Source organism: Xenopus laevis, chromosome 1S, assembly GCF_017654675.1.
Source record: "Xenopus laevis strain J_2021 chromosome 1S, Xenopus_laevis_v10.1, whole genome shotgun sequence".
Taxonomy (NCBI): domain Eukaryota; kingdom Metazoa; phylum Chordata; class Amphibia; order Anura; family Pipidae; genus Xenopus; species Xenopus laevis.
In genome coordinates, this window is record NC_054372.1 from 150,050,606 (window position 1) to 150,179,841 (window position 129,236).

The following is a 129,236-nucleotide window of genomic DNA, read 5'->3' on the forward strand; positions in this document are numbered from 1 at the left end:
CTGACCCAGTTCACTGTTATGAACAGAAAAGAGATATTTTAAGTAAACTAAAAAAAGGGTGTTATAAATGTGCAGGTTGCACCACTTGTAGATCTATGATGACCGGTGACACATTTAGACATCCTCATTCGGGCAGAATAATTAACATCAGACACCGAATAACTTGTACATCTACCCATGTAATTTATATTATAATATGCCAATGTGGTTTAACATACGTGGGTAAAACCCAAAACACACTACGCATAAGAATGGGAAATCATAGATCGTCCATTAAAAAAGCATTTGAAACAGGAGAAGCAGACCAGCCCCTTCCACAGCATTTTCTAAAAGAAGGACATAGACTCCCAACCCTAAAATTTATGGGCATAGATCTGGTCCCAGAGCCGAACAGAGGAGGTGACTGGGACCGTTTACTGTTACAGAAGGAGGTCTTTTGGATTAGAACACTTGACACCTTAGCTCCCCGCGGTCTTAATGAATACTGTTCCTTTTTCACTTTTTTTAGAAACATAAATTATTTAAGACCTTTGTTAGTACTGTAAAAGTCGATTATGCCGCTTTTTAGAAAATCCTCGACATTAACATTGTTTTTAATATTTATATATTTACATATTTACATATTTATATATTTATATATTCTTAAATTGGATTATTTATACACTATAAGTGTTGCATCAGGTTGACTACTATGTATCACTATATAAATTGTAATAACTTTTTGTCTACTATGTTGATCACTATGTATCACTACATAAATTGTATTTTTTTAAAACTATATATTTTAAAACTATATATTGAAACAATGTATGTTTAATTCACAGGTCACGCCCACAAAAGGAACATAACACGTTAATTGCATAACGAGGGTACACATGGGTTGATACATGTAATTGGAAAATGGGTGTGGTCTGGTGATGGGTCACAGATGGGTGAGTCTCTATATAACATGTTCACTTGTATTGAAATGTGTCTTGATAAAGGTCCCAGACGTGGACCGAAACGTCGATTAAATAAAGAAAGGAAATTTTGAAAGAAAAATCCTGGTGTGCATCAGCATTCTATTATTATATATATATATATATATATATATATATATATATATATATATATATATATATATATATATATATATTATATATATTGTATAAAGTTGTGTTTAGAATCAGCAGCATGCATGTCATGACTTTTGGGTCTGTTGGTTTTCTATACATATATATATATATATATTGTATAAAGTTGTGTTTAGAATCAGCAGCATGCATGTCATGACTTTTGGGTCTGTTGGTTTTCTATATATATATATATATATATATATATATATATATATATATATATATATATATATATATATATATATTATATATATTGTATAAAGTTGTGTTTAGAATCAGCAGCATGAATGTCATGACTTTTGGGTCTGTTGGTTTTCTATTACACCTAGTAAGTTATTTGCCATGTAGAAATATAATTTCTTCCAAAAACAGTGATTGATCAGGTTAGTGATGTCGGACTGCTATTATTTGGAACACAAATGTGTATATGTTTTTTCATGCTCAGCATGCATTTGTAAACGATTTATAAGTGCTCTGACTGAGCTGCATTTAGGAAACAGATTTTTTAAAGCTTGAAGAAAATTATACAAAATAGAAAATGAAAAAAAAATATAGGCTTGGTACAGTTTAACAGCCCTTTTAAGGGAAACAATCTTTAACTAGAAATGTCTAAAAAAAAAAAAAACTCTTCATTTGAAAGATGCTAGCAGTTATGTGGGGGAAGAGACCGGGGAAGTGGTTCGGAATAGTTAAGAGGCAGGAAATATCACTGAAATAAACTGTACCATTGACATTATTCTTGCTGTAATTTCCCCAAATAATTCTCCCCAGACTTTTCATTTATACTTAATTATTTACATGTATCTATCCACCCATCTCTTTATCCACCCATGTATTTTCACTTGTGTGTGTTTTATACATTTGATTTCATTCTGCTTAATGTATTTTACATGATTAACATCTTAAAGAGTCACGGTCTCTTTTTCTCACATATTATATTTTCTTTGGACTATTGATTTTTTTTTTTGTTTTTATAATGTCTTTATTTGCACCAATAAAGAAGAAAAGTATGCATACAGAATAGAATGAAGCATGCCAGTATTGTGATACTGATAATTGGAGTATACCTACACACAGAATAAGGAAAACTAGACTAACCTCATCCCAAAAATGTTTAAACAGAGGACAAGACCATAAAATTGTATATATTTGCTTTTGGGGCCTGCCATTTATACATGCATCCAAACCAGACCAACCTACTATTTTCTGTAACTCAAGAGCCGGCCCAGACACACTCCCTGTCACTGCTGCCCCGAAACGCCTCCTCCTGACCTTCTGGCTTAGTCAAACTTGGTTAAAGGTTACGTGGGTGGTTGGTTGGGTGGGGGGTGTACGTGCGCCCTGAGGCGGTTTTGCAGTATGAGCGGGTTCAAGGGGGGCCCCTGAGACAGAAGCCCCGGTGGGCCCTGGTCTCCCCAGTCCGACCCTGAGAAGCGTGATCCAATCATGACAGCCCTTTAGCCTCATTGCGCGTGTATTGACGATCGTACACTTTTCAGTGGGAGAAGGTCACTAGCTTTGTCGGACATAACTATCGTACGATTGCTGTCAGGGGCAGAACATTGGCTGATCTGTTCTTAACTACTTTATTTGATCTGAATGGTAAGACTTTAATCCGAATGGTTAGCGGCAGGTCGAGAGATGGGGAAGTCCAATCGCTCAAGGATTTGAACAATCTGAACTTTGCATCTATGGTTAGCTTTAGGCAGGAAGGACGAAACAGTGTTTTATCTTGTGAAAAGCCAGAAACAGGTGTTGGCAGGAAAGATCACTCAGCTTAGAAACCCGACGCTCTGAGGCAATAGCTAGGAGAACCACTGTTTTCCAGGTAAGCCATAGCAGTGGAAAGGTGGCCAGAGGTTCAAATCCTGACCAGGTTGAGGTCCTATGGGGGAATGGGTACTTTGTACAGAGGTGTGATGTGTGCCACTCCTTGGAAGAAGGTACGTATGTCTGGGACTGGGAGTTCCACTAACTTCCTCTGGAAGAGGACCGATAGCGCAGTTACTGTACCTGTGAGAAGCAAGGGACAGACTCTTACTAAGCCTGATTGAAGGAAATCTAGGATGGCTGTGAGAAATGATCCCAGGGGAGGTCCAGATGGACACACCAGTCCTTGTATTGCTTCCAGACTCTGCGGTACATGTGCGAAGAAAATGCTTCCGGGCTGCAAGCATGGTTTGTATCACCCAGGAGGAAAATCCCTTACGTTGGAGTACTAGGGCTTCAATAGCTATGCCGTCAAATGTAGTGCTGTTGGGTTGGAATGCTGAACAATACCTTGTGAGAGAATGTTCAGAGAGAGCAGTGAGTGCCAACATTCCATTCTGTTCATGCTGATTAGTTCCGAGAACCATCACCATCGCCATCAGAAGAAGGAGAAACAAGGACTGGAGGAGGAGCTGTAGGAAGCACCCATTCATGGCCCCATGCCTGACTTGGCATACTGGATCCTCTTTCCTGACGTCTCTCCCTTAATCTTCTGTCAATCTGGATGGCAAGAAGAATCAACTCTTCCAAAGAACCAGGAAGACCCACTCTAGCCAACTCATCCCTGAGTTGATCGGACAAACCCTTGCGAAACTGATGCCGGAGGGCCCTGTCATTCCACAAGGTGTCTGGTGCCCAACAACGAAAGTCCGTCACGTATTCTTCCACAGGTCTACGGAGTTGATGTAAATTACTGATAGCCGCTTCAGCAGTCTCTACTTTATGAGGATCCTCATAGATCTTGGATAACGCCTGGATAAAGGAATCAGTGGAGGCAAGAAGAGGGCTATTCTGTTCCAACAAACGATGGGCCCAGGCTTGTGGTTGTCCTTGCAAAAGGGAAATCATAACCCCCACTCGGATTTGATCTGTGGCATGAGAGTGGGGCTTGAGGGTAAAGAGGAGGCGACAACCATTAATAAAAGTTCTAAAAGTCTTAGGATCGCCAGAAAACTTGTCGGGTATCGCTACCTTGGGTTCCCCATGTGATGCACTAGCAGCTGCAGTTCCCGAATCCGACTGTCCTGAAGAGGAAGGAGGCGAGGCAGCAGTGGACATCCGAATGTCTTGAAGTTGTTCTTGGACATTCTGATAGTCTCCCCGAAGATCCCTCACAACGTGGGTCAGAGCAGCAATCTGTTGAGACAGATCGACTAGAGTTGGCAACTCTTCTGATGGCTCCATTCTGGCTTGGTGATTCTGTCAGGAGTGCCAGGAGGGTAGGAGCCACTGGAGAAGAGCTTAGCAGTTAAAACTGCTTTAGTGTACAGCAGGAGCTCACAGGTGGTGGTAGCAGGCCGTGTCAGAGTAGCGAAGAATCCGTAGACAGGCAGAGATCGAGGGGCAGGCGGAGTTCAAGCAAACCAGAAACAGGCCGAGGTCAGAAGGCAGGCGGAGTACAAGCGGTAGTCAAAACAAGCAGGGTCGATAGGCAGGCAGAAGTCAAGCGGTGGTCAGAAACGGGCCGAGGTCAAAATCCAGAAATCAAGTTCAAAGAGAGGTACAACAGCAAAGGTTCAGGAGCAAGGAAAATAATCACCAAGCGCTGTTTGCTTTTTTCGACAAGGATAAATAGGGACAGATTGGCGCCAAACGTAAGGACGCAGCGTCAGGACGCCGTGCGTCAACTTTAGCGCGCCCGAATGAACGGACGCGCGCCCGCGCAAAGACGCGGGCGCCGGAAACAGACGCCAAGGATGCGCAGAACCCTGCACACCCCTGCGCCTGCGCCCACGAGAAGACTGAGCTGCGACCAAAGGTACCTTACATTGCCCCCCCCTGAGGGGCGGCCTCAGGACGTCAAAAGCAGGCTTGTCAGGATATTTCCTATGAAAGGCTGTGGTTAACCTCGGAGCATGAACATTGTTCTTTGGTTCCCAGGAATTCTCTTCATTTGGAAAACCTTTCCACTTGACGAGGTACTGCAACCTTCTGCCACGAACTCTGGAGTCCAAGATCTTTTCCACTTCAAACTCAGCCTCGCCTTGACAAGAGATAACTGGAGGAGGTGGAGACACACGACCTGGAAAGATGTTAGGCACAAATTTTTTAAGCAGAGCAGCATGAAACACAGGATATACTTTAAGAGAGTCAGGAAGTTCTAATTCAAAGGACACAGGATTAATGACCCTCTTGATAACGAATGGACCCAGAAACTTTGGAGCCAACTTCTTGGAAGGAGTAGCGAGCCGAAGATTCAAAGAAGAGAGCCAAACCTTGTCACCACTCTTGAATTCAGGATCCTTCCCTCGTTTTCTGTCTGCGAAAGTTTTGAAATTTTGTTGAGCCTTACTTATCTGTTCCTTCAAAAAAGACGTATTTTGTTTAAGAAACTCCAAACGGTCTTGTAATGCAGGAAGGGTCACCTCAGAAAGGACATCTGGAAACATGATAGGATGAAAACCCAGATTAGAAAAGAAAGGAGTCTGGCCAGTAGAAGAGTGCATAGAATTATTATAACAGAACTCAGCACATGGAAGAAGTGACACCCAATTGTCCTGCAAATAGGAAGAAAAAGTACGAATGTATTGCTCCAGCGTCTGATTAGTCCTCTCGGTCTGCCCATTGGTCTGTGGGTGATAGGCTGAAGAACGAGACAAAGAGATACCAAGGGATTTACACAACACAGTCCAAAACCTTGATGTGAATTGGGTACCGCGATCAGAAATAATTTCTTTAGGAAGACCATGTAATTTAACTATCTCTTTAATGAACACATCCGCAGTCATGGCAGCAGAGGGGAGCCGGGGAAGAGGGATAAAATGTGCCATCTTGGTAAGGCGATCGACAACCACAAAAATAGTATTACACCCATTGGATGGAGGCAGTTCAACGATAAAATCCATGGAAATAGAACTCCAAGGTCTCTCAGGAAGGGGTAAGGGACGGAGAAGACCCACAGGTTTGTTGCAAGAAGACTTGGATCTAGCACAGGACTCACACGATCGCACATAAGCAGTGCATTCTTTTATTAACGAGGGCCACCAAAAGAGACGTCTGGCCAATTCTAAGGTCTTTCGAATACCAGTGTGCCCAGCTAAAGGATGATCGTGAACTATTCTCAAGGCCTCCACCCGAAGATTTGGTGGAACCACCAACTTATTGTTCCTCAAAAGTAAATCATCTTGAGCAAAAATATCTTCAACACCAGGATAATCTGTTGGAGCTTGAGGAACCTTCTTTAGACGATCAATAAAAGAAGACTGCAGAAGTAAAAAATGTCCAGACTGAAGAATTGTATCAGGAACCATGGACACCTTCTCCACCGGAAAAACTCTGGACAGGGCATCAGCCTTTGCATTTTTGGCCCCAGGTTTGTAAGTAATATGAAATTGGAAACGAGAGAAAAAGAGTGCCCATCTAGCTTGGCGAGGATTTAAACGCTTTGCAGATCTTAAGTATTCCAGATTCTTATGGTCAGTGAAAATGATAAAAGGATGGACAGCTCCTTCCAATAAATGACGCCACTCTACCAAAGCACCTTTAATCGCCAACAACTCACGATCTCCAACATCATAGTTCCTTTCAGTAGGAGTTAACTTCTTAGAGAAGAACGCTACCGGATGTAAGTTGTCTTTGGGGCCAGCTCGCTGTGAAAGAATTGCTCCAATAGCTACCTCAGAGGCGTCCACTTCAAGAACGAAAGGTTTGGAAACATCGGAATGGACTAAAATGGGAGCAGAAATAAAAAGTCTTTTAAGAAGTTCAAAGGCTTGTTGAGCAATTGGGGACCAGGAAAATTTAATTTTACAACTTGTAAGATCTGTGAGAGGTTTGATGATGGAAGAGAATTTATTGATAAACCTTCTATAAAAATTTGCGAATCCCACAAAACGTTGAACCCCTTTTCGGTCATTCGGGGGTGGCCAGTTAATAATCGCCTCAACTTTCTTAGTGTCCATCTTGAAACCTTGACTAGAAACTCGGAATCCTAGAAATTCAATGTGAGATCTCTCAAACTCACACTTAGAAGCTTTGGCGTAGAGAAGATGTTTCCTAAGACGAAGCAGAACCTCCCTCACATGAGAACGATGATCTTCTAAAGAATTGGAGAAAACAAGAATATCATCCAGGTATACGATGACAAATTGATCCAGTAAGTCATGAAAAATATCGTTGATAAAATATTGAAACGTGGCAGGAGCGTTACAAAGGCCAAAGGGCATGACGGTGTATTCAAAATGACCATATCGGGAACAAAAGGCAGTCTTCCATTCGTCCCCTTCACGTATTCGAATCAGATTGTAAGCACCTCTCAAGTCTAACTTAGAAAAAACTGTAGCACGACCAAGTCTTTGAAAAAGATCAGAAATAAGCGGCAACGGGTAACGATTCTTAATTGTCACCTTGTTGAGTTCACGAAAGTCAATGCAGGGTCTTAGGGAGTGGTCTTTTTTCTCGACAAAAAAAATACCTGCACCGGCAGGAGAGGAAGAATGACGTATGAAGCCTTTAGCCAGATTCTCATCAATATAGTCCTTCAAAGTAGCTAACTCAGGCTCAGATAAAGGATATATTCTTCCAAAAGGGATGGATGCGCCAGGGAGAAGATCGATCGGGCAATCATAACTCCTATGGGGAGGAAGTGAGTCAGCCGCTTTCTTGTTAAAGACATCAGCGAATTCATGGTAGACTTGTGGGACAAATTGGAGAAGTTCATCATCGGAAATGGTTGCACCCAGCATCTTTGGAGGAAAACAATTCAAACGACAGTAATCCGAGTTGAAGAAAACTGTTCCAGCCTGCCAGTCAATAGTTGGATTATGACCCCTCAACCAGGGAATGCCAAGAATTACGGGAAAAAGAAGGTTTTCCATCACATCAAACTTTATTAACTCAGAGTGACCTCTTAAAGAAGAAGCAAAAATATATGGGGTTTCTTGCGAAACAGAACCAGAAGAAACAAAATTACCATCAGCCATTTTAACAGGTATTGGCTGGGCCTTGGAAATAAAAGGAATCTTGTATTGACTCGCGAAGTCTTGGTTTATGAAGCACCCACAAGCTCCGGAGTCGATTACGGCATCCACCTAAATCTTTCTTTGGTTCCACTGCAAAGAGAGACGTAGAAGAACATAAGACTGGAGAGAGGGAACCAAGGGAGTATTAGAAGATTGCTGTGAGAGGAAATTACCATTGGGTCGAGTGGGGCAATTCCTTAACAAATGTCCAGAAAGACCGCAGTATAGACATAAATTCAGCCGTCTTCGTCGCAGTCTTTCCTCCGTGGACAGGGTCTTGCGTACCACCCCGATTTGCATGGGCTCGCCATCAGAAGAAGGAGAAACAAGGACTGGAGGAGGAGCTGTAGGAAGCACCCATTCATGGCCCCATGCCTGACTTGGCATACTGGATCCTCTTTCCTGACGTCTCTCCCTTAATCTTCTGTCAATCTGGATGGCAAGAAGAATCAACTCTTCCAAAGAACCAGGAAGACCCACTCTAGCCAACTCATCCCTGAGTTGATCGGACAAACCCTTGCGAAACTGATGCCGGAGGGCCCTGTCATTCCACAAGGTGTCTGGTGCCCAACAACGAAAGTCCGTCACGTATTCTTCCACAGGTCTACGGAGTTGACGTAAATTACTGATAGCCGCTTCAGCAGTCTCTACTTTATGAGGATCCTCATAGATCTTGGATAACGCCTGGATAAAGGAATCAGTGGAGGCAAGAAGAGGGCTATTCTGTTCCAACAAACGATGGGCCCAGGCTTGTGGTTGTCCTTGCAAAAGGGAAATCATAACCCCCACTCGGATTTGATCTGTGGCATGAGAGTGGGGCTTGAGGGTAAAGAGGAGGCGACAACCATTAATAAAAGTTCTAAAAGTCTTAGGATCGCCAGAAAACTTGTCGGGCATCGCTACCTTGGGTTCCCCATGTGATGCACTAGCAGCTGCAGTTCCCGAATCCGACTGTCCTGAAGAGGAAGGAGGCGAGGCAGCAGTGGACATCCGAATGTCTTGAAGTTGTTCTTGGACATTCTGATAGTCTCCCCGAAGATCCCTCACAACGTGGGTCAGAGCAGCAATCTGTTGAGACAGATCGACTAGAGTTGGCAACTCTTCTGATGGCTCCATTCTGGCTTGGTGATTCTGTCAGGAGTGCCAGGAGGGTAGGAGCCACTGGAGAAGAGCTTAGCAGTTAAAACTGCTTTAGTGTACAGCAGGAGCTCACAGGTGGTGGTAGCAGGCCGTGTCAGAGTAGCGAAGAATCCGTAGACAGGCAGAGATCGAGGGGCAGGCGGAGTTCAAGCAAACCAGAAACAGGCCGAGGTCAGAAGGCAGGCGGAGTACAAGCGGTAGTCAAAACAAGCAGGGTCGATAGGCAGGCAGAAGTCAAGCGGTGGTCAGAAACGGGCCGAGGTCAAAATCCAGAAATCAAGTTCAAAGAGAGGTACAACAGCAAAGGTTCAGGAGCAAGGAAAATAATCACCAAGCGCTGTTTGCTTTTTTCGACAAGGATAAATAGGGACAGATTGGCGCCAAACGTAAGGACGCAGCGTCAGGACGCCGTGCGTCAACTTTAGCGCGCCCGCGACCGTCGCGACGCGCGCGCGCCCGAATGAACGGACGCGCGCCCGCGCAAAGACGCGGGCGCCGGAAACAGATGCCAAGGATGCGCAGAACCCTGCACACCCCTGCGCCTGCGCCCACGAGAAGACTGAGCTGCGACCAAAGGTACCTTACAGGATAGGAATACGTGTTGGCTCTGGTGTCAATGGTCATGCCCAGGAAAGTAAGTCTTTGGCTGGGAATAAGGGCTGAGTGGAACGTTTTATGGTCCTTCCTAGTTCAAACAGAGTTTGTATCACCATGTCCAGACTGTATTTGACAAGGAGGTTGTTCAGGTAGGGCATGACTGAAATGCCCTGCGTCCAGAGCATGGCCTTGAGCACTGCCACCACCTATAAAGAGATTGGAGTAAAATCCCCAGAACCTTTCTCCTGGTGGAACTGGAGTGATAATGTGATCGTGGAGCATGTGTTGTACCAGGGAGACTAAAGTGTTTTGTTTTGATGGTTCACAAGGGATTTGAGACATGAAGAAGCGGGGAGGACAAAGGTTTTTGAACTTCAGATCGTAGCTGGAGGATTTCTAGTATCCAGGAGTCTGGTGTGAGCTGAAACCATGCCTCCCTGAAATGATGCAGCCAACCTCCTACTGGCCGTGGTGCATCTGCTGTTGTATAGTAACCATGCAGAAGGAGACTTGTCTGCCGACTTGGTTTAGGAACGTCTGTTTTACTAGTTTTGGAATCTATTTTTAGGGTGATCTCATTTGAATTGGATAATATCGTTCAATTGCTGATGGAAGGAGATAGCCAAAGACTTCTTTTGTCTCTTAAAGAGAGATTGTGAGGAATCAAATGATGATTCATGCTCCCTAAGATCCAGACAACAAGGAAGTTTAAGGCTGTTTAAGTCATCACCCCATTCTGCCTGGTCTGAAGTGATCTCCCCTTCACTAAGTGACTGGTCATCCCAGGTGTGGGAGGCAACAGTGGCATCCACTTCTCTTTCCTCCTCTGAAGGAGGGGGAGCTGATCTCTTAGTGGGTTTGGAACGAGAGTCCCCTGTACACTGGTCTAGTTTATCAAGTGGTCAGTCAAGGAATTCTGCCAATTTTGGGATGCCTGTGGACCGGTGGGTCTTGAGCGGATGCAGAAGGATGAGCAGGAGCTGAGGTGCTAGCCGCTGGAGATGGATCCCCAACTCTGCTTGTCTAAGAGCAGGGGAACAGAGAGTTCCTGGGCTTGGGAAGATGTCTCTGTTGATTGGCTGGTGCAAGAGAGACACAAGGGGTCCTTGCAGCCCGCTGACAGGTGTTTGAGGCATCAGGCACAAGCTAGAAATTTTACTTCAGTTTGGTGTTGTGTGGTCCAGGAAAATGGCACTTCAGGATTACCCTCTGCCATGTTAAGCACACTGAAGTGTTCCCAGTAACATACCCAGCAATGCTGCTCTTACCAGTTCCTGCCTCCCAGTAGTTGTTGCTGTGAGCAATGTACCCAATCTGTCAGGATGGAGAGTGGGTAGTGAAATGCTGCAGATTGTATCTGGATGGCACTGTTGTGTGCGTGTTGTTGGCGTCTCTGTTTGGATGGCAAGTGGAATGAAATACACAACGTCCGTGCTGGCTTCTATCTATATTCCTGGTGCGCAAGAGAGTGCATGTAGCTTTGGCGTGCTTCTGGAAGACACAGTTGGGCTCATTTATCAACTCTGGGCAAATTTGCCCATGGGCAGTTACCTATAGCAACCAATCAGTGATTAGCTTTTTAAAGCCAGCTGCAAGTAGAACAATGAATGCAGCAATTTGATTGCCATGGGTTACTGCCCATGGGCCCAGTTTTGATAAATGACCCCCAGTGATGCGTTCGAGTGGGAGATGTGACAAGGAACACGGTAGGCTGAAGTCCCGCCTCTTCATTGCATGCTGGTGATACACACCAGATAGGGACATTGATGGGTCCTTGCTGCAATGAAGTGAGGTGTGTGCATGTGCTGGACAGCCCCCTGGATCCTTGCAGTGGGACATGGTATGGCTGTGTGGCTTGCTGCAAGAGACTTACCGTATGTGCCCCAGTGCCGCAGATCACATGTAGGGGGGAAGCCACAAAAGAGGGAACTCCTTGAAGAGTGCTCTGGGTCAGCCCCTGGTGCCAGTGGAGCTGGCCGAATAAATTGTCAGACTACATGACAGGAGGTTCTGTCTTCTTGAGGACACTGAAAAAAACTTAGCCTCAGGCAGCTAGGCAGAGGGGTATAGCATCAGAGGGAGGAGTTCTTCTTGTCACAGTGTCCTGCCTCCTAGTGGTGGATGCTATATCCCATGGTCTCTTTATCCCACAGACATAGCAGAGTACAAATTCACCTGCCCGGTCTGCTCTGATGAGCGGTATACAAATGCGCCTAGAACAATTTCCAATGTTTCAAGAAATGACTTTCCTTTGAATCACTGAACTGATATTTAGTTGTATAATCAGTGTTTCTGAGAACTGCTGCACATCTGTGTTACATGGAGTCCACCAACTTCTGGCACCTGTTACATTCCACAATTCTTCTGCATTTCTTGGTTTTGCCTCAGAAACAGCATTTTTGATGTCACCCACAAGTTTTCTATTGGATTAAGGTCTGGGGATTGGGCTGGTCACTCCATAACATCAATCTTGTTGGTCTGGAACCAAGATGTTGACCGTTTACTGGTGTGTTTGGGGTCATTGTCTTGTTGAAACACTAATTTCAAGGACATTTTCTCTTCAGCATAAGGCAACATGACCTCTTCAAGTATTGTAATGTACTGAAAATGATCCATAATCTGTGGTCTGTGATAAATAGACCCAACACCATAGTATGAGAAACCATACTTCACTGTCTTTGCAGTGTACTGTGGCTTGAATTTAGTGTTTGGGGGTCATGTGACAAATGGTCTATGGCCCCTAGACCCCAAAAAAAAAATCTTTCTTTCATCATTCCACAAAATTTGGTGCCATTTCTCTTTAGGCCAGTCAATGGGGTATATTTATCAAAAAGTGAAGTTAGAGATTGCCACAGTCCTCTAGAGTGAAATTCCGCCACTCTCCATTAAAGAGTATTTATCAATGGATGAAGATACGCCTTTTGGCGATCACTAACTTCACTTTTTATATACCCCAAGTTGTTCTTTGGCTTCTTGTCGATAGCTTGACTTCACATAGGCGTCTTCTAATTGTAACAGTACTCACGGATAACTTTAGCCCTTCTTTGATCTTCCTAGAGCTGATCATTAGCTGAGTCTTCTATCCATCCGAATGGTAGTTTTCTTCCACATCTTTCAGGTTTTGGTTGCTATTTTTAAGCATATGAGATCATTTTAGCTGAGTAGCCTATCATTTTCTGTACTTCTTTATATGTTTTCTCTCTCCAATCAACGTTTTAATCAAAGTAAGCTATTCTTCTGAACAATGTTTGGAACGACCCATTTTACGCAGATTTTCAGAGAGAAATGCACTAAATGCACTTAAGTTCATTTCCCATCTAAATCTTAATAGAGCTATTCTGGCTTTACATTTTTACATTATCTTCCTGTCAGATAAACACATTTTAAAGTTGTTTTTTATCTTATTTCTGGGTCTTCTGTCACTTAAGACAGCAAGGGTCCATAGCATCATCCATACACTTGTTACTGTGGGTTTGTGTTTACCTGCTGGTACATGGCAAATCTTAGTATGGGTGTTGCACAAATGATACAACTTGGCTCAATACCAGGTGCTTAACTTAGGGTGTTCTTAAGTTAATTCAGTGTACACCTGTCATGCCACTGGCAAAAGTTGGAGCCTTTTTGCTTAATGAAAGGAAATATAATTCAAAGCAGCCTTACAATATACAAAAAAAATGTTCAGTAGTTTTAAAGTTATTTGCAAACTGCAATTAAAAGCTGTTTCTCTCTGTACTGTACCTTACTACACTGCAGGTTTTGTCTCTTAAAACAACCTTACCATAAGTCAGCATTGCACCTGTTCAGCCTGTGTCTGTTAATCAGCTGGCTTTTGCTATTTAGTTTCAAAATGAGACCATAAGGGTAGGACTACACGGACATTTTCGGCACAATCCAACGCGTCGGATCAATGCTGCAAATTCATCTGACATTTCTATCTCTTACCTTATTTCTGTCCCATGCGATTTGTCGCCGGCATTTTGTCACAGCGCGTCAAAACCTTAAGGGCTCTTACACATAAGCGTTTTTACCTGCGCTCCCCTGCGCTCCGTTTTTCGGCGTTCAGCCGCAGGGGAGCGCAGGAATAGACGCATTTAATTATTTCAAATGGGGCTGTACTCACACAGGTGCATGTAGGCGCCGAACGCAGGAAAAATGCAGCATGTTGCGTCTCAACCTGCGTTCGGCGCCTACATGCGCCTGTGTGAGTACAGCCCCATTTGAAATAATTAAATGCGTCTATTCCTGCGCTCCCCTGCGGCTGAACGCCAAAAAACGGAACGCAGGGGAGCGCAGGTAAAAACGCTCATGTGTAAGAGCCCTTAACCTATCAAATAATTGCAGTAACTGTGCATTGAAAACGGTGGGAGATCTAGCTCCCATCTGCTCCCCACGTAGACAGGCAGAATTGGGCCTAAGGGAACGGATTTGGAAAGGGAGGGGGATATGGCTATACACTTATTATATGCTACCCATTGATGGAGACTTTCTCCACTTGAAATAGCACTTACTTTTTTAGTGGCTATTTCCTATTTTCTATTCTCACCGTCCACTTTGCTATTGGTTTTTATCTCTAATTGTTTTTTAAGGCTAAAGTCTTGCACTGATCACACTTTGTGTGCTGCAGTGGGTCTGGTCTTGTGAGTGTATTGTTTGCAGTGTGAAATGGTTTGTAAGTGGGTTCTATTATAGGGGGAGGTGCCTTTGGACTAAAGTACCTGCCCTATATACCCCCCATTTTTTGTAGTTGCATTGAAAACTTCTCAAATTGCTTTTCTTTCATTAGACAAATGATTATTTTTGGTTTATTATTTATTAAAGACAAATGATTATTTTTGGTTTATTATTTATTAAAGGAGCCAGATTAATTCCATACTAAAGACAAAACTGCAAATAATCAGCGCACCCTGCATTAGTTTACATGTATTCTTCCCACAGGAGAGGTTGATTTGTGCTGGTAGCTGTAAGTGCAAGTTTCAGTATTAGTTTGTACATGATATGATCATACATTTAGGTCCATATATCACTTCATTTCAGGGGCTCAAAATTAATTGGACCAGGGGTTCAAAAGTAATTGGACAATTGACTCAAATGCTATTTCATGGGCAGGTGTGGGCAATTCCTTTGTTATGTCTATCAATGAAGTAGAAAAAAGCCCTGGATTTGATTTGAGGAGGGAAGATTTTGCTGTGAACAGACAACATGTGGTCAAAGGAACTCTCCATGCAGGTCAAACAAGCCATCCTTAAGCTGCAAAAACAGAAAAAAAACATCCGAGTAATTGCTACAATATTAGGAGTGACAACATCTACAGTTTGGTACATCCTGAGTGTTATATCTCAGTAATGCAGACAGGTTGTTACCAGTTCACCATCTTTATTTCACACACATACAGAGACTAGCCTCTCAGTCTCCTCCCACTATTCCCAAGGCTGCAACATTCTAACATCCTTCAAAGGTAATTAACGTTATAAAACATAACACAGCTTGTGCAAATATACAACACTGAGAAAGAAAGAAAGCACTGGTGAACTCAGCAACGCAAAAAGACCTGGATGTCCACGGAAGACAACAGTGGTGGATGATCGCAGAATCATTTCCATGGTGAAGAGGAAACCCCTTCACAACAGCCAAACAAGTGAACAACACTCTCCAGGTGTATCCATATGCAAATCTACCATAAAGAGAAGACTGCATGAAATACAGAGAGTGCACTGCAAGGTGCAAGCCACACATAAGCATCAAAAAATACAAAGGCTAGATTTAACTTTGCTAAAAAAAACATCTAAAAAAGCCAAGCACAGTTTTGGAAAAATATTCTTTGGGCAGATGAAACCAAGATCAACCTCTACCAGAATGATGGCAAGAAAAAAGTATGGAGAAGGAGTGGAACAGCTCATGATCCAAAGCATACCACATCATCTATAAAACATGGCGGAGGCAGTGTGATGGCTTGGGCATGCATGGCTGCCAGGCACTGGGACACTAGTGTTTATCCATGATGTGACACAGGACAGAAGCAGCCGAATGAATTCTGAGGTGTTCAGAGACATACTGTCTGCTCAAATCCAGCTAAATGCAGTCAAATTGATTGGGAGACGTTTCATAAAACAGATGGACAATGCAACCCAGGAGTGTATTAAAGCAAAGAAGTGGAATATTCTTGAATGGCCAAGTCAGTGACCTGATCAGAACCCAATTGAGCTGCATTTCACTTGTTGAAGACTAAACTTTGGACAGAAGGGCCCACAAACAAACAGCAACTGTTGCAGTAAAGGCCTGGCAGAGCATTAAAAGGGAGGAAACCCAGAATCTGGTGATGTCCATGAGTTCAAGACTTCAGGCTGTCATTGCCAGCAAAGGGTTTTCAACCAAGTATTAGAAATTAACATTTTATTTTCAGTTTCTTCATTTGTCCAATTACTTTTGAGACCATGAAATGAAGTGATTGTGCTAAAAAAAGGCTTTAGTCCTCACACTTTTAAGCAATATTTTTGTTCAACCCGCTGAATTAAAGCTATAACTCTGCAGTTCAACTGCATCTGAGTTGTTTCATTTAAAATTCATTGTGGTAATGTACAGAACCAAAATTTAAAAAAAAGTCCAAATTATTATGGACCTAAGTGTATTAGAAGAGAGCTGCAGAGTTCTAGCAGACAAAAGCTGAGGTTGTGATGATACTCCAAGACTAACTAAGAGGGATCAGCACCTGCTAAATTATATCCAGCAAGAAGAAAGAATACTGGCACTCAGGACTCCATGCAAGCAATAAATACACAGGGGTTGTCCCGCTCGCATGGAGTCCTGAGTATTTTTTCTTCTTGTTAGAATTAGTATTACCATGTAGTCATCTAAATGAGTATAAATACAACTTTACTATGTTTAAAATTATGCACATGGCTGAGTATAATGCTTTACCTCAGATAAATTACATACAATCTTCCATTTATTCTACCATAACCCTTGCACGACAACAGTTCCTCCTTTCTTGCATAGAATTTACTGCAAACACAAAGTTCCATTTGACAAGCCTATCTTTGTCCCAGTGTTTGCTTAAGCTGGCAGTTTTATTGTGCGGACTAATGAAAATGGAATAGTTTCCACTTTCTTTGCATGTGGATTTGAATAATTACATGGAAGCTTTTAGAGAGCAGTTTACAGATAATAAACAATGTTATTTGGGTCTGCACATTAAGGGGCAGATTTATCAAAGTGTGAATTTTATTACTCACCACGAAAAACTTGCTTTTTATTCATTCCTAGAGCTGGAAATCTAGCAATCATTCAGGGATCCAAAGAAAGAGGCAGATGCGGCGTGCAAAAAATATGCATGTAGCGAGAGCTAGCTAACAAACCTAAATTAATAAACACAATAAAGGCAGCAATACACAGACATAAGAACATCATTTGGAATACAAAAGAATAAATCAATACCGTGAAATACTATCAATTAGCAGGAGAGACATGCTGACAGACTGGCTATAAATATAAATATACAGTAAGGCCCATAAATCTTTGGACAGAGACAACTTTTTTCTAATTTTCTCAGAAGCAGCTGAATGAATTCTGAGGTGTTCAGAGACATACTGTCTGCTCAAATCCAGCTATTTGAGCCCTGAAATGAAGTTAAAAAAAGGCTTTAGTTCCTCACATTTTTATGCAATCTTTTTGTTCAACCCACTGAATTAAAGCTGAAAGTCTGCAGTTCAACTGCATCTGAGTTGTTTCATTTAAAATTCATTGTGGTAATGTAAAGAACCAAAATTAGAAAAAAGTTGTCTTTGTCCAAAGATTTATGGACCTAACTGTACTACTGTTCTGCTAAGGTAAAATGAATACAGAGATTCTAATAAATTAATGGCTCCAGTGGCAAAAGTAATGTGAAAACTGGTAAAACGGTTTCACGATTGTAACAATTATGTTTATTATTTTGTAGTATAATGTACAAGAATCCACCATAGATGAAAATTGTTTCATAATTAATATTTCTGAACCAAAGCTAGGAGCTTCCTAGTTTCCTATTAATACATAAGCAAAAGTGTTGACAGTTTTATTGCATTTATTCATATTGCCTTTAACGCTTTCACGGCCAATGAGACATAAACTTTTGCAATAACAGCTAACCATTTTTTTCGTTTTAGGGTATTTTCTGAATCGAAACTTTGCGTTTGGTAACTATACCTTATACAACAGTTTGCAGATTTTTTTTTGTTAAAGTGGACCTGTCACCCAGACACAAAAAGCTGTATGATAAAAGTCCTTTTCAAATTAAATATGAAATCCTTTTTCTATTTTTTATTAAACCATTCAGAGCTGTTGTAACCTCATTTAAAAATCTGAGCTGTCAATCAAATATTGTCTGCCCCTCCTTTATGACTTAAGGTCCCCATAGACGCAATGATTCTTCTTTGGTGAACAACCGATTTTAGTGCAGTCCGACCAATCCGTCAGATTATTGTGCGGTTAGTGAGATTCGATCGTACATCTTACGATTTATCTGCCAGGTTTAAAAATCTTTATCGGCCCCAGTGCAATCTATCTAGGCTCTAAGCTCACATTTTGATAAATCTGCTGAGGTATGTACAAGTTGGTTATGGCAATAAACTTAGTGATGTTATCTGTTTTACATAATGCTGGACAAGAAACATTGGTTAACAATACATTTTTGTTATTTTGCACTGTGCTTTCTATGAAAAACTCAAAATATAAAGTTTCCCTTTTTTACATTTTATACATTTTACCTATATGTTGGTTAAAGCTTAGGAGAACTTACAAATTAGGGTTTGCATAGTGAAGCCAAGCTTGATGTGTAAAAAACATATGAGAACAATATGTTTACAAGAGCGCTTTGCCGTTAATGTGAAAAGATGATCAAAAGCAGCTGGCAGTGAAAAGGTTAATGATTTTGCAATGCAAACCAAAGAGGTCAAGGTAGCATGAAGCTCTAAATAAGAGAACATTTGCAACAAAAGCATTTTGTGGGAACAGATGCACTAAATGATGTTAGTGATACTTGTACCTTACAGTATCAGCAGAAGTTGCATTCTTTTGGATAAGTTTTCCACAGCACTAAAAGTGGACCTGTCACCCAGACACAAGAATCTATATAATAGAAGTCCTTTTCAAATTAAACATTTTATTAAAGGGGTTGTACACCTTTGAGATAACTTCTAGTATGATGTAGACTAGAGAGTGATATTCTGAGACAATTTGCAAATTGTTTTCATTTTGTATTATTTGGGGTTTTTGATTTATTTAGCTTTTTATTCAGCAGCCCTTCAATTTGCATCTCAACTAATCTGGTAACTAGGGTCCAAATTAGCCTAGCAACCATTCATTGATTTGAATAAGAGGCTGTAATATGAATAGGAGAAGGCCTGAATAGAAGGATCAGTAATAAAAAGTAACAATAACAATACATTTGTAGCCTTACAGAGCATTTGTTTTTTAGATGGGGTCAGTGACGCCCATTTGAAAGCTGCAAAGAGTCAGAAGAAAAAGGCAAATAATGATAAAGCTATAAAAAAGAAATAATGAAAACCAATTGAAAAGTTGCCTAGAATTGGCCGTTCTGTAACATAATTCAAGTTACCTCTAAAGGTGGCCATAGATGCAAAGATCCGCTCGTTTGGCGACATTGCCAAACGAGTGGATCTTTCCCCGATATGCCATTAATGAGCATGGCTATATCAAGGGTAATCTGAACATTCCGCCGTATGGCTGAACGATCCGATTAAGATGCGCAATGGGTTTCGGTGGGATCAGTGGGGTCAAAATCAAATCTGTCCGATCGTAGCAAACGACCGATCTCCACCGGACGAAGGATGTCGGCACTCTCCACACGATCTGAAAATCGTACGAATCCTCCATTCGTACGATAGGATCTGTGCGTCTATGGCCAGCTTTACCCCTTTAAAGCATTCATAGTTGTAAAAAAAGGGGCAGACAATTACTTTCACTTTCCATTCAGCACGTACTAGATGTCACTGCTCTCCCCACATTCCCCTGTTCTGTTAAACATTTAATCGTGTAACCAGGGCAAGGGGATGGACATCAGGTCCCCCATTCTGGTGCACAAACAAGATTCTGAGATGATACAAGGCACAGTGTGCACAAAATGGCTGCTGCCTGCTTGATATAATTATGAATTCCCAGACTGAAGGAAACAAGATTCAAATAATTGATATAGTGTAATTGAAGTTCATTTTACTTGACTAATGTGATAAAATCAGATTATTAATAATATTTTGGGGTGACTGGTCCCCTTTAAGTTCCAGATATTCTTTCCCAAAGTCAGCAGCCTCATCCCAGCTTTAAAAAAAACAAACAATATTTATATTAACCCTTTAAGTGCCACAGAACGTAGAATCTACGTTCTGTGGAAAAGTAACTTGAAATGCCACAGAACGTAGATTCTACGTTCTGCAGCACTTCCGGGTTCTGGAGCGGAGGAGCGGCTGTTAGAGCCGCTCGCTCCGTTCCGCTTTGATCCCCTGCCCCTAGGCAACGAGCAGAGCAGGGGATCGAGTGGCCCCTGGGGCGCGATCGCCCAGGGGCCCAAAAACAGCAGCAGGCACGTGTTACTTACGTGTCCTGCTGCTGCAGCCTGCACCGGATCGTCGATCTCCGCCCCCACAGCACACAGACAGGAACCACGAGGCAGATGTCTTCCAGGGGCTCTTCCTGATCGCCTGCAACAGTCTCCAGCGATTTTTTCAGGTTAGTGCAACAATTACACACACAAACACACCAACACACACTTATTACAGTAATACACACTTAGATTCACACTTACACACACTTACACATACATTTTTGGGTATTGGGGGGGTCACTTACACTCACTGCACTTACACACACGTGCACACGCACACACGCGCACATAACATGTAATTTACCATTTGTACACACGCACACGCACATACATGGCATTGTGGCTTTTTTTTTTTTTTTCTTATCGCATCGTCTCTTTTTTTGGCTGAAAAAAATGTTTTATTGCCATTACGAATAGCGTATTCGCCAACCGTACTGTGCAATATCTTTTGTATGTTATTTCGGTGATTATATTGCAATTTTGGGTATTTTGGTGCATTTTTAGCCGTTTTATTGAATTTTTAGACATTTTATTGCATTTTCAGCTCTGCATATGTTGTGTTCACTTGTTTCTAGCCGTATAACCTGTTTGGCCCAGCTAAAATATTCAAACTGTGATTCTGACGGCCGATAACACTATTCTGGAAAAAAAACATTGATTTTTGTGGTTTTATTGGATTTTTTTTCATTTCACTCTTTACTGCCTTATTTTGTTTTGCCTTGTAAATTTTATCTACTATATATCCATTTGGGGGTCTCTGTGCGCCACATAGTTTGGTATATGTATGCATATTGGGCATCAAAGTGTTCAGTAGACCCCTGGCGTTCATATTTAGGATGTTTTATGCTGATACGTTACGAAATGTGGGGCATATAATGGGGTAAAATTCAAGCTTTGTGACGATTTTCAGAAATTTGATAAAAACCGTTATGTTCAGCATTGCTTTGCAGTTTGGCAGTTTGTAGTAGAAACACTTATTTACCCATATTGGATTCGTCAGAATGTGTACTTTCTGAAAATATATGGTTTTCTGGGGTCTCTGTACTGTTAGGGGTGTCTAATGTCGCATAATACACACACGAGGTGCTTATATTGCAGCAGCCAGCGCGTCAGCTGTGAAAATGTATATACACTATTGTCATTTGGTGGTCTCTGTGCGCCACATAGTTTGGTATATCTATGCATATTGAGCATCAAAGTGTTCAGTAGACCCCTGGCGTTCATATTTAGGATGTTTTATGCTGATACGTTACGAAATGTGGGGCATATAATGGGTTAAAATTCAAGCTTTCTGACGATTTTCAGAAATTTGATAAAAAACCGTTATGTTCAGCATTGCTTTGCAGTTTGGCAGTTTGTAGTAGAAACACTTATTTACCCATATTGGATTCGTCAGAATGTGTACTTTCTGAAAATATATGGTTTTCTGGGGTCTCTGTACTGTTAGGGGGGTCTAATGTCGCATAATACACACACCAGGCGCTTATATTGCAGCAGCCAGCGCGTCAGCTGTGAAAATGTATATACACTATTGTCATTTGGTGGTCTCTGTGCGCCACATAGTTTGGTATATCTATGCATATTGAGCATCAAAGTGTTCAGTAGACCTCTGGCGTTCATATTTAGGATGTTTTATGCTGATACGTTACGAAACGTGGAGCATATAATGGGGTAAAATTCAAGCTTTGTGACGATTTTCAGAAATTTGATAAAAACCGTTATGTTCAGCATTGCTTTGCAGTTTGGCAGTTTGTAGTAGAAACACTTATTTACCCATATTGGATTCGTCAGAATGTGTACTTTCTGAAAATATATGGTTTTCTGGGGTCTCTGTACTGTTAGGTGGTCTAATGTCGCATAATACACACACCGGGTGGTTATGTTGCAGCAGCCAGCGCAGCAGCCAGCGCGTCAGCCGTGAAAATGTCTATACATATTGTCATTTGGGGGTCTCTGTGCGCCACATAGTTTGGTATATCTATGCACATTGGGCATCAAACTATTTAGTAGACCCGTATGTTTATATTTAGGATGCTTTATGCTGGTAATGATACATGGACAATAGGATGCTGGAAAGTTGAAGCTTTGAGGCAATTTTCAGATATTTCACCAAAACCGCCAAATTTGGCAAAGCCTTGCGACTCAGTAGTTTGGAGCAGAAAGGCATGGGTACCCATTTTAGATTCTGTAGAATGTGTACTTTCCAAAAATGTATCGGTTTGGGGGGTAAACATATATTTCTGTGTTTTTACCCCACAAAAATGCAGACAATGTGCTGATTTTTCATTAGCTGAAGTTACCCACAGGACAATTTGTATGTGCTAACTTCATTTTGGGGCCTCTAAATGCCATATACTTTGGTAAACCTATGCACAGTGGGCACCAAACTGTTTGGAGGACCCCTGGCAATCACAATTTGGGTGCTTTTTTGTGATACGTAATGATACATGGGCGATATGATGCTGGAAAGTTGAAGCATTGAGGCAATTTTCAGATATTTCACCAAAACCGACAACTTTGGGAAAGCCTTGCGACTCAGTAGTTTGGAGCAATAAGGCATGGGTACCCATTTTAGATTCTGTAGAATGTGTACTTTCCAAAAATGTATGGGTTTGGGGGGTAAACATATATTTCTGTGTTTTTACCCCACAAAAATGCAGTCAATGTGTTGATTTCTCATTAGATGAAGTTACCTACAGGACTATTTGTCTGCGCTAACTTCATTTTAAGGCCTCTAAATGCCAGATACTTTGGTAAACCTATGAACAATGGCCACCAAACTGTTTGGAGGAACCCTGGCAATCATATTTAGGGTGCTTTTTCTTGGTGCGTAACGATACATGGGTGATATGGTGCTGAGAAGTTGAAGCTTTGAGGCAATTTTCAGATATTTCACCAAAACCGACAATTGTGGGAAAGCCTTGCGACTCAGTAGTTTGGAGCAGAAAGGCATGGGTACCCATTTTAGATTTGGTAGAATGTGTACTTTCCAAAAATATATGGGTTTGGGGGGTAAACATATATTTCTGTGTTTTTACCCCACAAAAATGCAGTCAATGTGTTGATTTTTCATTAGCTGAAGTTACCCACGGGACTGTTTGTATGCGCTAACTTCATTTTGGGGCCTCTAAATGCCAGATACTTTGGTAAACCTATGAACAATGGCCACCAAACTGTTTGGAGGAACCCTGGCAATCATATTTAGGGTGCTTTTTCTTGGTGCGTAACGATACATGGGTGATATGGTACTGAGAAGTTGAAGCTTTGAGGCAATTTTCAGATATTTCACCAAAACCGACAATTGTGGGAAAGCCTTGCGACTCATTAGTTTGGAGCAGAAAGGCATGGGTACCCATTTTAGATTCGGTAGAATGTGTACTTTCCAAAAATATATGGGTTTTGGGGGTAAACATATATTTCTGTGTTTTTATCCCACAAAAATGCAGTCAATGTGTTGATTTTTCATTAGCTGAAGTTACCCACGGGACTGTTTGTATGCGCTAACTTCATTTTGGGGCCTCTAAATGCCAGATACTTTGGTAAACCTAGGAACAATGGCCACCAAACTGTTTGGAGGAACCCTGGCAATCATATTTAGGGTGCTTTATCTTGGTGCGTAACGATACATGGGCGATATGGTTCTGAGAAGTTGAAGCTTTGAGGCAATTTTCAGATATTTCACCAAAACCGACAATTGTGGGAAAGCCTTGCGACTCAGTAGTTTGGAGCAGAAAGGCATGGGTACCCATTTTAGATTCGGTAGAATGTGTACTTTCCAAAAATATATGGGTTTTGGGGGTAAACATATATTTCTGTGTTTTTATCCCACAAAAATGCAGTCAATGTGTTGATTTTTCATTAGCTGAAGTTACCCACGGGACTGTTTGTATGCGCTAACTTCATTTTGGGGCCTCTAAATGCCAGATACTTTGGTAAACCTATGAACAATGGCCACCAAACTGTTTGGAGGAACCCTGGCAATCATATTTAGGGTGCTTTTTCTTGGTGCGTAACGATACATGGGTGATATGGTGCTGAGAAGTTGAAGGTTTGAGGCAATTTTCAGATATTTCACCAAAACCGACAATTGTGGGAAAGCCTTGCGACTCAGTAGTTTGGAGCAGAAAGGCATGGGTACCCATTTTAGATTCGGTAGAATGTGTACTTTCCAAAAATATATGGGTTTTGGGGGTAAACATATATTTTTGTGTTTTTACCCCCACAAAAATGCAGTCAATGTGTTGATTTTTCATTAGCTGAAGTTACCCACGGGACTGTTTGTATGCGCTAACTTCATTTTGGGGCCTCTAAATGCCAGATACTTTGGTAAACCTATGAACAATGGCCACCAAAATGTTCAGAGGAACCATGGCAATCATATTTAGGGTGCTTTTTCTTAGTGCATAATGATACATGGGTGATATGGTGCTGGGAAGTTGAAGGTTTGAGGCAATTTTCACATATTTCACCAAAACCGACAATTTTGGGAAAGCCTTGCGACTCAGTAGTTTGGAGCAGAAAGGCATGGGTACCCATTTTAGATTCGGTAGAATGTGTACTTTCCAAAAATATATGGGTTTGGGGGGTAAACATATATTTCTGTGTTTTTACCCCACAAAAAATGCAGTCAATGTGTTGATTTCTCAGTAGCTGAAGTAAAGTCCTGAACAATTTGGATGTGCTAATTTCATATTGGTGTCTCTAAATGCCAGATACTTTGGTAAACCTATGCATAATGGGTATCAAACTGTTCAGTGGACCCCTGGCAATCATATTTCAGGTGCTTTTTCTTGGTACCTAATATAGTTTGGGATATGCGGAGCAGCAAAATAAAACCTTTGAAATGATTTTTCAGAATTTTGAATTTTTTTTTGAAAAACCGCTATGTTCAGACAAGCTTTTATGTTTGGTAGTTGGGAGTAGAGAGACATAGTTACCCATTTTGTAATCGGCAGAATGTGTACTTTTCAAAAATGTATGGTTTTCTGGTGTAAACCTACGGTTTCAGGAGTTTTTGCCTTGGAATCTAAAGCATGCCGTTTTCTGCCTTAGTGCTTTCAAAATTCGGCAATATACTGCCGGGAGTTTTTGAGGTACAGAAGTCCTAAATCTCCCTAAAACTATACATATCTGGTATTGGCACGTTCGAGAGACATAAGGCTTTCCAAATCAGTTGGATTTTCATCCGTAAAATGAAATATTTTTCTGGTATAAATTGATATACGATGAAAAATGGTAATTTTTAATTTTTTTTTGGTATTTAGCACTATAAATTTTTTTGCACAGGTGGAAATACATGAAAACTCAGGCAGATTTAGAAAGCTCAGTTTCTACCGAAAAAAACAATGTATAGTTTTCCTAGGTAAACTATAGGTTTCCCCTCAGAAAATGCCCCTAAAGTGAGAGAGCACAAAATGTTTCAAAAACGGCTGGCATTTCACGTAACCAAAATGTGAAATTCTGCTGGCACTTAAAGGGTTAAAATTGTTTGGTGCTATACAAAATGTTGTTTCATGCAATTATTTATTGCGAATAAGCTTCTAATAAGCAAGTTCTGCCTTGCATTTGCTTTTCTGGAAACAGAATATAATATGCTAATAACATCACGACCTCCAAATATATTTTTTCTGCAGAAACAGGAACTTTTGTCAATAGAGCATGTTCTCTTTAATAGTTCAATAGAACCACGTGTTCATATGATATCCATGTCATTCCCACAACCGGCTTCTTTATCTTTTTTTTATCTATACAGACCCCTTCCGGCTTCAAACGAAACAAGTAACATTTAGCAGTCACCGGTGTTTGTTTCTGTGGAAGCTGGAGTTTTGCGGGTCAGCAGGCGTGACGTAAAGTACTGTGAAACGCATACGTCACACAGCTTCCCAGCATGCGTTGCGCGTCAGCTACGTTCTTTGTGTCGCCTTTCTGTGAGCCTCCCCGTTTCGTTTGGCATAATATTCTATCTGCTCTGGATGGACTTGTATCCCCCCGATTTAGACGGTGAATAGTCATCGCAGGAGCTGAGAACGTACCTTGCGACACATGGCGGTAGGTGCTGCGAAGGAAACGAGCGCAGATTTAGTTGTAGAAGATGGCGCCCGTGGTGTATTGGCCATCCGAACTTCAAGTCGTACTCTTTAACCGAACTTTATTTCTAATATTTACTGCCGCACTTGCAAGTAAATGATTGTGACGGGAACGAGTCTTTTGTGATCACTTTGTTGCCATTCACGTTCACTTTGCAAAACCAACATGGCGCGCGTCTCACGTTTCCATAGATCGCAAAAGAGAAGCCGCAGGACCCGGAAACGAATTCTCACTAGGGTTGATGACTGCAAAATGTTGCAGAGTTTAAGTGGCTAGGGATATGCATTAACATGATCAATCAGTATTATTAGTTCCATACCTCCCAACTGTCCCTTTTTCTGAGGGACAGTCCCTCTTTTGACAGCTCAACCCGCAGTCTCTCATTTGTACTGGAAAGTCCCTCTTTTCTCTGCACTGAACAGCCAGAAAAAGAAACAAAGTTTCTCACTTAATTGGCTTTTAGCAGAGAGCCCAGAACAGCTAACAGGTGCAAATAAGATACTTTGTAACAATTTTGAGACACAAAAACACAGTTTAGATAAGGAGAAATATTTTCAAACTTTCGTAACCTGCCCAATTTTGGAAAACAAACATGGTAATTAGGGGGTGTGGCCACAAAGGGGTGTGGTCAGAATTGCTGCGCTACATGTGGAAAAAATTTCTTTGTCCCTCTTTTTACTTCCAAAATGTTGGGAGGTATCTTAGTTCATAGGGAGCATTGCTAAATGTGCTTCTTACAGAAGAACATAGGGGGTAGTTCACCTTTAAAAGAATTGTTCAGTGTAAAAATAAAAACTGGGTAAATAGGCTGTGCAAAATAAAAAATGTTTCTAATATAGTTAGACAAAAATGCAATGTATAAAGGCTGGAGTGATTTGATGTATAACAAGTCAGTCAGAACACTACTTCCTGCTTTTCAGCTCTCTTGGTTTACACTGACTGGTTACCCTGGCTACCAGGCAGTAACCAATCAGAGACTTGAGGGGGGGCCCACATGGGTCATATCTGTTGCTTTTGAATCTGAGCTGAATGCTGAGGATCAATTACAAACTCACTGAACAGAAATGTACCATGTGGCTCCCCTTCAAGTTGCTGACTAACTCAGTTATAGAGCTGAAAAGCAGGAAGTTGGATTCTGGCTGTTTTATTAGACATCTGTTCACTCCAGCCTTTATATATTACATATTTGGCTAACTAACTATATTAGAAACATTTTTTATTTTGCACAGCCTATCTATTTACCCAGTTTTTATTTTCACACTGAACTATTCCTTTAAATTCACTGTTCGTGTGATGTATTTTTGCTGTTGGTTAAGTAGCTCTGTTTGGAATTTGAGCATCTTATCCAATACTTAGATTACAATGTATCCTTACATCTAGGCAGTAGCTTAAAGGGATGGTTCGCCTTTAAGTTAACTTTTAGTGTGTTCTAGAATGTCCATTACTAAGCAACTTTTCAGTTGGTCTATATTATTTATCTTTTATCGTCTTTTTAATAATTTCTCTTTCCAGTTTTCAAAAAGGGGCCACTGACCCCTTCTAAAAACAAATGCACTTATTGTTATGGCTACTTTTTATTACTCATCTTTCTATTTACACTCCATCCTATGCCTATTCCAATCTCTTATTTAAATCAATGCATGGTTGCTAGGGTAATTTGGACCCTGGCAATCAGTTTGCTGGAATTGCAAACTGGAGAAGCTGCTGAATAAAAAGCTAAATTACATAAAAACCATAAATAATAAAAATTAAATTAATTGCAAATTGTCTTAGAAAATCGCTCTCTATATCATACTAAAAGTGAACAACCCCTTTAAGGGCAGAAACACGCAAAGATTCAGGCGATTTAGTCACCTGGCTACAAATTGCCTCTTCTTAGGGTAAATAATCTCTCTGAACTGCCTTCCCACCGGCTAGAATCTGAATCCCCGGCGGGATGGCACTCGGGCCGCTTAATTTTCTGAAGTCGCCCGAAGTTTTCTAATGAGACGACTTTGGAAAATGAAGCTCTCCTGGTTTCAGAGCACTAGCCGTTTGGCGCTAGTGCTCCGGCAAAAAACTGCTTGTTAGGCTGGGCGGCATGCCGCCCCATAATTGATGCCGCCCTAGGCCCGGGTTTATGCATAATTGCCGCAAATCCGGGCCTGCCTGCCGGCGATTTAGATTTTAGCTGGTGTGAAGGTTTTTCGGGGAGATTAGTCTACCTAAGAAGAGGCGATTTGTCGCAGGGCAACTAAATCTCCCCGGATCTTTGAGTGTGGCTCTGCCCTAAAGGCAAGGTTTGGATACAAAAAAGAAATAAAACAATATAGTTGTCGCCCTCACAGAGAGGTAGTGTTTTTAGCTACTAGTGTCCATGACTTCAAAGTACAAACTACATGGAGGCAGAAGAAAGAGGCTGTTATCAAACACTGGAGAGTTCAGTTGTAGAGTTGCCACACAGGATATTTTATACTAAAAACTACCCCTAGAAAACTAGATTTTAACAATTTTTAAAGATTTTAACTTTGTGTGTTTAACAAGACCCAAAACACTGAGTTAAGATCTGCTTGAGCATTTTTAAATATTGACAACAATATGTTATGGATGAAAATAAATGTAGCCATAATTCATATCTGAGCCTCTAAAATTGTAAGAGGTAGAAAAATGTAGACTTCTGTGGAGTGAAAATAAGAAATCATTGCCACATTTGTCATATTAGACTTGGGTCTCTATCAGTTAACTAAAACCCTTCAAAACAAAATGTTTGTGATGACCAGTTCTGTGCTGGTTTTTAATGCCTTGTATGACAGATTAGTACAACATCTATATAGCCCTGATGGAGGCCCAAAAATCTTAACCATTGCTCTGTTATTCATTCCCAGCCTACCCAAGAACACAATAGACTTCTATGAAAGCCATTATGTTTTAATTGTTATAGTATCTCGCCTTCTAAGTGGTATATGTGATAATTGTATCATTAAATTGAAAGGAAAAGTTTCTCTGCTTTGCTACTCTCCAAGTCCTACCTACTCAGAAGCCTTGTTCTGATACCTTGAGCTGATGAGATCTAACAAGATTGAAACAGGCTGTCTGTAAGTTTGGATATATGGCTCTGAACTATAAGGCTATATCTGTGCTATAAAACCAGCCGTTCTGGATGCATATTTGGCCAAAGGAACACAAAGAGTGATTTGCATGTCTCTGCCCATAATGGTTTATGTGAAAGTTAACATTTAAATTTTGGTATGAAGACAGTGCTATGTGTGTAGCATGAGGCTTATAAATACCTTCTGTTTTCAGAAGGCTTTACACCGCATGTCTTGTATTGTGAAGGGCTTTTTTGACTCATGTCAGCCCTTCTCACCCTAACCAGGTTGGTTTCTAAACGATAGTCACTCTTTACTGCAAGTTGGAGTCCTATCACCTTGCCTCCCAGCAACCTATCAACAGAACAATTGGGCATTTAACCAGATAGCAGCTACCTCACACCTTTGCTGAAGGTTTTTCCCGCTTGGGTGCTATTTTCATGTTTACCATGTCTAGGTGGAGCTAGGGAGCATGACATGGGTCGTGGTAAATGCTATGGGAGGAGAGAAACAATAGATGTCTCAAACAGTTCCATCCTGGCTCAATATGCTGAGATGGCTGCCTCCACACCAATATTACAGCTAGAAAAATTAATTTGTTCAAGAATAAAATTTTAAAGGGTAAAGTGAATTATTTGCAATATAAACCTTGTACCGTAAATTAAAAATAAAACTTAAAGGAACAGTTCAGTGTAAAAAAAAAAAACTGGGTAAATAGGCTGTGCAAAATAAAGTTTCTAATATAGTTATTTAGCCAAAAATGTAATGTATAAAGGCTGGAGTGACTAGATGTCTTAATATAGTAGCCAGAACACTATTTCCTGCTTTTCAGCTCTCTAACTCTGAGTTAGTTAGCGACTTGAAGGTGGGTCACATGGGTCATACCTGTTCAGTGAGTTTGTAATTGATCCTCAGCTTTCAGCTCAGATTCAAAAGCAACAGGTATGAACCATGTGGACCCCCTCAGTCACTGTTCTGGCTATTATGTTACACATCCAGTCACTCCAGCCTTTATACATTACATTTTTGGCTAACTATATCAGAAACATTTTTTATTTTGCACAGCCTATTTACCCAGTTTTTATTTTTATACTGAAGAATTCCTTTAAACCATAAACATCATGACAGAATCCTTTGAGGTTCCTATTTACAGAACACTAAGCCTATAATGTATGCCACACTGAGTTACCTTAACAATTATCACTGAAATAGAGAAATTTGTATTTGTGTTCAAGAAAGGATAAACAACCATATACTTTCAGGTGTTTTTTTGCATTGCAGTGACAATGTGAAAATGTATTGGTTCTAGGGTTGCATTGAGGGGAAAGAGAAAAAAAATGTCACTTTCTTGTTTGTGTGACAAGAAGTCGCATAACTTTTTTTTGATTTGATTTGGCTGAATCTGAAAATGGCAGTATCTAGGCCAAATCCTGTATACCGAGCCTCCCTAATAGGTTCTGAGGAGTGCAAACAATGTCTTTATAATATTTTTTATTAATTGGGGGATTTTTTTTTTAAATCTGCTTTCTCTTTCCATGTTTAATACTGCCTTGTTTCTTGCATATAGTCAAGTGATACAGAGCAAGATGGTGGCTCACCAGAAAAGCGCTCACCAGTTATAGACAAGCACTCGGAACACAGCGATCTTTCAAAATCCCCTCGGGGCTTAAAACATTATTCAAGATCCCGCTCACGTTCAAGGGAACATAAACGAAAGATTGGTAGGTTGAAAAGTTCATTTATGTTTACTGTTGACTATGGTATGGTAATTGAAATACTTATGTGCCATTTCATTTATTCCCTTCTGTAGATGAGGGTAGAAAACACAGAAGTCGGAGCAGAAGCAAAGAGGTAATTAATACTACTTTGTAGTGTATGGTAACTTATGACCGTATACAGTGCTTGTACAAATGTCTTTTAACTAAATGGTAAGTACCTGTAACTGTAAAGCACATTGTGTTGCTGCCCTAAGGTGAAATATGCTCCTAGTTTTCATTCTATTAGTTTCATTTCCCACTGTTTATCAACAGTATGTTAAATCACTGACAGTATATTTATATTATATACCATACTTTTTCTTTTTTGGCAGTTTTTGATTTTGTATAATGTTGATCGGCATTAAATACAATTATTGTTATCCTTTTTTTACCTCTGTCTTATTTTTCTTTCCTCTTGTATACATATGGATTTTAAAATTATCGCCGTCCACCTCTGTTCGTTCTTGAGCAGGCAGGAAGTTGGGGGGGAGGAAGCATTCTGAAATATAAATGGTTCACATTTAGGGTGTATAAAAAGAATGCTTCTTTGCTTCTCATAAAAACGCTCAAGAAGGTAACATTTGTAATCTGAACTTTAAATACCAAACTCATAATTTAGATGTGGTGTTTTGGTTTTCAGTTACTATAGGAAGCTTTTATATTTAATGATTATTTTGCTTAGTCCACATGATAACATTTCTATAATAAATCACACTCAGCGTGCTAAAGCACGAAGAGACTGAACTGAAGACGCTGCAGACTCAGATAGCAAAATAATAAGTCTACTTCATGATAAGGTAACTATCAGTTATTGAACATAATATTTGCCTTATACGATATTTTAAGCCGACTGTTTAAGGGGTTTTGTTTTACTTTGCCTCGGAAATGTCCTTTCTTTGCTTTTTTGCATACTACAAACTTCAATCTGATTTCAGCTGTGCCAATCATAATGTAGATCATGCTATAATCTTAACCTTTGATCCTTGAAACCATAGGTTTCTGTTGAATTTTGATGATCATGCTCAGTGTGATGCAGTTTTTGTAATTGAAACTTTGACTGCCTTTGGAGGTTGCACTTCAGCAGAAGCCTATAAGTATGTTTGACTGTATGAAGGCCTGCAGTATTCTCTATTTTACATTATAGACAAATAGTCGCTATTGGACTAAAGACTGTAGTGTGCACAATGCGTAAAACCATGGCTTGGGTTGTTTTATATGTTTATAGTGGGCAATAGTTTTGTAGGCAGAAACATTCAAGGAAGTAAAAAATTGTAAACAATACACATTTATGGTACATTGTTGCAACAGTCCCTTCGATAGTTGCTAGACCAGTGTCTTATGTTGCTTGCTATCCTCTGATGCACTAGTTTGCTTCCAATAAGAGCTGCAAGGTGCAGTCCAGATAAGACTAAAAAAAAAAAAAGGAATCCATAGCCCCTATTTTTTTACCAAACCATAGAAACCTTTTTCAGGCATGTGTGGCTCCCCACAACTTTCTACATATAGTTATTGTTCACGGGTAAATAAGAGAACTTCTATGCAAGAGGGTCTCATGTCCCTTGTATGACATGACTGATATCCTAATAGTGGATTAGACTAAGGGCAGCCATACTCGTGCCAGTTTGGCATCTGACTATTTGCCATACAAGCCAAATGGTAATTTATTGTCTGACATCCGCACACTTGCAGAAATAAAGCAATCTAAAATAAAGCAGACACGCTTTCACCTTACCAGCTGTTACCAGTGCCCTATACACAAGGCATTGATATTTGACATTTTCTGTATTGACAGGTAGAGTTGGTTTCATTAGGATTTTTTAGGATGAACATCTTTTTGAAGGAGAACTAAAGTTTAAATTACTGGGGGTGCCAAAATGTTAGATACTCTCTGATTAAAATTGTTTACCTGATCCCCTGGGACGGTGCTCCTGTTGGCTAAAACTGCATTAGCCCAATATATTTCTGCAGAATATCCTTGTCACCATCTTCTTCGGATTCGTCCGGTTTCTATTTGTCATTTTGGCAGACGTATGCTCAGTAGAGCAAAAGCCAATTTGGAAATAAAAAGCCAGCTTTTTCACTCATACCTGGATAGAACAGGAAGAAATATTGAGTCAAATAACTTCTGCAGAAATCACCCAGGCCAGTGCAGTTTTCTGCTAATAGCAGCACCCGCCCATGGTATCTGCAATTACAACCGCTGGTGGGTGCCTAACATTTGGCACCCACAGTGATTTTGACTTTAATTGTCCATTCACTTGTAGTTGAACAGTAAGGCCAGAATGCCTAATTATTTTGTATGTACTGGAAGCCTGTCTTCATGGCGGAAGTCCACAAACTGCAGCTGAAGAATTGCATATCATTAATATTTAATATACATAGATATAATGTTCATTTACATGTTTAGTAAAGCATATTTGCACATTTTTATTTTGTACAGTGTCTTATATGTAACACTTATATTCTGCTATACAAGTGGAAGCAGCTGCCTTTGCTATGGTGGGTTTAACGTATCCAGCAAATAAGTGATGCTTAATTTTCAGTGCAATGCAATCATTTTTTATAACCACATTTCTGACTGTTGGACACACATTTTACTCAGCAAGAACAGTTAAAATTAAAAATATTTTTAAATCCAGTATTGGTGACTATAACCCTTTAAATTCATCTGTCTGTTTTTAGGGTCAAGGCTATAACCCAGTAATGTTTTAATAAGTTAATACTTGTGTTTACAACTACATTGTAATTAATTAGTATAATGTATAATTTTTTGTCAGTTAAAATGACAAATCTGACAACCTTTTTTCTCTCCTCTATAAAGGGTTTTATTATATCATTTTTTTTTTTTTTTTACTTTCAAAAATGACCAGTTGAAATACCAAAGCAGTCTCAACTAGAATTCCCTTTGTGGGTTTCTTGGAGTGTTTGTATTTATTTATTTTTTTAAGCCTTAATGACTTTTTTTTTTTTTTTTTTTTTTAAATAAAACAAAATGATAAACTGCCTTTGTGGATTTAATGGAATATTTTCTGTTGAAGGAATATTCATGTAATTTGTGTGACTGCCATACAATCAACGTATACTTGAGGCCAGCTAATATATACCCTCATAGATGGCAAATCAGTGTTAAGTGCAACATCAAGTAGTTCACTATTAAAGCGAATCAATTATTGCTTCACAACATATCATTTCTCTCCTTTGGCATTCATACTAACTCTCTTTGTTGCACTATTTTCCTGAAAGAACCAACTTCTTCTTAAAACAGGCAAGAAGACATGAGGTTAAAGAGAAGTCATCCAAAAAACATCGATCTGATGACAGCATTAACAGAGATCATTCCGACAAGACGAGAGAGAGACTAAATCCATCAGACAATGGAGACGAAAGACATCGACGTAAAGAAAAAAGATCATCTAGAGGCAAAAGTTATTCCAGGTCTCGTTCACGTGAGAGGTAGGATTTGCTTGTGACCTGGGGGTTTCTGGATATGCGGTCTTTCTGTAAAATGTAAGGCTATTAAAAACAATTAAAAAAAAAAAAAAAAAAAGGTGAAAGAAATTGTTTTGCCACCAACTGAATTTATCTTATCAACAAAAACAAGGTAATGTTTTATTATAGGCAAATATGAACTGCTTTAAATAGAACTATGGGAAATGGCATTTCTGGGCTTCCTGGATGTTGCTTTACAAATAATAGCTCCTATTCATGTACCTGCCATATTAATCAATTAAAATCAAACTCATTCCTTGACTAATGTCAAGAAGTGTCAACTGGAGACAGTTTTTAGTTCACACATGCATTTTTCTCATTAGAATTTGCAAAATGTCTTTTAGTTTAATAATCAACAAATCTTTTGTGGGGGTTATTATAGGCAAATATGAACTGCTTTAAATAGAACTATGGGAAATGGCATTTCTGGGCTTCCTGGATGTTGCTTTACAAATAATAGCTCCTATTCATGTACCTGCCATATTAATCAATTAAAATCAAACTCATTCCTTGACTAATGTCAAGAAGTGTCAACTGGAGACAGTTTTTAGTTCACACATGCATTTTTCTCATTAGAATTTGCAAAATGTGTTTTAGTTTAATAATCAACAAATCTTTTGTGGGGGTTCAGTATTCAGCTAAACCAAAAATCTACGGCTGAAGTGCATCACTGATTACCACAATAGATGTGATAAATGTGCTCTGTTTTACAGACGCCATCGTAGTAGAAGCAATGACAGAAAAAAATCTCGTTCAAGAAGTAGGGAGAGGAAAAGGCATCCCCGATCCCGCTCTCGGTCAAGATCTAAACATAGACATCGAAGCAAGAGTAGAAGCAAAAGTCGGTAAGTTTTACATTTGTTTTAGGAGATTAGTTTATATGTATAAACTATATAGATTTCAAACTTTTTCTGTTTTCTTGGCATTGATTGATGTTGATGGGTTTTAAAGGGAATTTTTTGAATGGTCTCTGATGTATGATCCAGGTGCAGATTCTGAACTGTTACAACTTGCTTCATGAATTGATAAATTGCTCCGCAGCACTTATGGAATTTTAGCAACTATTTTATAAATTATAACCGCTGCCTTTAATGAAACTTTGGAGTTCTGCTCAGCATGGGCTAAGATAAGACGTGTATCATAAGACGTGTATCAACTAACATGTCATTTTAAAAACTTTACAGAGTTAGTGACTCCCCCCCCCCGAGCTAATTTTGAAAGACATAAGAAGGTGAAAAACTGAAATAAAGGGTAAGGGCACATGGGCAGATTCGGGGAGATTAGTTGCAACAAATCTCCTCCTCTTCAGGGCGACAATCTCCCCGAACTGCCTTCCCCATCCTTCCCGCCGGCTATAATGAAAAATTGCCAGCGGGATGGCACTCGCGGCACTTCGTCTTCCGAAGTTGCCTCACGAGGAAACTTCAGGCAACTTTTGGAAAACAAAGCGCATCTAGTGCCATCCCACTGCCGATTCTTCATTATAGCTGGCGAGAAGGCAGTTCAGGGAGATTGTTGCCCCGAAGAAGAGGCGATTTGTCGTCAGGGTGACTTATCTCCTTGAATCTGCCCGTTTTTCCTTACCCTTAGACTTCAATATTGGAAGACAGTTACAAGTAGAAAATAGAAAGTAATTTAAAAGGTCTTTCTTTCTGGTGAACTATCTGAAAACAACTGAAATGAAAGATGTATGGGCAGGTAAACATTCCTTTAAAGTAAAGCAGATGGTTGCTTTGTGCACATGAGTGAGATTAGCCACCAACCTAAGGTGGATTTATTAGAAATACAGCCAAAAGCTTGTATGTTAACCATGTGTTCCAGTGGCCTACATGCTGTATAGAAATTCTTGCATCTTTACATGGTGAACTTTATCATATCTTTCTGTATAATAAGACACAAAAGCTCTTAACAAGCTTGTTACATTTGTGTCTGACTGACTGAAACTATATGTAAATTATGTTTGTAGAGAGAAGAAGAGGAGAATAGAGAAACCTCGAAGGCACAGCAGAAGTCGAAGCTGTACACCTCCAAGCCCTCCAGCTTTTCGAGGGAGAAATACAGCTATGGATGCACAAGAAGCCTTAGCTAGAAGGTACATATTACTTACCATTCCCAGTCAGTTGTTGGAATGATTTACTCCTTTTGCAAATGACATGCCATTCTGGTAGGTTCACAAAACAGTATATCCTAGCACACCTTTCTATTTTATTTTCATGCAACATTTTCTTTTCCTTGTTAGGTTGGAAAGGGCAAAGAAACTGCAAGAGCAACGTGAAAAGGAAACCTGTGAAAAACAAAAACAGCAAGAGATTGCGGCAGGTGATGGATGAATAGATTTTTTTCTCTATACTTGTATCATTTCTGTACAGTATAGTTGATTGCACTTATCTGTATGCATTTCACTCATGTACTTGTCAAAGGGCATGTTGTTAAAAGTGACTTGGAGATAAATTGGTTTATAAATGGTACACTTGATACCAGAGACTTCAGCCTAAACTGAGTGCTACAAGTCTATGCCACACTGTAATAATTAGTAAATACACAATTCTGAAGGAAAAGCATATATATATATATATATATATATATCTATATATATATATATATATATATATATATATATATATATATATATATATATATATATATATATATATATATATATATATATAAAATATATTTTTACAAATATAAATAACTTGTGCTATGAAATGTTGTACTTTTTCATATTTTAAATCTTACTATTATCAATTGTGCTGTTCTCAATAACAAAAGTTGTTTCTCTGGTTAGTGGCTGCAACAGGTGGAGGATCAGTTATCAATGTAGCAGCTCTGTTGGCCTCAGGGACTCAAGTAACTCCTCAAATTGCGATGGCAGCACAGATGGCTGCACTACAAGCTAAGGCATTGGCAGAGACTGGCATTTCTGTCCCCAGCTATTATAATCCAGCGGCTGTGAACCCAATGAAATTTGCAGAACAAGCGAAGAAACGTAAAAAGCTTTGGCAAGGCAAAAAGGAAGGGGTAAGGAAGTTTGAATTATAAAATTGATTTGTCCATAGGATTGAATCTGGACAAAGATGGGCATTCAACCACATAAAGCAAATGTAAACACTCAAAACAAATTTAGTGTTACATTGCTCAGAGCTCTTTTTTAAGGTTTACTTTTTAACTGGTAACATAATGAATGTCACATGGTGGTCATTTTAATGGTCAACAGTCAGGAAGAAAATTAAAGGGGTAGTTCACCTTTAAGTTAACTTTTAGTATGTTTTAGAATGTCCTATTTGTATCAACTTTCCATTGGTTTTTATTTTCTATCTTTTATGGTGGTCACATTATTTTGCCTTTGTTTTCTAATGCTTTCCAGCTATCAAATGGGGGTCACAGTCCCCTTCAGCCAAAAACCTATTGTTCTGTTTTTATTGCTTATCTTTTTTTATCCTTATGTTCTAGACCTCTCCTTTTGTTTCCCAGTCTCACATTCAATCCAGTGCCTGGTTGATAGGTTAAATTGATCCTTAGCAACCAGGTTATTGCTGATTATTCACTTCTGGTGCAGGTGGTATATTGTCCGCCACCTGCATTTATTTCAGAAAGTAGTATGGTTCCCCTGGCACTTTGACTTATTTCCCAACTTTGGACTGTTGACCAAAATGACCAGTAGGTGGTGCTGGTGAAAATACATTATAAACATTTTAAACCATCTAATACCTTGACCGATTAAGAATGGAAATCACAAGTTTGTGTTTGCTTAGACTTAAGTTGATGTAGTTTTTTTTTTTTTTTAATTGAATAATTATGGGTGGGTTTATTTGGGGTATGGCTAGATATATAGTCGAACTAAAAACAGAGTGAAGCAGTCCTTAATAACTTTACAATATTCAAGTAACTTGTAACACTGGATCTAAAAAAAAATATCTACACTTCCTAGAATAAGTTCTACTATATTTTGAATGATTTATCTACTATTAACTTACCTTAGGCTTATTTATAGTACTACAACTTTGGTACTACTGTTCAATTCATATTGTATATGATCTTAAGGTAATTTCCTAAATGCATATAACGACAGTCATGAAAGAAATTTTGTCTTCAACTGCATTTCTGCATTCCAATTGACGTTTTGACGAGTTACTCATTTTTTTTTCACTCTAGGATAAATCTCAGTCTGCGGAAATATGGGAAAAACTTAATTTTGGTAACAAGGACCAAAATGTGAAGTTTAGAAAGTTAATGGGAATAAAGGTATGTTTCTCTGTAAACTAAAATTGACTTTTTTTTTTTTTTTTTGATGGAAAGAATTGATTTTAATTAAAAAAAAATACATACAGTTTTATACATTGTGTTTTAATGACTAGAAGTCCATATTCTGATATTAATGCCTTGAGGGTTAGTTGCATGTTTTTGGTGGTGTAAGCATTGTTGCTATCAGAAACAGGTTCAATTATTCTCATTGTGGTTGTTCATAGTTGTGATTTTTTATTAAGTTACTACTGCAAAGTTGTGCAGTTTGTTTTTCTTTCTTCGTATAGGTATGGGATCAGTTATCTGGAAACCTGTTATCTAGAAAGCTCCAAATTATGGCAAGGCCGTATCCCATAGATCCATTATAATCAAATAATACGATTTTTTTAAAATGACTTCCTTATTCCCTGTAATAATTAAACAGTGCCTTGTACTTGATTCAAACTAATATATAGTTAATACTTATTGTAAGCAAAACCGGCCTATTGGGTTTATTTAATGTTTACATTATTTTCTAGTAGTCTTCAGGCACGAATTATGGAAAGCCCCACGTCCCAAGCATTCCGGATAACGGGTCCTATACCTGTAGTTGCCTGTACACTGCTGGGCCCATTTAGTTGCCATGCATCAAACATCAAAACTATAAATAAGCTGTTGTATATAAAGTGGGATCTGCGCTGTAGAGCTTACACCTTTAATAAAGATGCTTCATAGAAAATTGGGCAGGTCAGTGTAGCAGTTGGTATTGATAGAGAGAAAACTGTAAAAATACATCTATTATGAGTTCACCTACAAAAAGTATTCCTAGATTTATGCTGATATGACTTTTTCACTTCTCTGTGAATATTCCTTTATAATCTACAGTCATTTCCCTATGGGACCAGACTGTAAATTATATCCTTATAAACGGTGTGTTCTTTCGTCAGAACGTGCCGTTTATAAGCTTAACGAGACGGCACTCGCAGCTGCTGCCTTCTCCTCTACACTTGCTTCCCACCACTATAGCTTTCGGGCTCCACTTTTCATCACTTCCCACAAAATGATTTACCGGTTTTATGCGATGCAGGGCTTCTCTATCCTTCATCGCATGTCTCACTCCTGTCACAAGTCTCCTGCAGCTGCCTTCCTGGTGTCGCTTTCCTCACAAGATTCCTCTCCATTTTCGCTCCCCCTCCCGTCCAGTGTCTGAAGTCTCGCTCTGCCTCCCTTACATTACCAAAGTCTCGCTCTGCCTCCCTTACACTACCAAAGTCTCGCTCCGCCTCCCTTACACTACCAAAGTCTCGCTCCGCCTCCCTTACACTACCAAAGTCTCGCTCCGCCTCCCTTACACTACCAAAGTCTCGCTCCGCCTCCCTTACACTACCAAAGTCTCGCTCCGCCTCCCTTACACTACCAAAGTCTCGCTCCGCCTCCCTTACACTACCAAAGTCTCGCTCCGCCTCCCTTACACTACCAAAGTCTCGCTCCGCCTCCCTTACACTACCAAAGTCTCGCTCCGCCTCCCTTACACTACCAAAGTCTCGCTCTGCCTCCCTTACACTACCAAAGTCTCGCTCTGCCTCCCTTACACTACCAAAGTCTCGCTCTGCCTCCCTTACACTACCAAAGTCTCGCTCCCCCTCCTTCCCTGCATGACCCGTCTCTGATGTAGTAAAAGAAAATGATGTCACACAGAGGGGGGAGCGATACTTTAGATAGTGGACGGGAGGTGGAGTGAAAATGTAGAGGAATCCTGTGAGGAAAAGAGCGACACCAGGGAGGCAGCTGCAGGAGACGTGTGCCATTTAGAAAGCAAAAATTAAATACAGGTACCTAAAAGTGCTGCAGTTAAAGATAAAAATCAACTTGTAGAGACACTTCAAAAAAAGTAAAAGTAAAACTGAACCCAGAAACTGTAGATTATAATGGATAATGTACCCCCCACTTAAAATTTATAAAGATATTAATAGTCACCTCGGAGTTATGTGACCTGTATAAAAGCTTTTATATGGTCACATAACTCCGAGGTAACATAATATCTTTATAAATTACAGTAGGGGGTACATTATCCACTATATAATCTACAGTCTGGTCATTTCCCTATGGGACCAGACTGTAAATTATATCCTTATAAACGGCGCGTTCTGACGTCAGAACGCGCCATTTATAACCGGGGCCCCAGGCCCCCGAATTTGACGCAGCGCGTCGGAAACTTGACACCGCATGTCCGAAACGGACGCCTGTGAGCCCAGAATGGACGCCGGCGTGCCCAAAATTATAATATCTTTATAAATTACAGTAGGGGGTACATTATCCACTATATAATGAATGTTAATTATATATAAACCTCCACAATCGTTCCCAGTAAAAGAAAACTATTATTAAAGGGGTTTTCCACCTTTGAGTTAGCTTTAAGTATGGTGTAGTAAGTGATATTCTGAGACCATTACAATAGGTTTTTTTGTGGTTTTTAAGTGTTTTATTCAGCAGCTCTCCAGTTGTAATTTCAGCAGTCTGGTTGCTAGGGTCCAATTTACCCCAGCAATCGTGCATTGATATGAATGAGAGACTGGGATATGAATAGGAGAGGCCTGTTTAGTAATAAAAAGTAGCAATAGCATTATATGTGTAGCCTTACAGAGTCGGAAGAAAGCAACTAATTAAGTTCTAAAATAAATAAATAAACAGACTTGAGAAGTCACTTAGAACTGGCCATTATAAAACATACTAAAGGGTAACTTCAAGGCGAACCACCCCTTTTAAAGCTTCTTAGTAAATTATCCCTTTTTTTTTCTTTGCAAAATAACTGATAGTCATGAATATTAAACATAAACATAAAACCTGAACCCTTATTAGTGGATTATTTCCCCCAATGCTAAATCCTGTTACTAACTATAAAGTGAATGTAAACCCAAAAATAACACTTTGCTTAATAAAACAATATTTCAATCTAAAACCAGAATACATTCATGACACATTTTAAGCAACCGTAGTTTTTTTTTTTTTTGTTAAAGTATAAAAAGTGTTTCTCTTTATCTCTAGTCATGGCTCTACCCTCTTAAACAATATTGCAAAATTCCACTTTGCCACCAACGTCTGGTCTCTTTTTAATAGGCTAGCGTCTGCTTCATTGTTTTAAAAGTCAGGCTCTCTTTCATGAAAATGTGTATCTACCTTTCAGGCAATATTCTTAACGTAGATGACTAATAACCATTTATTTTTTGAGAAATGTATAATTACTTTATTGCTAATGTCATTTGTATTTATATTAGAAATTGATTCTAAATTTCCTTTTTTTTTTTTTTTTTTATATGTAACTGTATTCTAGAATGAGGAAGAAACTGCAACTAGTTCAGTTGATGCTGAAAGTTTTAAGACACTGATGCAACAAGAGGAGATGTTTCGAAATTTGGATGCGCAGTATGAAATGGCAAGATCACAAACTCATACTCAGAGAGGAATGGGCTTTGGTTTTACTTCATCAATGCGAGGAATGGATGCTGTGTGAAGAAAAAAAAAATTGGATTTTTAAGTCTTTGGACTTGTCAATAGTTCATGTTCTTGTAACCAAAAAGCTAGAGTTCTAGCTTGCATGGATATTGCATTGACTTTAACTTATTAAAAATGAATTATTATTTTTTTGTAAATAGATCTGTGATATGGCGTTAGTAATGTTTTTCGACTATTTTCATTAAAATGAGAATAGGAAGCTATTTTAGTTTCTACTTGGTAGACTTGTTTGACACATGCTGTTGATATGAAGACATTCATGTTGGTGTAATACCTAAATGGGTGCAATGTTTCTAAACATAATAATGTTATGAAATGTTCCATAAGATATTGCTCCAGATCAGGCTGAATGTTGTTAAAGTTGTTTATTCTTATCAGTGGGTTTTTAAATAAGACACTGAACCTTATTTAAATGTTCTTTTTGTACATCATGATTAAAAACCATACCCATAAAAAGTTTGTTTACACTAAACAAGTTTCAAAAGTTAATAGTAGCTTTTTTTTGTCTTCCACTACACTGATGCCAAGATGAGACCCTATATAATTTCAGAGTACGCTGATTTGTTTTCTTCAGTTTGAGCTTAACCTAAATTGGTTAGTAGTTTTTCATTATTGCTAATTGTGACTTGTTTTTGTCCATTCATTTTGTTGCTTAGAGTTAAGTCTTTTATGCAATGGACAGGTGGACAGAAAAATGTAGAATAAAAGTTGCATTAATGCTACATATGTGGTGCTGAATTTTGTGGTTATGTTCTAAAGCATAGATAATAACTGCCATCTTAAAAATTAGCTCCTTAGTGTAGGAAATGTTCAGGTTTTATTTTTACTATTGGTTTAAATGGTTGCTGCAAATGTAGTGGCTTCTGATTTAGTTGTCTGTTTGCGGTTTCATATTGGCAGTTATAAAGGAGGAGTTGTCTGTTTTTATAAAGACTCCTACAAAGTTGTAATTGTAGTTCTTTCAAAATATTGCTGGAATGAGTTAAAGGGGATATTAACCTTTTGCAAAGTCCTACCACTGTGCAAATGGAGAGAGGAATGGAGTTAGGGTGACTAGATTGGTGTTGACAATGCATGCAAAAGAATGAAAAACCAAGTATGTATTTAACCACAAACCTATGTTCATTCTAATTCCTAATGACTATGTACGCGGGAAAAAAAACTAATTGTGTGCACACTTTTAGACTTTTGTGCACATTTCTAAACCCTGTTCAGGTCAGAATAAAAAAAATTGCGTTTCCACACACAATTTGTTGTGTTCACTGGCCTCAAAATGTGCACAGCTTAAAGAAAACTGTCCTTGTTTCTTGCTGCCAATGTCGTGTGTGTGTGGTCCAGGCTCCAGATGGATAACCCCATCCTGCAGGATTGTGCCATAGATTAAAGGATTAGTTACACCAACAAATGAAAGTGTAATGAAAATATATTGTACAGTTGCCCTGTACTTGTAAAACAGATGTTTGCTTTACAAACACAACTATAGTTTATATAAACAAGTTGCTGTGTAGCCATGGGGGCAGCCATTTAAATCACAGGTTACATAGCAGATAATCTATGCACTCTATTGCAGTACCTTACAAGGCTTATCTGTTCTCTACTAAGTGACATGTGCCTTTTCTACTTTTCCAGCTTGAATGGCTGCCCCATGGCTGTACAGCAGTGTGTTTATACTAACAATAGTAGTCTTTACTAGTGCAGTGTATTTGAATTACTTTAACATGCGTTCATTTTTGCTGTTCCTGTTTCTTTAATGAATTATGTCATATAAAGTGGGCTTTGTTTTCATCTCTGCAAAATGTGAACGTCCCCTTTAACTTTGAAATATGTGAAGTGACACAAATATGTGAAGGGCTTATGCATTTTTATACTAGAAATGTCAAAAGCTAAATGTGGCTTTTAATACTAGGTATACTTGCAGATTTTGAGGTTTGGCACAGGCAGCATTTGGTGTTGCTACTTAAAGGGGTCGTACCTTTAGGGTCTGGCCACACGGGCAGATTCGGGGAGATTAGTCGCTAGGCGACAAATCTCCACTTCTTCGCGGCTACTAATCTCCCCGATCTGCCTTCCGCTGGCTAAATTGTAAATCGCCTGGGGGTAGGCACATGGAATGCTTAGTTTTCCGAAGTTTCCTTGTGAGGCAGTTACGGGCGACTTCGGGAAAACTAAGCGTTCCGTGTGCCTGCCCCCAGGCGATTTAAATTTTAGCCGGCGGAAGGCAGATAGGGGAGATTAGTCGCCGTGAAGAAGAGATTTGTCGCCTGGCAACTAATCTGCCCGTGTTGCCAGAGCCTTAAGGTAACTTTTAGTATGTTCTACAATGCCCAATTTTAACCAGCTTTTCAATCGGTTTTCATTCTTCTTTATAGTTATTTGCTTTTTTATTTGACTCTTTGCAGCTTTCAAATGGGCGTCACTGACTCCTTCTAAAAAACAAATGCTCTGTATTTGTTAGTGATACTTTACATTACTGATCTTTCTAGTCAAGTACTCTCCTTTTCATATTCCAGTCTCTTATGTAAATCAATGCATGGTTGCTAGGGTAATTTGGACCCTAGTTACCAGATTGCTGACTTTGCAAACTGGAGAGCTGCTGAATAAAAAGCTAAATAACTCAATAACCTCAAATAATAAAAAATGAAAACCAATTGCAAATTGTCAGAATATCACTCTCTACATCACGTTAAAGGTTCTCAAAGGTGATCAACCCCTTTAACAAAAAAAAAAGGCACTTGAATGATCTTATAATTCATAAATGTAAAACATATGTCTTGGCTGCTCGTGAATATCTAAAAGCTATGTTTTCTGTTGGTGTACTTTGTGTAATAGTCTAGTAGCAAGAAGCTAGCTGAAGACATATCCTGTCCAGCGAAAAGGTAGAAGGAGCAAATTCCCTATATTTTATCAAAGCTTGTATGGAGATAGGATAAATCTGTGCCAGTCAGGTCCGAACTGCCAGTATAGGTATAATAACCGTACAAATGGTTGGTAGTTATCATACATGAAACATTTATTTGGTGCTCAAAACAATCATAGATTCCCCCCCCAATAAAAATCAACCGTACCAAGAGGACAGGTACCCCAGTAGTACTTGATAAACGAGCTTCCCCCTTTCAACACATTTTGCATAAGTGGAAGCTTTTCTACTGACACCTTTATAACAAGTATGGATTTGTAGAAAAGAATTTGGGTTTCATGTTTAGTTTGAAAAGGACTTTTATAATACAGCTTTTATGATAGGTCCCCTTTAAAGGACATGTCAACCTTTTTTTCAGTATTGGCATGCCTGTATAGGTTACCTTAACCCCACCCGAACCGCATTACTTTCGCCTCGAAATTCCCCTCCTGCTCCCTGCACCACTGCGTTCTTTCTCGATCGATGCAAGCATTTACCCGGCGGCCATTTTTTCTGGGTCGCACGCTTCCTGGTTGTATTGTGCAATGCTGCACTTACATGGTTATCCTGGTTGTAAAAGGCAGTGAAATAGTTAAATTCTCTGCTCTCTCCCTCGCTGCAGTCAGCAGAAGAAATATTTGCTAGGAGCAGGGGGAGCAGAGAGTTCAAGCTTACAAGTCTGAAGTCGGTATAGCAACCACCAGTGCTATTTTTTTGATTGGTGGATAGAATTGATAGGCGTGTATCCAGGTCACTGATGACGCGGCTGAAAGTTTTAGCTGAAGCCGATTCCCCTCTATCGCGCATGTGCTAGATTGTTTGAGACAAAGTGCGCATATGCATATCGCCAAACAGCAGCGCTCATTCAGAAGGGAGGGGAGAGAGAGGCAGATCGTGGAGGAAAGAAGCAGGAAGCTTAAATCAACTAAGCTTCTTAGTGAATTGCTTTTGAAGGACTGGAATACTCGGTATGTGAAGAATGTAATTAGGCTTTTAACTGAATAAATTCTTGATGTGGGGGTTGACATGTCCTTTAACATGTAAAGTTTGTTCAGTTAATATGTCAAAGATCCGTATGAGTCAGAGCTAAAAGAAGCTCCGGGAATAAGAATATAGTATAGGAGACAATCTAAGTGAAGTGAGTTTTATGATTATTACAGTCCAACCATTGCCCACTATTACCATACGATGTTCGTTTTACTCTTTATGGTTCACCTTCGGTGTGTTTAAGTGTGGGGACTCACAAGCGTTTAGCTTATAAATATCATAAATAGTTTATCTGCAAGGTCAAGATGTGGTTTTCAGATGTTGTGTTGGATTATTGAGTCCCCTGCTGTCAGTGAGCTGAAGACTTCGGGAGGGAAGGTGGCCGCTACGGTTCCTGCATGTTCTTTCCACTACACTGCTTTCACACCGCCCAACAGTAGGGATGGGTGAATCTGACCCGTTTCGTTTTGCCAAAAATTTGCTGCCGGCGAAATGTCGCAGACGGCCATTAAAGTCTATGGGCATCAAAATTTTTTTGGCGCACAACGCCATACAAGTCTATGGGCGCCATTTCCACGGCGAAACAAGGTGAAAAAAATCACCCATCCCTACCCAACAGTCCCAATTTCCCTAACACTGTCCGCGGTCCTGGATCGCTACTTATGCCTCCAGCAAAACTGTTTATTGCAGGCCTCTATCCTCCTGTCTTACAGAAAACCCTGAAGTCACATCACGCGAGACTAGCGTCATGACCATGACTTTTATAATACAGCTTTTATGATAGGTCCCCTTTAACATGTAAACTTTATTCAGTTAACAGTTTGCAATATCACAACAGATCACAATATCACATTCAGATCACTGTCTCTCCATGGAACATAGCAGCTGTATACAGACGTCTGTGGCTAGGGTGGCAACTTTAAAGGGTTAGCCTTTAGAAAAAAACACTGCTTCCCCTGCCTTACTTAATAAACAAATGACACACAATGCAGGTAAAATAGTTTGCTGTGTATGATGATGCCAGACTTATCTCTATATGGGACTTTTACATAGTCAAGTTAGGTTGAAAAAAGACCAATGTCTATTTTAAAGTAACAGTTCAGTATAAAAACTAGGTAAATAGCTGTGCAAAAAAAATTGTTTCTAATATAGTTAGCCAAAAATGTAATGTATAAAGGCTGGAGTGACTGGATGTGTAACAACCAGAATCCAACTTCCTGCTTTTCAGCTCTCTAACTCTTGAGTTAGTCAGCTACTTGAAGGGGGGGGCACATGGGACAGTGAGTTTGTAGTTGATCCTCAGCATGCAACTCAGATTCAAAAGCAACAGTTATTACCCATGTGCTCCCCCCATCAAGTCTTTGATTGGTTACTGCCTGGTAGCCAATCAGTGGAGCCAAGAGAGCTGCAAAGCAGGAAGTAGTGTTCTGGCTATTATGTTAGACATTCAGTCACTCCAGCCTTTATACATTACATTTTTGGCTAAATAACTATATTAAAAACATTTTTAATTTCGCACAGCCTATCTATTTAAACATTTTTTAAAGTTTTTATTTTTGGTTTTTCAAGGGTAGGGGTAGGGGTAAGGGAGTACATACAACAACTTGGTTCACATGTAGTAATAACTGTAAACACTTGGTTTTTCCAATATACCATTGAATAAGAATTTACATAGTCATCAGAACATGGAATAACAAAGATCAATCCTACATAGCACCTTAAATGCAACCAATTCACTGTGTATTAACATATGGTTGGCTGGCATAGACCTTGGAGTTCTGGGAGCTCAAGTGGATTAATGTCTAGCCACGGGTCCCATATCTTTTCAAATTTATCATGGCAGCCTCTGGTCAAATAAGTTAGCTTGATAAATGTTTATACTCAAAAAATGGACTACAGAATCCGAATAAATAAGTAATATATTAGTAAGTGAAATGTACAGTATATAGTATACAGCATGATAGAGACCTCTAGTGACCAAACTGAGGTAACACAGCAAAAAAAGACTTTACTCTATATTCGTGCTGATAAAAAGTAATTTATTATATCATGTTAAAATACATAGCATTTCCCCTCATGGAGCCTAACGCGTTTCATGCTTACCCAGCACTTGGTCATGTGCAATCTTAAAGACCAAACACATGTAAAATCCAAATTCTTTTTTTTTTATTAAAGCATTTATAGCTGTTGTAAACTCATTTAAAAATCTCAGCTATCAATCAAATATTGTCTGCCCCTCCTGCATTAGGCATAGAGGCGGGGCAGACAATTACATTCACTTTCCATTCAGCACTTCCTAGATGTCACTGCTCTCACCACATTCCCTCATTTAACCATTTAATTGTGTAACCAGGGAATGGGGATGGACATCAGGTCCCCCTGGTGCACAACAGATTCTGAGATGATACAAGGCTTGCCTTAATAACAGTGTCCACAAAATGGCTCCTGCCTGCTTGTTATAATTATGAATTCCCAGACTGAAGGAAATAATATTCAGATAATTTATATAGTGTAACTTAAGTTCATTTTGCTTGACTAACATGATAAAATAGGATTTGAAATAATTTTTGTTGGGTGACGGGTCCCCTTTAAATATGAGAATAAATAAACATGAAAACAATTATGTATGTATTTTTGTGATCGTGTTGTTATGAATTCATAAATCTACCTCTAAGTGGACATGGGATATAAACATATTGTACATGACTAAAACAATGAATGTGGCCAATAGATCTAGATGCACTCTAGAGTGCAAAGGGTGGGGGGTGTTTATTTTGTAACTCACCTTTTGATTGTAATTTCTCATTGGTTTTCCTTGACATGTATGTAATGTGCCAAATTTAGTCGCAGCGGTTAAAGGGGACCCGTCACCCAAAAAAAACCATTCCAAATCCTATTTTATCACATTAGTCAAGCAAAATGAACTTTAATTACACTATATAAATTATTTGAATCTTGTTTCCTTCAGTCTGTGAATCATAATTATAACAAGTAGGCAGCAGCCATTTTGTGGACACTGTTATTAAGGCAAGTCTTGTATCATCTCAGAATCTTGTTTGTGCACCAGAATGGGGGACCTGATGTCCATCCCCATGCACTGGCTACACAATTAAACGCTAAAGAGAACGGGGGAATGTGGGGAGAGCAGTGACAGCTAGGAAGTGCTGAATGGAAGTAATTGTCTGCCCCGCCTCTATGCCACTGGCATAGAGGAAGGGCAGACAAGATTTGATTGACAGCTGAGATTTTTAAATGAGCTTACAACAGCTATGAATGCTTTAATAAAAATAGAAATTGGATTTCATGTTTAATTTGAAAAGGACTTTTATTATACAGATTTTTATGTCTGGGTGACAGGTCCACTTTAAGTGGAAATGAATCATGTCACTGGCAATGAATGCTGTACAGTGTTCCTTTCTAACTATAGAAGATGAGACTGGCAACATTATTAAGCAAGCAGTATGAGCGTCATAATGAAACTGCAGTCTAGCTTCTGCCGAGGGCTCCTATTTAGAGGCAAAGATCACAAGTATTTGATGGCCTACCTCGTAATGTGAATGCGTCTGAGAAACTTGTGTATTTGTTTAAATGAAGCAGGTAAGGTTGTGTGTCAGAGACACATTCCCAGACCTAATTGTTAATTATTAATTTGTGTAATGAGGAAACCAGTGTTTGCTTAATGTTAGTGGCTGCAGTTTAAAATTTAGAGCAAGTGAACTGTAAAACTGTTTTTATTAAAAGGCAATATGGGCAAATAGTGGCCTTCGGCTAAATGGTGTTGCCGAAAGCTGAAGTTCAACAACATCTTGAGAGCCATGGCCCACCAGTTGTCACATAATAGGTATTAAAGTATTTGATTCCAAATTATGTATATTGTGGAAAGAGAGGCTGTGGGCAACGTTTTAATTAACCGTTCTGCACCAGTAATGCTATAGTTGTACTGGGTTAGTGAGTAGCGTTGAGCATAGCAGTAGCTTGTGTACATTTCCATTGTTATGGTGACATCTTGAGATGCCTTTCTTGCATAGATGGGGCTTCCTAGGGGACAAATTGTAATTTCAGATGCTTCAGGTTTAAATGGTTTCTTTAATCTGAGACACCAATCTGTGTCAAGGCACACATACACTGTGCGTTGTTTTGTAAGCTACTATTTATAGTACCGGAAGAATTTCCTTTGCTACGCCGTTATACACTAGATTGAACCGTAAATATTCTCGGTTTTTACAAACTGTGAATTTTGCGAAATACTTTATCATTTGACTGCCCTTTTTATAACATCTGTAAGGGTCATGTGTGCCAAAGCATGCAGTTGTGTCCCATGGTGCTGTACTTCTGCAGCTTCTGTATGCATGTAATTTCACATACGTGTGTCCAACCATTGCCGGTTGTACTTTGCCTGTGTCTTGTTGATTCCGTTGTCAACACTGCAGAAACTGTGGCTGGGAACCTGCCTCATTTCAGTCCAACATGATCCTTATACATCCTCTGGAAATAGACTTTCATTACACTACATCCCCTGTGCTCCTCTGTTACTAAGTTTAAGGTATACAGGTATAGGATTCCTTTTCTGGAAACCCGATATCCAGAATGCTCCGAATTACGGAATGACTGTTTCCCATAGACTCCATTTTATCCAAATAATCAAAATTTTTAAAAATGATTTCCTTTTTCTCTGTAATAATAAAACAGTAGCTTGTACTTGATCCCAACTAATATATAATTAACCCTTATTGGAAAACCAGCCTATTGGGTTTATGTAATGTTAAAATGAATTTCTAGTAGACTTAAGGCATGAAGACCCAAATTACGGAAAGATCTGTTATCCGGAAAACCCCAGGTCCCGAGCATTCTGGATAACAAGTCCCATACCTGTACTACGGTATGTTAAAAGGGGCAGTCAAACTCTCTACTTTGGTTTCTGTTATGCATCTTAACCCATCCAGTTACTTATTTAAGCTATACAAATTGCCATATCTAAATTCTGGAGTTTAAGGGGCAAATTCACTATGCAGCGAAAATGCGCCAGCGACGCCTTTGCCGCACTTCGCCAGGCGAATTTTCGCCAGGGCGCTGCTAATTCACTAAAATCCGAAGTTGCGCTCAGGGAGGCGAACGGTAGCGAATTTGTGCAAGCGTTAATTCGTCAAGCAAAGCAAAGTTACGTTAGCGATGCCTAATTTACATACGGCGCCAAGTTAAAGTTGAATTGTTGTATATGTAGCAGCAAATACATTACACTACACAAGCCTGGGAAAGCTTCATTAAATAAAATAGAGTTGATATTTTGCCCTACATATGTGCCCACTGTATAGTTCAGGTGCCATATGTTAGGAAATGTAGGGGGGAAGGAGGGTACCCCCAAAAAAATGTACAATCTTTTTCAGCCTATCACCCTTAAAAAAGGAAAAAACGCCAGCGTTTTTTGGGACTTTTTGGGAAGCAATCCCTATCTACTCTATTGCACTTCGTCTGGTCTGAGGTGGCGAAGGCAAGTCTGGCGCAAGAGGTAACGTTCAGTAAAATGCGCAAGTTAGTGAATTAGCATAGTTACGTCCCATTCGCCATAGCGCAAGTTCACCTGGCATAAGGGTGCGAAGTAGCGCTAGAGTAGGTCTACTTCGCTAGCGAATTTACGCCAGCGCCCGTTAGTGAATTGGCGAAGTTACAAAATGACGTCACGCTGGCGAATTTGCGCCATCGTTAGTCACTTCGCCCTTTAGTGAATCTGCCCCCAGATCTTTGGAGGCTTATTTATTAAAGGTCAGATTTTAGTGATTTTTGAAAGTACATCTAAAACTCACTTTAATTTCTGGTGTCAATATCTCTTTAAAAGTTTTCGTAGTTTTTCACTTAATAAATCTCACATTTTTCAAGTTTTTTTTTAGAAATATAGAAAAAACACAATTTTTTCGTTATTAGTATTGTTTGATTATTAGTAAATGATGAAATGATAATGACTTGGCTTAACCTAAGGGTTGGTTCAGAACAATAAGCCTGTTGAAGGCTTATGGTATCATCAGTGATCTTGCAGTTGGAGAGAGCTTCGAGGCATGAGTAAATCCAGTGTCCAATTATTCAGTGTACTGGCACAATGAAGGCTGCCAACTTGGATTTGGGATGAGGCAGCTATGGACTTTGTCAGGCTGAGAGTAAGTTGACTGCCTCTTTTGCAAGGCTAAGACAGTTGATACAGTAAACTGATGTTCTCTTTTCCTTGTGAGACAGTAAATAACACTATTAAAAGAAGGTTAATGGGACAAAATTTACTTTTACTGAAAGCAAGAAAATGGTGTTGATATCTACAGTTAGGACAGCCATTAGGATGCACAATGGATACAACTCTAGGGTTGGCAGTTATTATTGCAGCTCGGAAGAGCTTTAGTGGTCACTGTGACATATGGCTTAACTACAGTATTTGGTTGCCACTGATTACTTACTAGTTTAGTGCAAAATTGCCCAGTGTTCATAACTAACAACTACTATGTGACGACTGTAAAATATTCTATATATTCTCTTCTTAATATTTTCTTGCTTTATTAAATACCAATAGTGGAATATCAAGTACATTGTAGGTATTGTTGTGCAAAGTGTCTTTATCACCTGAATAGCCTCAGTAGACCTTAAAAAAACCTTGTGCCATACTTCAAATTTAGACTCTTGTGCAGATTTCCTTCAATTCCAGTTTGCTTGTCAACCACAAGCCACATCTCTGAGATCTAGAAAATATCATAATCCAGAATCCATTAGACATACTGTGCTGGTGCATTATAGACTTTTAACTTTTAGAGAATTAGAACACGCCTACCCCTCATTTAAATTCAGGCCGCGACTGATGCAGATCTATAGGAAGCTCTAATAAAGCCCAAAGTAAAACCAGCATCACATATTATTCATTATTGCCTACAGTATTGGGGGGGGGGGGGCAGGCCCGGACTGGCAATCTGTGGGTTCTGGCAAATGCCAGTGGGGCTGCTATAAGGTGCCATAGAAAGTCAGTAGCCCTGACGAAGCCGCTCAAGGTGAAACGCGCGTTGGCCATGTGGAGGAGAGAAACGCCATCATTTGAGTACATTTAACAATCTGGAAATCAGATACGTGGAACGAGGAGTGACTGGGACCTTTGGCTCTTCAGATCGGCTCTGGAAGTGCAAGCTAGGACAGCTCTGCGAGCAACGTAACCGCCACAGAGACTACACCGATAAGGTGGTAATGTATACTTGGCGTGTAGCCGACTGACAGTCAACCCTATACTTACTACCTGAAATTTATGTGAGCCGGTCATACTACTTATCTATCTGGATTTTCAGCGCAGTATTTCAAAAGGCACAGCTCTTCGTATCTACGGCTGCAAGTGTTTTGAATATATTTCCACACTCTGCTACATTGTTTCTCATTATCAGCAACAAAGTGAATATGTCCTGCATACAATGTTTAAAACCTCTAACAAGTGCTTCATTGTGACTTTTACTTAAGCAGGTCAATACCATGGACATAAGTCAATTTGACAAACAAGGAATGCTGATCCAAATGATGCGTTTTTAAAACGTCTCCTCCAAGCCTCATTATCTGCATAATCTAAGATTAGCAGTTAAATTATTCTTTTAAAAATATGGTGCAAACCATATATGGTGCTATATATACATGAATTGTGGTATAATTAATTGTATTTATTAAATTGATATTTGTACAGCAATTTTCACTGTTTTTGTACTTGGAATTAAAAAACCTCAAAAAATCAAATCAACAATTTTTGGGTTCTCTGAGGATTTATTAATTTTGATTAATATATTACATGAAGCAATCTACAGTGTGTGAAAATAAGATCTTTAAAAACTTTTTGTTGTTGCAAGTCAGTATTTAGTGGGCTGGTGGGGTCTGTTTGGGCCTCTGTGTAGGCGGATTGGGCCTCTTTGTACCTGAAATGCCAGGGCCTATTTTGACTCTCAGTCGAGCCCTGGGGGGGGGGGGAGGGATGGGTCACCTATGGTATATGTCAACTTTAACAGGCAGGTATTTCACAATATAAAAAGAGGCAGGTGCACAAGCAGACTTGTTAAAATCAAAGTAGTTTATTATTATGGCTGAGGCATCAACTGCTTAACCATTTTGTACTGTAGGCACAGCCCTATGAGAAATAACAGGTACAGCAGTAGTTTTTAAATTTCCACCTGTGCTCACATACTCAATGCTGAAAATCCAGGTACAGGTATGGGACCTGTTATTCAGAATGCCCTGGACCTGGGGCTTTCCAGATAACGGATCTTTCCATAATTTGGATCTTCATACCTTAAAAATAATGTAAACATAGGCATAAACAATAGGCTGGTTCTACTTCCAATAAGGACTAATCATATCTTAGTTTGGATCAAGTACAATGTACTGTTTTATTATTACAGAGAAAAAGGAAATGATTTTTTAAAATTTGGATATAATGGAGTCTATGGGAGATGGCTTTTCCATAATTCTGAGCTTTCTGGATAATGGGTTTCTGAATAACAGATCACATACCTGTATTTGAAGTCTGAGGTACACCTAACAGGATCTAATGAACGAGGTCTGAAATGGAGATTGTTGCTATTGTATTCACAATGTTATAGCTGTGCATGCAAGGAACATAGCAGCAGCAACACTAGTCTGTCTATGAATAGCTAAACCTGTAGATTATTTCACAAGGAATGATCAGCTCCTGTGTATAACTTTCACTTGATACTGATTGTTTGAATGCAAACATCAGTTTTTAGAGCCCCACTGTGAACAGTTCCTGGCAAGAAACACTTCAGTTATGGAGTTTCACTGTATTTGTGCTCTCACCACCCATCCATGTATTTATAACCTGCTCACTGCATCAACCAAGATAACAACTTCAACTCATGGGCAGATCTGCATCTGTTTCTGTAGGTAACAAGTTATTAGAAGAACCCTTTATGACTGTAACGAAAAACAATAATTCCAGCAGCACTCCGATGTGTGAATCAAAGGTTATTTATTTATGCCATTAGCAGAGCGACGTTTCGGGCTATTCCAGCCCTTTATCAAGCTGGAATAGCCCGAAACGTCGCTCTGCTAATGGCATAAATAAATAACCTTTGATTCACACATCGGAGTGCTGCTGGAATTATTGTTTTTCGTTGGAATTTCTCCTCGGGCAGAGAGGAATACAGCTGTGCACCCGACGCTGCAAAAGGCGATCCTGTGTGAGTGTGGCACCTTACTGAATTGATTTGAATACCTTTATGACTGTAACTCACTTAGGGTTTTCTAGAATATCTTGTTTTTACAATTAACAAATTCTGTCCTGTATGTCATGTTTGGTGACATTTTATGAGTAAACAATTCTATACTTTAGAGCTTTCCTGTTTGTCACACCCAGCAATGGTGGCACTATAAATGTAAACTCATTTATAATCAGGAATTACAGAAAACAGATTCCTTAGCATGAACTACTTCTCCAGAAGATGGTAACAAGTAATTAATTGGGGAGTGTTACTGAGGAACCTGTGGCATTGCAGACTGAACTGTATTCTTTCTAATAGAGTTGCTAAATTAATGTATTCAGTTTAGTAGTTTACAAGTTTATAGGTTGTAAGCTCTTTGAACAGGAACCTCAATACAACTGAGCATAAAAACTTCTAGCACCTGTTTAATTGTTGTAACTGTACCACTTTTTGTGTTTATCCCCTGTAAAGCACTGCATTTGTTGTTCAGTATAAATGCAATACAATACTGAAACCAGACACGTGTTCTGCCTAAACATCTCTGCAGCAGCCAGTTTTTTAATTTTGAGCTCTTGCTAATATTATTAATATATAAGCCTAGAAGTGTTAGTAACACACTTGCCTAACATGTATACATGCCTGACATAAACACATACTTGACAGCTAGGCTTGTAAGAGTTAATTTTTTTGGGATTTACTTCAAGAATCTGAAATTTAAAAGAATTTGTACAAAATAATATTGAACTATATGAATTGCATTAAAATCTCAAACTTGTAACTGTTTTTAAATTAGAGTAGATGCATGGGGTACAGGGTAAAGCAGAAGTTACAGAGGATGGATCCTATTTGGGATAATACAGACTATTAAGGGTAGAAGACTGAACAGTTTTATCTCAATTAACCAGACTTTAGACAGTGTTGGAACTAGGTGTAGGCAGAAGAGGCACTTGCCTAGGGTGCAAAGCTGGGGCACGTTCCTGCCACCTACCCCTAGTCTGATCCCATGTCTCTGCTTTCCTAAGTCAGCCAGGCAGATCCCTTGTAGTGAGAGGGGCTTTGCGTATCTTTTCGCTCAACAGGGAGTGGGAGGTGCCTGGCCTGGCGCTGTAGCCAAACTGCAAGTGCAATTAAGGAGGTAATTAAGTATAGAACATTACAACCTATCCAGTGTTATTTGGATGTTGTTGTAATACAAATAATGTAAAACATATTTAAAGGGGTACTTCACATTGACGTTAACTTTTAGTATGTTATAGAATTTTCAGTTCCAAGCAACTTTTCAATTGGTATTTTTTTAAAAAGTAATTTTTAGAATTATTTCTCTTCTTCCTGAACGTTTGGATGCATGGCTCTAAACTATAAAGCTGTATCTGTGTTATTAGACCAGCAGTTCTAGTTGGCCACAGGGGCATTAAGTGATTTGTGGGTATCTACTTATAATTCCTTAAGTGATGTTTAGAGCCTCTCCGTTTTGGTTTTAGGTTTATATAGCATTTGGCACTTGAACACCTTTGGTTTTGAGAAGGCTCTTGGTGCAGGACAAGTCATCGTAACATATTGCCTTTGAGGGTAATTGCTCCCCAAAAATACTCTTCTAAAGGGCCAGATTTTGACTGTGGGCGCACATAGGCCACGTGGTCCTAGTGCCCACTGCCCCCCCCTCGCAAGTGCACCTGCTGGAGCACTGGGCTGCTGTGCGTCCCCAGTGCTCCTAAGCAAGTGGCTGGGCGGCATGCCACCTCTAATATTTTGCCAACCTAGGCCCAGGCCTTTGTGGTTTCGCCACAAATACAGGCCTGCTCTTCTATTAAAACATGCTATTGGGCGCTTGAAACTTAAAACATATCAGGAGGGAGTGGCAGATGTGGTATGCTGACAGAGGGAGGACACTCCCTTGTGATATATTTTAATATAATTTTATTCAATGTCTGTAATGTTGTTTGCTATGATTATTCTGCACTAATAAACACTTGAAGTGAGCTACCTTGCATATGATTTATTTTTTGTACTGAAAGTAAATTATAAAGATCATGGTTACCCATAGATTACTATCATCTGTACTGATCATGGCAAGTGCATACTGACACCGTAATACCCCAGTGTAAAATTTGATCTTCAGTGCCCCATGTACCACCATTTACACTTCTTCATATCTGGGTCTCCTTGCAGCAATGGTTTCTGGGACTTTCTAGAGATTCTTATACCAGTAACTGACCCATACCCACTACCAGTAGCCTGCAACCCAGACCCGCAACCCTCGATTTCCCCCACATATCTGCTACTTGAACTGACCCGCAATAGGTCAAATAACCTTCCGACCTGAGGAAACACGAAACCGGAAGTGACTTCACTTTGGACAAGACGTGATGTCACTCTGGTGCCGAATCTGCACAAAAATAGAAAAAAAAACTACCAGAACCACAGGGGAGGGGTCAAGCCTGCACCTTTGTTGGCTACCCAGCTTGGTTACCCGTGGACTGCCTGCACACCCAGGGAATCGGGGAATTTTAGCCAGAAGCCTGTATATTTTGCAGGTATTCCACAGGTGCCCGACTTGGTGCAGACTCACCACTATGGAAAGCAGTGGGTCTTCAAGTCCCATAATCCATCACTTCACAATAAAACAAAGTGAGGATGAAGGTTTATGCTGCCCCCAACTGAATGAGCCTATTATTATATAGACATATTTATAAAGCACTGTACAATAAATAGGAACCTACAGATTACATACAATAATATAACTCATACAAGAGGTATGTCCCTGTCCCCCTCATAAAAAAGCTTACAATGTAAATGTAGTCAAAGAGGGGTTATACCTTCCCTGGTAGTGCCAGGTTCAAGATGGCTGAAAATGGACAGTTTAGACTTGACTATTCCAAGACCATACAAAGTACATTGCTGATTGGTTGCTCTGGGCAACTGCACTGGTGCAATGTAGCAGCACCTATGTTCCTAAATCTGGAGAAGATATAAAATGACCTTATTACTACTAAGATAAATGTGGTATATACAGATGTGTGTTAAACATCATTGCTCCCTACTACATTTAATTCCTGCAGGGAAAAAATCGCTACTCCAGAGCCACGTATGTTGTGTGAAGTCCATGGCGGAATAAGGAAAGCCCAATGTCCCCAGCCTGAAAGTGTCACGTGACTATGTGCCTCCTACAGTGACGTTACTTGGCAAGAAGGGATCAGAAGACCTCATTGGATTCCTCAATAAACATTAGCGTTTGCCAGCCACACTGCTACCTCCGCATTCCTTCTCTTTCCTGTCTTGCTTTAGCGTCACGCGTCCCGCCCCCTCTCCTGCCCTGGGAAGCTCATGCGCTGTAGCGCGCGCCCGGCTGAGCTGGTGTTGCTGAGAGCGCGCAGTGTGCCAGGTGACCGGTCGGTAGAGCGCGGGGAAGTGCGTGAGTGGCTGCTGCTGCTGTTGTTGCTGCGAGAGCAAAGAGGGGAAGGTGAGTCAGAGCTGCGCGAAGCGATCCAGTCCGCTGGCTGTGGGGAAGATTAGCGTGGGCTTCTGTCATACAAGAGCTACAGTGACAGGTCGGCAGGTAGTAGTAGCAGCAGCAACAGCAGAAGGCCGGCACATGTACAGGCGCTGCTTCCCTGATGGTTGGGGGAGAGGCCTACACACAGGGGCACATTAATGCAGGATTCGGACGATTTCGGCTCCTGGATCATAGTCACGTGACAGCAAATCACTAAAAGCTCCGGATATAAGAACAGTCCATTGGCCCTTCCGCTTGGAAATACACAGTAAAAAGCTTCCTGCGCTCACAAGTAGCAGCTCTATGTGTATAGCAATGTGTATATACGGTACATACCGTAACGCGCCAAGGACCATACGTGCCTTGTTGTTTGTCCACCTGCGTGTCCGGCCAAGCTTTCAGTAGCTGAGGAGTCGCACAGAGCAGCCGAGTGTGTCTGTAACCTGCCTGTGAGTGGCATTGCTAGACCACCAGTGCAAGTCTTTTCCTTCATGTTTACTGTGTGAAATGGGACTGGTGCCTCAACATACTTACATACTCCTTTCCATTTGCTCATGTCCCATACACATACTTATATTTTATATAAAAAGCCAACTAGTCTCTAAGGTTGACACCTGTTCAGTCACACTGATACAATATATAATAGAGAACATGGCAATAGGAAGGCTGACACTTTTACATGACAAGGTAACTACTTTACTGGTTTGACATACATGCCTTCCATTTGTCTGCTACAGGAATTGGTGCAGCAAGTAGCACACAAAAGTACCATACAATCTATTCCTCTCTATGCAACTGTCCTAGAAGTGCTCCTAGTGTTGGTATTTAAAGGGGAACTCCACACAAACATAACTTTAGCTTTTTGAAATTTAAACATTTCAAGTAACTTTGCATTATACATTAATTAAAAAATATGCAGACTTTTTTAAAGGTTTGGAACAGTTCCCTAAGCCTAGCCCCTGCTCTCCTGCTGACCTGTCTGACTACTTTGCTGAGCTGGCTGACTATTGTTACTTTGTATCAACAGCCAGCTGTCCTCAGCCTGCATCCTCCAAATCCCACAATTCCCTGCACACGTGATTTCAATAAGGAATGTAACATCATATTGCAATGCATTGTGTGTTATGTAGTTCCTGCATGCTGGCTGTAAGCTGTGTAGAAGTTGTTACAATCTATAACATTAGTGTTTAGCTGATCCTCCTTCCCTGCCAGGATTTCAAATGATGCAGCAAGAGAAGAAATGTTAAACAGCTGGATTTCAGCATAGAAAATGTCATTTATTCATACTTTTTTTGAAGAAACATGTAACTGTGATGAGTATATTAGGGGTTTCTGTGTTATGTGGGCCTCTTTATCAAATTTTGGTTTGGACGCTGGAGTTCCCCTTTAAAAGTATGACGTATGGGTCAGGAAAAACTCAACTTGCACCCTACACTGACCCACAAATATTGTTATTGAAGGAGTTGAACCCAACCCTACCCACGGCTTCCAGCTCTGTACACTGCTTCTGCTCTGCACCTCTGGTTCCTACACAAAGGAATCTTTGGGAACAGAGGAGGCGTGTACTTTTCCAGTCTGACCTGCACCCAACCACAACCCTAAATGGTCAGCCAAATTTCAACCTCGACCCACTCAATCTGCAGGTCCCCTCTGGTTTTGGCTCAAGCCCAATCACTAATTCAAATGCTCTGAGTAGCCCATACAAATTGCATCTAGATTACATTTGGTCTGTAATGTATATAGATCTTCCAGAAAGAACATACTGTATTTACAGGTGTATACCTGCAGAGTAGCTAACTTTTTTTCCAGTAAATATGGTTTCTACTGATAACGGTTCGTTTTGTTTTTCCTTGATACTGTGGGTTTTACTGCACTTTACTGAATTCTATTGATATTGCTGTTTCGTGCTGCCTTTTTATTTTTGTATTTTAATATTTGTCTTGCTTTGAGAATGTTAAGAGAAAATAAAAATCCTTGTTACTGCAGGGGACTCTGGGCACAGTTTTCTCTATACACCCTCAACAAAAATATTAATGCCTAAAGCTATTCACATATCTTCTTGAAACTTTACTTTTAAATCAACAAGTCTTCAGTTAAAGGGAATGTAAATCCCAAAATAGATATTGTGAAAAAAGATATTGTAATAATTTTAATATATCTATATCTATATCTATATCTATATATATCTATATCTATATCTATATCTATATCTATATCTATATATATATATATCATTATTGGTTTTAAATATAGTTGTTAATGTATTGAAAGCAGTGTTTGTCACTCTGTTCTCTGCCCTTCTGAGTTTTGAAACAATGTAGAAGAAGCCAGCTGATTTACAGAAGAATCAAGCAAAGCTGACTTTTTTTTTTGTATCAAGGGACAGACCAATAGTTACAGTTACCAGTACAAATAACTTCAAAACCACTGAAAAGTTTTAATGACTGCCCAGGAAAGTTGTTTGTGAAAATTACTCTTAGAAAACATTTTAGTTTTTTTTTTCGGTGTAACTCCCCTTTAAACTACATAGTTAAGGAATCCAAAAATAGCACAAGGTTTGTCCTGTTTTTTTGGTAGAAGAGACTAGATGCAAACAAGCAAGGCAGTACTGCAATGGAGTATTTTCCTTGTCTGTTAATGTTAAGTGGTTATTTCTCAGGGGTGAGGTAGAAGCTTCAAGACTGGAGGAACCTGTTGTGTTCATTAATTTTTATTGCTGGCCCGGTGCCCTTTTTAGCGTCCATAGCTGTTTGGACTTGAAGAATCTGACGTGGGCTGAGGCTGAGCTGCCAAAAAAAATCCAGCTGTGCTAGCTAGCGAGGACCCACCTAGAAAGAGTGTGTGTTCAGCACCCTGAATAGTAATCAGCTGAATGATCCCACACCCATATCACTTGTAACAAATAGCCACTGTGCTAGCTATTAACTTTGTGTGTAATATTTTACCAGCTGATCCTTAAAGCAGAGATAAACACACCACATATTTTGTGAAATGGGATTGGTGAACAACCCTTAGCTATTATTTTGAAGCCAACTATTTAATTTAGTGCTTGCTTACTTTGGTTTTTTTTATGTAGCTCTGCATAAAATAACAGCAATTTAACTTTATTGTGTGTTTATTTTATTATAGTAAGGCAATAACACATGAGTGCTTCAGTGCATCAGCTCACACTTTAGTTGGTAATTAGTTGGTTCCTAAATATACTATCTAGATAAGAGTAGTGTTATTTGGAAAATGTATGTACAATTTAATATCGCTAAAATGTGCCCCAGCTAATGGATTAATATGTCCAAAAATCCATTAAAGCAGTTAAATGGTTGGGGATATGCATATTTAGAGCGTTATTGATGTGATTGGGTTTATGCTATCAGAATCTGTTGGGCCACGATGAGTGTTTTTAAGTTAAAAATGCATTTTTTTAAATGTGCAAAAAAAAAAACCTACCAATGTGTAAAGAGCTCTTTAAATGAAGAGTATTGCCAAAACATTAAAAGTGGTTTAAAGGACTACAGGTGACAAAGACCTTCAAATATCTAGGGATGATAATCCACTTAGATCACCAAAAATTTTAAGAACGCAATTTGACCCCAATAGTTAAGGCCCTAATAGCTAAGATAGATGTCTGGCAACAGCTGCCTCTCTCCCTTCCTGGTATGATCAACTTATTCAAAATGGTGTTCCTTCCTAAATTTTTGTATGCTCTCCACAATTCACCTGTATAGCCCCCGAGTCCGTGGTTTAAACAATTAGATGCCATAATACGTAAGTTCATATTGGCAGGGGATCATCCACGTATGAGCTTTAAAACGTTACAGGCACAATTGTGGATGGTGCCCCATGCAGACAACCCCTCCACCACACTGGAAGCTACGATAATGGGATCCCTCGAAGCCCTGGCTAAATTGCTTTACAGGGGACCTACAGCACACTACACAATTACTACCCCAATAGCCACAGTGTTTGAGGTATTTAAAAAAGCACTCAAAAGGCGAGGCCAGTGTGGTCCAGATAGACGCCTTTGTGGGGAAATGGATCGCTGCTGCACCTCAGTGCTCTACCCAACATCAACAGTTGGGCCAGCTGAAGGATAAAAACTCTGATAAAAACCGCTACCACCTATCTAACTCCATGTTCTTTCGCTACCTACAATTAAGGCACGCCTTTAGAACTCCATTCCACCCTTTCATATAAGCTGTGAAGCCAGCCAACCTTCTAAACTGTTGATGAGTTGTTAGTTGATAGCATCAGAGAAATATCGGCAACCAATGTATCTATGGGCACAAAAACTGAGACAGACATTAGTAAATCTTCAGAGCATGGTCTGTAGGGGCTGCATGTTCAGTTTATGTATACATTTAGGCAGCAATCTGGTCTAAAAATCTGAAAATCAAATTAATTGATTGCATTTAAAAAAACAGTAAATGTAAAGCGACTGAAGAAAAGTAATTATATTTAGTTGAAGTAAAGGTGAATTTAATTGGCAGTAGGGATGCACTGAATTGATAATGTTTTCAGTCAAAAACAGAATAATTTCTAAAGTAGCTAGTAAATGTATAACTTACTTTATAGTATATTTAGAGGAGAACTAAACCCCCTGATGTACAGCAGCCTCTCTCAACTGTCCTCTATCTGCCCTTCTAAATGTCCATTTGCCTTTGACTAAATTCTACTAGATTCTGTATATCATGACCTGGATAAATGAGAATCTTCATAGACAAATTGTCATTTTCACAAAGGTAATTTTTTCCCCTGCCAGCGGTGCATGCTAAAAGAACCTGCACTCCAGTTGGGGGAAACAATATATATATATATATTTTTTAAATGGTCCCTGTAAGCACTAGGCCAGAAAGTACATAAGAATACTTTTAAAAGTACAGGTATGGGATCCGTTATTCGGAAACCCGTTATCCAGAAAGCTCCGAATTACGTCAAGACTCCGTCATAATCAAATTATCCAGAATTTAAAAAATTATTTCCTTTTTCTCTGTAATAATAAAACAGGACAGGTATGGGATCTGTTTTCTGGAAACTGATTATCCAGAAAGTTACAAATTATGGAAAGGCCGTCTCCCATAGACTCCATTTTATCCAAATAATCCAATTTCTTTTACAAATGATTTCCTTTTTCTCTGTAATAATAAAACATTTCCTTCTACTTGATACCAACTAAGATATACGTAATCCTTATTGGAAACAAAACCAGCCTATTTGGTTTATTTAATGTATAAATGATTTTCTGGTAGACTTAATGTATGACGATGCCTTTATATACTTTGTGTCTCTTATCTGAAAATAAATTGAACAGCAGTATTGTATCTTATAGAACTCTGTATTTGGTGTAACTGTTGATCAGTCCTGCACATTGACTTTGAGGAATTTTAGCCCATTCCTACATACAGATCAGCTTCAGGTTTTTCTACAATATTTAGTTGTACTGAGGTCAGGACTTTGATTTAGCACTTTATTCTTCTTTAACCATACTTAGGGTGACGGCAATATCTTTTGCTACATAACTACATAACCTAACATTTCCATCAATGCAGGGATCTTCTTCATGTTAAAGATAAGGTCCCTGAATGGATCGATTGATAGTCTGGTAATATTGTTGTTGGGTGAGCATGGGGCTGTTTTTTGTTTGTATGAGTAGAGTATTTCTTTATCTTTGGTTATACATAATTGCCGGGAAGTAGTTTGTGTTGTTTAGGCACACATGCTTTTTTAAAGGTTCTTCTAAGCTAAGCAGGTACTTCAATATCTGGTTTTCTTCCAGTATCTAAAAATGACTGTTTACTGCAAGTTTGTTTTGAGTTTATTCTGTGCTAAGTTAGTATTTACAGCTCATGGTATAGGGATTGTATACTTACCTTTACTTCGTCTTTTACAGTTAACGTTGGACCTTCTGAAGGAAGCAGATGCTGTGGAATCAATGATTACCAAAAGATAACAATTTGTGGGAAATTGTAGCTTTTTCAATGAAAGAATGAGTTCCCTGAAGCCTAGTGGGCTAAAGGCACCTTCCAGAATAGCAAAACCTGGAGCAGTTGCTGCTAAATCATCTGCCGTCACTGGTAAGAGCATCTACTTTAAATTAAATCACTGTGAACTGTGAAGAAAAAATATAACAAGCAAGCAAGAACATAACAAGCAAGAGCACATATATATTAACTGTGAGTTCACTTGCTTTGTATTGTGCAATGCATTCATGGTCAATAGTTTTCAGATAGTTTACCTGAAATAAAGACACTTTTTCAGTTACTTTCTATTTGTGAGTGGTTTCATAATACTGAAGTTTAACGTTTCATTTTTCACATCTTTTTGAAGCAGCTCTGGGAGTGGGATTGATACAATTTTTTGTATATCTTTGGCCATGCTGAGCATAATAATTAAAGGCAGCTGTTAGAATTGATACAAGAGTTGCTAATATTCCACAGATGCTGCTGCTGAGAAATGTATCAACCAATGTAGCAAATTGTAACAGTTCAAAAGCTGCAGCTAGATCCCTGAGCTGCCAGACTGAAACACTAGAGATAGGAGCATTAAACTTGAAAGGGGTTGTTCATCTTTAGTTGTTTTCAGATTGTTCACCAGAAATAGACTTTTTGAATTGCTTTTAATTCTTTTTAAAATTGAACTTTAAAGTTAATGGTGATGACTGCGGGTCATTGAATGCTGGGGTGAAGAGTGACATAAGTGCAGTTTTACTGGAAATAGAGATCAAGCCTTGATCTGTTTCATTATTTGCAATACAGTGTCATTGTATCCTCATTTCATTTGTATATTGAAAATATATATTGATCTAGTAGTGTTTGTATAAGCTCCTTGGTTCTGCTATGTCACCTTGACATCCAGGTGGCCACAGGGGTTCCTGGCCCCCATTCTCTTCTTGTTTCTCCCCCAGAAAGGCGCCAGGTTATTGTGAGCTTGTAGTTTCCAACAATTTTAGGAAATGTATATTTTTTCCCCCCACCAAGCCATCTAGAAAACAATTTAGGATGAGAACACTGCCTGGGAATGCCAAAATGTGAAAATATTCTATATGGATTAGCTCACAATAATTTAAGGGTTTCTAATTTCACTTCAAGGATATGTTATCTTACCCTCCACTGGCATGTAAAGCATGTTAGCCTTGCTTGGTGCTAGCTTGCGTAGGGAACTGACAATAGACATCTGCAGACACCAGAGCCCATAAGCAAACACACTGCAATCTAACCAGGGCTGCTGTTTAAAAAATTTATAGTCATTGTAGGTTTGTCAATTCAACTGAAACCATTTCATTTGTAGATGCTACTGATCCTTTTTAAAAAAAGCTGAATCTATTAAATGTCATGTAGTTTCAAATAGTGATGTGTTTCCAACACCCTCCACATATGTCTCCTGTGAAGCTGTCTGTTTGAGTGAAGTTACTTTTTTGGGACAGATGCTCAGCCACACCAAGATCACATTTCCTAAACAGCCAATTCTTTGCAAAGGAATAACCCATGGACATGAACGAGTGCAGCTGAAGAATTGGTTAGGTTGGTTGTTTTCAAGTCTGTGAAATGCATCTAAAAGGAGCCTAGATATTGTTTTTATAGCCTATCTACATGCTATTAGTAAACTTTGGGAGTTTCTCTGTGTTTTCATCCTCTACCCTTATGTCTTTCGTGTTTGGGTACTGTCATGTGTTCAGATCACTGATATCTGTGCCAGCATTCATAGTCATCTACTCATTGAGAGTCGCTTGCCACTGACTTTAGTGAGAGGGCTGCAAGTAGCCCTTGTCTGTTTTTGTGCTACAATTGGGGTCTGGTGTAATTTGAGGCTATTCAGTGATTCTTCACAAAACATAGAAGGCATTATGGGAATAATCATATGCAAATCTTAAAGGGATCCTGTCATCAGAAAACATGTTTTTTTCAAAACCCATCAGTTAATAGTGCTGCTCCAGCAGAATTCTGCACTGAAATTAATTTCTCAAAAGAACAAACAGATTTTTTTATATTCAATTTTGAAATCTGACATGGGGCTAGACATTTTGTCAAATTCCCAGCTGCCCCTGGTCATGTGACTTGTGCCTGCACTTTAGGAGAGAAATGCTTTCTGGCAGGCTGCTGTTTTTCCTTCTCAATGTAACTGAATGTGTCTCAGTGGGACATGGGTTTTTACTATTGAGTGCTGTTCTTAGATCTCCCGGGCAGCTGTTATCTTGTGTTAGGGAGCTGTTATCTGGTTACCTTCCCATTGTTCTTTTGTTTGGCTGCTGGGGGGAAAAGGGAGGGGGTTGATATCACTCCAACTTGCAGTACAGCAGTAAAGAGTGATTGAAGTTTATCAGAGCACAAGTCACATGACTTGGGGCAGCTGGGAAATTGACAATATGTCTAGCCCCATGTCAGATTTCAAAATTGAATATAAAAAAATCTGTTTGCTCTTTTGAAAAATGGATTTCAGTGCAGAATTCTGCTGGAGCAGCACTATTAACTGATTCATTTTGAAAAAATGTTTTTTCCCCATGACAGTATCCCTTTAATAAACATTGTTTTCACAATTTTTATTGATATGACAAACCTTTAAAAAAATATGAAACCATGACCACAAAAAAAGAGGGGTGAATAATCACGGTAACATTTTTACAAACTAGAAAAATGGGAATTTTAACAAATATATGTATTGCGAAATGTGTTGTTGGTTATTGAATACAATAATTGTGCTGACTGATGTTAAAAAAAAGGCTACCTGCAGCTGCTTGCAGATTTGTATTTATAGTTGAAGGTACTTGTAACCCCATTGTAAGTAAAGATACTTATCATATTGATTTTTCTTGGTGAATTAGTTGATAACAAAAAATGTGTCTTGTGCTTATCTATTTTCTTTGCCTGTTGCAGCCCCAACTGTAAAAACAGCAACAGAAAAACCAGCCCCTGCCCCCCCTTCAGAGACTACAGAAGAATTTGTGGATGATTTTCATGTTGGAGAGAGGGTCTGGGTAAATGGTAATAAACCTGGATGCATTCAGTTCCTTGGTGAGACTCAGTTTGCCCCTGGACAATGGGCGGGAATAGTATTGGACGAAGTCATTGGAAAAAATGATGGTGCTGTGGCTGGTGTTAGATACTTTCAATGTGAAGCCTTGAGAGGAATATTCACAAGGCCATCAAAATTATTACGAAAACCATTGGAAGAGGAGAGCAACGGTACTCAAACTGCTCCTGTTTCCAGATCTACTTCTCCAACCTCTGTGTCTTGTACAAATACATCTCCGGTTGTAACGACTGCTCCAGCCTCAGTAGTGACACCACTAAAAAGCTCCACACCATCTGCAAAGGAATCCTCTACCCCAGCCCAATTAAGCAATCTTACAAGGACAACAAGTGAATCAATATCAAACCTGTCTGAAACAGGATCTGTGAAAAAAGAACGAGAGCTTAAATTAGGTGACAGAGTTTTGGTAAGCCATCTAGTTATTTTAAACTGTCTTTTAGTGGAGTCGATTGTTGTCTCTTTGCCTTTAGCAGGGATTATAGAATGGTTACTTTGCCTATCTCATCCATTACTACAAACATTTTTTCCTTATCTGTATTTATTAGAATGTTACTATTTCTTCTGAAGAGTTCTGGAGAGTTTATTCTGATTATTTAAATATGAACAAAACCTATGTGCATTTAAAGGAAAAGTAAGCCTTTTATTTTAAAATGTCCTAAAATTACTCTGAACAGTACCCAGAATAACATTTCTTCCTTCATTCTGTCGTGTGTAACTTTTGTATCAGAAGCAGCTCAACTTCAACTGAGCTTCTTCCTTGTCTTGCATTAAGCTCAGCCCCCTTTCCTTTTGTGAAACTTTCTCCTACTATGAAGACTTCAAAGAGATGCCTGATTGAATTCAATTGGAGCAGAGGCAGTGAACATTTACAGTAGGCACCTCTTTGAGGTCTTTAGAGTCAAAGGGAGGAGGAGAGCTTAGAACAGGAAAGGGACAGAACTTCACGCTAAACAAGGAAAGTCGTTGAGCTGCTTGTGAAACATTGTGAAAACGCAGAGAGAAAGGTATGTTATTCTATGGGCTGTTTAGGGTAATTTTAGAGAGGGAAAAAAAGTTTACTTATTATTTAAATGTTTGCTGTTTAAAGGAAAGATTGACCTAAAGGCTAACGTAAAATCATATATATACTAGCAGTTCCACATTAGTTTTATTTGCTCTTACATGAAACAGATTTCAAGTCAACCTCCCTAGTGAAACCGGCCTCATTTTGGGAAAAAAAAAACTTTTGTAAAATTGACATTTATTTAATTGATATATTATTTTTACATTTATTATAAAAGGTGGTACTTCAACTTAATGTGTGTGTGATACAGTTGAATGTAAACGTTTGGGTACCTCTTTCTAAACTATATATTTACTTAATTTCATATATGAAAAGTAGAAAGTAACTACTGCAGGAATAAATATGTTAAAAACCACATATTTGTAAAGTTTAATGCCCAGTTACATAATAAACCAAAACATAGGAACAAAGAATATTGTAATTGTGTCGTGCAAAAATGTGAACACCCTTGCACATGTCCAGTGATGGACACTGTTTTTGCAAGGTCCCTGACCCTAATGACCTCATTAGACCTTAATCAACATTTGGCTTTACCTGTTGGCAGTTGTAGAGCTAAATAAAGTCAGACACCCTTTGGGCTATCTCTCGACAACCGTGGGCTTGTCTAAGCAATTTTCTGAGTGATCATCTGAAATTAAGTTAATTGATACAGAAGCTTTTGATGAAAAAATTCAGCAGTAATTGACGAAAACACCTTTTGCAACTGTTAAACATGGGAGTGGATCCATTGTATTTGGGATTGGGTAGCAGCCAGTTGCACAAGAAAAAATTATATGTGTAGAGAATAATGGATGTCGCAAATTCTACATACTGATGTGAAACGTTCAACAAGAAGCTTAATTACTCCTACAAGACAAAGATTTCGGAATGGCCCTTACATTCCCCTGATTTAAACCTAATTGAATATCTGTAGGTTGAACTTAAACTTGATCCATTAGAAATTATTTGCAAAATAAATTACAGGAATAAATTACAGGATTTGGATTAACACACAAATGTTATATGTTGTGTAATTTGGGAGACTCTTACATGTTAAAATAACAACTGTATTTTCCAAATTTTACATATGTGGCTTGGCTAGATTGTTTTTTTTTTTGTCCTATGGTAAAGCATATTAATATATGAGTAGTAGAAGTCACCAAGGAGTTGCTAACCATATAAAAGCACAAGGCATGATGCCAAATGCTTTCACTGATCCCCAAGCTGGATCCAATATACGGTATTTTTATAACAGGATGAAATATATCTTTTCATAATACACCCATTTTTATGTAGAAATATGACATTGATTATTGATGGCTTTGTACATTATCAGATCTCCTTTAATAAACAACTGAAATGCCAACATATCATTACTGTGCTTGGAAAATTAACTCTTCACTTCCTATTTTAACATCCAGCCAGAAGGTCTCATGTCTTTAGGGATCTATTTTTAGTTTGTCAGTTGACATGGATGAATTTTTACTCCACCAGCTGTTATATCTGCTTTCCTTAATTTGAATATAATTAATAAACTTGTCCAGAAATGTAAATGAAAAGCCAGAATGTAAATGAAATCAAAATTTATTGAAGCATGCATAAATTTAGATCGAATTATTTTTTCCAGTGTGATTCCGTTTCCCAAACTGTAGTTTTTATTTATTAGCAATGTAAGCCATTTTCAGTCAAACAAATATTCAAATTAAGAAATCACAGTATTCTCATTTAAAGGAAAAGAAAAAGTTATCTGAGAAACTTTTGTCTTGTTGATTAGTCTGAAGCTCCTCTCCTAAAAGGATCCATTATTTTTCAGGTCCACTTATTCCTTTTGCAGATATTTCTTCCTAAATGTTTGCATGAGGTCTTCTTTTTGTCTCTCTCTTTCCTATACCCCAAAGTAACCAGCATGCAGCATTTTTGAAAAAGTAGGTATCAGGGAGACTTCACAGGGCATGGGAAGTTTGAACTTTGCATGGTCTTGTCCTCTCTGTATTGTTTCAATCTAAATTAGAAAATTTGTTTATATCACCCTGCTTGTAAGGCAGCAGGGGCGATATATAGTGATAGCAGTATCTGGGGACTCAATAGTCCACTGCAGTGAAATGCAGCCCATTTTTTTGAACTAACTAACTTACTAGTAAACTCCTTTTGAATTCAAACTTTCCTTGTCATTAAAGTACTAATAAAACTTTGGACAAATTACACTGTGCTCATTGTCATAGGAATTATGTGCCATTTGCCAATTCCAGTTGCCCAAATTTATTTTTCACAATTCTCTCATGCATCAATCTACGAGTCTTACGGGGAATCTTTTGTACCCTCCACCTCGATTGTGTCCAAACTTAAATGATGAGAGCCAAACACAGGAATCATATTGGTTCTATTTTTGGGTCTCTGTCTTCACTGGCAGGCTACTGTGTCACAAGTAATAGAATAAATGAGAGTAAATTAACAAAAATCAAGAAAAGAATTAGGGATGCACCGAATCCAGGATTCGATTTGGGAATCTGCCTTTTTTCAGCAGGATTCGGATTCCACCGAAATTGCGTTACTTTTTGTCACAAAACAAGGCAGTAAAAAATGTTTCCCCCCTTACCACCCCTAATTTGCATAGGCAAATTAGGATTTGTTCAGTATTCGGCCAAATCTTTCGCGAAGGATTTGGTGGTTCGGCCGAATCCAAAATATTGGATTCGGTGAATCCCTAAAAGGAATTAAAAAAAAAAAAAAAAAGCCCACAAGTTTATTTACATAGATATCATTGATACATTGGTCAACCTACTTTACTTGAAAATTGAAATACTGTATTTTTACAAAAATTTATTTTATCTAAATTAAAAGTAGATCTTTGCCATCTTCAGCTAGGGAAGAAACACAGTTTATAATGCTAATTATGGATAATATAATTCAACTGTTGCACAAATTATTTTCTTTGATGTAGTATCATAAAAGTAACTGCAAATATAATAAGCAAGCTTTCTTGAAAAAATTGCCTCATGTTTTTGACATAAACGTGTTATTTTTTTTTTTTTTTTTTACTGACCTGCCATAGAGTAAATACAGGTAAATAGTTATTCTAATAGGACCTAGATAACAAATGCATTTCCCTCAGGTGAGAACTCATAGTGGTAACAGGCAGGCTTAGTATTTAAGTACAGGATCCCAGACATACTATGACCTTACTGTCCTTACTTTTCAGTGACCAGTAATGGGAGCTTCTGCTTCTTCAACCATGTTTTTAAGCTAATGGGACTTGTGCTCTGATAAACTTCAATCACTCTTTACTGCTGTACTGCAAGTTGGAGTGATATCACCCCCTTCTTTTTTCCCCCCAGCAGCCAAACAAAAGAACAATGGGAAGGTAACCAGATAGCAGCTCCCTAACACAAGATAACAACTGCCTGGTAGATATAAGAACAACACTCAAACCATAATCTGTTGTGTTTAGGAAAACCCAATAAAACATTGTTGAGAAAAAAAAAACACTCAATAGTAAAAACCCATGTCCCACTGAGACACATTCAGTTACATTGAGAAGGAAAAACAGCAGCTTGCCAAAAAGCATTTCTCTCCTAAAGTGCAGGCGCAAGTCACATGACCAATGGATTTCAGTGCAGAATTCTGCTGGAGCAGCACTATTAACTGATTCATTTTGAAAAAATTTTTTTTTCCCAATGACAGTATCCCTTTAAATAGTTTGATGAGATTAGTGCAGTGGGAGACCGTGAGCAAACAATGGCCCTCTGCCTGTGATAAGAGTAGAGTATTTCATAAGCAGAAATAGGTGAATTTTGAGTACTCAAAAATGGAGTGCAGAAACCACTTGAATGTGTTTCATAAATAGGAAGCTTTTTGATAGGGTTAATACAGAGAGACTTTAAACTTGAAAAATTTAGTTTAGGCATATGCAAAATTTTTACTTCCTTGTTTTGTGCCAAAAAGTCACACAATTTCCCTACCCGCCCCTAATTTGCATATGCAAATTAGGATTTGGTTCGACCGGGCAGACGGATTCGGCCAAATCCTGCTGAAAAAGGCAGAATCCTGGCCGAATCCTGGATTCTGTGCATCCCTACTTCCAAGATTTTGAATGTGTTTGTGAATATTTACTAGGACATATCCTTAATAATGGTGGTTTTATGCAACGTCTGTTCACAGGTGAGTGGATCAAAAGCTGGTGTTATTCGTTTTCTGGGAGATACAGATTTTGCCAAAGGAGAATGGTGTGGAGTTGAATTAGATGAGCCTTTGGGAAAAAATGATGGAGCAGTGGCAGGCACAAGGTGAGTGTCACATGTCATTGTTTTTATTTTGGTGAAAAGAACTTGTGTTTTAGTTTTTTAGCTCACTCTTGTATGAAAAAAAACCCATTTTTCTGCATAGTAAAATTCAAAGGGGCAGCATATCCACTCGTGTCAACGTGAATTAATTGGACTTGTACTAAACATGCTTTTTGTCTATTAAAGAAAATAGAAAAAAAAATATATTGTGTGTTAATTTTTGAGCAAACAGGGAACTTGAAGATACTCCATATTTAGTCCTTGCGTTGTAGATAATTAGTCCACAGATGAAAAATCTCTTTACGCAGTGAGATTTGAGCTCCAAGGTAAAGGGTTGTTGGTAATTTGTACAGCTGAAGAGGAATTGAATGTTCTGCTTCCGATTAGGTTGCTCTGTGCCAATAACTCCACTGTGCCAGTAAATCAAAATAATGAAGGATAACTCCAGCAGAATCGCTGCAAAACTTTTATTCCAGTTTGTGGTTACACAGATTATTTGAGCTTTGATGATCTATTTATCATCCTTCAAGGACCAGACATTGAGTAGCTTCAGTTTTCCTGTTTGCCCTACTTATCTTAAGAAATAATGAAAGATGCAAATTTGTTGTAACATTTTAAACATCGTGTTTGTTTGCTTTTTTTCTTCCTTACAGTTGCATAGGCTGTACGCATTGATTATTGTATTTTATTAATATTGTTAAAGAAAACCACTTGTGTAGTAGTTGACAGTTTTACCTTATTAATAAATGTGTTGAGTCATGCACACATACAATAATGGTCAAAATTTTACAGACACCCCATTTAATTAGTAGAATTAGTTATTTTAGACACGCCTGTTGCTGACACAGGTATATGAACACAACCATGTAATCTCAGGCAACAAACGTTGGCAGTAGAATAGATCATGTTGAAGAACTCAACGAATTTCAACATAGTTACATTATAGGAAGGTACCTTTCCAACAAGTTTGTCTGATTTCTGCCCTGCTTGATGTTCCCCTGCCACCTGTAAGTCTAGTTTTTGTATAGTAGCAGCAACTGTTCAGAGAAGAAGTGATAGGCCACACAAATCCAAAGAAAAGGGCTGCTGTGTGTTGAATTTTGTTGTTAATGAAAATAGCATGTACACTCACTGCTCAAGCTCTATTTCATTGATTCCCAAAACTACACCCTGAATGCATATTTACACGCCCAATTGCAATGTAAAATATTTTTTCCCAGTGTAATTATGGGTGCAAGGTAGCCTTCCCTTGTTGCAATTGTGGCCAGTGTATTAAAATGCGTAATTGTTTGTGCACTCCTAAATCGATCACCATTGCAATGAAAATCATCCTTGTCATAAATTGCAATTTCTGTTTGAAGAATATCAACTACTGCTTAAAAAAGCCATTCACATTTTCTGTAAAATATTGATGAATATCTCTGAAAGGTGAAGTAAAACCACTTTTGCAAATTTTTTTGTCAGTTATACGCTCCAGGACACCCCAAACACATTACACCCCCCAATTATTCTAACTTAATGCCTTTAGTGCTTCCTGCAGAGCTGCATGATGCTGGCCACCATGTTTGCTCACATCACTTCCATTCCTAGGTTGAATGGCAGGGATTGAGCAGAACCATACACAGTTTTGCACTTTGGGAGGTGGAAAACAGTTGATGGGGGATGATGATGCTGTTAGAGTGAGGGCCGCAGGGCATGTGTACTGTAGATAAATGGATAAAAATCGCTGGAGAGGTGAAGTTCACCTGTATATTAATTGCTTAGATTGTAATCCTTAATTTATATTGGTTATATTCTTTTGCCGTCTCCATTTCTCTTACAGTTCTGGCTGCTAGATCTTCTGCCGGTTGCTTTAAGTAACTAATCCATTGCATCCCGAGAGCAGTTTAAAGGCCATGTCTAAGAGCTGTATATGATTTTAAAACCACAAAAAACTTTTGAATATACAGAGTATCTGTGTGTTCCAAGTTATGGGACAGGGCTGGGAAAAAAGGAGTTGTTAGTAAAGAATGTAACGTTGTGTAAAAAGGGAAAATACATTTTGGCGGACATCTATGGATAGGTAGGGTGAGTCCTCTCAATCAGTTGTAAATGTTTATTTTACAGGACCTTCAAGAATACATACCATATTTTATGTAATTCTTCTGACAAGTTTGCTTCTTTTGTTTCAAGGTATTTTCAGTGTCAGCCAAAGTATGGTCTTTTTGCACCTGTACATAAAGTTACACGTATTGGGTTTCCTTCAACCACTCCAGCTAAAGCAAAAACCTCCGTAAGAAAAATTGCTACCATGCCCACTACCCCAGCATCACTGAAACGCAGCCCAAGTGCTTCTTCCATAAGTTCCCTGAGCTCCATCTCCTCCTCTGTAAGCAACAAACCAAGTCGCACAGGACTGGTAGGTCATAGATATCTTTATATAATTGAAAAAAATAATGAAAATTGTTTCATATGTATTTCATGTATATAATCATTAAATTGGTATATTATCGACAATATGTATATTATCGACAATTGCTATTACAGTAGCATCCGTTTGTCCTTTGCTTTTCTCTGCTCTGGTGGCTTTGAATTTTGCAATATCTGTATCAGAAGTCAGATTATCAGTAGATCATCAGACCTGTCATGTGTGAAGGAAAAAGGACTTCTGTTCAAAAAGTTAGAAGTCGAGAACAGAAAGGGTCAGACTGGTACTATTTCCAGCTTTCCAGCATTTCGATTACATTCACAACTTTAAATCACTGAAAATGTATAATTAATGTATATTGTTGAGTTGCTTAGAATGATATTTTCTTTCATTAGACAAATTATTTTTGGGTGGTCATCCCCATTAAGGGGCATATTTATTAACAATGGAGACCAATATTACCAATGATGTTACCCATAGCCATAAATCAGATATTTTCTTTTGTTTTCTAACTTATAGGTGACTGTTCACCTATAGCAAAAAACGGACAGAAGTTGCATTCACAAAACATTACCAAATAATAATCATTGAAAATTTGGAATATTGGAAAGCTGCTTAGAATCACAGTTGCTTTTATAATGCAAACATTTATATTTGAATCCCAATGGACATATTCTTGGTTTAGTGAATCCTTTCATTATTATTAAAATAGAATATTCTATGCTTATATTGCATCCCTAATGCCAAATAATTTTTTTGCTTCCTCTGCATGGATGCTCAGGCTTTTTGGAGACTTTTTTGTGCAGCTGCTTCATTTCAGATGCGCCCCCCCCTGATAATGATGATAATTTCATAAGTTGCACTTGACTATAACAGTATCAGCCACCATCTAATTCTAGTTTGGACGTTTCTGTAGGCTTATATTAACACAATTCCCTTATTCTTAGAATTATTATATAATTATAAATATATTTTATTTGATTCTTATTCTCTAGTTAACGGAAACATCTTCCCGATATGCAAGAAAAATTTCTGGCACAACAGCTCTTCAAGAAGCTCTGAAAGAAAAACAGCAACATATCGAACAACTAATGGCTGAAAGGGACATGGAGAGAGCTGAAGTTGCCAAAGCCACAAGTCAAGTAGGAGAGGTTGAACAAGAGTTAACAGTGATACGCCATGGGCATGACCAGGTAAAAGTCATTGTTGGTTTTGTACAAGCCACTTAAACACATTCAGCTTTTGACCTTTTATATAGCCAACTAATCCTAAGATTATTAAGTTATAAGTGTGACACTTAAGATTTTAAATATTAGACTTTTACAATATGTCCATTGGTTTTACAAGCAGTGGGTTAGAAGCTGTTATTGCCCAGCATCTGCAAAATTTTGCTTCACAGATTATTTTTTAAGAATATAAATATAAAAATGAAATTCTCGCATTGCAACAGTTTAACTTATAAGTGGAAAGGTTGGTCGAGTATAACTAACTTTGGAGATGTGACATTAGGTTTTTTTTCCACACAGGTATCTTGCTTTCAAATATCTTTTACTGTTTACCATATTCTGTACTAGTATCTTTCTCTGCATATTTACAGATCAGTTAAACATCAGCAAGCTTCAAATTTTTTTGTTCTGCTGTCCCCTGTATGGCCATCAAAAGTAAACTAGATTTGAGTAACACAAGTGATAACAAGAGCTGCTGTTTTCACCTCTAAAAGTTTTTTGTTATATCAGAGGTTTACATTTCATGTATTTACTTGTGGCTTCACAGCTACTTCTCACTTAATTTCTATAGCTTTTACAAAAACATGTAAAACAGCTTGGGGGGGTGGTTTAAAAAAAAAATGCTCTAGTATTGTAAACACCCTGTTGGTGCAGTTACAATTGCACCAAATATGTTAGGCCAATTATAATGAGAGACTGTTTAGGACCAGTTGTGAGCGGTTGCCTGCCCAGCAAGGCATCAAATGCAGAAAAAGATCATCAATGTATTTTTCATGTGGTTAAATCCCTTTTCTTATTTGCCTTTAGTATGTGGAAGAAATGGAAGCTAAAATGGATCAGTTGCGTGCTTTGGTAGAAGCAGCTGACAGGGAAAAGGTTGAACTTCTAAACCAACTGGAAGAGGAGAAAAGGTGATTATGTGGTAAAAGCAAAAATGCAGTGTTACAAACAAAGGAAAGTTGTGCTCACCACTAATTTTTAAAACCATTAGGCGAGGGTACGAGGCCTCATTGCAGCCCGCCTAATGGTTTAAAAAATTTGTGTTGAGCTTGTTTGTTATTGTTTAAACAGGCGCAGTAGCCAGCTCCATGTTGTAGCTCCCACCCTTTCCAGCTATATTCAGGTGATCCCAGTGGTGGCCAATAAACGGGCAACCATGTTTGGGAGTTTTAACCTTGAAAGCAGCAAGTAAGTTGCAGGTAAAACTTAGTCCCTGTTTAAAAAAGTAAAATAAAGGAATAGAATTCTTAATGAATCAGATGAAAATTGAGCGTAGGACTGGCCAGATATGGGATGACTGTGACGTTGTAATTTTTTAGTGTATTTTTGAATTTTCTTTGATGCACTTAGATCATTATGTTATAGTTTGTATTTGGTACAAGGGAACACAATCATCCAGTCTTTTTCCAAGAAAAAATCTTGCAAGGCTGTCATGGATGCTAACTATATTATGTGATTTTTGTATTCCAGGAGAGTTGAAGATCTTCAGTTCCGTGTTGAAGAAGAGTCTATCACAATGGGTGATTTAGAGGTAAAATATTGCCAGCACATTTTCATTTTTTGCATTAAAATAACATTTTTTTCTGATGGTAATGAGTTCATACCACATGGATGATTATGCAGATTAAGTCAAGCAATTAAATACGGTCAGCGGATTTGTTCAGCTGTAGATTCTAAACCATGATGTACATGTAAAAGGAACAGTCCAAAATGGGACAAAGAGGAGCTATTCTTTCCAGCATTGTCACCATAGATAGAGCTTTACAGAGCTGGCAGATACACTTGAAATCCATCATCCTCACAGGCCAGCAATGCTTCTTGCTTGCTAATGCTTTTCACAATCTATAATCAGTCTGAGTTATAATTTTAAGGTTTGTAAAACTGGAAGTGTCATGGTGCCAATCACCGGTTCTAGTTACTTTGCAAAGAGGCACCTTGCTTGTAGATTACACCAGTTTTATGAACAAAGTTCTGCAATGATTTCCAAATTGATCTGTTGAATGACTTTTCTGTTAATGCTTCCCTAAAGAAATGCTGATTTGATTGACTAAAATAGGTTAATAATTATTACAATACCTAATTACCTTGTTGGGGAGGGGGAACTATTACGTTTATGGCAAATAGGATGCTTTGACCATTGTTATGTTTAGATGGAAAACAGTGGCACAAACAGGTCATCTGTCACTGCTTACCAGAGTACAGTCACAATCACTTATGAAGAGAACTGAAAACATTTTTCTTTAAAAGGGATCTCCATCCAGAAACAGTTTTTTCATAATAAAAGAAAATGTAATTCTAAGTGACATTACTATAAATATTTACTATAAACTATAAACATTACTATAAATATTTATATATAAATAAAGTTTTTGACTGCAAAAGCCCCCTAGAGTGCAACAGCATTTCTATACAATACCTCTGTTAGCACCAGGGCATTATCTCCTTTAAAGTGTGTGCAGCAGCCTCACAGACTTTTAGAAACTGTTGCCTAAATAAAACATTGAAAAAATCTTTCTAGCTCATACAAATATAAAATTGGTAGTAAAATCAGATAAAGCAATCCAGGAGCAACATATATTTCAAAGATTTGTTACATTTTTCCCCACAGGAAAAAATGACTTTCACCAGTTCTAAAATAGATAGCAAATTTTGTCCTAAATGTCTTGTGTGATTTGTATTTTTTAAAATAGAGTGGAATGATAAACATTGATTTAAAAAGAAATTAGATTTTATAAATAGTCAAGCTAAGTAAAACAAGGAAGTTAGACCAAAAAGTTTCCATTTAAAAAAAATAAATAAATAAATAAATATAGTCCGTTATACTTTTATATGTATGTGTGTTATAAAGTGGCACACGGTTTTTTTATATATTCATAGTTATATATTGAGCTTTAATGAGTTCATTGACAAGGTAGGAAACTTGGAGGATTTCCGGATGGGACCGCCCTTGCTTGAAAAAGCTTTCTTCCATTATACTACTTTTTCAGACTGCTTGATCATATTTAAGAAGTCTTTAAAAAGTGCGATGTCTGTTGGCGGCTTAACAAAATGGTTTTCACCAAACCATGTCTTGTCTGCAGTGGTGTTGCAGATGTATCATTCTTCAATGTGTTTTTTGTGGATGCCCGGAGAACATCAACTGTAAAGTTTGATGGAGGAGAAATAATTGTCTGGCTAGGGTCCCTGGCCCTAGTGAAAGCAAACCTTAAAAGGAAACCCTGTAGAAAAAAATCTGTACCCACCACCCCACGTAGACCCCTCTCCCACCTCCCCCCAGGCTAACTGGCCCCCGGGGAAATGCCCCATAATTTATACTTAACCCTTGTTGCAGATTCTGGTAGCGGACTTCACGACATCCATCTTCCAGGTCCTCGGTAAGCTGACTGGGAGATCGGCAATCTCCGTCAATCTCGTCGCATGCTCAGTTGTCGAAAACTAGCAAATTGCTCAAACTGCGCATGCGCCGACATACCGATCTCCCAGTCAGCTTACAGAGGACCCGGAAGATGGATGCCGCAAAGAATCTGCGACGAGGGGTAAGTATAAAGTATGGGGCATTTTGCCGGGGGAAGTTAGCCTAGGGGGAGGAGGGAGGGGGATATACGTGGGGTGGGGGATACAGGGTTTCCTTCTCCTTTAATGCTACAGTGTACAATGACTTACTTGCCAATTCCATGTTTCCTACCTTGCAGCAATAGTTTGAGAAAGTCTATTTCCTGTTTCAGCACAAAGTCCCTTTGAACAGGTCTGTACAAAATTGGGTTGCTGGGATGAAAGTAGTAAGAACTTCACAAGCCTAAACATTTACTTGAACTCGACCCACCTGAACAACGAGGAGCTAAATTGTAACTTAGGAGCCCAGCCTGATTGTCCAACATATGTGCTTATCATAACTAATTCTGTTGTGACTAAATGGACACAAATTGTGCCTACAATGTTCTAATATCTGGTGGAATCCTTGTTGTTTTTGGAACGAGATGTTGGACAGACGGGTGTCCAGACACTTTTGGCCATATCTAGTGCAGGCAAATCGTTAAATCTTATTTATACTAAATTGTTAGTTTTAAGAATTGTTGTTTAGAGTGCTCAAGCATTAGCTACCAAAAGAAAAAATGGAGCCCCGAACTTTAAACAATATATTGCTGCTCCATATACTATTAACGCTTTAACAAACTGCTTCTGTAGTGTCAAACATATCTCTATTAAATTATTTAGTAAAAAACAAAACAATTAATAGACACTTAAATAGATTCATACTCAGTGCTAAAACACTAATAAAGTGCATTTGTTTTTAGTGCACATTAATCCTATTGCTGCCCAGGGAAACGGTACCATGTCTTAATACTCAGCTTTGTATTAACAAGTGAGGAGATTTCAGCTTGCCAAAGTATTAACAATATAAAATGCTAATGCATTTCTTGTTAATTCTGGAAAAATGTAATTTTACTTGCTGCATGCACCTATCTTATCTTTCTACTTATTTCCATTTCTGTGTGTCTTTCAACACATCATTGTCTGTCTTCTTTATTATCTTGATCACCCTTTTCCAAGCATCATATTAGTCATTTTTCCCCTTGTTTTTCTTCTGCTTCATCTTTGCTCATCTATGGTCCAATGGCACTGGAGCACGGCCTGCATGTAGCTCCTTCCTCTTTTGCTGGCATGTGATGGTGGCACTGTTGTGTTCTCTTCCTCTCCCTTTTTACTAACAGACGCAGACCAAACTGGAGCATGCCCGCATTAAGGAGCTTGAACAGAGCCTGCTCTTTGAAAAGACCAAAGCTGACAAACTTCAGAGAGAGTTAGAAGATACTAGGGTAATGGTTTTCAATATTTAATGGAAACACCCCTGGAAAAACACTGTTTATAATAACTTTATTCAGCTAAAGTTCATTTTGAAGTGATGGAGCCAAAACTTATCATCTAGTTTTTACTTTGGTCTTTAGATCAGGGGTACCCAACTACAAGCCTTAAACACAATAGATTCAATTAATTCTCAGTTCAGAAAAGTTTAAGTGATCAAAATGACCGTGACCTCACTTTCAGACAGGGATATTTTTAAAATGCTGGTCTGTAATGGTTCTTAAAGCCTGGAGTTGGACACCCCTGTATTAGAAGTCTTCTCAGAAGAGGAGAATGGGAATTAAAGTGCTCTTTTTATATATGGTTCTAGCTAATTAACTAAAACACATTCTACTGTTGTTTGATAAAAAGTGTCAGTGTCCTGTACTGATGGTGTATTCTATTACATGCCCAATTTCGTATGTGTAATATTATTGCATGTATAAATGTAAGGATAATTGTTTTTGTTTGTGGATACAGCGACCCTTCTCAAACCTATGACTTTACTCACAGCCCATTATGGCTGTAAAACAAATTCAGTGGAAAAGAAGTAAAAGAATTGAGGGTAATTTTTCCTGTGAAACCAAGGCTGGCTTTCCATGATTAATAACACCTAGGGGCAGATTAAGCTCGAGTGATTGTTCGAATTTCAAAAACTTTGAATTTCGAAGTAAATTTTTGGGTACTTTGACCATCGAATAGGCTATATTCAGTAAAAATCGTTCGACTATTCGACCATTCAAGTACTGTCTCTTTAAAAAAGACTTCGACTTCATACTTTGCCAAATTAAAGCTACCGAAGTGCAATGTTAGCCTATGGGGACCTTCCACAGCACGTTTTTTTTGTCGAATAAAAATCGTTCGATCGATCGCTAAAAATCGTTGGATTCAAACGATTTAATCACTTTTATTCGACGGCAGGATTGCCAGATTTGTAGAAAAAACTTTGAATCAAAGTTTTTTAATTCAATGGTCGAATTTCAAAGTTTTTTGTACTTCGAAATTCGACCCTTAGTAAATCTGCCCCTTAGTGCTTTAATATTAGCTACTCTGGGAGAAAGGAGCTACTGATTTTCTGACCAGTCTGCTGCTTTTTATTATATTGTTGTTTTTTTCCCATAAATTGTTTATTTTATTTGTGGAAATATAGGGGAAAAGAAAAACGCCACGTACATAAAATAATTTAAAACCAATAATTACTTGCATGCCTTAGGGGGGTGATTTTATCAATGCTCAAATTCTTTTTTAATTTTTGTAGCTGAGATGGCTCTAAAACTCATAGATTTACATTATGGTTTCAAAACCTTGAATGTTCAATATTAATTAAGTGCAAATAACTTGAAAAACTCTGATGTAAAACTTTGACATATACGCTTGCAAGTTAATGTAGAAGTCAATGGGCGCTGCCCTAGCCAAAATTCAGGCATTTTTTTTTCCTCCCCATTTCTAGTTTTGCAATTTTTTTCCCCACAAATTTACATTTTTATAAATATGCCCTCCCAGTCAAAACACAAGGTGTTCAGAAACAGTGTAAATTACACCTCCAAAGAAAATAAATTAAAAAGAATTCTCATTCTGAGGTAGGACCCCTGTATAGGATCCAATGATTCCATATTTTTCTGAAATGTCAACCTGTGAATGGTAATGCTAGTGAGTTGCTCCATAACTAGATATTGTATTTTTGTCCCCATAGTTATATTTTATTGTGCTTTTTTACTGTTTTGGGTACTGCATGGTCTCCGGTAGAACAAAAACTGTGTATGGTGTTTTGCACTATTGACATTTCTTGTTATTTACAGGCCAAAACACGGCCAGTATCTCTAAAAGTAAGTAATGAGTGCATTTTAGGCCCCTTGTCTGCTGGAAATACAAAAAGTTGCTTACGGTGGTAGGGTTTGCACTAATATCTGCTTTCTTGTGTTTAATTGAATTTGATGGATGTTATTGCATATAGAGTTTAACATTTATAAGGATTTTATCTTTCTGGGACTAATACAGAAGGCTGCAGTTTCAGAGAGCCAGAGAGATGTTTATACATTGGCAGCATGCTTTTAAATGGTGTGGCCTTTATTCCCCTTGTGTTTCCTTAAGTTTTTATATCTAACATTATATCTAACATTATAATAACTCTTTTGGTAAAGTAAAAAATAGCATAAGGAAAGACTTTAGACGATTCACTCAAAGTTTTATTTGAGTTAAACTATAACTAGTCTGTTCCTGACTTTTGTTTGCAGGAATACTTTAAAGTGCTAGAATAAAGATATTAATTTTTTGAAGTACAGATCAAGGGCGGATAGGAATTTACTCTCTCTGATACTTTAAGGCGCAATCAAAGCACCCACTTGCAAAGTGCCTCTCATTGAAAACATTGGGAAACACCCAGGTTTTCTGCCTTAAAAAGTAGTTATTTTGATAACTTCTAAAAGTAGCAGTGATTGTCTGTTCCTAATAGATAGAACACTACTGAACTGAAGTTGGGGGAAGTGCTTGGGAGTAATCCAGTCTTGTAATTGTGCTTACCACAAGCAATATTGAACTTTGTGTCATCTGTCTTTTTCTGGACCCATTGTTGTCATGTTGAGCCTAGTTGTATAGGCAATTCTTCCATAAACTGCAATAATGTAATGAGTAATTTGATTGATCCTTTATTTGTTGTGTTTCTCCTCTGAACAGGAGATTGGTAATTTTAGTTAAGATTTAGATTCAGAGCTATATTATTCTAATTTAAAGATGGCTTGGAGCTTGGACTTTCCTTGTGAATACTTTTAGATAAAAAAAAATCTACTTTCTTTTCCATTCAACAGTCCCCAGTATATTGCTTTGAGAATTAGGAATGGTGTAGCTGAGAGAATAGGGGACGGTGCAGCTGAGAGAGATGCTGACTAAGTAGAGCTGCTACATCAAATGCAGCCAATGTGGGAGGCATGAGAATGTTTGAGAACATTTATTTCAAGATTGTATCATCATTGCTTCAAAAATATTACGGTAGCTGTTTTTATTGTTTACCCTATATCATCGCCTATTCCCAGAAACTAGTTACATAGCTGTGTGTTTACTCAGGCAGTCATTCTCCCTTGGCTGCTCAACTGGCACCAAGTTTGGAACAGTGGCAAGATATGAAAATGCTCTTAAAGCAAATACATTGAGTATAACAAATTTTTATACTGCAAAATGCAGCTTTAGATCACAAATTTCCTCAGTATATATCATTGTTAAATCACAAATAAATGGCTATGAATTGCATCATTTCTGATGCAGTCAGTTGTGTGCGTTTTTAGGTGCAAAATGCAAATCGAGCACAGCAAAGACAGGACGGCTTAATTCCAGAGATTCCTTATTATGTCCATGCTCACTATACTTTGCACCTTGCAAATAGCAAATTGGAGAAAACTTGTACAAGATGCAAGTTGTACAGAATGTTTGTGAGCAAGTGCCTTTTGTGAATTGATTTATATTTTTGCACTTTAAATTGGGAGACTAAATCTTCCATAACATACTAGTACTAAGTTATTTTCTAAGTTCCTTTTAATTTTTTTTGTCTCAAACATAGGTATTATTGAAAGAAGATTGTATTTGTTGATAAAGATCAGTTAGCAAGCACATTACAATAAGAATCACAGCAAGCACATTGGAATAAATATCCCAGCTTTTACCTCAAATACAAAATATTTGAACAGATATTTTCATATTCCATAATAGTCTGTCCCTGTCTGTATCACATCTGAGTACAGGTTACAAAATGTAGATAAAAAAAAATGCTTCATAGTGTAGACCCATAACATATTACTTTTTTGGTGTTCTGTTTAAAAGACCAGTATAGTATGTATTTTGTATGTAGTGTTTAACTTTCATTTATCTTTTTTAAGCAGATACAGACGTATGGGTATTGCTTACTGGGGAAAAATTCCTTTCTCCACTGATGCATATGAGTGGTTTTTGTGATTTCTTTTTAGAATTTCTTGAGGTATTATTTGTGTGTTGTGTGCCCTAGTGAGCTTAGTTGGTAGCTTTAATTCTGCACTTTAAGGAAGTAATGTTTTTAAATTAATACGGACACTTATTTATGTAAATGCTCTATTGGTGCAATTACCGAGATAGTATAGGATACTTCTAAAACTAAGGTACTGTTTTTGACATTGAAGATTTTGTAGAACTATAAATTAATCTTAATGACTGACATTTGTCTCCAACATAGTGGGGAAATGTATATACTTATACACCTGGACTATTAATGGCATGCTACAATGTTAACTAATGGTGATATTTAATATGACACTTTATTTTTCAATATGAGGTTTTTTTCTAACTATACGTTACTGAACTACACTGCTGTTTAGTATGTATAAAATGAAAGTTTTAATATACTTGCTTTTTGTCTCTCCGTAAAATGAATTTTGAACTTCAGGTGGCAACAGTTTCTGAAAAATCTCACATCATGGAATTAGAAAAAGACTTGGCTCTAAAAACCAAAGAAGTTGCGGATTTAAGACAAAGACACATAGATAGTGACAAGCAAGCTGGCAATGTTGATACATCACTTTCTCTACTGCAAGAAGTCAATTCTTTACAAGAGAGCATTGCTACAATGACTAAAGAACACAATCGTGAACTCGATTCTCTCAAAAATAAGCTTAAACATACAGAAGAGAACCATGCAAAGGAGATAGGGGCATTGAAAATATCTACAGAGAAGATATCTAAAGATAATGAAACACTAAGGGTAAAGCTAAACCATGCAAACAAGGAGAATTCAGATGTAATTGAGCTTTGGAAGTCAAAATTAGAGCGTGCAATTAATTCAAATCAGGAAGCAATGGGAGAACTAACTCTTTCTTTCAATAAAGGCACCAGTGCGGAAAATTCTGCATTGATTGAGTTTAAGGCTCAAATAGAAAATTTAAAATTAGAACACCAAAAAGAGATGGACAGACAGAAGAGTGCACAAGATAAAGAGCTCGCTGTCCATCTAAATGAAATAGAAGGCTTGAAGACTAAACTTCAGGAATTTAATGAGGAAAAAGAAATGGAGCTAGAGACCATGAAATCAAAGTTGGAAACTGCAGAAGAGCAACATCTTATTGAAATGGAAGACACTTTAAGTAAACTCCATGACACTGAAATTAAGGTAAAGGAACTGGAGGTTTTGCAAGCCAAATGCAAAGAGCAAAGTCAGATCATTGATAAGTTAACAGTTCAAATAAAATCTGCAGAAGAGACTCTTGTGAGTTTTGATACAGTGCAGAAAGCAGAGTCTGAAAGTAAAATAGAAATCATGAGATATAAAGAGAACCTTGAGGCATCTGAAGTTAAAATTAAAAGTCTTGAGGCTGAAAAGAGTGCAGAAACTAGCAAGGTTTGTACCATTCACCATTGTTTACTTTATTTTTCTTTTGCTTATTTTATTTATGTTTTACGTTTTTTTTTTTTGTTTTTTTTTTAACTTCTAGCCACAATATTATTAGTTTGTAATACTGTGGCAGTGTTAAAAGGAACACTGATTTAATTAAATTGGAAAAAGTAATACTGAAATAGTAAACCGTGGCAAATTTTGACATACCATTACCATTAAAGGCCAGCAACATTAAATATAAAAATATATATACATAATTAATATGTCACCTTTGTTTAGAAAAAAAGTCACTAAGTTTGCCCAGGTGCAGTAGTAATCCACAGCAACCAATAATATGCTTGCACTTAAAGGAAACTTCAGTGTTTAAAGTAGTCAAGGAGCACACAGCAGTAATTTGCTTCCCTGAAAATAAGCTCTTCTGTAAACCATATCTTCACTTTAAAGTCTTATGTTGCTGCTTTAATTATTCATAGTCTTATATAGTTTAAACTTTCCCAGTGTTTTGTCTGTAAAATAATGCTATTAGTTTATTTTCTGCATTCATTCTTTTCATCATTCCTTTTTTTGTTATTTTTTTTTATTGCTATTTTCATTTCATCTCATTAACCTAACCAGGCAAATGATTTGGCTAAGGAGTTGTTGGAGCAAACAGAAAAGCTTTCTCTGTCTGAGCAGAAACTAAATTCATTTGTTCAGATTAAAGAATCTTGGGAGAAAGAAATAGAAGACTTGGTAAGATCAATTTATTATGTTATGATCTTTCTAAAAAATAAAAAAAGTTTTAAGCTAATGGCACACCAGGGTATCTTGTTCTCCACTATACTCAAGTACAGAGAAGAGTCAGGGTCTAAAAATTGCCACATGTTGCATGTCACTGCCTAAGGCAGATGTTTCAGAGACAGATAAATCATTGCAAATGTTTCTGAGCAATAAGTTCCATCAGCCTAAGGTAAATATATACCTTAGGCAGTTGTCTCACTGCAATGGGTAGTTTTGATAGTCTCTGTACTCTTCTGTGCTATAATAATATTAATAGAAGTGTTTAGAATGCACCTACCTGCCTATTACCATAAAAATACACAAAAACATACTTGTTCAGGAAACACCAAGCTGCACAACTATTACAGTTTCATGTTTTCGCTTAAAAATTCTGTGAAAGTTAGTTGTTTTTAGTTGGGCCTGTAGCTTCTGTTACTGAATTTAATGGCATGTATGGCTACACATTTGGTTTATTATTTGCCTATTAGTAACTCTGATGACTTTTGCAAAAAATGCCCAGTGAGCTTACCTATAAATTGGGATATTTTTTTGCAACTGCCAGTAGTTCATGGTCACAAAAAATCCTGCACTATGTTTGTCAATAAGAGACGTCTGTGCAGTGGAATTTGCTGTCTTCAGGATTCTCAAGCCTATCATTTTTTAGAGATTGATTTTGGGAATACCTGGTAGTCGGAGAGCAAGGACAACTGTGAGGCTAGAAAAAACTGCCCTATGGTTTGCTTACACCATTTTACATTTTGGCTGATTATTAGTGTTGATAAAAAAAACATCTTTTTCTGCTTAGATATTTGCAATCATCAGTAACCAAAAAAACTGTATTCCATTTTCAGGTATGCTTATAAATTGTTTAATTTCATTTGAATAGACTGAATATAAGGGCTTGGATTACAATTCCTATAGTATTTTTTTCTGTGCATATTTAGCCGTTTAGCTGCTTTATTCTGCTAGCTAGAACTGCACTTCATACAACAGTGTTTCCACAATAGTAGTACAAAGATTGTCCTGATCTGTTTTAGTTTATCTTAAATGCCTCAGAAAAGGAGATATGGCTCTTTATACCTTCAAGCCAAAGTATGCAGTGAAATGTTCTGTGCAAACTAATTGCAAAATAATGTATGTTCTACTGTACAGAAATTAAGAGAATGGTTGTAAATATAATCTATCTTGCTTTTTAATGATATTGGATTGAAATACTTATGCTATAACATATTTTTATCTTCTAGAAAAAGGGTCTTAATAACTCTTCTGAAAGTGCAAATTTGCTTCAAAAAACGTTGCAAGGTGAGTTTTGAATCTGGCATATACTATACATACAATTATTTCTATGTAAAGGAAATGTAAACCATTTACATTACATGTACATTAGAGGATATTATTGACATGTAGTGGGGATCTTTTTTCCCATTGAAAAGATCAAAGAGGCCACCCCCTTGAAGAACGCAACTTTCATTTAAGCAGCATAGGTGGCTCTTCACAGTGAAGGCAGTGAGGTTATGGCATGTCCTGCAAACAGGTCAACTAGAAATGCTTGAAAATGTTGTAGATTACAGAAGTGCTCAGAAGAACACTGCATTAATTTGTTTTAAGGCTTTACATGTTCTTTAAAAGAGAGAGTTTTCATTGTTAAAAAATGCGCTCCAGACAGCAGGTGTCAGTAATGCATCCAGCAAATTAGTCTCATGCACAGCCTGCCTCACAATCACCCACTCTATGGAGGGAATTTGCATTATTCGTCTCTAGTTCTAGGGCACTAGTAATAAATAAAACATCAGTGTAACAAGATTATAGGAGATGTGGCCCTTATTTTATCACATAGAGGCTATAAACTGCTTTCAGCTACATTTGATGACTTATGGGCAGATTTATCAAGGTTCGAAGTTCAAGTTCATGGGAGTTATTTAAAACTCCCATGAACTTGAAATTTATTTAAAAAAATAGAATTTTACAAGGTCGGGTGAATAGGATCAACCCGCAAACTCGAATCTAATTGAAATCGAGTTTTTTCGCTGAAAAAAATTTGAAGGTCCGGAAGGCTGCAAACTCCAAATTGATCCCATTACGTCTACCATAAGCTTAAACAGCAATTTGGCAGTTTTAAGGTGGGGAATAGTCGAATTTGAGGCCAGTGTATGATAAATCTCAAAAATGAATTTGAATTTATAAAAAAAAACTTGAATTGAATTTTAATAATTCCCTAGTCAAATGTGACCGTTTTTGCCATAAAGAATTCGGAATTCAAATTTTTACTTCGACCCTTGATAAATCTGCCCATTAGTGTATGGTTTTTCCAGACCTTAGAAAAGATTTATTGATTTTATAAATTGCATTCCATAACATTGCACACCTACAGCTGCTTTGTAAGATTTCCCTTTTCTGTATATGCTATAAGAGGTAGGGAGCATTGTGAGGGGGGTGAGAACATAGGTGCATATAGCCTCTATGTGTCTAATGTATATGTTGAAACAAATAAAATCAATGATGTTAGAAATAAATTGTCCCTTTTGAGAGATAATCACTTGTGCGGCTTGACCTGCTTTTTTTTTCCCCACCGATCTTGGCAGGACACAATACATAGCTAGTAACTGGCATTTTGGGCATCTTTTTCATGGCCCTTAATCCATGTGTTTTATGTGACCCTCACATTGAATAACTTAATTGCAGAGAAGGCAGGGAAAAACACACTTTGAAATCTTCACATTAGATTTGCACATCGCATTTCTCTGAATAAATTCCTTTTCTTATAAGCCTACTGTATCCCACTCCCCTGTGGGCCCATTTGCTAACACTGAAGCGTTAAATTATGTTTTGTTTGTTTTAAACAGAAACTGTCAATAATTTAGAGCAGAAAGAAAAGCAGTATGAGGAAATGTCCAAAGAGCTGGATCTCCTGAAGCCACGCTTTGTTTGTAAGTTGATTTTAGTCTCTGTCATATATCCTGTTGAATATTATTTATAGTTGGAGGCTGGCTGCTCATTTCTTAAATAGGCATTATCTTGATATAAAACTTGCATGTTCCTTAAGTTACATTTCCCCTCTGTGGTTAGCTGTCAAACTGTGAGTGGACAGTGTAAAATGTTATATGAGCCTTTTAATGAAACATTATGAGTGAGTACCCTCTTTACTTTTAGGTTTATGGTGTTGCAGTGAATATATTCCACTGTAACTCCATATTTCAAAAAATTGCAGCAGCACTGTTACCACCGTGCTTAGTTGGAATTATTGGGTACTTTGTAAATATTTTTAGTTATTTATTTTACTAGCACTCGTTACTATCTCAGTACTGATCATAATTAATTTATTGTAGCTAATGTCTCTCTTGTTTTCCAGCTCTGGAAAAATTGTTGAAGGAGTCCGAAGTGAAGGAACAAAACTTCCTATCAACCAAAACTAAACTAGAGAAACAGATATCTGAAATGATTCAGTCTTCTGGTGATAGCTCTGCTCAGTTGACAAACTTAAATGAGGAGCTGCAATCTAGGGAAAGGTAATATGGGCCAATAAAATATAAACAAATGTCTATGCACACACTGCTTAGTGTATTTGCATGATAACCATATTTCATAACATTTTACATGAAAATTTTCCTTAAGGAAATTTGTATGTTTAGAAATTTAGATGAACTTCGTGCAGAACACTCAAAAGCACGAGATTTGGTACATGAACTAGAGGAAAATATTGCTCTTGTGAAAGCTGAAGCTACAAGAAACTATGAGGAGGCACAGAAATATCACCAGGAGGAGGTGGAGAAAATGACTTCCCAATTAGGAGACCTGGTAAGAAAAAAAAAAAAAAAGAATAATTTACAATATCATCTTAGTACAAAACACTGTGATCTTGTCTGCAACAGCAAGAAGTGTCTTTGCACACAAATACAGGGCTCATTGTCCAACAGAATTAGTAAATTACTTAAGTGTGAAGCTGACAGGTGATAGCAATGTTTGCCTGTCCTAAATGCTATACACACACACACTCTCTCTCACTCTCTTCAGGTACCGACAATCGAGCAGATTTATCAAGGGTCGAAGTGAAAATTCGTAGTAAAAAAATTTGAATTTCAAGCTATTTTTGTGTACTTTACCATTGAATAAGCCAAAATTCGAATTCTATTTCAAAACTCCCATTACTTCGAAATTCGACCCTTGATAAATAAGCCCCTCGGTATTTGAAGCAATACCAGCCAGGGTGCAGTTCACAAGATGCACTGAAGAAACTGGAAACAAAGGTAGATCAAGCCCAAGGTCAGCCTCCACAAATAAATTCTCACCTTGATTCACCTAAGACCTGTGAATGCGACCCTACCATATAAATATATACATACATACCACAATTTTCCAAATTTACATAGCATAACAGTGCACACAGTTAGTAGAACCCATACGTGTTTATCTTATAGGCAATTATGTCAACATTTTAATGGTGATTTTTTTTTTCCTCCACCCCTCAGAAACTCGAAATTGAAAAGAACCAGACTGAAAATAAAGAACTTCAAAAAAATCATGATAAAATAACTGCTGACTTGAATACCCAGCACCAAGCACTGGTTGGCACATTAAAGCAAAATATAGAAGAAAAAGAAGATTTGTGGAAAACAGCCCAAGCTACAATAAGTGATATGAAGGTACAAATGGAGGATCTAAAACAACAAACAGAACAAATTCAGGTACTTAAAACCAAGAGTAATGCTTTGCTTTATAGTATTGTGTTTTTTTTAAAAGTAAAGTAATTCTACTGAATGGAAGGTAGAGAGAGCGTAAAAGAGAGAGACAGAGAGGGAGAGAGACTGAGTTAATAGGTTTGTGAGAACCCAAATTTTTGCACCTTCTGTTAATATAAATGCTTACCTGGTACCCTGGGCCAGTACTCATGTTTGTTAAAAATATTGGACTCTTTTTTTGGAACCATGGAAAGCAGTTTGTAGTACCTGTTGCAATGACAATTCAATGTGACCCAGATACCTTGTTGATTTTTCTACCCCAGTCCCAGCAACAGTTGCTACAGTATATACAGGCAGTAGCAAAGATCGCCATGCTATTCAAGTGAAAAATATGTAGTTGTTTTGGTATCACCATAGGAACACAGTGGCCCAAAAACACACCGGCATTTCAATAAGCCCAATTGTGTGGACCACTTTTCCGGAGTTCCCCATGAGATTTGAACCAGTTGAGATGCCTGCTTCAATTTGACCATTTAAATAATTACCCGCAAAAGAACAAGTTCTATTGCTTTATAAAAAATATTTGCATTTGAGTGAATATGTCAAATGTTTGTTTTCCTAATATGTAAATATGTGGCTTGGTCAGTGAAACTGACAAGTTCAAGTAGTGATACTTGAGAATGTAAAGAGAGTTGTTGTAAGAAAATTATTTTTACTTTGTAACAAAGGCTTAACCACTGCGTACATATTTTTTGCAATAACTTTCTGCAACTAATATCTTTTATATACTTCAGGTGCTATACAAAGATCTAACATTTTGTTGCCCATTTTGCTACATACCTCTCATGATTTCACATAGCATTACCTACGGGCTGCTATTATTTTTCATTTGTTTTTGTGTTTTGCAAAGCTTTCATAAAATGTCATATGTATGCACTGGCACACAGAAAAGAAAACAGATCCATTTGAAATTACTAAATAAAATTGAACTTGTATCATACTTAAATAATAACTTGGGTAAAATGTGATTTTAGGATTTGAAAATGTGTCTTTATCTCAGATGCCAAATACTTTATATTATAGAGTTCAACTTTCTGCCATTTAAGTAAAAAAAAAAGTGCATTTCAATCTCCCTGAAAACACTAAACAAACAATATACAATTTAAAATACATGACCTCTACACTATAGCATTTATGTACATACTTCCACATACATAGGTGTGTTGTGTATTATTCCACATAAAGCTGTTGACACACAAAAATATCATTTTAATAAAAGAAACATCTAAAGATCTTTATTCACTAAAACCAACATTGGAAATATCCCACAAAATGTTAACTATAACTTTGGGTGTAACCGCTATGGGTATTCATTTTTACATTATAGAATGTTTTCCTCAAAATATAATTTTGACTGGTGCACCAGTGCATACATATAAAAGCTGTAATCCTGCTTAATACACATTTTTATTAGCTTGCTTTATTTCATTTTTGTTTCATTCCTTCTTTCCACCTTTGTCCTTTTAGTCCTTAACCTTTGTGTTAGAATCTACAAGAAATGAATTTGAACTAATATCTGAAGAAATGAATGTTTTGAAATTGGAAAAAGACAAACTGGCCCAAGAGGCCAGTACTTTAAAGGAAGGGGAGCAGTCTTTGCATTTCAAACTTTCAGAGTATGAATCTAGTATCAATACAATGCAGCAAGAACAAAAACAGTTATTGTCAATGAATGAAGATCTTAAGGTTGGAAATAACAGTTTACTCATAGAAATTAAAGAGCTTGAAAATAAGAACTGTGCCTTTAATGATGGAAATGAAGCATTGGTTTCTTGCAAAGAAAAACTGCTGTCTGAACTGGATAATGCAAAGCAAGAACTTTTGAAGATTACTATGGACAATGAAGACTTGCAGGCTGCTTTGGCTAAAAGGGATGCCGATCTAAAAGAGCTTCAAAAAAGCAAAGATTTCTTGGTTGCACAGTGTGAAGATCTTCAGAAACAGAACCAAGAACTGCAGAATTATCAGAAAAATCTGACTGGAGAAAAAATAACTCTTGCAAGAGAAAAAGATGAAATCATTGAAATGCTTAAAAACACGGCAGAAGAAATGTTGAACAAGCAAAAACTTTTGTCAGAAGAGGTCAGTGGATTGAAAATGGAAAATGAATCTGCTGTAGGAAAGCATTTGGAACTTGAAAGCAACTTAAAAGCTTTAATAAGTGAGCGAGACAACCTGTTAAAAGCTACAACAGAAATTAAGACCGAAAGAGAAGGTCTAATGCTGAAGCAAAATGAGTTGAATAGACAGATTGAAAATCTGCATCAAGAAAAAGAGAAGTTAGCACTGGAACGGAACTCTAAAGAAGAAGAGCTTATTGGAGTTACAACACAGCTCAATGAATTACTCCAAGAAAATGCAACTCTCTTAAACAGTAAAGATGCATTGACTGTAATCTGGGCAGCAGTTGAAAAGGAAAAGCAAAAGTTAGAAGAGTATCAACGCCAGCTTATAGATGACAAGATATTGCTTACCAAGGAAAAAGATGACATCATAAAAGTGCTTAAGGAGTCTCAAGAGGAAATTTCAACTGAACATAAAAACCTTGTTAATGAATTAGCTGGACTAAGAAATGAAAAGGAGATTATTACAAAAAAACTAATGGAACATGAAAATAGGGTTTCTGATTTAGTTAAGGAAAGAGAGGACTTGATAAAAACAACCAAAGAACTATCCTCTCAAAGGGATGAACTTTTGTTAAAAGATAAAGAAACAAATTTAAGAATAAGTGATGTGCTTCAAGAAAAAGAGCAGAAGGCACATGAGTTCAGTGAATTAACAGCAGAACTGTCCTCTTTTAAAAAACAACTTGAGAAGTCAACAAAAGATAACGAAGAACTTCGAACCACCAAGGAAACACTATCAAACTTGCTTGAAGATATCAAGACAAGTAGAAATGTTACTGACTCAGAACGTATCAGTTTGTTACAAGAAAAAGAAGAGATGAGTGCATCCCTACGAAAAGTATTCTCTGAGAAAGATGATCTTCTCAAACAAATTGAAGAAATTACTACTACTTCGAAAATGTCATTCGAACAGGCCATATTATCTCAGAATGAAATGAAGGAAGAGATAAATAACCTGAAAAATGATAAAATATTAATATCAATTCAATTGGCAGAGTTAGAAAATACATTTAAATCAGTTTCTGAAGATAGATCTGCATTCAAGAAGAATAATGCTGAACTTTTATCCAAAGAACAATCACTTATCAGGGAGCTTACAGAATTTAAGGATAAACAAGAGATTTTGAATTCATCAAACTCATTGTTGGTTCAGGAAAAGAAAAGTCTCATAGAGGAACTTGAATCTCTAAATGTGAGAATGAATGAAACTACAAAATGTTTTGATGAACTTACAAAAACAAAAGAAACTGTTTCAGTGTCGCTGGAACAAGCTCTGAAAGACAAATTTGATTTGGAAAATGAGATCACAAGTATATTGATAGATAAGAATTCCTTGATTGAGGATTATAAAAAGTCTGGTTTAGAGAAGGAGCTGATGTTGAAAGATAGAGATGACTTGCAAATCAAATTTCAGAGCTTTGAGCAAAGGTTAACCGAAGAAAGAGAGACATTTAATAATGAGAAAGAATCCCTTCTTTTAAAAAATGAAGACCTTCAAAAACTACTGGACACTGTAACCGAAGAAAAGGACCAGGCATTATTAAAACATAAAGAGTTTCTCTCTGAACATCATAAACTTGTAGAGCAGAAGCAGGATATTGAATATAGTTTGCACACAATTAGCAGAGAAAACGAAAGTTTACAAGCTCAGAATCAATGTCATTTAGCAAACCTTGAAGAACTTCAAAGTAATATTGAATTATTAACTAGATCAAAATTAGATCTGCAGGACTTGCATAACTCTATTTTGAAGACACTGGAAGAACTCAGTTGTGTCCATGAAGATAAAAAAGCAGAGCTGGAGGACTTGGTTCGTCAAAAGTCCGAATTACTATTGGCTCAGGAGAATCTGATAGCATCAAATGGCAGTATTTTAAAAGAAAAGGAAATACTTGCCAAGAATTATGAACAATTGTCAGAAGAATCGTTTATATTAACTAGAAAGAATGTAGAAGTCTCAACACAGTCTCAGCAGCTCAGTAACCAATACCAGGCTTTGCTTAATGAAAAGGAAGAACTGTTAGAGAAATACAATACACTCCAGACTCTTCACAACAACACTGAAGCAAAAAAAGATGAGGTATCATATTTGATATAAATATATAAGTATATATAAGCTACTAACACTGAGCACTTTGCCAAATGGTAATGGGAACTCCACTGCTGCTGCATGATATGCACTTTACTTTGTTTGTCACATTTTTTTATATATACTTAACTAATCTGGCACCAAACATTACATGCAACCATCGCTGACCTTTTATATGTGTAATTATTTGTAGTTGTTTTAACATTTACTGCCCGCTGTCATTTTTGTTTTATTATTTAAAGGTATATTCAATTTATTAACAAGTTCTCTGAAGCATGAATTTCAAGACTTCCAAAATAATTTGGCTGTTAGTAATACACGGATAAAAGCCTAAATGAGTAACTCCAATCTAATTTCTCATTTAAGTAATTGTTCCTATTATTTATAAATACTAAGCAATGAAAGTGCTCTGAAGAGTTTAATTTTATGCATGCATAGAATACAAGTTGCTTAATACTTGGAGATCTTTATCAAGTTTGGATGCTGCTGTTCCACTTAGTCATCACCAGTACATTTCTTTGGTACAGAGACAGTGTTGGACTGGCCTGCCAGGGTGATGGGATTTTTCCCAGTGGGTCCTTTGCCCTTTCTTAAGCACAGAGCATTGGCTCTTTTTTATTCTTTCCAGGTTTCTGCTTGTGTTTTTTTTTAAATTTATTTCCAGCAGTAAGAAAGATATGAAAAGATTTAGTTTAGGAGTCTGTGATAGGGTCAGGAAAATGGCCAAATTTCTTGACACAGATAAGCAAGAAAATACAGTGAGCCTGTAAAAATGATAGAGCTGGTGGTTTCTCTTAAAGAAAAATGTACAGTGTACATTTTTTTACAGTGTAAATGTGAGAAAATAGAAATATAATTGGTTTAGAGATGTTCATCCTGCACAGTCTGTCTGGCAATGCTATCCTCTGAAGTCTGTCTGTATCCACAGTTGTGTCTGTCTGTTGTGCTCTTAAACACAAACCAAACTCACTGGAGAGCACAGTTGTGCTGTGATATAGCTATGAATAAAATGTTTCCCATAGACTTAGGGGAACTGGCACCTAGTGTGCAAAAAACAGTGTATTTTAGGATATATTAATCACTTACATTTTCACAGCGAACCTCTAAAAAAAAATGCAGATACCAGGGATTTTCTCAATCAGAAAAGGTTATATAGCTGTGGGTGGTGGTGGGCCCTTGATACTCCGTTCTCTGGTGGGCCCTTGGTGTCCCAGTTTGACACTGTACAGAGATCATACATGATTTCACCCTTGCCTGTGGGGCACTTTTTATTTTACTTTTTTTTTTTTTTACATCTTTTAATTTAGCTACTACTAGAAAAAATTATAAATATGTAAATAACTACACAGAAAAAATACACAGAAACAATAATAATTTTAAATTTTAACAAAACTATTAGTGTTTCTGTGTATTTTTATTGCCATACACCTAACTGTATAAAAAATAATTATTGCCCTATAACAAAAAGTTTTGTTGGTTTGACACCATCTTATATTTATAAAACCTTCAATCTCAAAACTGGGATGACTACGTGTAACTGTACTACTAAACCGTTTAGTTACAGAAGAAGATGTCAAGTAATAAAATGCCTTCTTTTTATTTTTTATTAACTATTATTTATTTTAACATAGGTGTGTCAGATGGCAGAAGAAACTCTTCAAATAGTTGAAAAAGTTACTGCAGAAAAAAACAAATTTGTGAAAGAAAAGGAGGAAGCTGTAAATGAAATGGAAGCACTGAAGATACTAAATCAGAAATTGCAAAAAGAAGTGAGTTGTTAGAAATTGTATTCCCACCATTCATGTTCTACCTTCCCTAGTAACTATTATATGCCTATTTCTCTGTAGGCAGTCATGTCAGGTCATTGTGCCTGATCCTGTGAGAAAGTCAGATTGTGCCTACCCTACAACTAGGTGGGGTGTTGGAGCATTTTTAGTTATGGATGTGACAGGGAGCTGTTATCTTGTTGCCTTCTTATTGTTCTGTTGAAAGGCTGCTGGAGGGGGTGTGATAGCACTCAAACTTGCAGTGCAGCAGTAAAGAGTGACTGAAGTTTATCAGAGCACAAGTCACATGGCTGAGGGCACCTGGGAAACTAACAACATGTGAAACCTCACAGCAAATTTCAAAATTAAACATTAAAAATAAATCTGATTGATCTTTTAAAAACCTTATTTTGATGCAGGATTCTGCTGGAAGAGTGCTATTAACTGGTGCATTTTAAGGCTGTGAATTTCAGGTTGATGTACCACTGAAAATAGAGTGCTTTTTTTGAGTGATATTAATTGTTGGGGTGACATAACTGATAATATCATCAAATATCCGCCTAAACTGACTATACACAGTAATATTGACTTAGTCAGCAGTTTTTATCTATTAGGCCAAAATGATGGCCTTCATTATTAAAGGAACAGTTCAGTGTATAAAAAAAAACTGGGTAAATAGATAGGCTGTGCACAATAAAAACATTTTTTAATATATTTAGTTAGGCAAAAATGTAATGTATAAAGCCTGGAGTGATTGGATGTTTAACAGAACAGAACACTACTTCCTGGTTTGCAGCTCTCTTACTCTGAGTTAGTCAGCGACTTGAAGGGGGCCCATATGGGAACTGTTCAGTGAGGTTGCAATTGATCCTCAGAATCCAGCTCTGATTCAAAAGCAACAGTTATGTCCCATGTGCCCCCCCCCACAAGTCACTGATTGGTTACTGCCTGGTAACCAATCAGTGAAAACCAAGAGAGCTGAAAAGCAGGAAGTAGTGTTCTGGCTATTATGTTAGACATTCAGTCAATCCAGCCTTTATACATTACATTTTTGGGCTAACTATATTAGAAACATATTTTTTTTACCCAGTTTTTATACTGAACAATTCCTTTAATGTCTGATGTGGCCTCAGTCAAATATCAACTAGTAAGACTGGAAATCCGATTGGATGAGCCTCATAGTCAATAAAACATTGCAATAGATTGTTCTGTAAAAAGAGGACATTGCTATCAGAAAAAAATCGAAGGATTATTATATATGCACATAATCCTCAGCATTACAAAGTGATTAAAGCAAAGGGATAAACCTACAAGCTTTAGTGAGGTTAGTGCACCATTACAGCTTTATAATTCAGTAGTCTAAGTTATTGCACTAACAGGAAATGAGCCTAGAACCATTGTTTTATTAGCAGTGACATTCTTCTGTAAAGTCTTTTTTGTGTTGATGCACAGTTACTTGCTTGAGATAAAACTTCTTTTCATACAGCTGAAGGATCTTTCGCAAGAATATAATACATATAGTAAAGAGAACACTCGAAATGCTGAACTTGTAAAATCAGAATGTCTGAAAACAGAAACACGCATGAAGGAAATGTAAGTATATGTCGTTGCTTATTTGAAGTGGTACTATGTATATAAACCAAATAATATTATGGTTTTCCAGATACTTCCCTGAAGATGTATTTGTTATGGTTGCTAGACATTTTATTGATAAGCAGACAAGGGGAAGAAGCTATTGTAATGCAAAAGAAATGTTGGGGATAGAGAGCAAATGTGTTAAGTAGGGGAGGACATGATGCAGGGGAGAGCTTACAAGATTTATGTAAGGAGCCAAGTAATCTCTGAGGAAGGTGAATATGAATTATGGTAGAAATTTGTTTCTGTAACATTAAATACTTTTTAGGGGGTTAGTTATTAAATTCCGAATGCCGAAAGCTCGAAAAATGTAAGATTTTTATTTTTACGGTAAAATCCAAATGTTTAGTAAAAAAAAAACTAAAATTTTTTGCGATTTATTATACCCCGAGGATAGAAAAAGTTTGAATGCGAAAATCCGGCATCTCGGTCCTGCCAAGGTTTTATATAAGTTAATGGGAGAAGTCCCGAAGATATCCTGATCTGTGCTGGGTTTTGTGGTTTTCGGGCAAAAATCTGAAAATCAGGCTAATTTGTACAATTCGAATTTTCAGACAATTTTCACAATTTCTTTCGAGTTTTTTCCCAAAATTAAATTGTTTAGGAAAATGTATTGCTAAAGAATAACCCATACAGATTTGGTTGAGTATATTTCAGAAAATAATTAAATAAATCCAGATTTTGATAAATAACACCCTTAATGTACAGGTATGGGGCCTGTTATCTGGAATGCTGTGCACCTGGGGTTTTCTGGATAAGGGATCTTTCAGTAATTTAGATCTCCATACCTTAAGTCTGTTAAAAAACATTTTAAATATGAATTAAACCCATTCGATTGAATTTCCTCGATTAAGTATTAATAGTATTAGTTGGGATCAAGTACAAGCCACTGTTTTATTATTATAAAGAAAAAGGAATTAAAGAAAGAAATTACATTTTTTTTAATTATAGGATTAAAATGAAATCTATGGGAGATGGCCTTCTTGTGATTCAAAGCTTTCTGTATAACAGGTTTACAGATAAAGGACCCCCTTTTGTGATGCAAATACTTATTAAACATTGCTCATAGAAATATAATGCAAATGCCCCTATATTCTGCTTCATCTTTCAGTTATGTTTATTTCTACTCCTTTATCTCTTCTTTCATTATCGAGGTAAGGCATTCGGGGAGATTGGTCGCTGTAAAGACGAGGCGATTAGTCGCCAGGCGACTAAATCTCCCCGAATCGCCCAATGTGACCAACCTAAAGGGTGGTTTACCTTAAATTAGGTTAACTTTTAGTATGATCTAGAATTCTAAGAAACTTTTCAATTGGTCTTCATTATTTGTTTTTAAAGATTTTGCCTTCTTCTACTGACTCTTTCCAGCTTTCAAATGGGAGTCATTGACCCCATTAAAAATACAAAGGCTTTTTAAGGCTACTTTATTGTTGTTGCTACTTTTTTATTACTCATCTTTCTATTCAGTCCCTCTCCTATTCGTTTTCCAGTTTCCTAGTCAAAGCAATGTATGGTTGCTAGGGTAATTTGGACTCTAGCAACCAGCTGAAATTGCAAACTGGAGAGCTGCTGAATAAAAAAGCCAAATAGCTCAAAAACCACAAATCATAACAAATGAAAACCCATTGTAAACTGTCCTGGTAAATCGCTCTCTACATCAAATAGGAACAACCTCTTAAGTTTTAGTTTCAGCAACATATAATATTGCATTACTTTGTTCACCCTAACTAGACCCCAAACCATACTACCCAGAACCTTAGTATTTCAGCAAAACACCAGGGTTTGATATTAACTCAAATATCCTATTTAAAAACTATGTTATTAGATCCACATATTCAAAAATTGCTAGAGTTACATTTTACATTCCAGTGGATTAAACATGGGCTGAGTGAGCAGTGGCGTTCCCCTCTATAATAAAAATGGTTTCAGAATAAATGATATTTGAACTTAATAAATATTTACAAAGATACAATCATTGTGTGATATTGTGGCAAGCAGGAAAGTTTTCTTTTTAGAGCGTTGCCTTTTCCCTTTCCCAAAAATGAAAGACTCACAATAATATGTTTGACTGTATGTGGGAAAACTCACAGCCAACCAAAATCCGCAAGATAGGGTAGTTTATCCACATCTTGATTTTTACAGGAAAGTGGCTATTGAGTTCGGTTGAATTCCTGGGCAAACCCTAATTTACAGGTATAAGCAAAACCCCCAAAATTGCCTTTTAAGTCCTATGACAGTAAAAGAAAATTTAAATATAAATATCTTAAATACCTTTTGAGAGGCATACTTTGTCATTTGCAGAGTTCCGCAGTGGGTTGGTGGAAGTCATGTTGAGCAAGGGAGGTGCCGCACGGTTGATGTCAATCAGGACTTGGCTACTGTGCGTGCTGTGCCAGGGATTGCTTTAAAGAGTGAATTAAGCAGCAGAAGATTGCACCACCAACCCTGCTGTGCTACTCTGTTTTTGGGGAGCAGGCAATCAGGGGCAGTATTTGTGGGACCAGTTGTGTGGATCAGTAGGGTGGAGAGTACTAAATTAGATAATTTAGATAAATAGCTTTTGTTTATTATTTGGAATACTATTTAGTATACTATGCTAAACCACATTACTATATTTTGGAGCTTTCTGGATAATAGGCCTGTGGATACAAAGTCCTATAGCAGAACTTTCACATCTTTAACTTCTATATCTCTGAATGTTATGATATGTCCTGCACTATATCTGAAATTTATATTTAACCATTTCTTAAAGGATTCTGTGTAGATTCCGCTTATACCAACTGTTTGTCACATTATTACAGTCATGTGATTGGGATGTATTTTACCAGCTGCAAATATGATTCCAGCCCACAGTTTTTCTTGCCTGTCTTGTTTCCATAGTAACTTTGCTTTCGTTGTCCTTGCAGGGGAGAACTGAGGCTGTTGGCTGAGCAGAAGTCCCAGCATTTAGCAGCTCTACAAGAGGAAAACCTCAAACTTGCGGATGAGCTTGGAAAGAGCAAGGAGGAGGTCACAACAAACCAGAAGGTTGGTACTGTAACATTTACTGCCCCTTCTCTTTTCTGCCAAATTATTGAAATGCTCAGTGGTGATTTCACCTTTTAAAACAGTGGCATGTTATATGTTGATGTTGCATCAAACTTTTAGCAGTGTGTGTTAAAAAGGCACCTGCCCAGTATGAATGAAATGTTTATATATTCTTCTTGTTGCATTGCTGGTTAAACTCAGAAAAGTGTTCAGGCGCTTTATGATGTGTCTGTCCATGTTGTGCTTGATCTGCTGTCATGTACAGGGATCACTGCCCTGAATAGCTCTGTGTTTATAAATTCCATAAATCGATGTATTGTGCTTTGAAAATGCTCCCACATGGATACGGATAAGCATTTACTACTTTAAAGTTTTAGTTAATATGTGTTGTACAGTCATTGGCAGCCATACTCTCTATTGAGTCAGGTTTACGGCTAATATGCACCAACTACTTCAATTTGCATTTTTATGAGCAACGATTAAGAAGCTTTTGTATGTGGTTAGTGCAGTTTGTACTTCAAAATATATAGTGACTTGTCTCTATGGCAACTGCTAGATAATTGCCAAAATGCAGTTTCGTCTCTGCTTATAAGACCAATTTATCTGTCACTTTACAAACATTTTATGTGAGAAATACGATCTGCAATATTATCAGTTTGTGACATAGAGATATAATCCTATTGCATGTCTGCTTACTGATTGAAATAATTTCTAGTCCCATTTTATCTGCTACATGATACATGCAGAACTGGCATCTTCATACCAAGCTTAGTTCCATAGGTTGCTATTGCATGAGATTTCTTCTGCTCTCAGAATTAACAGCCCTCTTTGGTGTGGGTGTAAGCATTGGTGTGGAGCAGCTATTTTTAGCTTGTAACAAGCTCAGCAAAGGTGATAATAGGAATGAAAGATTCTGTAGGGTTTTGAGAGCAGCATTATCTTAGACAGGTACATAATTTACTGATCAAATTAGAAACCATAATAATGAATTCTATAAACATCAGAGAAGAGGATCAATTAACATTAAGGGGGGCATCATCAAAATAATATATCCTTTGTAGCACTGCTGCTGATGGAGATATTTTTAGTGGGATTTAGTAATCATTTGCGTAAGAAGGAACATATGAAAGGTTAATTGCTCAGCTAGTACAGTCTATAAACCTCCAGGAGTCAGGAAAGGCTCAGTACCACCTGCTTCCTTTATCTACTTAAAGGGATACTGTCATGGGAATTTTTTTTCTCAAAAAGCATCAATTAATAGTGCTGCTCCAGCAGAATTCTGCACTGAAATCCATTTCTCAATCTGACATGGGGCTAGACATATTGTCAATTTGCCAGCTGCCCCAAGTCATGTGACTTGTGCTCTGATAAACTTCAATCACTCTTTACTGCTGTACTGCAAGTTAGAGTGATATCACCCCCTCCCTTTTTCCCCCCCAGCAACCAAACAAAAGAACAATGGGAAGGTAACCAGATAGCAGCTGCCTGGTAGATCTAAGAACAACACTCCATAGTAAAAACCCATGTCCCACTAAGACACATTCAGTTACATTGAGAAGGAAAAACAGCTGCCTGCCAGAAAGCATTTCTCTCCTTAAGTGCAGGCACAAGTCACATGACCAGGGGCAGCTGGGAATGTCTAGCCCCATGTCAGATTTTAAAATTGAATATAAAAAAATCTGTTTGCTCTTTTGAGAAATGGATTTAAGTGCAGAATTCTGCTGGAGCAGCACTATTAACTGATTCATTTTGAAAACATTTTTTTTCCCATGACAGTATCCCTTTAAAGAGAGCTGTGATGTGATAAACCATTCACTGATCTTAAATGGAATGGAAAGGGATGCACAATACATATGTGTGAATATATCAAAACATGCAAAGGACACATTTCATTCTGTTCTTCTTGGGTGCTGTGCTGCTGGCTACAAAGACTGTGCTACTGTCTCTTTGCCTGTTTGCACATGCATTAATTACCTTTGCTGCCAGAAGTGGTGTTATTTCTGTGCTACATTTTCCCAGAGCTCAGGGAGAGTCTTTCAGTGGGGGAGGCATGCACACCCAATGCCTACCAACCATAAATCTGTGACACAAATTCACTAATTGTAGTCACATGCCTGTGGTGTGGGATGCTGATTATTTCAAGAGCAAGGAAGAAGTAGCTTTAAAAAAACAACAAACAAAGCAGGTCAAAATGTAAGGAGACAACTTTTTTTCTAATTTTGGTTCTGTACATTACCACAATGAATGTTAAATGAAACAACTTCAGCTTTAATTCAGTGGGTTGAACAAAAAGATTACATAAAAATGTGAGCAACTAAAGCCTTTCTTAACACAATCACTTCATTTCAGGGTCTCTAATTACTAAATTACTAAAAGTAATTGGACAAATTAAAAAACTGAAAATAAAATGTTCATTTCTAATACTTGGTTGAAAACCCTTTTCTGGCAATGCCAGTCTGAATTATTGAACTCATGGACATCACCAGATTCTGGGTTTCCTCCTTTTTAATGCTCTGCCAGGCCATTACTGCAGTGGCTTTCAGTTGCTGTTTGTTTGTGGGCCCTTCTGTCCAAAGTTTAGTCTTCAACAAGTGAAATGCAGCTCATTTGGGTTCAGATTAGGTAACTGACTTGGCCATTCAAGATTATTCTACTTCTTTGCTTTAATAAACTCCTGGGTTGCTTTGGCTGTATGTTTTGGGTCATTGTCCAGCTGTATTATGAAATGCCTCCCAATCAATTTGACTGCATTTAGCTGGATTTGAGCAGACAGTGTCTCTGAACACCTCAGAATTCATTTGGCTGCTTTTGTCTTGTGGCACATCATGGATAAACACTAGTGTCCCAGTCCCACTGGCACTGTGAAGGGTTTCTCTTCACCATGGAAATTATTCTGCGATCATCCACCACTTTTGTCTTCCATGGTAATGTACAGAACCAAAATTAGAAAAAAGTTGTCTCCGTCCAAATCTTTATGGACTGTATACCAATACTTTAGAATAAGGTAAATATACCTCGACAGGAAAAATGCCAGACCAAACAGTCTCTTCTATCGGGAAACTTACCCAAAATGCTAAATGTGTATAGTTTATACAGATCCTTATCAACTAGTATCTGTAGTCCATTACTACTTAAATCAAAAAGTGTAAGACCTGTACACAAGGAGCCATTTCCCAGCTGTTAGGGGTCATTTTTATTTAGACAAATAACTTTTTAATGGGTCAACTGGTTATTGTCCCATAGCAATTGATTTTTCTGCACTGAAGAGAAACTGTAGTTTTAATGGGCCACCACACAATCCAAGGTCTAGGTTCTTAGGGATAGGATAGGGGATGGGAAGACTTGAGTACATGATTGGAAGTAATAAGAAGGCTGTGGCCTGCCATGAGGAGACAGTGATTGTTTAGACAACACTGGTCTGGCAAGTCAGCTAAGGAAGCTAAGGAAAAAATATATACATTAAACTGATTCTATTTTTATACAGCAATACAGAGTAAAACTTTAAGATAATTTATAGTACTCCTTTAAATAGCTGTATAGTTTTACAGATTCATAAATTGGTGGAAAAAATTATAACAATGTATCACCTGGCTGCAGTGGCTGCTGTTCAACATCATCCTTGTGTACAATTACTATTTTTTTTTATTCTTGAATGAAAGTTTTTCCTGTTTGGACACTCGTATTTGTTTTGCTTCTGGGCAGGTATTTCATTTACCATCTTTTTAGCTTGAGCTAATCAGATTTGTTTGTTATAGAGCTTTCTCAGTAAAATATGTATTCCTTTTCTTTTAAGCTTGAAGAGGAAAGATCAGTATTGAATAATCAACTACTAGAGATGAAAAAGAGGTAAGATATTTTCTTAGACCCCCTAAATATTAATCATTATTCCAGATGCCTTTTAATGTTCTGACAGAATGAGAACACATGTGAATTCATGCTTTACCGTATATACTAGCTTTCTGACCAACTATACATAACAGCTTTTAAATGGATCTTATCTACAGAAATAAAATAAATTAGCTATAGCCTTTATATTTGGAAGACATATGAGAGTAGCATTTTCAAGATTTGTTGTTAATTCCAGGATCAGGAACCTTATTTACATTTGTCTGGCTGCTCTAGGGATTTCATCAACGCACAAGAATATGAAAAACAAGTGACTAGAACCCAAACTCAGGATGAGTGTCTAATAGTCTAAGCTTGATCAATATATGCCTCACCCAATATGTAAATCATATCCGTGAAGGGAAACATGATTTTGGTGATATGTGCCTATTAACCCATGGGTTAGGATCCAAAATAGGTGGTCCCCACAAACCCCTCTGATATATTGAAATGTCTTTCTATAGTACTAAGGAAACAGATAATTAATTCTATCCTCATTCCTAGGTCCTAAAGTGGAATATTTAGATATAATCAGGGACCCATTTAAAAAGGTTAAGAAATCCTGTGAAAAACATATTCTATTCATTATTCAGGCTGTTAATGCTGATACTGCCACTTCTTATTGGCTTGTTTCTACATACAGGCACTCTTTCATTGTAACAGGCAAGAAAGCTCTGCATAACTATACATTGAAATACTGGATAGATTTGTATTACCCCTTTTCTTCAACATGAGTTTAGTAAATCGTGCTTGTACTGAACGTACTTTTTGGCTATTGTTTAATATAAAAATGTTATGGTTTTTGTTCATTTTTGAGCTTAAGAAGGGCAACGAAGCTACTCTATGTTTTGCTCTTGTAAGTTATATAATTAGTACACAGATAAACCCCCTATATAATGGGATCCTACTTTGAAAACAGTCAACGCAAAGGGTGAAGGGAGGAGGTTGTAGACTGGGGGACATGTATTTTAAAAACATATTTAACTTTCTAAATCCATTTTTGTTTGTAAGAGTCAAATTTTAGAAATATGTATTTTCCTCTTATTCTGCTTTAAACAAGCCTTAAATCATGTGTGCATAGATCATTACTTCTAACTCGCTTGTATTCTCTTTCATTGAGTGTTGTTTTCCCTTTGAAATTACTATTATGGCATCCAACTTCAATACAAAAATATGCAGTTAAGAAACGCACTTTGCACACTAACTTTGTTTTTTATAACCACACACTGCCAAATCCATTGCAAAACATCTGTCTCTTTTGCTTATTGTGTGCAGGACAATCATGAGAACCAAGTTCAGGCATATATATATTATATATATTTTCATTTTCATTTTATGTTTGTAATAGTTTCCCCTTCTTTGAATTGAGATGTCTACTTGTCCTTACTTAGTAGTTAAGAAAACGTTTTGGCAAATTTAGCTGTGTTATAAAGTACAAGCACAGTAGAGGAGACCAGTGGTTTCTCTGATAATGATCTTACCTTGAGTATTTCTGGATTGCTGAATGTTCTGCTCTGTTCCAGCTTGCGTTGCTAATCAATGCTCATCCCATTCCTCTCTCCCTTTCTACTTTTGCTTCCTTTGCTATATCTGTGTGTGTTTAATGGTAAGACTGAAGAAAGTCTATCCACGTTACAACAAATAGTTTTTTTTAATCTATATATATTTATTTTAGTACAGCATTGTTGTACGTATTTGAATGAATATGTCCCAGAGTGTCTTGCTTTTGTTTTTGTAAGATTTTTTTAAATTATTTTTTTATACTGCGATTTTTCCCAACCAAAAACCAAGAAAATGTATTTCTTGATCTACTGTCTTTCACACCTCCTCTTTTTTTCACTAATATGTGGTCTTTGATATATTTTTAAGCCTGCCCAGTAACACTATAAGGTATCTGCTCAATTATTACAGACATATTATAATAATAGACATTTGAGTAAGAAGAGAAGAATCTATAGCCTACCCTACTGATGGCAGGGCTATCACTTCTTGAGGTTAAGTGCTGATCATGTGCATCAGACTATTTACACTGTCTTATCAAAATTAGAGCTTCTGCTCCTTTTTTTTAATATATTCAATGTATTGATATTAAATATCAGTATTACTGTATTTCTGGCTAACACAATTAGATGTGTGTATTACAGAAACTTAGGGAGCCATATCTCACAGTCTTCATTCACACTACCAACATGGCCAGCCTGACCAACAAAACCCTGTTTTGAAATTGCATAAAAAGTTGGTAGAATTTATACACAAGGGTGGTTGAATTCAGTTGTTTCTTAGGCTATTGTAATGATAGTGTAAAGCACTTTTTGAATTTTGTTGGGGTGATAAAACAAAACTGTGAGTCCATTAATATGCAAAAGGAACGTGTAATTTCATAATGCTGCTTATTGCTAGATTCTCCACTTGCTACTCTTTTACTTTTGTGTACTAGATCCATAAATGTGCTGAAACTAATTTTCTTGCTTCAATTAGTATAGCCTTGTGTTGTACATGTTGGAAAGGACTCCCAGTCAGTTTTCCCTCACAGTGATATTAAAGGCAACTGATTGAGGTCAACTCATGTCCAGATTTATGGCTTTTAGACTTGCTGGCCACCAATTTTTATGAACTACAGTTTGAGTCTGTGAGTAAATGGATGGTATAGTATGTGTACAGCACTGTCCAACTGGGGAACTGTTGGTCATAGACGGCGCTGTTGAGGTAAGGTAAGTAAGTCTAAATACAAACAACTAAAAATTCTGTATTTCTGAAATAATGAAGTTTATTTTCACTATTCCTCTCTCAGCATCTGTTTCTCTTCATTCTGTCTTCCTGTAGCAGTTGGGTGTCAGATGAATGATCCAGTATATCTTATAGAGGGGCTCCCTTTCCTAGCAGATGTATTAGAGCTCACTCAAATAACCGACTTCAGCACAAACGAAATTTAACAAAATGACTGCCTTTTGCACAAATTCTGCATGTAGAGAGACATGATGTCTGGTGATTTTAATAGAATGAGCTCTAATACATCATCTACGTAAAAGTACCCCCCCCCCAATAAGATATATTGGATCTAACTGTCAATGAATATCTGACACCCAACTGCTGCAAGAAGACAGAATGAGGAGAAACAGATGCTGAGAGAGAAATAGCAAAGATAAACTTGAATATTTCAAAAACGGGACAGAATTTTTGATTGATTGTATTTAGAAAGTTTATTATTTTAGTATGCTGAAGCTAATATTAAATTTTCATTTTCGAGAGTTTCTCTTTAAAAGTATTTAAAGTATTTTAAATATGAAGGCATGGATCAGAAACCTTGAAAGTCAAATAAATGTTGTTTTGAATGTCATTCTAATAAATGCCCCCTCGTTTCTTTTTGATATATAGGGCTATTATATAGCCCTGCTTTTTTTGATAGCCCTGATTTTTGCTCAGACTCCTGTGTGGCTAAATATGTAGTCTGCTCACAATTATTCGATGTTCACAGACTTGCCTGTTTCTTGATAATGTAAGTCCTGTGATTTTTGTTGCGTATTTGCTCTTAAACACACTGGTTACTATTTTTAATATATATATATTTTAACACCATTTTTACAAGAGAAAATTATCAGGAAACTGGTAGGGAGGAGGCACTGATCCTTCCATCATCATAACCAATGCTTTGCATGATACTTGTGTAGTGGAGCAATGCATGCCCTTCTGTGTCGCTTGCTGACTTATGTTTAGAGTTTTGGATCTATATTGGAACAATTTTCTTCCAAAGAAGGGTACAAGTTGGTTATCCTGGGCATCTTGGGTCTACTAAGTAACATTTTCCTGTATTTAACCTTAAACGGACACCATCAGCTAGAACAAAAGTTTACCTCTGAATATCTATTGGTGTCCTTTACGGGTTAGCTAGAACCCAATATGATCTGAAGATAGAATTGGTTTTCTGTACTTATGGGACTTACAGCAACGACCCAGAGGTGTTGCAGCCAGGGGAAAGCTCTTGAGAGCCCAGTATATGCTCCGGTTGATGCATCTAGCATAAAACATTACTAAGTGAGGTAACAAATAAGAAACACCATAACATTTGATCAGATAAGAATCTGCTGGATCCAACAGGAATTAAGAATTCTGATGCAGACTACTGACAGCATTGGTCAGTAGTATGCATCAGCCAAGCCATGCAATGAACAGCAGAACTAATGATAATATCCTTGTCGTTTTTATAATGTCGCATGCCTCTAAAATAGACGTTGCTTGGATGATTGCATAAAAATGTAAGATATCTATAGCGCCTTCCAACTTACATACATTAGAACTGAATAGTCTTAAAGTATTTTATACTATTAGCCACAAGATGTCTTTTGGGCTGTGCTACACAATGAACTAGTAGCTGATTACATAAACAGAAGTGGATTTCCATTCTTTTGCAATGATTGACCTGTAGAAAACCTTTAAACCTGTTTTTGCCTGACACACAGATGCATGTTGTAGGTCAGTGATGATTTCTTAGTTCTCTAAAAATATTCCCTGAAAAATTCTACATTAAATTATATTATATGTGCCTCCAATTCTACCTCATACACTTAAAGGGGTTGTTCACCTTTGAGATAACTTTTAGTAAGATGTAGAGAGTGATATTCAACAACAATTTGCAATTTGTTTTCTTTTTTTATTATTGAAGGTATTTGAGCTATTTTTTGAGCTTTTTATTCAGCCGCTCTTCAATTTGCATCTTAACCAATCTAGTAACTAGAACCATGCAAAAGTAACAATAACTATATTTGTAGCCTTACAGAGCATTTGATGTTTTAGAAGGGAGTCCACGATGCCCATTTGAAAGCTGCAAAGAGTCAGAAGAAAAAGGCAAATAACTATTAAAAAATAAATAATGAAAACCAATTAAGAAGTTGCTTATAATTGGCCATTCTATAACATATTAAAAAATTTTCAAAATGAATCAATTAATAGTGCTGCTCCAGCAGAATTATGCACTGAAATCCATTTCTCAAAAGAGCAAACAGATTTTTTTATATTCAATTTTGAAATCTGACATGGGGCTAGACATATTGTCAATTTCCCAGCTGCCCCAAGTCATGTGACTTGTGCTCTGATAAACTTCGATCACTCTTTACTGCTGATATCACCCCCTCCCTTTCCCCCCCTAGCAGCCAAACAAAAGAACAATGGGAAGGTAACCAGATAGCAGCTCCCTAACACAAGATAACAGTTCCCTGGTAGATCTAAGAACAACACTCAATAGTAAAAACCCATGTCCCACGGAGACACATTGTTACATTGAAAAGGAAAAACAGCAGCCTGCCAGAAAGCATTTCTCTCCTAAAGTGCGGCACAAGTCACATGACCAGGGGCAGCTGGGAAATTGACAAAATGTCTAGCCCCATGTCAGATTTCAAAATTGAATATAAAAAAACCTGTTTGCTCTTTTGAGAAATGGATTTCAGTGCAGAATTCTGCTGGAGCAGCACTATTAAATGATTCATTTTGAAAAACATTTTTTTTCCCATGACAGTATCCCTTTAAAGGTGAACCACCCCTTTAAACCACAACTATAAAATAGACTATTATGATCATGGTTTTATAAACACTGGGTAAATTTGCACATGGGCAGTAACCCATAGCAACCAATCAGTGATTAGCTTCTTTTAGTCAGCTGCAGGTTGAACACTGAAAGCAACCATCTGATTGGTTGCCATGTATTACTGCCCAGTGTTTATAAATGACCCCAACTATATTTACAGGAGCTATTGAGAACATGTTCAGTGGCACATTTATTATCACTGCCCAATGGCTGTTGTACTCATTAACCTTTTGTCATGAGCACCAGCAATGCCCAACATGGTACAGTTTGGCAGCATCCCAGGATGGCACCCCATTCAGTCTCCGTGGTCTACAACTCTGCCATGCTGGCAATGGGATTATAACCCAGAAAGCAGCCATTGGCCACATACATGATAGTGATCATGTTATAAAGGTTTTAGACATAGGGTGGATTTACCAAGAATTTGTGAATTTCTCTAACCTGGTAACTTTCCCTTGCTTATTTTAACTAAGCTTTTCAAGTATTTACATGTTTTGCTTGCATTTTTTACTGAAATGTCTGGTATTTATGGCAATGAATTTTAAATATAAGCATTTGATGTGAAAAAAGCACTATTTGGAGTATAGGGAAAAACTCACCCTTTGAAAATTAGGACCATATTTACAAAAATGATATTTGAATGGATGTAGCATTAAATTGTGTTTTGTGTCTAGTTTTTATGTCCCCTGTGAATCTAAAATTACCCATGATAGGTATTAACGAGCTAAACTTATAGAAATACACTGCTGTACTAAAAAAAAACATTGTTTAGGGTAGAGTGGTCATAAGGGATTTGTACTCTCTCGGTTTAGGGAGTGTTGGTAATAGCAGGAGCTGTTCTTGGATAACCAATCTTGTGCCTGATTTATTTTTTTTATTATGGATTTCCCTGTTGATAGCTGTGACCATTATGTGCTAAACGTGTGCTATATTACATAGGGATAGCCACCCTGGCTTATTCAGGAAGCTGTGAGTTATTGCTTCACAGTGTAGAGCTTCAGGTTGGCTAACCCTATAGGTAACCCTTGTAGTTACAATGATACTTTTTCCATTTGTTTAATGTGCAGAGAATTTTACCTTTTGGTCCTTTTGTAACTGCAACTTTTGGCTTGTAAAAAGTGTTCTCCAGTTATTACCTTTTTCTTTGGTTTCTGGCATTGATTTTTTGCAGAGATTCTTTAACAAAGAAAGAGTTTGACAAAGAGAAGGCTTCACTACAGAAATCGCTCAACGTTACAAGTGCCTTGATCACTGAAAAGGACAAAGAGCTTGAAAGACTGAGAAATGAGGTAAGTAGTTTTATGTAGCATAGTGTTGTCTTGTACATCTCAGCCAATCAGTGTACATTGTTTACTGAAACAAATTCTAGCCTCTCTGAAGCAAATCCAACCTTCTTAATACCACTCTTGTGTCTTTTATTCCTTTCTCTACCTTGATTTCTCTCCTTGTTATGGGACAAAGTAATCTATATCCTTTACGCTTTTGCACTGCCACAATATACAATTCATTATTTCTGCCACACCTTTAGAATATGGCATCTTCAATCTCCCTAATTCTTTGTTTCTTAGTACATTAGATTTTTAATTCAGGCAGTTAGAGATTTTGAATACAAACGTATTCACACAGATACTACAACATTAGTGTCGCACAAACAGTTATATAGCCAAACATAAACAATTCAATAGCAGTGGTGGATTAATGAGATGTGAGGCCACTAATCTACACTTTCCCGAGGTTTAAAGTGGCCATTCTCTCCCTGAAGCCCAATTTTTTGTGATCCCATGATTATTGAAAAAGCTAACCTAATCGTTCTTGGCCCCTAGGATAGCCTATTCATTAATCCCTGTACAATAGTATACAATAGTTCTTTAATTCTAATACAAAGCAGGCAAAATGTTGCCATGACCGTACAGTCCCATAATAGAAGCTTGTTGTGTGTGACACCTAGGACAGTCTTGGGAGGAAATAATCAATGTATTTACAGGAGTGTAGTACATTCCGTGCACAAAGTAAAGTTGAATCATTTGGTCACTATAGGTAAGGGAGACTGATAATGGCGACTGCACAAATTTGCCCATTTAATATCATCTAAAGATTGTCCAATGGCTTAGCACCTTAGATTATAACTGTCTCCATGTGCCCACGGGGTGGAAAATAATTATTACTGTCCATCTTCATGCTTTAAATATTAAAGACAGCACTTTGTTCTTAGACTTTGGAATGTTTGTCACACTTTCAAAGCCTGATGGTATAGACATCTGATACCCCCAAGTTTATATTCCAGAGGTGGTGACACATAAAACAGCAAATACCGTACTGATCATTGTGTGTGGGTTTCGTATATATTCAGTATTGAAATTTCCCCCCTTTTCAATTCAAAAATGTTAGTTTACTACTTTTCACATATTGTGAACCCGATGTTCTTGTCCACTGTGGTCTTGGACTATGTGTTGTTCCCTTAAAAGTATTCAAGGTTGTTTTTTCCATTCTATGTAAAGGTTCAGTTTGATAGGAGACACGGGCAAACCTTTGGCATAGCCATGTGTTTTGACTAAAAAGAAAGCCTTATGCTTGAAGTAAGTGGAGTTAAGACATAGGGCTTGCAAAGAACAACATTTTTCTGGGTTTCTGCTAGGTCTGTGAATAGTAATGGAACATCATAACACACCATTTTTTATCAGTCTTTTGTTTGGCCTCCCTATATGTGTTGACAAATGTCCATGCATTCTGAATGAAATGTACTGTGTTACAAATTAAGGGGGCTAAGAAGCTGTTCAAGTAGTTAACATATGCATATTACAAAAGATTTTTAGTTAATCGCATTGAATCTGATGCCATTGTCCATTGCAGGTTTCAGAACTGCGTGAAAAGAACAAGTCTGCAAGATCTCTGCAATCTGAACTGAGATCCCTGGAATCTGAAAAAATAAATCTGGAGGAAAGGGTGAAAAACTTGGAGAAAGAACTTAATGACAACAAGAGGCAGTTGAACAATGTCTCAAACTCATCAGGTAGAAATAAAAACGGTCAATGTTTATAGCAGACACTTAATTAGGGATGGGCTGAATCCATTTTTTTTTTGGGTTTCGGGGGAATCCCAAATCCTTTGTGAAAGATACAACGGAAGCCCGAATCCTTCACTAAAGATTTGGCCGAATACCGAACCAAATCTGAACCATGATTGTGCAAATTAGGGCAAGTAAGGGTTAAAGAGAATCGCATACTGCGTGCACAGTTAAACATTTCTTTACTTCCTTGTTTGTGTGATGAAAAGTCAGATGATTTTCAGTATTTGTTTGGCCAGAAACTTAGATTTGGCTGGATCTGAATCATGCCGAAAAAGGCACAATCCTGGATTTGGTGCATCACCTATTACTGAAGCCAAAATGAAAAACCTGCACAGAGAATTTGCTGCAACTCATAATGTCAATTGTGAATACATTATAACTTTATGAAGCCAGCTCCATTATTTAAGGTGATTAATTTGCTGTCCTCTGCCCCAAAATAGAGCCTTCATACTTTTAATTATAAATATAATAATGAAATCCCTTGCCCTAATATATTTCTGGGCTTTTGCTAATGGAGCTCTCCAAAACCTCTGGCAGCATGTTTCCTGGTTTTGTGTACTTCACTTATGCTGCCTAATGAGTAAGGACTGATTCTCTGCACTCAATGGAAATTGTTTAACATACACAGAAAGGCTTTATATACCCTGGTAAAACATATAATAAATATTTTTTGTCATGTTACTGCATCTGTTGAAATACATGCTGAACACAATGCAACACATAATGCGTTTGTAGACTTTCTAAACACAAGTTAATACGTTTTTTGTAAGGTTAACATACATTTCTCTGTTATGCTAAAAACTATATGTAAAAAGTATCCAGACACCTGTTTGTCCAACATCTCATTCCCAAACTAAGGGTATCAAAATGGAGTTGGTCTTCCCTTTGCTGCTATAACTCTTCTGGGTAGGCTTCCCTGGAAAATGGTTGGTAGGATTTGCTTTCTTTCAGCAAACTTTGGGCAAGTGTTTTGTCTCACGGGTTACATTCCATTTGTCCCCACTTGTGCTTAGTTGAGGTGAGGGCTCTGTGCAGGCCAAGTTCTTCCACTCCTGGCTTAGCATGCCCATTCTATATAGAGTTCTCTTTGTGTATAGGAGCATTATTGTGCTGAAACACATTGTGATCTCACAGCATCTGACCAGCCCCCATTCCAGTGGCATCAACCTTTTCACCAGTCTAGCTGGCACAATTGTGATGCAACGTTTAGTTGCTTCTGATCACCCATAAAACCCCCATGCCTTCTATGAATATTTTTATATTTTAATTGCAGCAGTGACTATTCCAACTGAGCAAGTGTCATTTTAGACTGGGTACTTTTGGCCATATAGTGTATTTCAAATAAGCATCAAACACACAGAAATTTAGCATGTGGTAAAACACCGAACTGAATGGTCATGTGTACAATGAGGCATAATAAAATTAAATCAATTTGCTTAGGTGCCCTCAAACCTTTGTTTCATCATCAATGCTTGCAGGAAGGTACATGATCTTTTATTTGTTTTCATGTACTCCATTTTGTGTGTGTGTGTGTTTTTTTTTATTTATTTTTTAAATCCAAATATGTCTTGTAAATCTTTTATAGGTGATTCTTCTTTCAACAGCCAGTTTCAAGAAGAGAAAACATCATTGGAAAGCCAGGTACTCTAAAAGATAAAGCCTGTGTAGTGGACATTTATTGTGCTTAGTAATTAGACACAATGCATTAAAGTGTGGTCTTCAACCTTTTTTTACTGGTGAGCAACATTGAAATGTAAAAAGTGTTGGGGGAGCAACACAAGCATGGAAAATGTTCCTGGGAATGTCAAATAAGGGCTGTGATCGGATAGTTGGTAGCCCCTATGTGGTCTGTCAGCCTACAGGAGACTGTGTTTGGCAGGACACTTGGTTTTTATTCAACCAAAACTTGCCTTCAAGCCAGGAATTAAAAATAAGCACCTGCTTTGAGTCCACTGGGAGCAACATCCAAGGGGTAGTTGAGCAACATGTTGCGTGTGAGCTACTGGTTGGGGATCACTGCATTAAAGGAATAATTCAGTGTAAAAATAAAAACTGTGTAAGTGGAAATTTTTTTTTTAATATAGTTAGTTAGCCAAAAATGTAATGTATAAAGGCTGGAGTGACTGGATGTCTAACATAACAGAACACTACTTCCTGCTTTTCAGCGCTCTAACTCTGATTGGTTACTGCCTGGAAACCAAGAGAGCTGAAAAGCAGGAAGTAGTGTTCTGTTATGTTAGACATCCAGTCACTCCAGCCTTTATACATTACATTTTTGGCTAATTAACTATATTTTGCAATAATCTTTGGGGAGAGTAGCTGATTAACTCTTCCAAAAATGCTCATTACTAGTAGTATGGTCTTGGGACTCGTTTCCTCCCTGATAGAGGCAGAAGCTCTAATATTACAGGTCTAGTCTCAAACTGTGTTCTGTCTATATAATTTGAGGCCTCAGGCTTATATATTACTGGCAGGTACAGCCTGTGCCCACAAAGAGACAGAACTCCGGTCACCCTGAAGATCCTGGGCATGAAACAAAAGTCTCATCGTTCTCACAGCTGAAGACTGGGGAACCTGTAGAAACATACTGAGCTTAACAATGGATTTTTTAAATCTGTTGATAGCTGTCAGGAATATGTTACTATTTTGAAGCAATTTTTGAAGATTATTATTGTATGTAAAATAATATCGTATGACCCTTTTATAATTTTGAGATTTTTCAGTAGTTTAGTAAGTAGCTGGTCCTTTCTGACGTGTCAAAAAGTGAATTCCTTGCCTTTACTTTTACTTTGATGAAGTTTAATAATAAAGACCTGAAGCAAAATAAATATGGACATCTACCTGTCACTTGCTGCATCGTTCATGATGACTGATTTGTCTTTGTTCTCATGAATTTTAAAGCAGGTTTATTAAAAGAACTCATCCTGTTATCCATCCAGTACTATCTTTTCATTTTTTCTTTGTTTTTAAATGTTGCTAGATTGAATTCCTCAACTCGGTAATAGTAGACCTTCAGAGAAATAACGACGACTTAAAGCTGAAAATCGAAAAGATGATTGAAGCATCTCTCAATGGCAATAATGAAGAAGAAATGGATAATCATGAGAGGTAAGTGGTCTGAGCAAAGGCATTGTCGATAATATTGGTAGTCGAACACCAGATATTATACAAAATAGCATTTGTTTTGAATCTTGCTAAGAGTATTCATGGCAGAATAAATTGAAACTTTGTACATAGACACAGCGGTGTTTGTGTAGGTGCGATGTGGAACATTTATGAAATAAAGAATTACATTTTAATTGAATACATTTAAGATTTTATATGTATAAGGGTCAGGAACCACTTTTGCAAGAGAAAACAGGTACTAAAATGACTACAATATATTTTCTTTTCAGCTTAAATGGCACACAGGGCAAAAAGAAAGTGCCCCCTCGACTTTTCTGTGACATCTGTGATTGTTTTGATCTACATGACACAGAGGACTGTCCCACACAGACTCAGCTTCCCGACTCTCCTCCTCACTCCACCTTCCATGGGAGCAGAAAAGAGGAACGTCCATATTGTGACATATGTGAGGTTTTCGGACACTGGACAAGTAGCTGCAATGATGATGAGACCTTTTAAAAGGGCTTTGCTTCATAACAGTGTTATTACCAGCATTTGTGTGCACAGGCTTCAACAAAACTAACTATTTATAGTGGGGAAATGTTCCATTTATAATAAGCATTTTATTTCCCAGGATTGGCTGTAACTGAACTCTGCAAGAGAAAGCATTTAATCCGCTGCCTATGTTTTATCAATTCAGTATACCACTTAAGGGCTTGCTAAGTTATTAGCGCTAACTCTAAGAAACCTCATTTGTTTTTAGATTCAACAAATATTACATGCATATTAATCTTATATTTTATATTTGCACTATTTAAAGATGAACATTAAAATGCCTTTGACTTTTGACACTGGATGTAATCAGAAGGACACATTACTCCGTTTTCTTTATTGCCATCTTTTTTTTCATTTTCACCCATCTTTTTTTCCCCATTGTTTTTACACTCATGATTAGTGACTCCATGAAATGGGTGAGGTGTGAAAATGACCACGGTACATAGAGAGAAAACTTTATTTGCTGGAAGTTTCAAAGCACCAAAGTGTATTATGTTTAGCTATACTTTAGTTAAATCTGCAAAAAAAGGAACGTGATTGAGTGTTAAGGAAGACTTGATCATTATCAGTAAAGGTAGAAATTCCTTTATTACATGTGTTTGGTTTGAAAGCCCAAGTATAACTGTCACTCTTAGCGATACATCAGATAAATGTCATCCAATACTTCCATAGCAGTAATTCTTTGTGCTGCATCATAGGTCTTGTTAAAGGAGAATTCAACCCTAAACTTAAAAAAACCCTACCCTACATAGACCCTCCTCCCCCCAGCCTAAGTGTTGCCCCAGGCAAATGCCCCTGACGTTTTACTTCGGTGCTGATTCAGCCATCGGAGTTCACAGGCGCCATCTTGAGCTGCTTTGGTAATCTTCGGAATAAGACCAGCATGTTGGTGCATGTGCAGTTGGAGCAATTTTCTGTTTCGTGACAAAAATGGGTTTTTTAAGTTTAGGGTTGAATTCTCCTTTAAGGAATGGGTGAGTGTTAACATATCATTACATTAATCATCCGCAAATATCTGTAAATCAGTGCCCAGGTCTTTAAGTACACATTTAGTGTCTATACTGTATCCAGTTATCCTTCCAGAATTAACCAGTAAGTTAATATAGCTTTCTGATCTTACGTTCCATTATACCAAATATGCATATCTTAAACCATTTAACTAAGGCCTCTCTCTGTCTGTGTTGTTCTGACTATATGATTGGTGAGTAGCACATAGACTCTCTGTTTTAGTTTTTGCAATCACCACTCTTCCAGGTCTAATATAACAGGGTATAGCAGTTTGCTACTCTAGTCATTTGGAAACCGCTAATATGTGGTTGTTTAGTGCCTCAGATGCAAGCCTGGCTCGTTATTTAAAGAACAAAAGAAAAAAGCATACTACACATGATTTCAGAACTGGAGTTCATATCCTTCAGACTGTCTATATTTACTACTCAATGTATTATTTTGTCCTTATTCATTTAACTCTGCCCTAACCACCTTTGTAACAAGATGGAGAAATCAATATTTATTAATACTGCTGGTGTACGGAACGCCTTTTGCTATTACTGTACAAAATCTGTTTATAGAGTAAGTGGATAGGTTAATATAAATGCGCTAAATAATCCAGTTGGAATATGTATATGAATTGCTGGTCCCATAATGTATAGTAGGTGTAAGAATGAATGAATGTAAATTTGCATATTCTCCCTAAGTGAAGTCAAAAAAAAATTGTAAGATCTATTCAGAACACAAGAATCTCTGTCAACATACTGTATGGATTTCCAGTACATATTTATTGTTTATGTAATATGTATGTTCTTAAGTGAATTTTTCTTATATTGAGAATTCTGTACCTGGCTTTCCATGGAAGAATTTGTAATTGGCTATAAAAAGCTGTATTAACTTAATAAATAAATTTGCTGATATATTTTCTCTCTGTATTTCACTATTTAATGGTATGGCACATCACATGCTACACAGTAGAACTAAACCTTAAAAATGAAAATGGCTTGACACAGTATAAGCCAGTCCTTCAAAGTAGGTCACAGGAGTTCACGCTCTTGTATTATAAGTAACACTACACATGCTCAGTGGGCTCTTGGCAGCTGTTGTTGTCACAAGTCATCCACCAGAAAATGTGGTTTGCCTGTTAGAAACATACTACAGGGCAGATAATTAAATTATGATGCTAATTGTGCTTGTTTCTGGGCTGCCATATTATGAGAATCTGAATTAATTACTAATCAGCCTTGACTTTTATATTTTATATATTCAGTATATTATGTCAGTCCATAAGCTCAGGTAACTGACAGCAGCATGTGAAGCAGAAAAGAAAATAAGGAACTACTAGGGCAACTTCAGAGGCACAGGTTTTCCCTCAATAAAGGGTTATGGTTTCCTTGGGCTGGATCAGTTTAAAAAAAATAATGCACAGCACTTCTACAAACTTGTTTGTTACGCTTTAGTTCTCTTTTAACACAACATCTTCTGTATCACTATTCACATTTCCTAGGAGTTTATTATATTCTCCAGTACCCTAAGAGGGCATTATGTTGCTAGAAACTCCAGAGCTAAAATGCATTGCATAGCTCATAATGGTTCCTAAAGTGCAGTGGCATAATTACCAGGGGTGCAGTTAGTGCAACTGGACCGGGGTACATGGCCCCTGCACTCAGGTCCGGAACTAGGCGTAGGCAGAAAAGGCACCTGCCTATGGCACAATGATTTGAGGGCAATGGGCAGGTACCTGTTCAAGGGTCTTCTGCCTACTTCTAGACCGGATTCACTCCCTTCTGCCGCTCTTACCTTCCTCCTCTGTCACTCTCGTCCCCTCCCTCGCTTTCGTTGCCCTCTCCCTCCATTATGGCCCATGCACGCTTCTGTATTTATACAGTTATATCCGATATATCGGCTTCCTTTCCTAGCAGATGAATTAGAGCTCACTTTAGAGCTCTACTCTCACACAACGGATTCCGGTACAAACAAAATCCAACAAAATAACTGCTTTTTGCACAAATCCTGCATGAAGAGAGACATGATGTCTGGTGATTTTAATAGTGAGCTCTAATACATCTTCTAGGCAAAATGAGCCCCCTAAAAGATATACTGGATCTACCTGTCAATGAATATCTGATACCCAACTGCTGCATGAAGACAAACAGATGCTTAGAAAGGAATAGTGAAGATAAATTTTATTATTTTAGAAATGCTACAGAATATTTAATTGATTATATTTACAAAGTTTTCTTATTTCACGATGAAGCTTATATTAAACTTTCATGTTCGCAATAGTTCCCCTTTAAAGTATTTATAACTGCTATTGAAAGTACACTTTATAATCTCTGCCCTTCTGGTTCTGTTCTCATGAAACAATATAGAAAAAGACAATTGATTAATAGAACTGGAGATCTAACTTCTGTAACATTGTTTCAGTAGTCAGAACCAGAGACCAGAAGGTATATACAAAAACTGCTTTCAACAACAATTACGTTTCCAAACCACTTTTAAATCACCGGAACATTTTGTACAAATGTAAATTTATAAATTGCTAAGAATATAATTTTCTGTCAGTTCTTGAGTATAAAAAAAATGGCAGCATGTTTGTTTAAACATCAAGCAGTTAAATGGTATGTTTCATAACAACTTCATCAAAATGGTTGACTTTGCTTTGTTTCAGTATTATATCCAATTTGTTATCCTCTACTGGGGGGCTCAGGGATTCTTAATTTCCCAAAGACCTAAAGCAATACATTGTGCACAAACAACTCTGTTTCTTACCATAGATGAAACCTTTAACTTAAATGGCCTATTATATATACAATGCTTTATCGGAAGATGAGGGACATGGTTACTAAACGAGGAGGTAAGATGAAAAACCTGGTTGCTATTAGGCAAATAATAATTTTTAAAGGAAAGAACCCCCAAACTTTTTTTGCACAAAGGGCACCACAGAATCAGGGAATGGTTGGATGTAACAGAAGACAAAGCAGATGGCGACTTAGCTTTAGTACTCATTCCAACTCAAGTTAATGAGCCAAGCAATAAGAATATAATGAAGAGATGTTAATGGCAAAGACTACCTGTGCTATAAAAAAAATCTGCAGTACACAAAATGTACTTAAAGGGAATGTCAACCCAATTTTTTTTTTCGTCTAATAAGAGAAAACAAAATTTACTGCTGTAATTTTACAGCATTAAAGTGGCCGTATATTCTGCTGAAAATGTGGGATATAGACACCCATTCTTTAGCACAGGGGTCCCCAACCACTGGGCCGTCGAACAATTAATGTGGCGCACAAATTGGACGCCGGCGCACCAAATTGGATGCCGGTCCCTCCGACCCCCTTGGTCCTTGCAAAACAATTTGGCTCTTCTTTGTTTCCTGGGCCAAAAAATGTTGGGGACCCCTGCTTTAGCATGGTTCACTGGATTCCGGTGGTTTCATTGTTGAAAATGCTCTGTGCCAACAACAGATTTTAGTTTTTATTAACTTGATATAAAATAATGTGCACTAATATTTATGAAGAAATTGGGATGTACAGCCCATTTGCTCTATTTACAGATAAGCGTAGAATATAAAACATGAGCAACGCCTGTAATTAGATTACGGTTAACAAATTCTAACATTAGGAGCAAGATTGGATATTCGCTCTGGAGTTTTGTTTCATCAGACAACCCCATCCAGTTCAAGAAAAGAATCTTCATGGCCTTGGGAAAGAGAGCAGCTACAAGTTCCTGTGCAGGAGGCAGGTCAGAGATATGGTCAATATGTTTCCTTTTAAACTCCTCCACTTGTCTGCTTATGCATTCATTCTCATGCTGGAATCTACTGCCAAGCCAGCTGCTAACCTCAAAGAGCAAGTGATTTTCGTACACAGATTGGGTTTCATGGCCTGAGTTGGTTTCCTCAAAGAAGAAACTTGCTGCATCTAAAAGTTGCACTATGCTTGATGTCATTTTATCAAAGTTTTGCAGCCCATGGATTACTTGTTCTATGACATCTAGTAACATTAGGACTGAAGTCTTCATTTGATCATTTAGGCCAACAGATTCATTAGTAGAAGTTCGCAATAATGCCTTTATCTTCTGAAAGACCAAGTCACTGCCTGCTGTCTCCTCCCAACGACTAGAACTTGAACCAAAACCATCAGTGAAACAGTAATTATGTTCTGTAATGTCTGGAATAAAATGAATACTGTGCGGATTCCTATGTGGGTCATTTGAATAATCAGGAGACTGACTGCACAAGTGTCTCTCTTCCTCTGCTTGGTATTGCAGTTGCAGAGTGGATTTTTCTGTTGAATCTGGGTTTGAAAGACAGTTCTTTAGGATATATTCCTTCTCTAGAGGATCATCCTTGATTCGACTCTTCCAGAGAATCTACAATAATGCAGTTTGGGGAAGCGTTAAACAACAGTAAATATTAAACAATGCAAAGACCACATTAACCCCACAAAACCACAACATAAAGATACAAAATACAAACAGAACTCACTCTGCCATCTTCTAGACAAAGAAAGCAAAAGTACTCATACCAATTAGTTACGGCAAGCAGCCCACTTAACTAATCGTATTAGTAATTTGGCCTTTAAAAGGGTTTACATGGACAATATAGCTTTATAACAATATGTATTACAGCATGGAAAAGAGATTTGTAAATATAAAAAAACTGGTATTTTTAACCAAGCAGTTCATTGGACATCCCTAGTTTTAATTAATTGTTTATGTATATGATGCATATCATCTGTGTAAAATATACCCATACAATATATAATGTGTTTCATAATAAACTCTCATGCATTCCGTGCTTAAACTGCAAGAAAATAATCTACTGTATAGCAGTGTCTAACCATAAGAACAGCATTATAATTCTTTACTCGAATGCTACAAACCAAAGTTACCTGTAAGTTTTCAATGACTGCTAGTTGGTCCTCTCTGTCGTACAGGTCAAAAGCCACTCTAAATACTCCTTGAATGCTGTAAAACCACAAAGTATTGATTCCACTGGGAAGTCGCAGCCTGTCAAACTTGAAGTCTGAAACAGCAACATTTAATAGTTTATTGTTGGTTAAAGGGCATTTTAAAGGTAAAAAAATAAAATCCAATTTTTACTTTTTTTAATGAAAAAGAAACCTATCTCCAATATACTTTAATTAAAAAATGTGTACCGGATTACTAAGAAACCTGACTGTATGCAGTGAAATTCTCCATTCATTTACTGCTGTGGATAGGAATTGTCAGACAGTCCCTAACTGCTCTGCAGGGAAACAATCATACTTATGAACAGCAGGGGGAGCCCCCATCTTACTTCCCAGCCATGCAGAACTCAAGCAGCTTTGTTTGTTTCCCTGTAGAGCAGTCAGAGACTGTGTAGAGATTTGTATTGGATTTTATTTTGGCTTTACAACCCCTTTACTGTTTCCAACTCCAGCTGCAGGAACAAAGATCATGGAGCCAGATTTAAACAGATAAACTGGGATTCTATTTGGAGGATTATTTTGCTGCAGCCACTGGTTCGGCAGAGTTGGAGAAAGTTTTTATTAAACAATACAAAAACTATAAAATCCACATTAGATTACATGACAACACAGGACCAAGTGCAGTCTCCATATTCTGATTATCAGTCTTCCTCTATCAGCTTCTGGCAGATATTATTTGACTTGTGCTGTTTTGATCATTTATGAGGATCCCTAAGCAGCTCAGACCACATTGAGCATGTGCACAGTCTTGGTCTTACAAAGATGTTTAACAAAATTACAAGATGGTGATCTCCAGTGGCCAACTTTGAAAGCATAAATCATTTGTTTGATTAGGCTTGTGGTGCAGTAAGTTCATGTTTATATTTAGTATACAAAATACAGCATTTCTAGACTTATTATATTTTAAACTTTATTTCCACTTTAAGTTGTATATTCATGCCCTGTCAGAAAGCATATGTGCTGCAGATAGCAACTTAATGAATGTTTTTTCTGTTGTATGTGCTTGCATGCACATCAGCCCTAGGCAGTAAAGGTACAACCATAGTTATCCTACCCCCACACACAGGCTGCCCATCCGCACACAGTGCAAAGTGCCTCAATGTGCTTTCACTCACATGAATTAAAGTAGTCTTTGCTTTTTCTGTTTTTTTTTTTTTTTTTTCTTTAAAGCATTTTTTCTTGGGATTCACATGTGGATACTAGGCAAGCACCGAATCCAGGATTCAGTTCAGGTTTCATCCTTTTTCAGCAGGATTCTGATTTGGCTGAATCCAAGTGCCTGACAGATCCAAATCTGAATTTAAAAAACTCATATGACTTTACATCATACAAACAAGGTCAAATTTTCTTAACCATGCACACAGCATGTGGTTCTGTTTCTCACTTGTTTTCCTAATTTACATATGCAAATTAGGGATTCAATTCGGTATACAGACAGATCTTTCACAAAGGTTTCTGGGTTCGGACTAATCCTAAAATAGTGTATTTGGTGCATCCCTAGTGTATACAAGTTAACCTGGGATTCAACCCCACCACCTGTACACTGTGAGCCTACATAGTAAGTGTCTTTCAGGTTCAACACTTTGCCTTTTTCATATAAAAATAAGTACCTACCAGTGCTGAAGTTAAGTCTGGCTGCTAAGCCTTTCTTAGAGAACTTTGCATGAAGTTTTGGGTGGTTTTCTGTTCTAATGCCCGTTTGTGCAACAACATCAGCACCCAGAAATACAGGGATCATATTATCCTGCAAAATAAAAACAAGCATAAATAAACTATGAAGTGCAGTGATTAGACCTTATCTTTATTCAGTAAAGCCTAAAGATGGCCATAGATGCACCGATAATATCTTACAAAACACATTTTTGTACAATATTCATGTGCGCGTATAGTGGGAGATGAGCTGACAGAATACTAGGACATTGGGCAGCTCGTCAATCAGGCTGGCCGGATAATTTTGATCAGCTCCTTTGAAGGCACCCAAACATTGCCCATTGTTAGTGCTGAATCATCAGATATAGGTAGAATTCTATTGTTTCTACCTGTATATCAGACGATTCAGCTCTACACGTGTGTGTTTAAATGAACGATCTTTCCTGGAAAGATCTTTTCCAGGAAAGATTGTAATTGTTACATCTATGGCCACCTTTAACCAAAGCCATTCTGCGAGAAGAAATAGATTGATGCATTACAGCGTGTACACATTATCTATTAAATATTTTTTATTATGTATTATTCATACGACCCACATAGTAATCTGCACAGGATTCAAACTGAGCAATGCATTTATATATATAAAATACACAAAAGCCATGAATATCTTGTAAATTATATAGTGAATATAGTACCCCTCTTGTAAAATATAAGGATATTATAAGTTACCGAGGAGTTTCATGACCATATAAAAGCACAAGGCCGCAGATCCTACAGTGATCCTGTGATCACAGATCAATTGCTATCGGTGTGATGACAACTCATTTCCACTAATTCATCTGATGTTATGTGCCGGAGATTAAGGGGGTTATTTACTAAAATTTTACTTTTATCACTTTATTTAAAAAAAAAATTAGACCAAATTCTCAAACCCGAATTCCCTTAATTTACCAATAACTATTTTCGAAAATATAGGTGTGACAAAAAGTCACAATAAAAACGAGCATGTATGTAAGACTTTTTCGAATTGTTGCTCCAAAAACTCTAACTTTTCTCCCTGAAAACTCAGTTTATCAACAAAAACCAATGCAAACAAACCAAAACTATGGACAACCCTGAAGGTAAAAAAACATATTCCAATTGTCCAAGGGACTATCTGCCATTGACTTCTATATGACGTTAACAGGTTTTAGCTGGGTATTTTCAGATTCGTATTTTTAGCAGCTTCAGAGCATAATACATCTCAATAAAATTTGTTTTTTTTCCACCAAAAATATGAGTTTTCAGCTTTAAAACATTGACCAGAAAAATATGAGGCTTCATAAATGGGCCTCATTATGTCTGTTTTTTATATTTACTCTTTTATTCATACGGATAAAATGATTCTATTTACCATACAAACCTCTGTTTGGTTCCCTCCGCACAATTTAAAAGAGCAGTCTGAGCATATGAACAGATATCTGAATTTCCTTCTGCCAATATTCCATTCTTCTAGATGCAGAGTCCTTGGCTCTATGGCCATTTTCTTCACAGCCACTCTCAGAGGCTAAAGGGGGAATTTAAAGATAATAAATAATCATGTTTGTGGCTAATACAGTTGCATTACTAAAGCTACATTTAGTAACAATATATTGCTCTAGGCTTAAGTTTGTATGTAAGTTTGCTACCCACATAGAGTAAAATATGTTTATTGCTGATGAAAAATATTTTATTCTGGTGCTGGACATAGAAATGTAACCATTAAATATAAAAAATACAATATTTTTACTTAATGGTGTTACTGCTCTTTAAAAGACAACTAAGAAACATCTAATTATGATTGTCTCTTATCCAAATCAATGCATGGTTACTAGGGTAATTTGGACCCTTGCAACCGGTTTGCTGACAATGCAAACTGGAGAGCTGCTGAATAAAAAGCTAAATAACTCAAACACCACAAATAATAAAAAATTAAAATCAATTGCAAATTGTATTACTATCTACATCATACTAATAGTTAACTAAAACG

The 129,236-nt window shown here is 37.7% G+C and overlaps 3 protein-coding genes across 13 annotated transcripts in view; 2 read left to right on the forward strand and 1 right to left on the reverse strand.

Moving 5' to 3' along the window:
* Window positions 1-26,243: 26,243 nt before the first annotated feature.
* rsrc2.S (arginine/serine-rich coiled-coil 2 S homeolog) lies at window positions 26,244-43,253 on the forward strand. 6 transcript variants are annotated; one of them, XM_018239782.2, is made up of 10 exons: window positions 26,244-26,441; window positions 31,116-31,269; window positions 31,359-31,399; window positions 34,571-34,758; window positions 35,508-35,639; window positions 36,761-36,886; window positions 37,034-37,113; window positions 37,595-37,815; window positions 38,950-39,039; window positions 42,350-43,253. In XM_018239782.2, exons 1-10 carry the CDS (start codon window positions 26,436-26,438, stop codon window positions 42,527-42,529), a joined length of 1,218 nt encoding a protein of 405 aa, XP_018095271.1. In that variant the 5' UTR covers window positions 26,244-26,435; the 3' UTR covers window positions 42,530-43,253.
* A 15,696-nt stretch (window positions 43,254-58,949) lies between these two features.
* On the forward strand, window positions 58,950-121,525 carry clip1.S (CAP-Gly domain containing linker protein 1 S homeolog). Of its 5 annotated transcripts, XM_041580362.1 has the most exons (27): window positions 58,950-59,089; window positions 65,007-65,190; window positions 67,987-68,549; window positions 73,344-73,468; window positions 75,638-75,863; window positions 76,868-77,065; window positions 77,906-78,009; window positions 78,569-78,629; window positions 81,811-81,915; window positions 83,740-83,766; window positions 86,346-87,293; window positions 87,906-88,022; window positions 89,294-89,351; window positions 90,893-90,976; window positions 91,399-91,555; window positions 91,679-91,844; window positions 92,516-92,731; window positions 94,253-96,991; window positions 98,632-98,769; window positions 100,253-100,359; window positions 103,308-103,428; window positions 107,222-107,274; window positions 114,063-114,180; window positions 115,742-115,901; window positions 117,544-117,599; window positions 118,939-119,066; window positions 119,354-121,525. In XM_041580362.1, the coding sequence occupies exons 2-27, from the start codon at window positions 65,103-65,105 to the stop codon at window positions 119,580-119,582; spliced, it is 7,092 nt and encodes a 2,363-aa protein (XP_041436296.1). In that variant the 5' UTR covers window positions 58,950-59,089; window positions 65,007-65,102; the 3' UTR covers window positions 119,583-121,525. The 5 variants fall into 5 exon arrangements, with proteins under 5 accessions (XP_041436296.1, XP_041436299.1, XP_041436297.1 ...); XM_041580365.1 differs by lacking the exons at window positions 58,950-59,089; window positions 87,906-88,022 and having other exon boundaries at window positions 86,346-87,065; XM_041580363.1 differs by lacking the exons at window positions 58,950-59,089; window positions 83,740-83,766.
* A 2,544-nt stretch (window positions 121,526-124,069) lies between these two features.
* Window positions 124,070-129,236, reverse strand: part of LOC108705694 — a 6,754-nt gene continuing 1,587 nt past the window's right edge. The window contains exons 2-5 of one of the 2 annotated variants that reach the window (XM_018242563.2): window positions 128,622-128,774; window positions 127,193-127,322; window positions 125,501-125,634; window positions 124,070-124,979 (exon numbers count right to left, since the gene is read on the reverse strand). In XM_018242563.2, coding sequence (XP_018098052.1) covers window positions 124,152-124,979; window positions 125,501-125,634; window positions 127,193-127,322; window positions 128,622-128,750 — 1,221 coding nt within the window. In that variant the 5' untranslated portion in view covers window positions 128,751-128,774 and the 3' untranslated portion in view covers window positions 124,070-124,151. The remainder of the gene's footprint in view (window positions 124,980-125,500; window positions 125,635-127,192; window positions 127,323-128,621; window positions 128,775-129,236) is intronic. The other variant, XM_018242567.2, reaches the window with a different exon arrangement.

What these genes read in the sequence shown, in the direction of transcription:
- rsrc2.S (XM_018239774.2), top strand. An exon ending in AAGAGTAGAAGCAAAAGTCG is followed by an intron (nt 35,640 to 36,760) that starts GTAAGTTTTACA and finishes TTATGTTTGTAG; the next exon opens with AGAGAAGAAGAGGAGAATAG. An exon ending in GGCAAGGCAAAAAGGAAGGG is followed by an intron (nt 37,816 to 38,949) that starts GTAAGGAAGTTT and finishes TTTTCACTCTAG; the next exon opens with GATAAATCTCAGTCTGCGGA.
- clip1.S (XM_041580362.1), top strand. Translation starts at nt 65,103, where the DNA reads ATGAGTTCCCTGAAGCCTAGTGGGCTAAAGGCACCTTCCAGAATAGCA. An exon ending in GAGCTGCAATCTAGGGAAAG is followed by an intron (nt 91,556 to 91,678) that starts GTAATATGGGCC and finishes TTGTATGTTTAG; the next exon opens with AAATTTAGATGAACTTCGTG. An exon ending in AGGTCACAACAAACCAGAAG is followed by an intron (nt 103,429 to 107,221) that starts GTTGGTACTGTA and finishes TTTTCTTTTAAG; the next exon opens with CTTGAAGAGGAAAGATCAGT.